Below are 142,304 nucleotides of genomic sequence, written 5' to 3'. Positions count from 1 at the left end.
GCCAATGAATAGGACAAATAAGTTGTTGGCGATGATTAGGATGGGTATTGCGATTAGGAAGAATAGTAGGAAGGTGAAAAATTTTGTGATATAGGAGTCTGAAGCTATATATCACGTTGCAAATTGTAGGATAGATCATGATACGAACAGTGCGATGGGGAAGAAGGTAAGGGAGTACAAGTCTATTTTTAGGCTGATGGGGATTTTGAAGTTTATAATGAATTTTCATTCTCAGAAGGAGGTGAGGCTTTCTGTTCCGGAGTAGGTGTAGATGTTATGGGGATTAAGCTGGTTAAGAAGGAGGCTTTGATTGTGTTTGTGATTGTGTTGGGGGTGTTCTTGAGGTTGTTAGATGGAAGTGGAAATAGGATGGGGGTGGAGATGATTAGGATGAGTATTGCGATATACGCCGGGCGAGCAGGCGGGCAGGCTTTCCCACAGCCCCTTCAGGGTGTCCCTGTCCCGGGAGAGGCGGCTGGAGATCCGCATCCCCCCTTTCCCTCGGCACCTCTCGGAGCTGAGGGAGAGCCCTCCCGCTCCGCTCGGCTCGGCTCCTCCTGCGGAACTACACATCCCGTCGTGCCCCGGGGAGAACTACAGCTCCCAAAGTGCTCTGCGCTGCGTCCGGAGGGGACGGGCCAAGATGGCGGCAGGAGAGGAGGAAGGGTCGGCGGCGGAGCCGGAGCAGGAGCCGGCGGCGGAGGAGCCACGGAGCTTCAAGGACTTGGTGAGGCTGAGCCGGCGCCACTTCTGCCGCCGGTGCTCGCTGCGCTGTCCCGGGGAGCAGCGTCCTGTTCCCCCGCGCGGAGGAGGCCAGGGGAGCTGCCGGCCCGCCCGCGGCGCAGACACGTGCGGGCAGCGGGGCCGGGCAGGGGCTGCGGGCACTCGGCCGCTGCCCCGCTGGGCTGGGAACTGCTGCTCCCATCAAGTTATCTAAACTTGACATGGTGTTTTTTATTTTCTACGGTCATGGGTCACCCCTGAGGTGAAGAGATAGGTATGTGTGGGGAGGGAAGTTCCTTGTGTAAGCTAGGGTAAAACCGACCCTATATTCTTCTTATGACAATCATCTCTACCAGATTTTGAACAAATCCGATGAAATTACTGATGGAAGTGGGCATCACTGTCAGCAGCCTGCCCTTTCAGAGAATTGCATTTGGGGGCTTGGTGGGGTTTGTCTATGCTAGAGACAAGTTGGCTCCGTTGCAGCATATATTTAATTTAACTCTGTGATTTAATTTAGGTCTTTTTGGTGATATTTGTTTCCCTTTTCTCTTGTCACTGATATCCAGGGAGTGACAGATGTCCTGTGTGAAGCTTGTGACCAGTTGGGATGGAAGGTGCCAACGAAGATCCAAATTGAGGCTATTCCAGTGGCTCTCCAAGGTGAGCAGTGTACTTCTTTGATCCTGAACTGGGGACTGCTCCAGGAGCTCTGTGTGAATGAATTTTGCTGAGTGAGAAAGATCAGGAATGAGTGTGTCCCAACTTCTTCATTGCTGAAGATCTGTGTCTAGAAGCAGTTTTCATATTCATTTGATGTCCTTCCCAGGTGGAGCTTGGAATCCTAGTTTATCCTATGACCCTGCCTGCAGCCACAAACTTTCAAATGAGTACAAACATTGTTCCTTGAGTGTTCACTCCTGTTGTGTAGTTCTGACACTCCATGTTAAATAGATTTTTTATTAATAATTTGAACTGCTAGTCCACATTGATCATTTTGTTCCTGAAATACTCAGGGATACACAAGAAGCTTCCAGTCGGTTTTGGACTGTGCTGCTTCTGATAGAGACCTACAGAGTGTGTGCGTGTGACTGAAAGTGAAGATGCCTTGACTGATTCCTTAATATGTATAATTTGCTTTGCTGTGAGCAGGCAACTCTTTGAAATTAGATTTCTGAAGTGAATAATAACCAAACCACAGTGACTTTCTGTAAGCATTCTGGAATTACAAAAAAAAATACTGAATTCAGCAGACATTTCTGCCTCTAGATTTTTTTTTTTAAACAAAACTCCCCAAAATGCTCTCAAGGAGGAAAGGAATAACAGTGACAGAATGGGAACAAACTTTCAGTGTCTTCTCTGTCCTAGCATTTAACTTTTGTCAGACTCTTTTACACATATAAGATTCTCTTGGGAAAAAAAAAAAGTAAAACAACACAAAGGAAAGACTGCATGCCAGAGAAATTGTTTCCAGTGTAAGGTGTGTTGACAGCATGTTCTTCTCAGCTGCATGAGCTCTGGAGGTCATAATGGATTCTGTTGATGAATTCCACCCTGTTGCCTGCATTGTTTTGGGGTAAAAGACTTTCTGTCCTACTCTTCCTACTGAAGGAACTGGTTTAGATTACCCTGTTAATCAATGGCACAATTGTGCCTTGTGAAATGTGAGCCTGGTAGTGCTGTTATCCTGTAGTTTGTGTGACTGAAGTCTCAAACACCACAGTCTGTTTCCTTGTAAGCCACTAAACAGACAACATTTAGACTAGAATAGTGAGGTGGAGTCATTAAGCTGTAAACTGATGTCAGATTTGAGACATTATAAAGTGCAACTTATTTTGAACCTAAGTTTTGTATGAAACCCTGTATATTAACAGAAATTAACTAGAAAATTGACTATTGAGACTGTAATCATTGCACAGATAAATCACAGCCTAAAAATGCTTCAGAGAGATTCTGAGATTCTTTGGTTTGACCTTTGTGGTTTTTTTTTTCCTTCTCTGTGTCTGCCTTTTTTTCTGTCCTTAAGGAATTCTTGTGTTTTGTAGCACAGTGCTTTAAAGTCTTCTTTCTCTGTTGTGGATGTATAACAGTTTTTTTGCCCCCTTGCTCCTTCTCTCAGGCAGAGATGTCATTGGACTGGCAGAAACTGGCTCTGGGAAAACAGGAGCCTTTGCTTTGCCAATTCTCCAAGCACTGCTGGAAACACCTCAGCGATTATTTGCTCTTGTGCTCACACCAACAAGGGAGCTGGCCTTCCAAATCTCAGAGCAGTTTGAAGCTCTTGGGTCCTCCATTGGTGTTCAAAGCAGTAAGTGGCTTTTATGGTATTGCACCAGTTTTTCTGAAGGCCAGTTTGTCAGCTCGAGATTGCAAAGATAAAAATAGAGGATTTGTATGAGGGGTTGAACAAAATGTGAGAAAAGCTTATGCTGCTGGAAGACAGAGATCTGGTATCAGGTCTGATCAAAAAAGACTGTATAGTCTTTCCTCATGGAGTGGTCTACAGCTCTTCTGCATTCTGTGTCTAAATAGTTAAAGGTGGAAATAGAGGAGAGTTTTCTCAAGAGTGGGTTTGTGTCCAGTGAAATTGCATAGAGCTCCCTCCTATGGTGTGATGTAGTTTAATCTTCTTTTCAGACTGTCTGTATTGATTCTTTAGATAATCTCTCATAAAAGCTTTGTGGATATTTTTAGAATTCCTAGATTTTTGCAGTTGAGTTAAACTGAAAGGAATAGATTCTGCCTGTAGCTCTGCAGCTGTGAAAATAAAATACTTGTGGCCAATAAGGAATTAATTGCATGGCTTAAGAAACCTAGGAAGGTTAGATATGCTAAAATAAAGTAAATTCTCATAAAAAGAAATAGCTTTTCATTTGTACAGAAGTGCTGTGGGTGGTGGGCAGTCAGAGCAAACACTACAGTGCCAGGGGAGGGCTGGTGCTGCACTGAGGGATTCACTCCTCTCTCTTTGTCCTGCAGCGGTTATTGTGGGTGGAATTGACACGATGTCTCAGTCTCTGGCCTTAGCCAAGAAACCACATGTTATAATTGGTAAGTTGATGTGCTAGGGATGTGGAGTGTGAATATTATCAAACTGCAGCTACGTAAAGGAAGGAGAGTACATCCTTCATTTTTGTTTTGTCCCAGCTCTGAGTACTGGCTTGTTAATGTTTCTAAAGTATCCACCAGTAACTTTGTTGCTACAAGCCCATTCCAAATCATCCCTGCTTGACCTAGAGTGCTTTTGGCTTGTTTTTTCCTTCTCCTCAAGTATTTGAAATAGTGCTCTCATCTTTTGCAGTACAGCTTGTCTACTGTTTTTTTTGTCTCACTTCTTTTTAGCACATTCTTCAGAGAGTCTGACTCCATTAGTCTTAATTCAAAACACTCTCTGAAGATACCCTATGAAAGAGTTATTACCACAAAGCAATCTTTCCTTTTCCTGGGCAAAGAATCCCATTTCTGTAATGGACAGCTGTCTTGCCTGTTTGGATCTTTTCCTCTGCTTTCCTTCTGAATTTGTTCTTGTTGTGCTGTTGGTAGCAACCCCTGGCCGTCTAGTTGATCATCTGGAGAACACAAAGGGCTTCAACTTACGAGCTCTGAAGTTCCTGGTGATGGATGAGGCTGACCGGATCCTTAACATGGATTTCGAGACAGAGGTGGGGATCTGCTGAAAGATTAGTTTGGAATGTTGGATGAGTCCCTTTGAAATCGCTTCATACATGAGAAACACTGAGCTGTTCTGTAGAAATTAGTAGTGAATTGTAACTAAATTCTAATAATTACACACAAATCTGTGGTGGGATTAGAACATAGCAGAGTTCTGCAGAGCACTGCCAAGACAGTAGGAGGTACTCTGAAATCCACTAGTGTCTCTGGAGTGCCTGACATAGAAGGTAGCTAGGGTAGAAAACAATCACAAACACATTCCTGCAGAAACATTGCCTGATATTTGCACTGTTGTTAGACTTTTGGAGTTCACACTGCCTAACTGTCCACAAGATACCAGCCTACAGAAAAAAATTTGTTCCTACTGTATGTTTATGCATGCATTACTCTTCATGTGGATGATCTTTATATTTGTGGAAAGTTTGTGTCTTGCTTGCTTGTAGTATTTAGTATTTCCATTTCCTTATTTTTTTACAGGTGGACAAGATATTAAAAGTGATTCCTCGAGACAGGAAGACATTTCTATTTTCTGCCACCATGACCAAGAAGGTGGGAGCACACTAATCTGTTTTAGTTCTCCTTCCATCAGGCTGTCCTCTTGACTAGACTGTATTAATACAATTTTCTGACAAGATCTCTGTCCAAGTAAATTTCATTGATCTTACCAGGTTCAAAAACTCCAGCGTGCTGCTCTGAAGAATCCTGTTAAATGTGCTGTTTCTTCCAAGTATCAGACAGTTGAAAAACTACAGCAATACTATATTTTCATCCCCTCCAAATTCAAGGTAATGGCACTTCTGTTTCTTCTCTCTTACTGTCTTTTCTTGCTCCCACAACTGTCTAATATCTTTTCATTTTCTGAGTCCTAGACTTAATGTTGCACATGTGATTATCTCTGGGTTTTTTTGAATTCCCTCTGTTTCTTTACAGGACAGCTACCTGGTTTATATCTTGAATGAACTGGCTGGTAACTCTTTCATGATATTCTGCAGTACATGTAACAATACTCAGAGGACTGCTCTGCTGCTCCGCAACCTGGGCTTCACTGCCATTCCCCTCCACGGGCAGATGAGTCAGGTATGGGCATGAACCCTCACAACAGAGTAGGCAGGGGGCCTGGGGCTTGGGAGATGGCTGCACCACACTGAGTGACACCTGCCTTTCAGGAGGAGTATTTCATAGCTAGAGGACTGGAGTGATCCATAGAAATTCAACTAATTTGAATGCCGACACTGGTTCTGTAATATTTAAAAAAGAAATTAGAGAAGTGAAATTTTTGAGTAGTTTCCCCCTCAGTTCTTTTGTGCCAGTATCTTATCAAGAGCATATTAACTAGAAACTAGAATGAGTGTTATTCTCTCATTCCCTTTTTGTCCTTTTTCCAGAATAAACGTTTGGGCTCTCTAAACAAGTTCAAGGCAAAGGCACGTTCTATCCTCCTGGCTACAGATGTTGCAAGCAGAGGTCTGGACATCCCACATGTGGATGTGGTGATAAACTTTGATATTCCTACCCACTCTAAGGTAAGCCTGTTTGTGTGCCAGCTGGGAGCTTCTGGTCACTGGGAACAGATAGACAAAGAAGGTGGGCAAAGGAAGAGAGACATATTTTCTCTGGTCTGTTGACTGGAAGCTTAATTCATGATTCTGTACATTGAAAGGGGTAGTTCAGCCTCTGCTATTGAGTTGGTATCTCTGTTTGCATGATCTCATGGCCTGGGTTGTAGAGGTGATCCTGTAAGTGGTGAGGGGAAGCAAGGAATGCTCTGTGTCTTTGCATTTCTGCTCAGACTGTATGTTTTGCCTTTTTACATTCAAGGGCTTTGAAAACAATTTTAACATATTGCTAGTTTCATGTAGTCATCTCTGTGTCTGTGATTGAGGTCTGCCTTCGTATTTTAAACTGTGTTTAAAAAAAAGAAAAAAAAAAAAGTTCTCTGATTATCACTGGTTAAGAAAGGTGTCCTTAATATGTCTCACCTTCATATCGCTAAAGTACAACAAAAGGAGAAGAAAGTAAGTTATCAGCTCTCTGTATGGAAAGTATGGGGTTATCTCAGGGATGTGACTGTTTCCCAGCTTAGTTCCAGAAAGCATACCATTAACCTGTACTTCAGGAATTGCTGTTATTGCTTACAATGATTAAAGATACTGTGCCTTGCAGACAGAAGAAAGCATGGTAGGTCTTTTGAAGACACTCCTTTTGTAAAAGCAAAAAAGTAAGAAAAAACCTGGGGGGGTGGCAGCTTGAATGGTGTTATTATGGTCTTTGTGCTCTTCTCTCTCATCTAACACATAGAACAGATCCTTTCTTACAATCCTCTGTCTGCAAATCCTCTATGGAGAACAGAGCATTTTAATTTCCATAATGTAGTATAAAACCTGGAAAACAGCCTTGAACCATATTGACCAAAGATGCTCAATAGACTCTTCTAAATTATTCTCAATCATCCTCTCTTTCACCATGCCTACCAAGTTTAAGTCTACTTGTCAGAGAGTTTCTCTGGAAGATGCACTATGGAGAGCACTAGATTCCAACATTGAAAATGCAGGCATGGGTTCACTATGAATATTAGCTTTCCAAGGAAGTGAGTGATAGTGAGTTTTAGCTTTCCAAGGAAGTGAGAGGGAAGTCTTGGCAAAGGTCATGTATTGCAACTTTTATCCTGCAGTCTGGAATAATTGAATTTGGTCTTCTCATTTAGAAAGAGATGAATTCAAGTGTTAAAACTGAAGTTATGCCTCCACTTAGGCCTATTCTCAAAATCTGATGCTGCAGTCCCTCCTGAGCATTTAATGCTGGCAGTATGTTCTTGACATTCTCTTGTTCTTTCCTAAAGAGAAAATATATAGGCTGATCTGCCATAAGATCTGTTCTGTGTTTGGTGAACATGTATTATTGCTTATCAAGAAAATTCTTTCCAGGATTACATTCATCGTGTTGGGAGAACAGCTCGAGCTGGGAGATCTGGCAAATCTATCACCTTTGTCACACAGTAAGTGATAAAATTTAACAGACTTATTCTTTCCAGCTGTGTTTCAGAGCAGAAAATATCTGACCTTATCCTGAGTGAGAATACAATACTGCTTTTCATTTTGAAGTGCCAATTGGTTTTATTTAAAGGGGAGAGAATTCAAAGCCTAGGGTGGGGAGGGAGGAAAGTCTAGAAAAATTCTAGAAGCAGGCATTCATTGAGCAGAACAGTTTATAACTGGACTATACAATATATATATTCTTTAAATATATAATGCAGGTTAAGTAACTTTGAGGGTGTTTTATAAACACTGAACTATTTGTCTAAAAAGATAATCTATACCAAATACTTCTGAACAAAGATGAGACGAGCTGGATAAATCAGAGAAGCCATGCCAAACAGCATCGTTTGGATGCAGCTGAGCTGCTGGTGAGACCATCAGCACAAACTAACAGTATCTGTGGGCTGGAGACAAGGGCTGAAGGCTGTGAGTGGTGACAACTGAGGCCCTCTCAGCAGGGCTGATTCAGGCTGGTGCCCTGTCTTCCCTCAGGTATGATGTAGAGCTGTTCCAGCGCATTGAACACCTGATTGGCAAGAAGCTGCCAGCATTCCCCATGCAAGAGGAAGAAGTTATGATGCTGACAGAGCGTGTGGCTGAGGCCCAGAGGTTTGCTCGAATGGTGGGTGCTGGCTTTTTGACCCTGTCCCCTCTGTTGTATTCTGAATTTCTTCAGACCAAACTCTGGGTCAATCTGTTGATTGCATTGCAGGAGCTGCGGGAGCAGGGAGAGAAGAAGCGATCTCGGAACGATGATGATGACACAGAAGAGGCTATTGGTGTCAGGAATAAGGTGGCAGGAGGGAAAAAGAAGAAAAGGAAAGCCTTCTAGTTTGGTATTTGAACAGACTTTTTTATTTTTCTCTTTATGGCCATCTTAGCTATCAAAAACAGTCTACCAAGCCATCTCCAGTGGATTTTTTTTCAGAACTACATATGAAATTTGGCAGTCCCTGAGGAAAAAAAAAAACAGCTACAGACTGAGCTTGGCCCATGTTGGTACCATGGCACCAGTTTTCCTTTCAGGGACACTGTCAGAGACCATCACCTCTGGACCTGGAAGCAGCTGTGGTCTGGCCCTGCTCAGTCACTACGAAGTGCAGTGTGAGTGCAGCTTTTGCACTGCTGCAGCCTGTCCCACTATCCAATCTCACTGAGTGCATCTGGAATCAGATCTGTCAGAAGAAAGAGGAAAAGGTTAAAAAGAAGTGACTGAGTTTTCACAGCATAGCTGTGATGCCCTTGCTTTGGAGAAGGGATGTGTTCAAAAATATATTTTGCTTAATTTTAAAGCTACCTGGTTTTCCTTGTCTTGTCACTGACCTGTTCTGTTCACTTTGTGTATCAGCTCTGCCAGAAGGTTTTCTTCTTGGGTCAATCCTAGCAATTCAGATGTGACATCAATACCTTAGATTTGTCAGCTGAGGAGCAGTCCAGCACAGAGAGAACAAGCTTCAGCAGGATGAAACATTCACTGCCTGGAATTCGATCCAATACCAGCTAATGATTGACACCCTCAAGGATAGGTCTGGGTTTTGGGTGGGGTTTTTGTGGCCGATTCTCGTAGTACTTACAAGTGAACACAAGAGGGAGGAATTTACATGGGAAAGCAACTCACAAGCTGGGAGGTGCAGAAAAACAGGTATCCTGGAAAGCTCTTTGTTTCCCTGAGCAGGGAATTTTGTTACTCTTAGGCAGAGTTCCATGCCAGGTAAGTAGACTTTTGCAAGAAAGAGATAAATGTACTTGATACAAAGCCAGAAGGTTACTGCTAGTTCTCATTGACAATAAAAATTTTCATACAGGATGTTCCTGCCGGTAGGCAGAGTGAGAAGCTCCTGCATATGTAAATTTACTGAAAACATAATGTCCAGGATTCATAAACTGGATTTTGTGCTACATGAAAAACAATGTTCAAAATAGTCCTTTTTAGATCTAAATGGAAAGTAGAAATATTGCAGTAGTCAAGATAAGCACAGTGGTTATTTCACACTGTTGGCATAAATCTAGTATCTACATGTATGCTACTCAGAATGCTTTTACACTTTTGTTAGGGGCAGTACATTCTGCAAAGAATTGCCAGGAAACCTAGGTCTGTTTTTTCATGAGGTACTGAGCTACTCTTTGGAGCAAAAAGAGGGACAGTGTTCTCACTCTTTATTTATGATGTAGCAGTTTACTTAAATCTCCCAAATATCTTCAAGTCTGGTAGCTCTAAAATGGTCTTGAGTCAGTGGCAGATTGTAAGTGTATAAATCTTGGGTATGTTCACTGCTAAGAGCCTTTGTGTAAAGGAGAAAGAGTGTTTATCTTCCCTGGGTCCCAGCACAGAGGGGCAGGGGTGAAAGGCCATAAATGAGAACATTTTACAGGGCACTTTGGTAGCAAACCACACAGTTAAGAGCCCTAGAATGCAGCAGAGAGAGAACAAAATGAGTGATAATATGGGTGGAGATGCAAGTGCTTGTTCCCCATGGAGCAAGGGAACACTCCCAACTGTCCTGCTGGGTGCTTGAACAAAATGTCTTATTCTTTGCAGGCAGGATAGGGTTGGTTCCAGTATCAGCAAAGGAAGCTTCAATCTCTCTGAGGGTCCTGGATCCCTGGAAAACCTCTGGAGTGTTATTGCCAGCTATGTAATGGATGAGATGCAGAGTCAGTCCTGAAGCAATCTTGTAAAGTGATGTGAAGGGCACTCTGACTGCTGGAGGAGGTAGGGCAGGGCACTCTGACTGCTGGAGGAGGTAGGGCAGAGTCATTCCTTTCAGAATTCCTTTCAGGTTGATGGAGTCTGTAGCATCTCACTGTGTTCTTCCTATGTGGAAGCCTGCAGCAGCAGAGGGGATGTCTTGTCCCTTGGTGGAGTCAAAGGTTATCCCTCTTGCAGTACAAGAATATTGGTGGAGAGAAATACAGCTGCTCCTTGTGAAAGAGTACAGAGCCTCATTGAGGGGAGTGACTAGACAGCTGGCCACCTCCCTTGATTTGGAATGACAAGCTGTAGAAGCACTTGACATTAGAAAAGCAAAGGTCTCACCACACCCACATTCTCACTGGTGCCTCACCTGCCACAGGTATGTGCATTCAATTTAAACTAAAAATATCTCAACAGGTTGGAGGGGCAGGAAATGGTTTCTTTATTGTAGCTACTCCAGGGGGGCTGGGTCAGAGGGTGTTTTTATAACTGAAGTGGAATTGGGAGTGTCTGGAGATGTATTTGGGCAAAACAGAATTTGCAGCCAGCCTAAAACAAAATCTCTAGATGATCTAATGAAGCATGAGGGGAAAAGAATGAAGTGAGACCTGTCTCTCTCTGAATAAATGTTCAGAAAAGACCAGCACTGGTATGTGCATGGCTGCATACTTTCATACAACAGCTGCTGCCAGTGTGTTTGTTCAGTCAGGAGGGCTTTTGAGGGGCAGTTCTGGAGCACACCCCTGCACCCTCTGGAGTTTCACACAGCAGGGAGCTGAGTGGACGATTAACCTCAGCATGACGTAAGGTAGGATTGGGCTAACACAATTTGTCATATTTTTGTGGTTAAAACTCGGGTGAAGTTTCAATGAAAGCTGTGTTCTCAAAAAATGTTCAGTGGGGATGTTTGCAGTTTGAAACAGTTCTGCACTTCCAAAGTACATAATGAGAAGGTAATTATTTATATATTTGTAATACATATTTTAAATTATGTTTTATGCTTTTGATTTTTAGTACCGTGTAGGTGAGTACTTGGGGCAGCAACAAATAGGGATAGAGTGTCTTTCATTTAAATGTTGTAGAGCTAACAGAAGCGGGTCTACCCTTCTGAGGGGAGAAATAAAAGTAAATATGGATATCAGCATGGATAACTAACTTCAAGATAAGTGACAATAGCTGCAAAATAGTAGCAGCCCCTGCAACCACCCAGTGGTCCAGTACAGGAGCTGCATTGAACTGACCCATCTGAAAAGGATTTGGCCATGTCAGTTCCCCAGTGCCATGCACCTCCTGCCCAGGGGCTGCAAGGGAAGGCAAGGGCCAGAAAGCACAGCTGGCAACCAAAGTGGGCAATCCAGGGCCTTTTTCTGTGGCAGCAGCCTGAGCCTAATCTTCTAAAAGTAGTGAGGCACACATGAACTCATTCAAGGACCTGACAGCCCACCTGTCCCCCTGCCCCCAGAAAGGTAGAGATAACTAAAGAGGGAGACCTGAATGCCATGACTTTTCTAGCAACACCACTAACTTGTGCTAAGAAGAGTCTCAGTTTAGGAGGAATTCTCAGAAGTAATTGGCAATCTGGAAGGCTTTAGTTTACAAATCAGGACTGAAGTTAGTAAAAATTCACAGTTTAACCAAGCACAGAAGAAGGAAAATAACAAAGATACTTAAAAGCCCTTGAACATACCTAAGAAAGAATGGAATTCATTGCATGACCTGTGAAAGACACAGGCATGTACCAACCACTCTGATGATGTATAAATGTGAAGTTGTGGTTTGCCTGCAATGACATGTAAGGAGCTTCTATAAACATTCAAGTGAGCAATTAATTACTGTAAATGTTGCAGAGTAAATGCTGTAAAAATCCAGCTTTGGTGCCAGATGTAGTTCATGTAGTCATTCTGAATTCTTACTCCTCATCCTTATGTACTTAGTAGATTTTTTTGGGGGGGGCAGGGGAGAGAGGGACCCCCAACAATTGTAAACACAGAGAATCAGAATGTGAGTTTCTGACAGAATCCCAAGATTTGGTGTTAACTCCCGAACTTTAAAAAAAAGGTGTGAAAGACACTTTCTTAGTTTTCAGATGGCTTTTTCTCATGGTCTGACTAGGAAGGCTTCTTTTGAATAACAACATTTAAAAGGGAGAACTAAGGAAGTTTTGTTCCTCTGGCACCTAAGAAATGGAAATGGTTACTTGATCTCTGGCCCAAGGATGAATACAGCCATGCCTGCAGTGCTGTATCTCTTCCTGAGGACCTTTCAAATACAGAAACTTAGGGTGATGACAATAACACTTTCTCTCTGCTTCCAAAGCCCCCCTGGGGCACCAGTGTTTGCCTTCCTGAGCATGGGAATCGAGTATCTGTCGTGCCATGCCTCCTGGTAGGATGTGTTGGACTGTGCCAAGGTCGTGCCTGGTTGTGCAATAGAAGACAGTGGCACTGTGCAGTTTTTCGATGTTGATATTGTAGGTCCTCAGGGATGGGTGGATGCTTTTGGAGCTTGTTCAACACTTTTTCAGGGAAGCACCTACAAGCCTGAAGCTGTGTTTCCTAGAGGTTAACACAGGGTAATTTAGCATGCCCAAAGGGAAGAGAACTCTTTACCTTTGCCTGCTTTTCAGGAGGATACTCATCACTGCAGAAATGTACATGCTGGTCTGTTGCCTCTCTCTACAATAAAGTTGGGATAGAGCTCTTGTAAGAGGCTTCTGCCTTCCTTTGGGCTTGATGCTTGTAAATGCTCCTGAGGAAAGGGAAATGTAATGTGGGCTTCCTATGAAAAAAGTGGGAAAAGTTTTTTCTTGTGTCTCACAGAGACCTTTGCTTCTGTCCATCACTTCCTCCTCCTCCTTTTTGATATTTTTCAAGGAAGGTAGGTATTTTGGCATTTATTCCCATTTGGACTTAAGTCCCCCCTCCTTAATCCTGCTCAAATTTTTCACTCACAAACATGCCTCTGTGTAAAGGAAAGCAAATAGCAAAACTTGCTCTGCAGGTTATCTGTGTGATATAGATGGAGGACTGCTTGATAAGGGTGAACTGCTTTGGTTATGCAGGCTTCCAGAAAAAAAAAGACTCCTTTGTGTGCTTTTCAACATTTGCTCCATCCCAGGAATAAGGCTAAAGCATGAAATTTATTGGTTTTGATGTAGGAGAAAGTCTTTTGCACAATATGAGTTGGAGCCACAAAAGTACATCCTTTCCTGCAGCAGCAACATAAGCATCCATGGAGCAAGCCTGGGAGAGAAAGTGTGGAGGATCATTCAGTTTTATTTAAAGCAATAGAAATTAAGGTACCCCAGAGTCATGCATGTAATTGCATATACTTGGTCTTCTGTCTTAACTCAGTTAAGGAAATTTATAACAGGAAATGCCCAGCCTGATCTATCCTTGACAGCTTCTGTGCTTGGTGTATCATCAGCAGGGAAGTAATACTGCTTATCCTTCAATATGTATTCAGAATGATAGATTTGCCACAACTGAGTGATTTCCTATTACTGTTGCTCATGTGCATGCTTACAGGCTTGTTAAGCCTTTACCCTGGTGCCTGCCAGAGGCTGTCTTTGGTCATTAAGGATTAGTCTTCTCCAAACAAAATCAACAACATGAAGCAGACAGCCTAACAGACTCCTGACTCCAAAGCAGCTTTCCATGCCTGTAGTTGCAGGTTTCAAGATGCTTCTTGGAAATCCTGAGAGCTTTGAGCTGTTTTCCATTGGATACACTCAAGGGATGTATATGTATTTTAGTCTAGTCTTCCTCCACCCATTGGTGAGAATTTCTTCAGTATTATCTAGGAATCTTGGAATTGGCTTCCCAATTTCAAAAAGAATTTAGATAAAAATGCAAACTTTTAAAAATAAAAAAGGCTGTTCTCTCCAAAATGGATAACATAGTGAGGAATGAGTATAAAAGATCTGTGGAAGAAATGTCAGAAACAGATTTTTTACTCTAAGATGGAATTTAGACATAAGCACAGGCAGGTGTGAGGTTATCTGGCTGGCTGTAGCCAGGCCTTCTCATCTTGGGTGAGTTTGTTAGAGAGCTCTTCCTTGCAAAAAACCTGCTAGTGTTTTGTGACCCTTTGGTTCTTCCAAAGCTGCCACCCAGATATGACTTCTATACTCCAATTGTACTGCTTCTGTCTAGTTCAGAGGATGACTTTTTGAAGATCTATTATCTGTATTCTCAGGCTCTTCCCTCCTCTTTCAAATGCTGCCACCTGGTCTGTCTGATGAATTAGTGTGGAAATTCCCTCTCCATCAGGGTTGCATTAAGCTGATGAAGGGGAATCACTGTCACTAGTGTTGCTCTTGTACTTGCACGGACTGCTTGTGAATATGTGACTGCTGTGTCCTCTGAAAATCCTAGAGCAGAAAATTGTGGCTCTCTCGGATTTAGTAGAAGCAGCAAATGTAGGGGAAGACTTGACTGCTGCAAGGGCCCTGTTAGCTTCCTGTTGTGCAATGGTAAGGGAGCTTGCTGGAGGGCATGGTATCAATTAAATCTCTGGTGATTGTCTTTATCTCTGTATCTTACACATACAGCCAATGAGGTTTCCTTTTTTTCTATTTTCCTTTTAACACAAGCAGCCCTTTGGAAAGCTAATTATTCTGTTCTTTCTTGAAGAGGAAGGTGGAGCCCCTGAACTGGCTGTCCTCTGCCAGTCAGAATAAGCAGATTAAAAACCTCTCCTCCTTTGTCATGTTCTTTAGTTTCCACTACTTGGGCCGGGGCAGTCTCAGCTGGAAGTGTCCAGCTTTGTTAGCCCATTGTTTCTCTGATCACCTGAGATCTACAGGGCTGTGTATTACCAATTATAGGAACAAGACAGAAAATGTGCAGGTGGGGATGCTTCTGTGCCTCAAATGGCTTGTGGGTTAATGTCCAAAAAGATGCCGAAGTCTGTGGAAAAGACAGTGCTGTAAGTTATTGACACGTGAAAATACAGGGATCAAGAGGAGGACTGATGGGTGGAGAGGCCCTCTTTTCCAGCAGGATAGTGAATTTGCATGAAGCTGTTATCTCTCTTGGTGGGAAAAGACTTGACAAATAGAGAACTGAAGCCAGCCATGGTTGGGTGACCTTGCTTTGAAGTGACTTCTGTGATCTGGATACTCATTTCCTCTGCCTTCATGATGGCAGGACAAATGAGGAAATTTCTGCTTGCTTTGCCAAAGTTGAGCCATGAGCCTTAAAACCAGAAGCTGTGAGCCTTAAAATGAATTCTGTAGAGGGAAACAGCTTATGAGCTTCTGTGCTGCCCTGGGTTCTGCTTTGGCTGGAAGGCTTTTCTCTGTGACTGCCGTGGGCAATGGGCTGAGCCTCGTGGCAGAAACCAGAATTGCCTGACCTACCAGGTGCTGGTACAGCAGAGCAGGTGAGCCTGCCTGCTCTGCATGTCGGCAGAATCCCAGAGGCACACTTGGCATCTTTCTGCTCTCCTGAATTGTCTTGCCCGATTGCATCATTACCCAGTCCCATCATTTGATCAGATAAGGCTTACCCAAGGGATTGCACTAAGCTGTGGAAGCATTCCGTGACTGGTGTCTTGGGACAGTGATGCTTGCAGGTGCATGAAGTTGGGGAACCACCTCTCCTGTGACTGAGGGACAGGGAATCTCCCTGCACAGGCTGGGGTAGGGAAGCTCCTCTGCCCACGAGTGCCTGAGTGCACTACCCTCCCTGCCTTCAGGCTTTTCCACGTGGACTGACTTGTTTCTTTGGAAGCATTGGCCAAGGGTTCCCTTCACATAATTAACTGACAATGATGTGCTTTGTTTCTTCAGCTGGCACAGACCTGCTGAGTTCTGCTTCTGAGATCCTTCCCAGGCAAGATTTCCTCTTGCTCAACATGTCCCAGAATGTGTTGCATTAGTAAGCTTCCATTATTTGGTGTTTTTTTGGAACCTCCAATCTTCTCACACCACCTTTAGCCTCTCCTACATGTTTGAATCCCTTCCTTCACCATGAAAGTCTCATATATGCATCCCCTTTTCTAAGCACCTTCTGCACTCTCTCCTGCTTACTTGTTCCCAGCCTTGCCCCCCCCCAATAGCCTGCAGCCAGGCCCTCTCTTCAGGGCTGGTTCTGTGCTTTGCTGTTCATACTGCATTGCAATATGGTCCTGCAGGCTCTTCTCCTGTCTGTCTAACAGGTGTCTGCCCAAGCTGTTTGCATCCCGTTCTGTTCTGCTTTTGTTTTCCAGAGTATAGGGAAGATGTGAGCTGCCTCAGTAGTTCCCACGTGGCTCTCCCCATCTTCACTGTAGTTTAGGAAACACTTGTGTGCCTTGAAGCCTCTCACCAGAGGAAGCTACTACAACCCCTGTGCAGGTAGAGGTTCTTCCACTGCAGGCATATCCCACCTCAGTTGTTAAGGGACTGGCTGGAATCTGTGTTTCCAGGTGCTTTAGAAGATACCAAACAAGTAGGTGTATGATAGAAAGTAACAGATCCTGTTGAGCTCTCTGGGCAAGTCTCTTGTTAATTAATGATAATCTTGTTAATTAACACTGCTTGTTAGGAAAAGATGGTTTATTTATATTCAACCACTAGTTTCAACTCATTACTGGTAGTAATCAATTCTTTTTGATAAATTATGAGAAGGATGGTTAGATGTAGGGCAAAATAGTCAAAATTTTGTGCTGTCCTGCAAGGTTAGGATACATCCTAACCAGTAATAGTTTCAACAGTGTCATTGTTCAGCTCAATGATTATAAATGAGTAGTTAAGAAAGTCAGATTTCAATTGGCCAGCAGAGGTTTTAACCATGCACACATCTAGATTAACCACTCCGGAGATTGGGGATTATCAACTGTTACGCAATAGCAGACTTTTTTAAAAATTGGAACAGGACTGTTAACAGATGCTGCATTTGCTAAAGAAACCAGATTGTCATGTAATACATCCAGAATGTGTGCTTTGTTTGGAAGAATCATGCATGTGGATTGCTACTTTTTTTTGCCTTTACCTCTAGTGACAGCACACTGCTGATCAGACAGGTGAATCATTAGAGGCTGGATTTAGTTCTTATTTGGGTTGTTAAGTAAGAACTGAAGTTGGTTTGGTTCAGTTCTGGCTCAATGCAGCTTCAGATCTACTGTGTGTGTTCAGTTCTGACTGAGGGAAAGCTAAGCCCATGTACTGTGAAATCTCATGATAACTTGAATCCCATGTGTATCACAGCTCTGTAATTTGATAAAGCCCTTTGAGCAATAATATTGCTCAAATCCATAGCATATGTGGGTGGGATCCCTTCATTCACATACAGCACAAGCTAGGTTTTTTTTTCAAATCAGTTCATGCCACATAATGGGATGTGTTGTGTACCAAGCAGAAAGTCTTTGCTAAAATTTGTAGTGATCCTTTGTGCTTTTTAAAATGTAGGCACAAAGGCACTGCATTTTTTGTGTGATCAAATAAACCTCCCCACTTGTCCCAGAGAGGGAATAATGCTTGCTTGTTGAAATGCAGCAGCACTACCTGGTGCCCAAAAGCTGATGGATCTTATCCTGGGTGATGTCTCGTCTGCAGCCAGGTATTCCTGGAAAAAGCAATATATAAGCTTTTAGAGAAAGCTACTTGTGTTCCAGTTGGTGTTTCATGACTGCAAACAAGTTATAGCAGCTTGTTCATGATGAACAAGAAAGGGACTATCAGGCAATGCAACACCTTTGGAAGAGGAGAAGAACCTGCTGCAGAGAGGCAAAGCTTCTCCTTGCTTATTATGCACACACCAAGAGGCATCCCTCATCTCTGATGCTTTTCTGCATTGCTCATACCATTAGCTGAAGCTGTGTTTGCATTTCTGAAGAGGTCAATTGGCAATTAAACCTGCGTTCAACCCTTCCCTGGGATATGGCTGTCACTTACAGTGTCGCTTTTGTTTACCAAGCAAAATAGCCAGGGCTGCTGGGTCTGGAGAGACACGGGGTGTCCAGGGGCTCCCATAGGAGGCTTGTCCATCACACCCAGCAGAAAGGGGCTCCTTAGGTTGGAATTACTCGTCCAAATGGTTGCACAGGACCTCTTTCTCTTCATACTGTGAGCCAGAAGCTTTGTAAGCCTTCTCTATTTCAGCCAAGTCCTCTCCATTTGGTTATTAATAATGACTGCACACTGATGTTCTTTCCCTCTAGCTTAGGGGAGCTCCTGGGTTGTCAAGAAGTTTGGAAGAAGAAGAATCAATGCCAGGGACATGGCAATCAGTTGTATTTTTTGTCTAGTTCAGACCTCGCCTTCTCCTAGCCCTGGGCACAACATCCAGTCTGGAAGTTCACATTTAACAGTTTAATGCTCTTTTCTAATCCAATATTGCTGCTTGTCATTGTAAACATGTCAGGTTTACAATATCTTCAGTGACCATAGCAAATGTGAGATAGCAAATATTTTCACAGGCTTATCTGAAATCAGAAGAGGAGTTAAATGAAGCTGTGAGGTGAGACAAGGAAACTATCCTAGCAGCAGATCAAGAGACACTTTTGAGTTCTGACAGCTGGTCTGAACTGTCAGTGGAAATTTCCACCTGAACTTTCAATGGAATAATGGACTTTCGGTCAAATGAGTGAGGAGTATCTGTGTATGTGTGAGTGTTTAAGACTATATATTTGAGGGGTTTTTATTCCTTTGCATGAATCAGAAAACTTAATAATAGTAGGAATTTTATGCACAGACTGCATTTTTCAGTTCACTTTCCCTTTGAGATTTCCACTCTTTATTGTGAAAGATTTAAAGGGAGAATAATTAAATGGATTACATTAGGCCCCCACTTCAGTTCTCAAGTACTTAATCTCTCTGGCTAGGATTCAAATCTATGGCCTCAAGTGCTCCATCTTTAAAAAGTGGAGCTACTGAACTAGAAGATAGCATTTAAAGAGTGCACATCTTTTGGATCTGCGTCCCAAAGCAAAGGAGACCCATTGCAGAGGAACAATAGGTAGATATGTTTCATATCCTGCAGTGAATTTTCTATGGAAAACCATTTTCAGTGATGCTTCTGGCTTGCAATTGCCCATTCTCTTTCTCAACCTGCCTGACTGCCACTTCCACTCCTGGCTTGTCATTGCCTTCTCTTGCTCTTCCCTCCCCAGCTACCATTTCCACCACCAGCACCCTCCCACCTTGCAGGTCCTGCATTTTTATCTAGTTGTAGAAGACACTGCAGCCACAGAGGGAGAGTGTGGCTGGCAGTGCGAGGCTGGGTGTGGCTGATAGCAGGGTGTGTGTGCTTGCATACAGGTATGTGTGTGTTTGTGTGGGTGTGTGCCTGCCAAAATTAGGTAGAAACTGCAGAAAGAGGCCTCATTTTACAGAAGCCAGCAGGAATGCTAGCAGGCCTCTGAAACACACCCATGTGGTTGGTATGTCCCTTTGGGAGCTCAGTGTCTCTGGTGATACTTGGGATTGGAGATTTCAGAAAGCAGCGGCTGTGATTAGCAAGCAGACTGGAAAGAAACTTGAGAGACCTTAATACTGATGCAACTACTGGTCACTTCTGGCAAATGCTGCATTAAGAGAATAATTTAACAAAAGGGTTTTGGTGGGAGGAGTAAAGAACTGAAATGCAGTCCTGGGCCTCCAGTGAGGCAGAATCCAGGGATACTGCCTGTGTTGTCCTGGAAGCTGGAAGAGCAATCCACTCACCTCAATGCACACCATGATGGAGGAAGCAGTGGAAGGAGACCTGCATGCATAATCTTGTGCCAAGTGAAAAGAGGGTGCCCAGCAATATAATGGCCTTTTAATTGCGGCATACTGAGCTCTGTTGCCCAGCCAGTTCCATCCTTCACCCAGGATGAGCATCCTAAGCAATCATCTGGGCTCCCCCAGCAGTGGTGGGACCCACTGCCCTCTGTGCATGAGATGTCCAGGCTTCCAGGACATATTATCCATCTGTGCCAGAAACCAAGTGTTTCCCAAGGCTCCTGGATTGCCAGAGGGAGAGGAGTCCTCAGGATTTGAGTGAGAAGGCATTTTGTGCATGCTGAAAACATGGCCCTAGCCCTAGCCTGATAAAGCACACATCCTGCTTTTCTCCTGTCTCATCTCTGAGCATTTGCAAGGCTACAGTGGTCTTTTTGGCACATGCACATTAAGCTGGGGAAGGACTTGAGCATGGACCAAGCTAGTACTCCCCTAATGGATGCTGAATCTGAGTGAGTCCTTGAGCAGCCCTCCAAGATATATGACAAGTTTTATGGTCATCTATAATCAGGGCCAAGCAACAAACTTTATCTTGAGTGAACCATCAAGCAGAAGTGAGGCGTTGGCTTTATGTCATGTACATATAATCTGGTAACTATTACTCACTGGCATTTCTGCCAGATAAGCGCTGGTCTGGCTCTTCTAACAGTCTACAGCTCTAACCCACAGGAACACAAACCATCTCCCCTCAAATCACAAGCACCCACAGATTGTAATGCCCATGGCCCCTGGGAGATGGCTGTGTCTGTGCAACAGACGAAAAGCAGGCAGGTAGAGTCCCCAACCCCATCTGCCTGAGCTTTGCTGCCAAGCCCCCAGCACCCCAGAAGAAACTGCACAGAAGAGAAGCTCTTTCTCTCAGGACTGCAGCGAGACAACCTTCAGTAGGGCTGGCACCAGAGCACTGTGTGTTATCATGTTCTTTGCTTTCATTTTCCTGAAGCCTGACTGAGATTCCCACTGTGGTTCTCTGCACGGCTCCTCAGCAGCTCTCCAGCTCCAGGAGGTGACACTGGGAGTTGTGACACTCCGAGAACAAGAACTGCCTGTCCTGGGGACCTGCTCTAAACTGTAAGAAACTATTTGGGATCAATAGGCTGTGAATTCAATTACTTGACCTTATCTTATAATTGTTCCTTATATTTTTCTCCCCTGATGCTCATTTCTGTCAAGAAAAATCATAGCATTGATTAAAGGTTAGTCTGCACACACTGACCAAAACTGCTGTGGTCAGTGTGTGCAGACTAACCAAGCTGTGGTTCTGCAGTCAGTACCAGACTTGTATGTAGCCATTTTATAGAATCAATAAAGTTGGAAAAAGTCTTCAAGATAATCAAGTCCAATCAGATATTTCTGATTAAACAAGTATTTTTGATAATTTATCCAGGAGAGACAATATTGAGTTTATGCCAGGTTTTATGCTGGTTGCATGCTTGTTCATAAAAAATAATCCAAAACCTATCAATGTTTTTGTTTTTCTTTTCTGATGAAGTCTAAAAGGGAGGAATGATTTATGTTGGATCTCAGCTTTTCTTTGTGCTATGGTGGTGATGTTTGATCCAGCAGCAGTAAAGAAGAATTTTCCCTATCATTGAGCAGGGTCTTTTTTGTGTGCAGCCTGATTCCCAGGAATGCTCCTTGCATGGAAGCACTCTCCTACAGAACCTCTTACCCAAGACACTGCTGGCAGGAGAAATCAGATTCCAGGTCAGGCTGGCTATCTCAGAATCTCTACTGCCAACAGCCACCCGTGAAAGAGGGAGCCTGATCCTCTCCCAGCAAGAATCTCAGCCAGTCTTTGCGACCCACATCCCACAATGTGGAGAGGACAAGGAGGGAAAAGGGGAAACTACTCCAGACACAGTGGGCAAGGAATGCCAAAAGGAACATCGTTCATGGCCAGACAAGGGTACCAAAAGCAGGACTGGGACACAAGGGCAGCAGAGGCTGGCACCTCCAGGAGTGCTTTGCTGAGAGTCTCTCCATCATGTCCCACTAGCTAAAGATGCAGCCAGATATCTCCTTTCTCCTAAATCATTACCCCAGCCTTGGAGTCAGTCTTTCTGGGAGAGAGCAAATGCAGGTCCTCCTGGATCTTCCCTGGCCACTCTTCCTTTCCAGGGGTGTGTTTTCAGATCCCTTGTTTACTGAGAGTTATTTTCCTAAAATGTCTGTTTATATACAATACCCAGTCATGCATACCAGGGTAACTTGCTGCTTTGGGAATGCATCAGCATAAAAGCAGATGAGGTTAATGTCATGAAGGAGGGCTGCAGCATTCTTTGCTGAACTGGTAAGAGAGTGGGCACAGGAAACCTCCAGGAAACTACATCTAGAGGAATGGCTCAGTTGTCATGAGTGAAATATTTATCAGCATACTGGTGAAAGTACTACAGGAGGTGATAAATCTAATTTTTTTTAACTTGTTCATGGCCTTAAAAAGCACCAGTTTTGTTGTATGATAAACCTCTTCCTGGCCAAAGTGATCACAGTCACAGTTTCTTTCAGCTGTTGTCAACTTATTTCTGCCCATTCTTGCTCCAGCTTCTACACTTCTGGAGTACGAAAGGCTGTGATACCTGTCCCCATGGGACAGGAGCATGTTCAAGGCATGAGCTCAGCCCAGGTTCAGCAGGTACTCCAGGAGCTACCCCCTGCCCCTGTGTTTCCAGGTACCAGGCTGTTCACACCTGGCATTGTGTGCAGAAGTGATCCTGTTGGCAGCATTGCAAGAGCATCATGTTCCTAGTGAAGGACCAGGCAGTCCATTTCTGTAAGCAAGGTCTGCTCACCAATTAGGAACACTATAACAGTTCATTCACAGGTTTGAAAGTTTCTGTTTATATGATATACTCACTAACATTGATTTCAATATTTTAATAAATCTCCTTGTCCTTTTCTCGATCAAATCTATCCCTTTCCCAGTAAATGAAAGTCCTGTACCAGGAGTTAGGGCATTTAGGAGCCAGGAAGAGAAAGGAGCTGGCCAAAACCTGCTCATTTAAAGAAGGGAACGTCTTTGAGAGGAGGCAGCAATCAGCACAGAAAGCAAATCATTGTTACATACCAGAAATGTTTATATTTTTCCTGAGACTGAAAATGGCAGAGAGCACAGCATGCAGTTTGGAAGAACTGATAGCTGCAAAGACAAGTAAAGGTTCTGAAGGACACCAGAATGTGTTTCTTCTGCAATTATTTTAGACAATATTTACTTTTTGGTGCAACACTCTTCATTTCCAAAGGAAAACTATTAAACTCTTAGAGTCTTAGGGTTTTTGGTAATCCTTGGATACATGCTTTCAAAGTCAGAACTTGAGGGATTCAAGGACAGGACACCCAGGAGAAAGTCCAGTATTATGCAAAGATCCCACATGTCCCTTTCCAGGAATGACACCCCCTCCCTTGTCTTCTCTCCTGTCTAAGGCAGTGGTGCCTTGAGCTGGCTGGCTGAAGACCATCCCTGTGCCAGGCTCTTTCCAAGGGTGTCATAATGTTTGTACCTGAACTGATTTAAAGATGAAGAAAACAGATGGAGCTGGCTGTAATGTTAGCTCAGGATGACTGTGATAAGTACTGGCAGGGGGATGTTTTTCAGGGAGCAAGGCTGTTCTTCTGTTGTTAAGCTATCTGTTGTGCACAGGTAGCTAAGCAGAAGGAATGGCACAAACCTATTCACAGTGCAGCCAGTATCACTGGTCAAACGTAAACATGTTATTTAGACACATTCCAGAGCGCTATGCACCATCTCTCCCCAGGCATCTGCTTGCCTTATTACTTGTCTTAATAAAAGATGTTATCTCAGTCCCTGCACCTCCAGACACGCTTCCTTCCCCATGCCTGGCTGAGCTGAGGGGTCTGCAGCATTCTGCCATTTGCTGAGACACTGAAGCCAGTGGAGGAGGGCTGGCCCAGGGCAGCACTGGGCACCACTGGGCACTCCACCCCACAGGAGGGAGCAGGGCCGAGCAATGCCAGTGGCAAGAAGGGGCAGGGAGCAGAGCTGACTCAGGGAGAGCCCAGCTCTCATCCTGCTGCCTGAGAACTGGGAGTTGTGGGTGCCTGCTGCCCAAAGGGGTCAGAGCCTGCTGCTGTCCCTGACTCTCCTTGTCAACTGTCCTTCTCACTACCAGCAACCACCCTGCTTGTCCAGGGCTGCAATATGGCCAAAGCAAGCAGTTTGGCTACCAACAGCCTCCCACCTAAAGGAACTTCCAACATTACCAGCATTTTGCTACTGGGTTGTGTTTAAATTATTTTGGAGATTTGCTATGCAATTCAGCTGTCACGTGTAAAGATCTGTATCGTTCTCTTGTCTCCATCTCTGTTGGAAAGAAATGGGTAGTTCTCAGGTCTGATTTGGTTTGTCTTGAAGCAGATCAACTGCAACTATCCTGGAAGTGTCCCTTTCTCTCCACCAACTATAGTGAGAATCCACATGACTGCCTCCAATGAAGAAGTCTGCTCTGTAGACACCTAGGAGTCAATTTGATAGTCCATGCTATGGTGCCTAGTGTCATTTGGGATTTTCTGTGTTATTAGAGTGAGCTAATGCTCCAGAAGGATTGATTCCCACAGCTCTTGTATCTTATATGCCATACCTATGCTGTTCACTGAGTAACAGGTAACAGAGCTACAGCACCTTCAATTAACTATTTATCTCTGCTGGTGTACCAGAATTAAGTCCTTACAGTGGGCTAAGTACCTACATATCAGCTGGCCATCTCAACTCTGAAATAGCCAGGGAGATTGAGCACTGAATCCATTTGCTCATACAAAGGTGATTTCAGATGCCTAAGGGTACCCAAAACATCTGCACAGGGCTGCCAGATCTGATAGAGGAGGTATGGGAAATTCATGTGCTCCTGCAGTGGTCACTGGAAGCTGAGCAGGAGACACTTGGGCATCTCAAATGATGCTATGCTGGTGTGCGAGCAACTAAAGTGAGGCCCCAGGCAATCCAGGCAACCACACCTGGGAGCATTTCAATGTACACAGAAATAGGCACCTGCATCCATCAGCTGGGACAGTCCTCCTGACCTTATGGCTGTTTGGGAGCTGAGACACTCAGTTCACATTTAGGTAACAACCATCAGACATCTAAATTTAGGTGCCTCTATCTGTAGGTTACATCCTGTCCCTAAAGCGAGGAGACAGCCATCTCACCTTTCTGGTGTGATCACTGTGCCATTTGTACTCACACCTGCAGACCAGTGGTGCCTCTCCACCCTCCTTGGCACAGCATGAGAGCCATGGACACCATGTGTCACACTGCAGTGAGTCAGCAGCCCTTAGGATCCTAAATCCCTTGAGATTGTTTTTAAATGTAGCCCCATTAGCCTTCTGAAAGTACAGGTCATGCTTGATGACTGACTCTCATGGATTTCTCAGGCATTCTAAAAAATGTCTGTGTTACTTTTATCTTTTCTCCTTTTTTTTCTCCTGATATAATTTGACATGGTCTATTCCATGAGGATTTTTGTGTCTGTGCAAATGTAGGGAAGTACCTGGCAGTCCATAATGTGCTCTGACAAGATGCAAATAGGCTGGCAGTGACCAGTGACCTTTGAAATCTTCTTGGGATGCTTTCCTAAGACAAGTTGGATCCCACTGAGATGCTGCTAAGCTCCTCTCTATCTCTACTTATTTTCTCTTCTCATTTTTCATAACTGCTTCCTTCTTGGCTGGCTCACTAAGCCCAGGACCTGCTTTAAAGTTCAGATTAATTTCATGGACAGAAACCTGGTATGTCCTTTCCTAAGAAGCCTTGGGATTTTGCACTGAAATAAAAATTGGAAGGACATGAAGAAGTGTCTTAGGGCTCAGCATAGCCCACCCCACAGTAACTGCACTGAGTGTTGCCTTTCACTGGATGAGCCACTCATCCCTGCAGGTCCTCATGAATTTCTGTGGGGTGTGGAAGAGAGGACTCTCTCATATGAGTTTTTGGCAGTCTCCACATGTGAGATTCAAAAAGGATCAGCGCCCAGAAATAAGCCAGAATCCCTAAAACAAACAAAATTAACAAGCAGATGAGACACCTGTGGGAATTTAGACCTCAGCACACGCATGTGCAGCTGCTCTACCTCCACCCCTTGTTTTGGGAAGGAGCACAAACTTTGTGAGGTGAGGGCGATTTTTAGGTTTGGGGCTGTGTGTAGGGACTGAGCGCTTCATGCAGATAGGCCTTGAATTGATGTCAATTCCTTAATCAGGATAATGAAATACTCCCAGTGAGTAACATTTAAAATAACAAATGAAGTCACCAACACATTGGATATACTCGAGGATTTAGATGGGGTTGTGCTGATAGGTGTGTCAGGCCAGAGGCATAAAATGTAGAGCAAGGGGGAATTTGTCATTGCCTGGGCCAGCAATTTGGACAAAGTGACTCAGTGCTGGTGAGCTGAACCGAACCTTCAGAGAGCAAGGCTGCTCTGAGCGAGGCACAAGGGAGCCGAGCTGCCCCTTCCAGGGAAGGAGCTGAGGAAAGCCGAGCTGCCCCTTCCAGGGAAGGAGCCGAGGAAAGCCGAACTGCCCCTTCCAGGGAAGGAGCCGGTGGCTCTCTCTGGCACGGGTGGAAGGGACAAGCAGAGCAGACGTGTCCCCACACGCATTGCAGCACCTGTTGAGAACCCGGAGTAACAAACCGTGTCCGGATCCACGCTTGCCACCCGGCTCTGGGCACTGCTCACACACCAAGCCTCCTCACGGCCTGCTTTGCAAGCAGTTTATCGGGCGGGCAAGCAGGCAAAGACACGAAAGGCTGGGAGCAGGGAGGGGACGCACTGCTATTCATAGTGGCGGTCCCCACCCACGGGTGCCAGGAGCCAGACAGGGGAGCACCTTATCAGGGGCCTGGCCGAGCGGCACTCGGCGCTGTCCCAGCGCTCCATCCCCACCCGGCGCAGGGGTGAGTGCCCCGCTGACGTCAGGAGGCCTTCATTTCCTGGCACCGAATTTTCCCCGCCGTGTCCTGTGGGAGAGGAGAGGCGAGGCGGTGGAACTGGAATAGGCGTGCTCAGCCCCACCTCCCCAGCCCTCCAGCTGTTAAAGCTCCCGCAGCGGCGGGCGCGGAGCTGCTGCTCGGCCGGGACTGCGGAGCGGAGGTGTCCGGCTCCTGGTGCGCTGGGAAAGTGCCTCTCCTGGACGGAGCCTCCCCGCTGCCTTCTCCAGGCAGGACCCAGAAAGGTAATTCAGGCGATGTGTTACAGGATCCAGGTTGGGCCTGCCTGCTGCAGCTGGGTTGGGATGGCTGTGCGGGACATGGGGTGCCGCAGCGACCTCAGAGTGCCTCCCGGCCGTGACTCTGGGATGGCACCGCCAGCTGGGGCTGGGCAGAGCTCCCGGGACACGACTGGAAATTTGTGGCCGAATGGGTGTATTTTATGTACAAACATCAATGAAAAAGGCGGGTCAAGTTGGAGGGAGAAGACTCCTGCTCTCTCAAGTGAGAGCTGTGATTTGGGCTGTGCTGTATAAGCTACCACAGCACAGGCTTCTTTGCACGGACTGCAGAGCCCCTTGGAATTCCTAGACACTGCTGGAGGTGCTGAATGAGCACCCAGGAGATGGGGTAGAGGCTCTTCATGCCTCATCATGCTACGCAGGACATCTACCCTGGAAAAAAAGAGAAGGCAGTACAAATGGTTGCAAGTGGCCCAGTTCTCCAAGTCAGGAAGGTTATTTCCATCCCATTTGTTCCTCTGGCTGTGGCTCTTGCAGTCAGCACTGCAGGACCCAAAGCTATGGGTGTGCTCCATGCTGTCATCAGGTCACTCACGCTGGTTCTCTGGGCTCTCCACGTGCCTCAATAGCCAGCACCAGTCTGTGAGCAGATAACCTGATCTAATCAACAGTAAATGTCTGTGGATAAAATTTTAGAATTTTCTCTCTAGATTTTCAGACATTTATTGCTCAAAATTGTCCAGATAACCCAGCTATCTGTGCAAGAGATCAGAAATCTTCAAAATTTTGTGTACTTTGATTGTGAAAACTCCTTCATGTGTTATCCACTTATTCCATGTTCTCCATGGGAGTCCAAAGTTCCTGCATATTTGAATAATTTGCATTTTATTGTAGTCTGCCTTTTGAAGAGCTGCACATCTTTTACGCAGTGAGGTTAGAAGCTGGAAAAATATTTCTCCAATTCAGTTAGAAGCAGGTCCATTGAAGTATCTGTGGGGCTGGGAGTGAGTCAGTGGTATTTTCACCCTTTGTTCATCCCTTGGTTGAATCAACTAACCATTTATTAAAACTACAATCTGCACTCACTAAAATCTGCTGGAAGGGTTTGAGAACCAACTTCATGAGTGCAGTATGTTGTTCTGGAGCAGGGAAATTAAGGCAAATGGCACAGTGAGCACTAAAGTCTGCATTTTGCAAGGTTGATTTTTTTTTTTTTTCTATTAGAAAGCCTATTTTTCCAGTTTGGGTCACCATTAAGGACTGGTTGCTCATGTTTCATTGTGATACTGTATCTAAACTCCTCTTTTGATAGATTTTAGAGACTTAAGCCTAAGTGAGGAATTTAGTGTTTCAAAATCAGTACCTGGCCCCTGGGGTCTAAACTCCCCTCTGTGCATGCATAATGGGCCATGATGTGTCAGCGGCCCCCCCACCCCGTGCTGTGGTTTCCGCATATGATTCAAGCTCCCAAGAAAGTAGGGGATTTAATTCCCCTGAACAGCCCACTTAAGCTCTCCTATCCCCTGGGAGACAGGCTTGCTCAGACAGCACTGAAGTCCTTAAGATGAGACAGCAGGAGTGTGTTAGGGACCTTGGCATCGTTGGCTTGTGGACTCCTCACGCAGTGACTTGGTAACTTCTCACACAATGAGCAGCACTGGCTCTGGTGTGTCAGGCCTCTCGTCAGTGCAAGGCAGTGTCTTGGGGAGGAGACTGGTCTTTGAGACATCCTTATTGCTACACTGCTGTGAAGAAGGAGAGATATGAGTTCAGGGCTAGTGGTTGGTGGCCTGTATTTGCTGTTGAATTTGGACTAAGAAGGGCTGTGCTGCAGGCATCCAGATTAGTTATCTGCAAAGTAAAAGGTGTTAAAGTTCCCCCTTCATTCATAATGGTAAACCAAAGCTGAAAGTGCCTCAGAGAATGTAAAAGGGGGAAAATGAATGTAAAAGAGAACAATGAGTTTCCTGTTCTGCATTGTTCATGTCTGAATCTCCCGGTACAAGGTACTGATGTTGTTTGAACTTGTTAGAGGAGTGTAAATTGCATTATGACTACAGCTACTCTTGTATCACAGAAATGACAAGGCAGTTCAGTCTGCACTGCAGGGCACCAAGCGTCCTTTCCAGTACCTCACCTTCTCCCTGCTCCCCACACTCCTAAAATGTTGCACAACATCAGGCACAGTGCAGACGCCATGCAAGGTGAATTGCCTCCTCCTGAGGGGCTTGGCTTGCCTTGGTGGAGAGCCACTGCCAAACCTTGAGGTGACTCTGCTGCCATTGCCCCATGTCCTTAGCACTGTGGTGTCCTTGCCCAGCGAGGTGGGGATGGAGGTCTGTCCTGCCTCTCCTTCCCCGCTGTTGACAGCCTGTGCTTTCTCTTTTTCTACAGCTTTGGAGAGGTTGTTCAAGAAGGCAAGAGGATGACAACGTCGCCTCCCCCAGGCTGCGGCAGCATCGGTGCCGACTACCACCTGCTCTGTGACACAGAGAAGGCCTGGGGGATTGTCCTGGAGTCGCTGGCTGCAGCAGGCATCCTCATCACCATTTTCCTCATCTGCTCGCTCTTCTTCCTCATCTGCAAAGTGCAAGACAACAGCAAACGGCACATGATCTCCGTCTATTTTTTCTTTCTTTTAGGCACACTCGGTGTTTTTGGCCTCACTTTTGCCTTCATCATTAAACTCAATGACAGGACTCGTCCCACTCGCTTCTTCCTGTTTGGGGTCATCTTTGCCCTCTGCTTCTCGTGCCTCCTCACCCATGCCTGCAACCTCAGCAAACTAGTGAGAGGAAGAAAGCCCTTCTCCTGGCGGGTGCTGCTGCTCTTCCTTGTTTCCTTTGCCCTGGTACAAGTTGTGATCAGCATCGAGTACTTGGTCACCATGTTTGTAAACCAGAGAGAAAAATTCCTGCAAATGGATCGGGAGAATACCAACAAGGACTTTGTCATGCTTCTGATCTACGTGCTCTTCCTGATGGCTCTGACCTTCTTGGTTTCCATGTTCACATTCTGTGGGCCATATAAAAGCTGGAAGAGGCACGGGGCACACATCTTTGTCACTGTCCTGTTCTCCATTGCCATTTGGGTGGTGTGGATCACTATGCTCATAAAAGGCAACACAGTTTTAGAAAAATACATGTGGGATGATCCTGTTGTGGCCATTGCTCTGGTGTCCAATGGCTGGATTTTCCTGATAATGTATATTGTCCCTGAAATTTGTTTCCTCACCTCTCCTCTGAAGCTAGAGGACTACCCTCCAGAAAATGACTTCTGCCAACCCAAGTTCATAAAGCAGACAACTGGAGTGGACAACCGTGCCTACACCCAAGATGAAATTGTGCAAGGTATGGTGAAGTGGATGACTCCACTGCCCCCCAGCCCTAAGCACACAAGCACCACTCATGACCTAAAAGAGGTGGGAGAGCTGCAAGAAAAGATTTGAAGATGATAGATAAATGAGAGGATAGGAAGAAGTTTCAGACTGATGAAACTTTGGAAATGCCCATGAAAATTAATCTCCAGACATGAGGGAAATGAGTGAAGACCAATGCAAAGTAATGTGTAGGAGCAGTGACTGAGTAGGAGACTTGCTGCATGTCAGGGCTGAAATGTAACTCATTATGACCCTCCTATGTCTGGGAAGTCCATGTTGAAAATCAGAAGGGTTTTTTTGTCTCTTAGTGATGCATCAGCTCTTCAGGTCTATCTAGGTTATACCTTGCGGTTATTTACTCCAATTTTGATCAGGTTCCCATATCCATGTAAGAATGTCATCCAAAAAGGAGGCAAGGAGGTCTTTCTTTTCTGTATTAATCTTTTGCCTACTTGGACAAAGCAAAATGTTTCTATCAGTTGAGGTTTCCCAAACCTGTGGGTAGGAGATGTGATTCCTCTGGGTGTGTATTTGCTCCTGGTATCACATTCATCACCTGGAGTCAGACCCCCAGGTTTGTGAGAGAATAGCCAAGAAAGGCTGTGCTCTCCCAGGGAATACCCTGAAGAGGGTCTTGTGTGTACAAGTGGGAGGGATTTGGCTGGTGATGGTGACAGTAATTGTGAGGCAATGGGAGGTGTCTAAACTCCAAGGCCACCTGCGTCCTGTTATTTGTAATACCATTCATTCCTGATTTCAGAAGGAAATATTTAATGTCCTCCACCTACGGATTTTAGCCCATTCCTGCCTGCACACTTCACAGACCAGTCTAAAAGGAGCTGCTCATGTAGCCACAGACTCTCTGAGTCTCCCTTGGTGTGGTATTTCTGAGCTACTGTGTAATGCTAATGCACTAACTTTCCCCTGCCTTTGTCTTGTGACACAGGAAATGTCAACTACTCCCCGTATGCTTCTCACTTTCAGATGAAGGTAAGTTCCTGCCACTGTCACCCCTTTCACCACATGCAGGCTACAGGCAGGTGTAGCCTGTTCAGGTGCTGGGAGGAAGGGAAGGAGAAGGGGCAAAGACAGATGGGCCTAGAGCAGGCTCTGTGAAGGCAGGCCTGTGCTTTGCATGGAGCCAAGTGATTCTGTGCCATGTTCATGGAGGTGCCTGTGGCTGGGAGGAAAGAAAGAGCTATGACATGTCCAGGGACATGGGAAGGCAAGAGGGGCCCAATGTAAAGAGGTTATGGTTTTCAGTACTTTGGAATTTGGTACCACATAAGAAGTCCTCTATTCAAGCACAGTTCCTACAGTAGACTGTGCCCTTTCCTAGGAGAGTGTGCTTATTTCCTCAGCCCATGCCCTGAATGTATTCCCATCAGTGCAGATCCAGAGCGGGCAGTCTGCATGTCCATCTGTCCATTCACCAGTCCTCCTTCAGACCACAGCCTAGCCAGGTCTAGAAGCTCACATCATGTTCCCACATGTCCTCTGGTGACCTGTCTCCATCACTAATTTGTTCTGCCAGGATGCTCTTCCACAGCCTTATTGGTCACATTCTTAGGAAACCTTCAGCTCTTGTTTCTCCCTTCCTTCCTTTGTTTTTTTAATAAGCTTTGTTTTATTGCTTCTGTCCAGTTTTCAAAGGTAAAGACTTCTGTGCTTCCTTTTCAGGCCATTGAACCCCAGAATGATTTCTCCATCCCTCGCCCCAAGGCCCGGACAAGCCCATACCATGACTACACTGGTGGGAAGAGCCCCATGTAGCAGCTCCACAGTGAGCAGAGACTGAGTGCCCCTCAGCAGAGGCACAGGGAATGGGCCACATGCTGACAAAGGAGATGATCCTGCAGAAGAGTCAACCCACATCAGCAAAAAAGGAGAGGGATCCTCTTTCCCCCACACAGGCACCTTTGTACCTCCCTGTTATTCTTCAGACACAGCTTTCAGACACAGCCCTGGCCATCCTGTCCCTGCTCACTCTGTCTCCATGGAATGGAGCTTCTCTCTTCTGATGGAGGAGCACTCTGGCCTATTTCCAGCAGGAATGCTAGAGAAGCAGGAAGATCATCAGCTGGGTCTGTGACTGGCTTTGCCCCAGACAGGACCTGCTTTAATCAGCTCATGGGGGTGCCTGCACCCCTCATCTGATGGGAGAAGAGGAAGGAGCAGGAGTATCAGCCCTACACATTCCTTCCTCCTGTATACCCACAGAGACATCTCAGGTACTACTGAGGACATCTTTATCTATCCCCTGTTACTTTTGTGCCCACTCCCAGCCCTGCCTGGCTGTCCTCCAGAGATCAGTGAAGAAGAGACAGAGAAAGAAAAAGAATACTCCATTTTTCATCTTCATATTTGCTTCCAGCACCTTCCTTATCATCTAGGAGCCATGCTGGAGCTGGGGAAGAAAACTTAAAGGCATAAAACCATCTACACCAATTTACCCTGACACATGTTCCAGTTCATGTTCTAAAAGCTTCCTTTCCAGCTCTGGCTCCTGCCCATGTGCCTCAGCTGAGGTCCCCAAGGTGCCTGCCCCCTGCAAACTCTCCCTCCCCACCCCAGCCATTCCAGGCTGTGGATCCCCAAAGACAAAGCCTCTCCCATGTGGCTCCTTGCAATACCCTGGTGGGATATAATCCTGTGAGCCCTGGATCTCAGCCTCTTCCTGAGTGTGTCTGTGGCATTTACACAAACATTTCCCAAGCAGCCAGGTTACAGAGGGCAGACACCCTTCTTCCCATGCATGAGTGAGCAAAAGTGTGTGTGTGCATGTGTGTGATGTGTGGACTGCACCCTGGTGATGAGCAATGAGTCTGCAGAGTTGAATCATTCTGTAACCTGCTTTGCATTTGATAAATAGCTTTCCATGGTATTTCATCTGTAACTACAGAGAGCTCTCCAAGTGGGTGTGTGTGGTACACTGGCGTCTGACACAGCTCTATATTTATTTAGTACTTTGTATATGGACTGTTTAATTAATAAAAACCCAAACAGCCTGTCTATGAGAAACTGCTGTTCTTCCTTGGGAATGTGATTCCTGTCATGGCTGGCGGGGTGGCAGCAATAGCTCTCCATGGGTTGGAGTGGGCCAGCTCTGGGAGGTTGCACTTAGGGGAAAATGGCAGAGAGGTGCTGCTTTGAAGCTGTCATTGTGGCCCAAAGATCAGCTGCTTGAGGGTGCAGAAGAAGGGTTAGTAGCTTCTCCATGCTACTCTTCTTGAATAAAGTTGATTTAATGTTAGGAGTGCTTAAGAAATGAGGAAATACAAATCCAAGCCACAGCAAGCAAATGCCAGAGGAAAGATGTGAACTTTTCATCACTGTGCATGTCTGTGTCTGCTGTGTCAATACTCCTGTATTTATTCACTTGTCTCTTGTTGGGTACTTGCATGATCAAGAATAGGAAAGGAGCTTGTAGGTATGTAATTCAGTTTGTAAAAAGATGTCTTTCTGAATACATGTAATATTTTTATTTGAAAGTAGAAACAATATCAAAGCAAAATCATATCAGTGAAGATGATAATAATTTTTAAACCTCCTGATAGTATGAGGCAATAATTTCCCTTTTTAGAGAATACTCTCTGATGAGATTCTACATGGTGTGTTATGCCACCACATACCCTTATGCTTGGCAAGTAACCCCCTGCCTCAGGCACAGTGAATCAGGCAGCCTGGGTCTTCCCCACTCTGCCCACCAGCACTGAAGGGCAGCACAAGGACATCTGAGACTTTTGAATCCCTTGGCATGAGACAGATGCCTCCTAAGGATTGATTTTTAAATGTATCACAGCATAACTTGCCTTTTTCTAGTAAATTAGAGGTGGAAATTATGCTAACCATCCCTCCTCCTCTCTTCCACCTACACAGTCCTCAGGTGTAACACAGGAAGAGGGACAAAACTCAAGGATGCTAATATAATATTGGAGAGCAGGCTGGGAAAAGGGTTTGTGAAGCCATGATGAAACTTGTTGACTTGCGGACTGAAGGTAGGAGGGATATGCTTGAAACAGCACCTAACTTTCAAGAAATTAGTTTTTCAAGCAGATGTGGTGTCACTGTTAACTTTAGTATGTCCCAGGATGATTCAAAAATAGGTTGAAAGAGAGGCAGCTCCTCTGCTTCAGTGGAGTCTGGTGGAGCAAAGGAGCAGGCTAACAGGAGAAACAGGAGTGAAGTGTGCTCTTACCATGTGTTTTCCATATCCCAGACACTTGCCAACTCCTTCACTAAACCTCTCAGTGTGCCTTGGCCCCAGAGGCAGTAGAACTGGGCGGGATGAGAGACATCCTATGCACTCCCATTGATTCAGGGCATGGCGATTTTCTTGATTATTTGGTTGTTACTGTGCATGCTGCTTGGCAGAGAAGGAAAATCTCCTTCCATGGATTTAAGAGTGCCTTTTAGAGTAATTTTTTTAAACCTCTGTGATGACACAAATACTAATCTGCCCAGAGTTATTTTGCACTTGTTTGATACTAAGGCAGCTTTGTGTGAGAGCTCATTAAATGCCAAAATAAACATGAGTTTCTGTGGAACTTTGCACTGCTGGGTAAGGGGTGCTGCTGTGCTGCAGGCTTCTCACACCTCAGGAGAGACTTCTGGAAAAGCAGCAGTTTCCTCTCTCCTTATAATTGAGCTTAAACCAAACCAGCTGCTGCTTAGTCACAAACACACAGCCCAGGGAAATCCTAAACTGGTTGGGGCGGACAGACTAGACCCAAAAGGAACAAGTGAGTTGAGGAGGCAGGATCCTCGTGCAGTTTCTTCTGAAAACCTGCTCACTGGGAGGCCTGTAAGCCCAGTCAGGCTCATCCCTATCCCTATCCCTCTCCCTTGCTGGTGGTGCTTGCAGGTGCTCTGCCTTCAGGGCCCTCTGCTTTCCTGTCCCTCCTCTCCCTGTTGAAGGAGACCAGGGAGCCAGAAATGTACACACCAGAGAAGGGTTGGCACAGAGCACACCTGGATTATGAAAGCAGCCAGGATTATCAGGAGGCAGGATAAACTGCTGAACTTCAGGTCAGGGGTGTCATGGGAAAAGAGCAAAGAAGGACAAAAACACTGTTTGGTCCCAGGACCTTCAGGGTCACCATCCCATGGCCTTGCCAGGGCGGCAGGGCTCCACGTGCCTGGGCAGGAGTGAACACGGAGGGTGCAATAAACCCTGGGAGCACAGACCCATGCCAGTGGGGACACAACTTGGAATAGGGAGGGGCCTTGCTGGGGTCACCTCCCAAGTGCTCTCTGTCCCTTCTGGCAGCTGGTGCCAGTGCCACCCTCCCTAAACAAGATTTTTCTTTGAGAGGGATTCACCCTCTTCCTACAAGTCCTGTAGCCCTTGGTGTGGCACAGGGGTCATGAATCCCTCTTCCTCAGCCGGGGCTGCTTTCTCCAGGCTCACGGGGCCAGGTGATCACTTTAATCAGATCTGCTCCCCAAGGAACAGAATCACAGGGCCACAACTTGTGACAGCTTTTGGTCCAAGTGTGCATGTTGCTCCTTGGCCAAAGGTGACTGACTGTCTCACAGCAGGGCTGACAGCACAGGTGGTGTGTCCAGTGCCCAGTTACAGCAGTCACATCCTCCCATACTAACCTTACATTGTAGGTTGCAGTGTTCTCATCACACTGGACCAGAACCAGAGGTAGCTGAAGAGGAGCAATGCCTCCCATTTCCCTGTCCCTGACAGAGGCAAAGTGAACAGCTGGGAGCAGCCTCCTTCAGCCGTCCCTGGCAGCTGCACTACAGCATGTGAGCAGCACCTAGAGGGCAACAACACTCTGGAGCAAGAGACAGCATTCAGCCCGCCCTACACTTCCCCTTACACTCTGTTCTTACACACAAACACACACACTCCCCAGGGAGGGACCGATTTTGCAGCTTCTTAAAGACAAGAGCTTGAAAAGCTGCCATTGTGAAAGTCGTGTGTGAGTAATACATGGGATGCCTCTTGCTCTATTCTGCCCCAAGCAGAATATTCTGCTCCCTTTAAAGTGTAAGCTGACAGAACATGCAGGGAGCTGGTGATTCTGAGAATCCACAAAGTTCTTCCTTGTTTCCAGCTCTTTCCTACATTTTAGTAGGTTTAGTGGTACTATAGAGTCACTCAATGGTTTTGTTCAGATGGGACTTCTGGAGAGGTCCAGTCCAGCTTCTGCCCTGAACAAAGTTCATCTCCAAGACCAGTTTGAGGTAAGTTTTGAATATCTCCAAAGGCAGAGATCACACAGTTTTTTGGGGTCCCGATGCTGATGTCTGACTGCTCTCATTGGGACTTTTTAAAAAACCTGTGTCTAATCAGAATTTCCCTTCTTGCAACTCCTCTGTCATCCTTTGACCTTTCACTGTGCACGTCTGAGAGAAGTCTGGTCCCATCTTCTCCATAGTGCCCATGTAGTTAATGGACAAGAGCTCCTGGATCGCCCTTAGCCTTTCCTCTGATGACTAAGCAGGTCCCTCAGTCTTTCCCCCTGGTGACATGGTCCAAGCACCTCCCAAAGGTCTCAGAAGCTCCCCTGCCAGACTTGCTCCCCTTGTTCAAGCTCTGTGGCAATGAGAGACCCAAATTGGACACAGTACTCCAGATAGAACCTCCTGAGCACCAAATAAAAGGGAATAACCAATTCCCTCACCTTGCTGACTCAACCCTTACTCAGACAGCCTGGTATGTTGTTGGTGTACATTGCCATAAGTGTTCATTGCTGGACAATGCCTTCTTCAGGCTCATTTTCCCCAGCACCAGCTACTCCCTTTGCCCTGGAGGAGCTTGTGTGGGTTACAAATAGAAGGGACTGAACAGTCCTGAGCTTCCCTCTGTAAGGCAGGTGGTTTTTGGCTGGAGCCAGAAATAGCACCCAAGGCCACTGAGCTGAGGGCTGCAGTGGCAGCTGCCTCTCCTAGGAGGAAGCCCTGGAGAAGGAAACCCAAGAGCTCCTGCTCAAATTTGCCTGCTTTCTGGGGCCCTGAATGCAAAGTGGAGGTGTGCCTCAGTGGCAGCAAGCCCAGCCCTTGAGTGCCACTAGGTGTGTGTCCCTGCACCCAGGCTGGGGTTGGTGAGCTGCTGGTGAGCAGCTGCACTCAGTGGAGCTGTGCACTCTGGGGCACCCAGCCACGGGGACTCAGCTGCCTCTGCCCCAGGCAGCCTGTGACACTGCTCTGGCAGTGAGGGACAATGGCCACCAGAGTCTCTGCTGGGGGTCCCTGCCCCACTCCAGCCACCTTGGTTCATTGGGCCTGGGACATATCTTGTCCCCTCTCCCTGCCTGCAGCACACTCACCCAGTACTTTCCTATTTAGGATTCTTTCCCTCCCTTAAAGTCAATATGCACTGCCACAAGCAGTTTCTAGGGAAACTGGTGTTTGCTTTGCTTTTGCTATGGTGATGAGTGAAGCACTCTGCTAGATGTGAGTGCCATTTTCTCCAAGACATTCTGAAGGCATGGAGCAGGAGCTGCCCTCCTGTCTGACCAGGCTGATTTTATCTGCATCTGTCTCCAGAGACAGCCAGGGCTGTGCCTGGCTGAGTGGTTTCTCCCATCAAACTGGTTACAGGTGCATTTGAGGAGAAAGCAAAGGCTGTGGCTTACAAAATGGGCATCTTGCTCTCCAACTAATTAGTCAAAAGCTGAAATAGAATGCTGTGTCTCCAACATACGTCGCTGTCTGCTGTTTCTCTCTCAGAACAGTCTGTAGTGAGGATCATATGCTTGAGTATAGAGAAATGCTGGAAATTTTTGATGACATCTCTAATCATGGACAGAAAAGGACCTCAATATCCACTGGTACTGCTCCTTGCTCAATGCTATAAGAAAGTATGTTTTCCTGCAAATCACCTCTTTCCTGGTTTTGCCAGACCAAACAGGCACACGTGAATCTCGGAGGTTAGGCACCGAGGGGCTGCTCAGTGTCACTCGATCATCCCAGAGCGCCCCTATAATCCAGAAAGCAGGCTGTTCCTGCAGGCACCCTGTTTTAGCAGTGCTGAACCTCCCTCTCTCACAGGCTGTTCGTCACATCCTCAGCCCCTACCGGAGCCACCTGAACTTGGTGCCAAGGGCGAAATAAACGAGGCACACCGGCTCCGAGAGTGATCCCAGCACCCGCCCGGTACCCACGGTGGGTGGGCCTCGTCCCACTGCCCTAACTCTGGCAGGATTGAAAGCAGGGCCCTCAAAAACAGGGAGGGAGGGAGAGTGCGAGGAGAGGAGAGGAGCCGGCGGTGGGATTGAGGCCCCGCGGGCGGCTCCTGCTGCCATTCCGCCAGCGGCCGCCGGGCGGCGCCCTCGCCCCGCGGAGCGAGGGGCTGGACCTGAGCGGGGAAACGCGCCCGGCTCCGGCAAGAACCGAGCCCGGGCAGGACAACCCGCGTCTCAGCTCTGCTTTGGTATTAACACTCTTAATATCATCGTCATCATCGTCATCATCATCATCATCATCATCATCATCGTCATCATCATCATCATCACTACTACTACTATTATTATTATTATTAATAATAATAATAATAATAATAATAATTTAATGAGATTATTTCATGGCCTTACATTGAGCTTCTGTAAACTTTGCAATTTTGCCACCATTGAATGATTTCTTTGACTCAGCATGCTCCAATTAAAAATAAAAACAAAAAAAAACCACAAATAACGATAACTTTCCAGCTGAAAAAAGGAAGTTTCTCCACTGTGATGTTCTACTTGTTTTATACAGCAGCACAAAGAGCTTGTCACTGAACTCACTTTATTTTCAGCACAGTTTAGTTTGATTTCAACTAGCCTCTTCCTGACTGTCTGCACTTCAGCTGCTCGAGGGAAATGGTTGCCTGGAGAGGCTGCTGCCCATCTTTGCTGAGGTGTCTGTGGTCAAGGAAATCAGTCAGCACCCAGACCCTGCACTGCAGATTCCTGGCGCTTCACAAGGCTGCAGGACATGGGCAATTGCTTGGTAGGCAACAAGCGGGCATGCTTGTGTCAGACTGACAGTCCAGGCAGAGTAGGGATCACCAGCTCTGCTCCCCATTCTGTGCAGTCTCCCAGATGGAGGCCACCAGCTTCTGGGCTGGCCTAGGTGGGACTATGCCTGTCAGAAAGCCAGGAGGCCCCCAGTGTCAAAGCCTAGGGTATCTGGCAACAACGTGGACAAATCTATTACACAAAGAAGAATCAAGTCTTTGTCCTTTGTCCTCCTCACCCATCACCACCATCAGTACTATGTACAGAGACTGTGTTGTGGTTCTCCTTTGTCACATCCAGAGTTTTGGGTCAAAATCAGGAAATTGTTTGTGTGAGATGAGACATCGACAGGGCCAAGATTAAATGCCCAGTCCTTAAGCACAAGCCAGCTCAAAAGCAGGTGGATTCACTGATGCAAGGATGTGTGTGCTGAGCCAAGGCATGCTCAATTCTTCAGAGCAGAGGCTGATGGAAGAACTGTGGGACAGTCATAGCACTGCTTCAAATGACCTGAGAGGTGTCTCCTCAGTTTGTGCAGCATTGCAGTGCCACTGTCCCCCTCTCTGCTACCCTGCTCCTGCCCCAGGAGGACATCGGCTCTACTGCCCGCTGTGCTTTAATGAATTCCCTGAAAGCCGAACAAAAGCCTGTCCGGTGTGAGGGCACGAAACCTGGATCCGTGCGTTTCACCGAGACATCGGCTCCTCAGCAGCCAGGCGGGGGCACTGCGGTATCTGCATCCACCGTGGGCACCCGGTTCCGCTCCTCCGAGCCACCCAGGGCGCACCAAGAGACACCACGAACCATTTCTAACCTATTCAAAGCGTTCGAGTGAGTTCACACCAGATCAGTAGTTCCTTCCTTGGTGGTGATCACATTTTTCATCCGGCAGCAGTAGTTCTAATGCCAGATTTACTGAGGCGTCTAGCCCTGGTTCTGGCTACCAAATCCTCGGACAAGAGGGGTGGGAGGAGGGTAAAGTCCTCTCGATGCAAGTTTCATTAGGAGTTTTTACTTTTTTTGAATATCATTTGTCTTTATCGTCTGGTAATACTCTCTAAAAGTGGAATCAACTTTGTGGAATGAATGAGGAAATGCTGAAAGAAGCTGCATGCTCCTTTACAAGATCCCAGAGATGAAACCCTTGCTAGTGTCTCACCTGATTTCTATTTCACAGTGCACTCTTGAAATGTAGTCAGCTTTTGGAGCATGCTCTGCCTCCAACTGTGCATACAATGCTCTCACTGAAATTAATAGAAGCATGATGATACATTTGAAGTGAGAACATTGGGGGAAAAAAGTTAAATTCTTACAGGTACAATCAATAGCAAAAGGTTCTTTTACTTTAGTTCTCACCTTAGAGACATCTATAGGTCTAAGTACCTAAGGAATCATTTTTATGGCTATATGTGTCTTAGCATAATCCTAAGAAATAAAAAAACCATGAGCTTGGAAACATAAGGATTTCAAAAACATGTCTTTATAGCCTCCTTCTTAACAGAGATTTGTTACTGTGTTTACCCCACTGTCTCAACCCCAGTCCTATCCTGGGGAATAGAGAATTCTTTGTGTTTGATGGGATCATCACAATACACGTGGACAAGGTGCTGGTCACCAGTTTGCATTGGTGACCTTAGATGTGCTATTCAGAAATTCTGCTGTCTTGTTTTGATATGTCTTTTGAGTTGCTAAGAGTCCTTCAGAAGGTCTTCCACATCCACATGTTTATCCTTCTGTCATGATGGGGAAATGATACTTCCTACATTGAGGGCAGCAGGTGAAGGTCAAATTTTCACCATGCCCAGGTGCTTGCTCACCCACACACCCAGGTGAACTGCTCTGTGTCATTCAGAAAAGAGGGTCACACCTGGGCTGCTTCCAGGCAAGGACTCAAACTACAGGAACTGGTGGAGTCACCATGCCTGGAAATGTTAAAAAAAAACCCAAGCAGAGATGGAATTTAATGGTGTGGCTTAGTGAGTATGGTGGCATTCAATCGAAGTTTGGACTTGGTGATCTCGGGGGTCATTTCCAAGCTATGATACTGTGCCCTCCTTCCCCTCCCTACAATGGAGAAATGCTCCCACCAACATCTGGTTTGCAGGACAGAGGGGCCCAAAGAGGTAGGACAGTTCTTCTGAGCAGAAGGGACATTACTATCAGGTATAAGGTTAAGATCCCTTCCTGGAGGAGGATGTCCTTTCACCTAGCATTGCTCATCTGCTTAAATGGAAGCCTCTGTAGGAAGAAATGAGGAGGATCAAAATATCAGGATGCTCTTAGGGCACAAAGTAAGGGGATGTTTGGTATAGGTCCTCACATTCAGACAGTCCTGTTGTCCCTGGCACTCAGCTGCAAACCAAGCACAGAAGCTCAGTTCAGCCCACACTGGCAGCTGGACCCCAGGATCTCTATGGACCCTCCACTCCAGCACTGATATTTGGCCTGTCCTGCTCTACCAGTTAGGTGAAGCAAGTGCAATTTCCCAGAACAAGCTGCATGCCTGCCACTTCTACTGTGTAAAGTCAGCCAGCAGCATCTTGCTGCAGAGATTTCACAAGAGGGAGGAAGTCATGGGTTAGTTGCACTTGGTCAAGGGCTTTTCTGGCTGCAGCTACGCCTGGCTGAAACTCCCAATCCTTGTCTCATGAGCTGGACCAGATCTGCAATCATGAGCAGACATCAGGGGGAATGGGAGCATCTCCCAGTCAGGCAGAATGGCCTCCTGTCTCCCTGGGCAGAGCAGCTGATCTGCAGCTCCCTGCACCCAAACCATCCATCCTCCCATTACACCATGGCCTCCTCCCTAGTGCCCATCTGCTACCCTGGCCAAGGGGAGGAGAAGAGCAGGAGTGGAATGTAATCCTGTCACGTTGTGCTGACAGGGAGCATTCATCCTTTGCAGCTTCCTCTGAGCATCTGTAGCGCTGCTTTTCCTGTCTCAGCTCCATCCAGCTCTGCAGGTGAATTCCTGAAAGGCCTGTGAACTAACTGTGCCTTCTTAAAGATCTGAAGAATGAGGACATTATTTACTTTGCTTGTCGATGGGCATCAAATGGTGTGAAAGAAATGTATGCCTCAACTCCATCACTATCTGGGACCAAAATAGCAGATAAAAGGAGAAAATCTGTGGGAGTTATCATTATATGGAGTTGCCATGGAAATAGCATGAGAGAACTTGGAGGAGAGCTGACACACTATGTCTCCAGGAGGGCATAAATCTCCAGCTAGCCTCACTCCTTTTTATCACATTAACAGGCAATTTTTTTTTTTGCTTCAGCAAGAGGTGGGAAAACATCAAAGCACAGTTCTGACATTTTTGTCTATCCCTTGATTTCTCTGATGCAGACCTCCATGACCCCTCAAGAAACAGAAAAGTGAACCTTAATGCTATTGGTAAGTTGCCCTAGAAACCATTTAATAATTTCAGTAAAATGGTAAGAGGGATGTAATTTTAAGCAGAAAATTTTACTGACTTTTGTGAAATCATATAAAAAAAACCCCTCTATTAAAAGTGTACTATTCTAAGACTTTTTTTTTTTTTAATAAAAAATTATGCACTTCATTTAAAAGGTTTTTTAAATGCTGATTTCTAAGGAAAAGCATTACAATTTGAAGGATCTCTTTCAGGTGAGGTTGCTGTCTTGTGCCATTGCACTGTTCTGGGAAGTCTGTTTTATTCTCTTCTCTCAGTTTAAAAATGGGATTTGGCAACTATCTCACCCACCCCCCACCCTCGATCAGGACAGGACAGCCAAGTCCTGAGACTTCCCAAACACAGCTCCGAGGCTCGATGTTGTATGGGATGCCATCCTCCTGCTCACAGGCCCAGCTCTCCCTCTTGCCCTCCCTGCAGGCCATGGGTCACTGCCTGGTGGCCAGTCCCTTCTCAGGGCCATCAGTGGTGCTGTGGTAATGTGACCCAGAGTGACCCTGAACCACCACCTGGCTGCTGCCATCCACTGCACCTGAGCACAGGTGCGCAAGTGTGAATGAACCAAGCCACTTCTGTTCACCAACCAAATTGTTCTCCATGCCTGTAAGGCCTCACATTTTGTTCTGCTGTATTATTGCTCCAATTTTGCAAAATGTTTTCCCAGGATATGGGTTTACCTGCCTTACCTTTCATCCTTTCCTGGGGCTTAGGCTGCTGCAGATTGTTACTGAGCACCTTTAGAAGCCAGAAGGACACTCAGCCTGCAGCCAGGCTCTATAGGGCCTGGACAGGAAAGCCTGGAGCAGGGCAGCAGCAAAGCCTTCATGTTTGTACCTGCTCCCTTTCAGCAGAGCCCTTAAGTGGAAAATGAAAGAAGCCTCCGACAGGACCTGATCCTCCCCACCCACCTGTACCAATGCATCGGCCCTGCCTGAGCACTGCAAGGGCAAGTGAGATGAAGGGAAGCAGAATAGCAAGAGAGGAAGACAAAGAGCATGGTCCCCAAATGTTCCTCTAAGAGTCAATTCAAGTTATGTTCCAGCTATTGACCCAGTTATTTCTCAGAGCACCACCTCACCAACTGAATTTCCACCATATTTGTGACTCCACTTGCAAAACCTGGAACTCCAAGAGATATAAAAGCCTACATTTTGAAAATCAGAATTGCTAAAGTCATGGAATTAATTGGTGTGTGGTGACAACTTTGGGCCAGGCTTCTTCTTTGGCTCATAGCTATCACATTTGCCATAATGGCAGAAATTTCAAGTTTTTTCCCTAAGGCTGTCTTAAAGAAAGAGAGGAAGGAGAGGTGAAGGGAGAAAGGTCTCTTTTGACACCTGCATTTCTAAGAAAAAAGTCTTACAATTATCTAAGAACAAAACTTGTGTTAAGTTCCTGTTGATTGTTTTGTCTCTTTGCTCAGCATCAATTTAATATAAAATTATACACATAATTTTATAAATGCTATTTATAAAGCTGTGGATACATATTATGCATATTTTGTGCCAAAATGAATCCATTTTTACCCCTATGAAATGACAAGTCCCAAACACTGAATAATTCCACAGGGGCTATTTTTAAGGCACTTGGTGGTGCATTTGTTGCTGAGTAGCATCTCTCTGTCTATAGCCATGGGAATAGACACCATTTTTAGCTTCTCATAATTCAGGAGCTGGAATCAGTCCAGAAGAGTTTGCCACACAATTTGAAAGGCTATTTATGATAAAGGGATTTGTGGATTATGGGATCAAACATTTCAGAAAACAATTGTGCTTACCTTCCCATCAGGACTGTCTGGGGAGCTCGTATTCATCCCCTTGCTACATGTCCCAGGAGCAGGCACTGCAGTCACACGGAAACTCTGTCATGGTGGCAGTTCCCAGGATATTTTCCTCATCTCCCGGGGGTGCCTGGTTGTGCCTTGCTGCTTTCAGCAGAGTTATCTGGGAGCAGGTGCCTTCAGTATTGCTTCAGGATCGTTATTTTCATTTGTTTCTTTCCAAATAAAGGAAAAACATCCAAAGCTTTTTCAAATGTTACTGCCCCACCATCAGGAGTGGGAGTAACTTGAAAGGTGAAACAAAAATCCCTGTCTGTATCTGCAGTTTTTTGCTACATTATGTGCATTCTGGGCTTCCTTTCAAAATAAACAAATCTTTAAAGGCCAAAACCGAAATCATATGCTTCAGAAATAAGCCTGCATTTTTCTCTCTTATTCAGAAATAGCATCATCATGATGAAAAATAGATGAACTCCTGTTGCCTGTGAACAAACCAGCTCTGTGGAGAGCTGTCTCCAGCCAAACGACTCCCCTGGCTCAAGATCTGGCCTTCATTCCTGGATTCAGAGAGATGTCCTGTGCAGCCCCTCAGAAGCTGATACAAACCACTCGAGCACCTGAGGGCAAAGTGGGGAAAGGGCACTGCCCACCCCACGTGTGAGCAGTGCCACCGTGCCACTGCCACGCCCAGCGAGATGGGAGAGCTGTGGCGCGAAGCTACGCTGGGGTCAGCACACGGGCAGATTAACAAATACACCTGGGAGGAACAAAACCACGCCTGGGCACCCTGTGTGCTTGAAACTACACCCATTTTTCCCACCTCTATTTGCTCCAGGCCCTGTTACCCCATTTGGATCAAAACCTGCAGGACTGCTTTCATCATTTTGCAATCAGCTGGGCAGGTTTCCAACTGGAGGGTGTTGTAGACCAGGTTCCCAAGACACAGTATCTCATAAAATTGTCATTTCTGTTTCCCTCCCTGCCCTGGGACAGGGAGGAGTGCTCAGAACAGTCCCAGCTGCACTTTGTGCCTCAGGATTTCACCCCTCCAGGGAAGCAGTGCCAAAGATGTCCTCAGAGGAAGAGCATTGCTTTTACAAAGGCGTATACCCGAGTCTTGTGCAAAGCAGATGGCAACGCAGCATGAGGAGAGTCAGGCAGGGAATTTCCAGGGAGATCTTTGCTCCCTGGGCCCTGCTGTAGGGAGGAGATGTAGTCTGTCTCAAGGCAGGGCTGGAGGAGCTGGGAGGAATCTCTGGTTCCTCTTCTGTGATTAACTGTGCTGAGCCCCCACAGCACAAGCCCTGTTGAAAGGGGCTCGTCAGTCTGCCACCAGAATCCCCCAAGGCAAGGGGCTGGTGAGGGAGGCACGGGGCACCAGACACACTGCACTCAACCACCCTCACACTGCCCTCCCCACACACAGCACAGCCATGGCACCAGCCTTCTCCTTCCCACACCTCCACAGCACTCCTTCTTCCCCTCCAGCCCTGGTACTCCCACACACAGGTATGGGTGTGCAGGTGTGTCATGGTTTAACCCTGGCCAGCAGTGAAGCATCTCACAGCTGCTCGCTGATTCACCCACCCTGGTGGGGAGGTGCAGGAATCCGTGGTTCTCTGGGCTTTGTATGGGTCCAGTCCGGCTAGCTGGAGCCCAAGCCCACACGGACCTGCATGGACTGAAGATAAAAGACGAGAAGGCTCTTCCCATGTGGGAGCGAGTGTCCTGTTTATTGGCTTGGGATGGGACACTGCTGGCCACAGCGACCCCCCAGGCAGGAAAGAGGCCGAACCTTTACCTGCAGTGGGGTTTTATCCCCCAGGGGAAAGGGGGCGGGGAAAGAGGACCGTGGCCAATGGGATGCCATTGGGGAGGGGCGAGGGGAGGGGATCCATGGGGCCAGGGGTGTAGAAAGGAGTGCATGGGGAGAAACCATGGGATGAGGAAGGGGGAATAATCTAATGACATACCACACTCAGTACAAAATTCCCATTACCCAGTGCAGAACAACTACTAAATAAACTATTTAGTGCAGTACAACACGGATGGGCAACAGAAGCAGAAGAATTAAAGAGAGAAAACTCCTGGGTTGAGATAGAGACAGTTTAATAGGTAAAGCAAAAGCCTTGTTTGCAAATAAAGGAAACCAAAGAATGAGTTCACCACTTGCTATGGGCAGGTAGGAGTTTCAGGACACCAGGGCCCCATCACATGGAACAGTTCCTCAGCAAAAAAAATGACACCACTCTAAACATCCCCCCACCTTCTTCCCCCCACTTTATATGCTGTGTGGCCCCACATGGAATGGAGTATCAGCTGGGGTGAGCTGTCCCAGCTCTCTCCCCTCCTGCTTCTTGTGCACTCCTGGCCTACTTGCAACAAGAAGCAGAAGAGGCCTTGGCTCTGTGTAAGCATTGTTCAGCAATAGCAAATACACCCTGTATTATCAACACAATTTTCCACACAAATCCCAAGTACAGCCCCACACCAGCTACTGTGAAGAAAATTAACTCCATCCCAGCCAAAACACACACAAAAATGGAAGCAAGGTGCTGGAAAATGAGAGGCATGGTAATTACCCAAAGAAACACCACTGCAGTAACCATTCCCCTCAAAGTACACAGACTAAATAATACTACAGTTTGTTAAAGGTACTTCAATGAGCCAGCACATGTTGATTTTGAAAGATGTTCCTTCACAAAGCTGAGTCATAAAGAAGATTGAGAAGGTCTATAATCAGTGTTTAAACAGCCTAGAAAGATCTACCAGCAAGGGAGTGCCCAAAATTGTCATGCTGTACACTATCTTTTATTTCAATGCTTTGCTTTAAGTAAAAGGCTTCATTTATTTCATTTGTCTGGGTACAATGCACTTCAAATTTCAGATCTCCTCTTACTCACAGCAACATTCAATTCTGTTGATCTTGTACTTCACAAGTTGTGTGGGAAGGTGTCTGAACTTTTTGTCTAATCAGAGAATTCACTTCAATTGGTTTTTTGGACTCCAATTAGGAAAGGCCTTAAATTAAACACTAGGGATATAAGAAAAAATGAATAAGATTGGAAAACACTGGAAAAATACTTGAGAATAGTTGCCATGGCAATCCTTCTCTGCTTTCATGGGCTGAAGAAGACACATCCCAAAACCAAACCTCTCTTAGAACCCACCTAGCTTCCAAGTCAGGGCACGGGTGGGTGGGTGGTGCAGTTGCCCAGGCTGGGCTCTGCTGCCCCACCAGAAGGAGCCCCAGAGTTGAGTCACACTGCCAGGGACACATTACACACCCAAGGTCATTCGAGTCACAATGCACATCAGGCTGCTGCAGCACATGGTATACTGCAGGATGTGGTTTCTGGGATCTTTCACTTCCACTGGTACTTTTAAAAATCTGCACCTTAGATTCAGGCTTCTCAACCCTGTCTTCTCACAGGGACGGCACAAAAGATTCATCTAAGACTCCCTTGGGACCTTGGGCTGCTGATCAGTCAGACTTCACACTCAGTGTAAGAACAGTTCAGCTCCTTTCACCCCAGCCACTCAAATTTCTCTCATGGGGGTGTGCAGCAGTGAGAGGTATGGGGGTGGCATGCACCCAACTCCCACCTAGGTGTAGGGTCTGGATGCAGAATTAAGCAGACAGAGTCTCAGGAATCAAGCAGCATTTGCACTGACCCATCTTCTGCAGCAGCTCCCACAGAGGACTAGGAAAAAAGCATCTGCCGCGGCTGAAACCTGTCTTGTGCAACGGATTCTGCTGAGAGCAAAGCAGAGATTATGAATGAGCTGACAAAACCAGCCTGCTGTTGGCATAGGCACCAAGCAGAGACAGAGTAGCTATGCTGGAAGTGTTTCATCCATTACTGTCAGAGAAGTCACTTTTACCACTGATCCCACTCCAATAAATCATGTTGCCAAGCAGTTTTATAGAGGCGTTATACATCCAAAGCTACTTATGGTCCTGTTAAAAGAGATGCATTTCTTTTTTAGCTCACTGTGGCTGAAATGTTGTCACAGAAGAAAGAGAGCTGCTGCTCAGAGTGCTATTCTAAAAGAAGTATTATTGTAATTAAATAGGGAGGGACGATGTGAGCTAGGAGCCACAATCTTCCTGCTCTGACCCATCGCCTTGGGGCAGCATTGCAAAGCTGAAAATTTGTGACCATAAGCACAATAGCTGCTCACACACTCTTTGCCACGGGGATTGATGAAAATGGGGAAATAATGATGTTACTTCCTCACTCACCATAGATCACCCATCCCCTCAAAGTGACTGGAGTATTATTAGTCTGACAAGATGTATATGGACAACTTAACCAATTAGCTCTTTTATAAGGGCTGTCATCCTCTTAATGCAGTGTTAGATATATTAAAGCATGTGTCTACAAAGTAAAGTATTCCTTTCTGAAGCTAACAAAGCTCTCATTCTAGCAGTCTTAAAACTTCAGCCTGCAAATGTTCACCCTGGGGCTGCATTCGCTCTACTGAGTTATTCAGTGACTACAGAAGCCAAACAATAGATCAAAGTAGCTGGTCTGCATACACATATACATACATTTAACCCATATGCATGTGTGTATATATATATATATATATATATAGATATATATATATATAGGGTTTGGCATGGTTAATACCAGCAAGAAAATTCCTCACTAACAAGTGGAGTAGCTTAGGAAGGTTGTATATCCAGCACAGCTAAATCTACATGGCACGTGTATAATTCCCATCAAAATTATGCTTTTAAATTTGGCTCTGTTGAAACGCAGCTCTTCCTGTGGCCAGTCCTATTACCATCATACCACTGCTTTGCATAGCACTGAGAGGGACCTGCCCAGCTGCTAATAAGCAGCAAGGGCGCTCCTGTCTCTGGGAGGCAGAGATAATTCCCAAGGCCACTCCCCTGCTGAGCTTGTCCAGCCCAGCAGGCAGCACAGGCAGCTGTGGAGCTGTTCCAGTGCCCTGACAAATGAGGCGATGGGAAAAGGGCCATGGGCAGCAATGCAGGGTGTAATGCACAAAGCCACCACATCCCAACAACCCAGCAGGGTTACCTCTGGCAGCACTGAGGGGCCTCAGCACAGAGAAACATCCACCTTTCAGTTCCCTGGCACTGTCTTCTTAAACCAACACACAACAGGCAATGCCATGGTGCCCTGTCGAACGACAGAAAAGCACCAAAATCTCTCCATTTCAGCATTCACTGGAGACAGAAAAGGACATTGCACAGGTGCAGAAGAGAAGCAAGGACGTCTCTAGATAATCTGCTGCACTCCAATTTCTCAGAGATACTGCAGGGGAAGGAGAAAAATGTTTTTATTTTAACACCAGCTCAGGAGTCCACTGCATGTAACAGTGTCTGTGGCCATGCTGGCCACGGGTCAAAATCCAGAACGCACCTCTGACTTCTGGCCCCAGCACAAAGAGGTGGCTGGAAATCCTCCAATGTCAACAGCAACTCTGGCTATCCAAACAAACATTCACTTGCAGTGACAGAGGTGTATCAAAACGCTGCCTAAGGAGCAGAGAGACAGCCTGCTGGAAACCCTCAGACAAAGAGTGTTTCTACTTTCCATAACCAAGGACAAAAGGATGCCATGGATAGTAACTTCATCTGATTTCTAGAAAGCAACCTGACAAATCCATGAGATAAAATCTACCTGGGTCCACCAAGCACAATTACAAAAATCCCTGGGCCACATCATACTAGAGATAGGGAAATATTTAGAGGAGCTCTGAGCCCACAGTTGCACTGTTCCTGTAATCTTGTCTCAGGTGTCCACTACTGTCCATCACAGGGACACGGCACCAAGCTAGATGGACCTCAATGGGACAAAATGTCTAACATTTCTAGATCATAGATCATGTTGAAAATCATCACCAGTATTTGCCTGAACATTATATGTGTTTGTTCACTGCCTGTGAACCCCAGCCACAGGAACACATAATTTTCCTCAGGTAAGAGGGCCCCTTGTTTGTACATTGACACAAAGACATTGCTCAAAGCCTCTCAATGGCTGGAACAAATGAAGGAGATCATTTCATCAGCTCCTGTCTCTCACAGTCAGATAGTGCAGGGCCACGCCAGGATACCCAAAATAGTGATTTATTGGAAAAAGCATTATGACTGTTTATAAATGCTGTGACATGATTAGTACCCCAAACAGAAAGAAAAACTGGCAACCTACGGTCTAGCAAATCAACTACTCCCACTGAGTTCACAAAGTCAGTGATCAGAACAGAAGCTGTAAAACACAATATTATTATTTATTTATTTATCTCAAAACTAGAAAATGCAGACAAAACACAGGCATCTTTGTGTGTACAGAAAAGGCAATTCAGTTTGCATAAGGCTTTGACATTATTTAACAATGTTTACAAAATTCTATCCTGCCTGCCTGGTGCAAAAGGCCAATAGCAGGGCTGCACATGCAGAGCCTACAGATGTTTACTCTCACTCTTGGGTCTGAAGCTCTCACTCTCTGTTCAGAGGGTATGCACTTTATAAAAGAACCCCCCCCATGCTGCTGAGCTCTGCAGCTCTGTTTATACCAGGTTTATAACTGGCATCTGAGATTTCACAAGATAAATTTTGAGAAATTTCATGGTTTTGATTATTGAAGGACATTCACCACAGGTCGCCAGACTGTATCCACAAAAGCTCCAAAACTAACCTGGGAAGGCACAAATTGGACAATAGTGTACTCCTCCATTCCTCACCCACACAGGTTAAAATAATCTGGGACATGAACAGTCCCTTTGGATTCAGGTACAAGCTTAAAAGGATATTTGCTGTTTCAAAAATTCCTTCAGAGGCCTAATTTTTTGTCTTGATTTATCTTTTTATTCTTCCTCCCCTGCACTGCAATCACTAACCACAGCCAATAGCTTTTCCCTGTCATTATTGTTTAGTTTTTTGCTTAATTAAATGCTATCTGCTCTTTTTACCCATCCTGAACTAGCTGCTCTTGCACACAGGTGACTGAAACTCTCATGAAGTCCACAGCAAAGCTCTTATATGGCTCAGCAAGAGAGAAAAGGAAAGCACATCAAAACCTCAGGTTTTCTCCTTTTCCTGCTGAGATTTGTTCTCAGAAAGCAGGAGCACGTGCAACAACTTGAGCAGCCAGAAGCCACAATGCCAGCTGACAAATGTCTCTTTCAGCTCCAGGGGAAAATGGCTTTTGGAAAGCACATGAACTATGGGGCACCTCACCACCAGAGGAGCACACCTCTTTTAGTGCAGGTAATGAATTATCCACACCCAGCAGCAGGGTGAGTGCTCCCACTGTGGGCACTCTGGTGTGTCCCTGGCAGAGCCAACAGCTAAAATGCTGGTTTGATGCCTGACATTTCAACATTGCCACTCTTCCTGAAACATGACCCACACTTGCAATTGTATTTGAAGTTTCCAAAAGGCTACTGATTATTTGACCCAAATCCCTGTTTTCTAGGACAGCCATGTTTTCCTTTTCCTCCTCTAAAGAAAACAGCTGGTCTGAGTAGCCCTTCAAAAATTGACACCTTTTAAGAAAAGTTTTTTAGATTGGCACCCACGGTAGTTTCACCATATTTTCATCATTCCTCAAATGCACACTCAGGTCACAAGTAATAAGCATCTGCTTTCTTCCAGTCTTTCATTTCTCTAATTCAATTAGATAACCACACACATTTCTGCTTTGGCCCTTGCATAGGCTAGTTTTAAAGAAATGTTACACAAAAATAATAGGAAGGTGAGGAAACAATCTTGAGGTCTCCAGGTCACACTGTCCAGCTGCTAGCTGAGATGAAGACAGAGCACACGCCAAAACATCTCTCCTCAAACAAAAGAAAGCTGCAAGCAGAATCTGTATCTTTCTCTGAATGGCATTTCTCATACAGATGACAGAAGCGCTGATCTTCTGCACACTCTGAATTAATGTAAAGAATGTTTATTTTCTCTATGCTGTGTTGGCAGCAATGCCCGTGTGCCTTTAGATTGATTGTGGAATGGCAAAGATAAAAGCAGCATTTTACAGCTGCAGCAAACTGAAGGAGATAAAAAAGTCTCTGTATGCACTTTTGTCATGTTCCCCTGCCCGTCTCAGGTGAGACTAATAGTCTGCCTACACTTGGACGTGACTCCTGTCAGGCACCAGCCAATTAAGTACTTTTGGCTTTCTCAGCACTGAACTCTGGAAGCACAAAGGAGATAAAAACAAGCCACGGAGAGATCAAGAGAGTCTGTGTGGCTGAGGACCTGGTCTGGAATGAAGGAGCAGGACCATCAGGAGGGTCAGCAAGTGTTCTTCTAGAATGACTTTTATGATCCATAAAAGACTAAGGCATAGGCATGGAAAAAGGCAGTGATAGTTTTTTGCCTCTGTTGAATTCTTAGTTTATTTTATAAAGAGGACAGGAACATAGTGTGGGGAGGTTATCAGAGCAAGGCAGCACCACGGGGAGCCAGATGTTCACTCCTTCACAAACCAGACCTCATTGCGGCGTCCGTAAGGCTTCATGGGGGGGTCATAACCATTGCACAGGTAGGAATCCTTGTGGTAGGCAGCATCACTCCCCAGAGCAGCCTTCAGCTTGGCAGCATAGCTCACATAATCTGCCTCTTTGGCATAGCCACCAAACTGCCTGCAAAGAAACCAGAGAGCTGTTGAGCAGTCCTGGAAAAGCAGAGAAGGAAGAGAGAGACAGCAATAAATAGCCACAGTATATTTAGACACGCATTTTGATCCAACATGCCCTGCCAACATGCACTCACTCTTGTGTGCACTGTTCATTGTGAAGCAGCACACTTCATCTGGGACAGATGAAGTCGCATGTGTGACACAGCCAAGGGTGACAAGCAACTTGACAAGTGCATGAGATAAAATCTACCTGGGTCCACCAAGCACAATAACAAAAGTCCCTGGGCAGTTATCCATTGGGAGGCCCCGAAGGAATCCCCCCCAAACAGCCCCATGTATGTCAGCCAGCAGAATGGCCCTGCCCTGTGAATCAGCACCATATCAGAGAAACAACTTTCTAAAATACAAGGTTATCTCCAAGACAGCTCAGCCTACAATCCCCACCAATGCTGTCAACAACCATGCTCACTGTGGTGTGAAGAACCATCTGCTGGAAAGATCATGAAGGAAAGCCAAACTCGAGCTAGCCCAAGGAAAAGGAGAGGTAGGAACACACAATTGGCAATTACAGAACACAATGCCATTTAAAAGGGGTGGACTGAAATGGGTCCGGTTTATGTTGACCTCCCACCAACAGGAACTGTTTCCAAGGCAGCCCACACCTCATCACCCTCCCTCAGGGCTGAAATTTGAGACAAAACAGGCTGATATTGCAGAAGTGGCCCACACCCAGAGCAAAGGCCAAGCAGCAGTTGGAGGCAAGAAAGAAGTCAGTTAGAGTCAGCCAAAATAGTTCAAGAAAGTAGGCAGGGAACCTCCAAAGGGTAAAGACAAGGTGAAAGGCTTATTGCTATTGTGATGCTAGTTTGAGTCCAGGCTGTCAGTCAACACCCCAAAACATTCAAAGGTGACTTGAAGCAATGCAGCAGCTGCTTGTTTCCATGGTGGAGTCTGGTATGAGTCCATCTGAATGAGGTTTCAGTGGACAGTTTGTGAACTGCACCAAAGAACATGCATAATGACTTTCCCAGAAAGTGGGAAAAACAATAGATTCATGCAATAGAAATGGGACAGTATCTTTCAGGGCTAGCCTCCATGCTTGTTTACCCAATGGAAAAAAAAATCCATATTTCACATCAGTGCAGCATGACCAGGGGTAAGAAGGGACATTTTTTTGAAGACACCTGTCTTTAGTCTAGACATACTCCTCCATCTCCTTTTGCCACATGCACCCTTGTACAGCAAGTCACCTGGTAAAACAAACACTGCTCATCAGAGCACCCTAAAGACCTCATCACTTGAGACTGGAGATCCCAGGATGCATTCCTTACGTGGAATAAATGGTCATTCCCTGTCTTTCTTCAATCTTAATGCTTTCATCAGTAGGACATGGAGGACTGTCTTGAAACTGGCTCGGGATCCTCAGAGAGACTTTCACCTTCTGCTGAAAGGAGCCATCTTCAGCAGGAAAAGCAGTGATGGAGACAGGAGCAGTCATGCCCATTCCAACCCCTGAAACAGACACACCAACATTACTAAAGAAGTCTATGCTCTCAGGAACTCACAAAATTAACAGGGAATTCACAAAAGCTAATTTTAGTTTTGGAAAATTCCTCATATGAACAAACTCCTTGTCAGGAGAGGGCTCCTCTGAGGAAGCAGGACAGCCATCATCAGGCTTCTGCTTGGGCCAAGCTCCCTGTCCACACCAGAAGCTTGGGAAAAAAGGGTTCCAACTGACCTCTGGAATGCTTTTTATTAATGGTGCTGCGTTTGTGGCTCTATTAGACACTCTATTCTTCTGACAAATCAGTTGAAAGACGGCAGGATCTGTAGCTCCAGAGCAGGCTAGTGGCCTGTATAAACCTATATCAGCATTTAAATTAATACTATCTGCACTTAGTCATGAGTCTACAGCCAATACGGGGTGACAGAAGCCTTCTCTTAAAACCTCCCAAATGCTTCCAGACATCCTACAAGTCCCAGTGCCCCAAACCTCAGTGCTGTTATGGCTTTCAGCAGGACTGTCCATGCTTTCCACACTCCAGGAACAGCAAGGTTTTTTCCTACTCATTACCACCAAGAAGTACCACATGGCACTGAAGACCAGTTTTCTTCACTCTTCTTGCAGCAGTAGGGAACCTCTAAACCTCATGACCAGGCAGCCATAAAAACAGCAGAGCTCAAGCCATCTTTCTCATTTATTTTCCTTTGATGTCATACCTGTGTTTGTTTCACATGTTATAGAAGGCACCCCTTCTACTACCGCAACAGCAATCATCACTTTCCGAAAATGTTACTGCAAATACCATTTCCCACTGCATCCACCTCCTACTCTATAGAGACTACATTAATCCCTCTACTAGATGCTGGAGAAAGGTATTTGAGAACATGTATATGCCTCAGAGCTACTCTGTAGTCTTCTCCTGCTATGAACGGTTAAAACGTGCACATTTTAGTAAGGTGAGAATTAGAAGCAATCACCTGGAAGCACTGCCATAAAACATTAAAATATACCATTAAAAAGGAAGCTCATTGTTCATTACCCTTTCACGAATAAAAATAGCCAGATAAAATATCAAGGTCGTAACTGTTATTTCACTGCCCACAAGGGCACATCATAGAACTGAAGTGTCCCAGATATCCTGGATTTCATCAGCTACTGCTCACCCAGGGAGCTGTGATGGATACCTGTCTGCCTGTCCTCATGTTATCCCAGCTGCAAGGTAACTCATTCCTGTTTAAACAAATAATTTTTGAGATTTCATCCTGAAACAGAGACGGGTTATAAGCGGATTCATAGAATGAGCTGGCTGGGCATGACTTAGCCTGTTGCAAATTTAGTTTTATCAGTGAGGGGCCATCCCCATCAAAGACTCCCCGTGCCAGGATCCACAAGCCAGGCGGGCCTGCAGTGCCATTGCCTCCATCCATCCCGCTTTCACCAAGCCTCAACCACCAACACCCGCCAAGCCCTGCGGGGCAGGCAGCATCCTCACCCTTGTCGTTGCTCCCTCCGACGTACTTGAGGAGCTTCACTGCCCCTTCCTTCGAGGCTTCGTCGAACGGCTTCCCCACCAGCTCCACCGCCGCGAACTTCCCGCCCTCGTACGTCCTCTCCTCGTAGCTGACCTGATCCTGGGGAAGGAGATGGGGATGGAGGCGCTGCCAGGAGGAACGCGCTGCCCGGGGCCGATCCCCGCTTTCCCTCGCAGCGCCTTAGCGCAGACCCGCCCGGCACAGACCTTCTCGCCCTTGCTCAGCAGGCGGTGGGGCCATGCCTCCACCGTGCTCAGCAGCGAGTTCTTCACCATGCCCAGCATGATGTCGCGGCTCGGCTCTGCCCCGCTGGGCTCGGCTCTGCCCCGCTCGGCTCGGCTCTGCCCCGCTGGGCTCGGCTCTGCCCCGCTGGGCTCGGCCCTGCCCCTGCCGGCTCGGCTCGGCCCCGCTCGGAGGAGGTGGGAGGGCCGGAGCCGCCCCGCCCGCAGCGCGGCCATCGCCCCTGGGGCGCGCCCGGGGCCGCGGGACCGGGGCCGTGCGGGGGCACCGGGAGCGGCCGTCCCGGAGGGCGAAGTGTGGAGGGCACCGAGAAGTGTGAGGAGTCATGAAGTGCGGGAACAGATGGTATTCATCTCTGGGAGACAGGAAATGTGAGAGGGGATATGAAAGGAATGAGGTACAGGAAAAGGGAAGTCCTGGCAAAGTGTGTTATGCCTAGCGTGGAAGGAAGGGCACCATGGTCCTGGAGTTGCAAAATCATAACCTCTTGTTTTTTCGGTCTTTTGTGGTTTTTTAAAAATAAACAGAAATAAGGGGAACATAGTTGTTTTTTAAGGAGTAGGTCTGGTTGCTGGATATTGTAAGCTTTAGGTGAAGGGTAGATTTTAGAAATTCCTAATGATACTTGATCTCCCTCCACTGACCACCCAACTGGTCAGCCTCTGTTTAAACGTTCTGTCCAGATCCTTTCCCAGAAATACATGTAAATGAACATTGCAGAGAGCTTATATGGCTTCTGTAGCTGGATACATTTATATGCACAGAAGACTTAGACACCTTGTGACAAGTGGTTTTTTGTTGTATAAGCCAAGTCTAAGGCCAAGTGCCAGCTAGAGAAAGTGCCTTACCCAGGATCTTTTAAGAAGAGGTTAGCAGAAGCAGAAATCAAATACCAGTCCCTGGGAATCAGTCCCATGGGTCAGGCCAGCTTCCCCAGGCAGATGGGACAGAGGCATCTCAAGTTGCTCAGCTGGACTGCTGCCTCCTCATATAGAAAGTGAACAGTGCAGAAGTAGGCTGGTGCATAAGCTTCCTACACTCTTAAAGAGCAAAGAATAAAATTATAAGATAAATAAGACACTAAAACTTTTCAGTCTAGAGAAAGGGTTGTGCAGAAAGAAGCTGGCTGTTATCTCATCAAACAGGCTGTGTTCAGGTCAGGGAGCTGGGCTGGAGCCCGGCATGGGCTTTCACAGAGTGAATGACGGGGCTGCTGTCACTGGTGACAAGGTCACAGATTAGTAATTTATTAACCATTTATATTACTTTGTTTATTCACCATTATGCAAGAAATTGGAGAATTGTAATACACATTGCATGCTGCAGCTTATTTGTTCTCTTTTAAAGTAGATGGTGACTTTTTCCATTGTGCTGAGGAGGTTTTGCCAAGACTACAAACTTGCACATATCAGCATAGGAATACGTGGACTGGGTTAGACTGGGGGTCCACCTTGCTCTGTCCTCTGTCTCTGGCAGAAGCTGGTGGTGGACATTTAGGTGTAAAGTAAAACTATGCAATGATCTGGTCTGGCCTCCCACCACCAGCCATCTGTAACTTCAGGGACTTAGGGAAGTCTTATCTTTGTGTTTCAAGTAGTCCTCAATTTATACAGCTTCAGGTTGCCTGATAAAATGCTTGTGTCTAAAATACAACCCTGAAAGCTAACATTTATGTTGTACTCTTCCTCCAGACAGGCCAAAATAACCAGCAGTCCCTACAGCCCCAAGCAAAGCATCCCTTGGAGGGATCAGCAGTCTGTGCAAGGATGCAGCTGTTGCTACAGGACAGCCTTGAAACTCTGAATGCAGAATAACAAGAAGTTAGGGGCCTTTCTCTCCTGTTATTCCTTGTAATTTATGTAAATATATTCTGGGATCAAAATGCTCTACATTTCCTGAGAAATTATGATGACAACTTCAACAAAGGCACAACTGTATCCTTTTATCAGCCTTTTCAGAGTCTTGATTTTTCTCTTCTCTAGCTAAGCAGCGTTTCAAGTTCCCAAGCAGAAGCCAAAGAGGGCCAAGTTTGAGTTTTGTTATTTTCTGAAACTCAGAGAACTTACATCCAGGAATTATTTACCAGATTGTCTCATACCTCCCCCACTCAACTAACTCCCAGGCTGCAGCTAAAATTCTTACTGTGTTAATTCTTCTGGTCCATTCTGAAAGATTTCATATGAAACTAGTTTTTACCCCTTTCCTTTTGGAGGTTATTGTATTGTCACTGAATTTCTTTCCATAAACTCAGGCTTTGGGAATCCTTAAATTGCTAGTCTGCATCCTCACTGTGACTGGAGAGTGTTTTCAAAACAACTGACATGCCAGACACCCCCACAATCATTTAGACATAATCCATTCTTTATTTGTGTTCTCATAAATTGCTTCATCCAGACCTTAAAGACAACCTGTTTCTTTTCCTCTCTGACTCTCTTTCTTATGTTTCAACACATTTCTTGCACACAGTTGACTGCAGTGCTGAATGGAAATCTCTGTATTGGATTTATCTTTAGAGACCTGAAGGGCAAGGCCAGTCTGTCCTCCATTCAGTGCATAATTTGATTCATGCACTCTTTTTTTAATCACCAGCTTTATTGTCAGGAAGACACAGGCAAAGACAAGCTGAAGGCAGGGTATTCTGGGTAATCCCTGAGGGACCAAAGTCTTTGTAGAGTATGGTTGTTAATTTTCTACAGATATTAATTGTGCTAAAGGATGGTGGGAAATGTCTGGAGGTCAATGCTGGCATGTGGAGAAAATACTCTGTGAACTAGACACCAATTGAATTATTAACTGTGATTTTGGGGGCTGAAGAGTCTCTTAAGCTATTTTGGAAAATCCTTCCAGACACCTATCTTTGCCATTAGGTATCTAAATAGTTTTGAAAAACAATTTTAAAATCCCCTGGTTTCCATGGGTCTTGGCAAAAATCAGTTCAGTGTGTTTCAGAGTGCTGGAAATTCTGAACATATCTACTGAGTAACACCATTCTGAGTGCACAGTTCCAGGTAGCTAGAAAAAGACTCTTTGCAGAAGGTTCATATTTGGTCCCTAGCAACTGATATATCTTCAGTGTTGAGTCGTGGTGTACAGACCAAGGTTATCCAGCCCTACTCACCTTCTGAACATATGAACATGGACAATAGGTTAAGGCAATATTTTGAAACATAACTTCCTCTCCCTGCCCAGCTGGAAGTGCCAAGCACTAATCCATCTTTCTGCATTCATCAGTTGTCCAGCACTTTCAAAGTTCAAATTCCCCAGCTGTTTCAGATAGAGTGCTTTAAAAATAGGGCAGAGAGAGAAATTCACCTGATCTTTATAGAAAGACCTTCCTCTGGTAAGCAGAAAGAATGCCTGTATAGAATAAAGGTATTCATGCTCAAGTAGACTGAGCTTGTCAACTTTTTTTTGCTTGGGACACAAAACAGCCATCATTAAAGAACAGGGTCAGGTTTTGCCTACTGACCTAAAGCAGCAACAAAATGCAGAAGTTCTGGTCTCCTTAGCAAAGCTGACTTGTGTGTGTGCTTTACTTTCTTTCTCTCCAGCAATGTCCCATTGAGAAAGGCTTAAGCAGATGAAAAAAAAAAATATTTCCCTTTTTTTCTGGTAGAGAATTAAGTGCTCTGAGGTCTGCTCTGAGGTCTCCTGCGAGCATATAACCTTCTCCTGTGTGTTGGGAGTCTCCTCAGCTGAGTATTTCCACGCCTCTGGCTCTGCAGAGCATTCAGTCGAAGGGGAAGGACAGTTTTGCTGATGACATTGAGACGTTCGTTCAGTTCTTCCAGCCTTTTCCTTATCGACTGGACTTCCCTCACAAGGTTGTCCACAGCTGCAGAGACGGGGCGGAGACTGCAACAGGAGTAATACAGAAGAATAACTCGGTTTAGGGAGTATTTCTGAGCATGCAAAGTAATTTACCATGACCTTTGTTTCTTGCTGGGTAAGGGCCCTTGACGATGGAAGAGTTGCAATCATTAAAAATGTTTCAAAGCTACTCTGCTCTTCAGTGATGGGAGTTCATCTGAGGGCCCCCATCTGAACCCTGGAAAGCACAAGCTTCAGGACCAGCATGAGCAACATGGTCTTTCCACCACTTTATTTTAATTAGTAATAATTAACTAGGAGTACACCTGGAGGCTAGGCCAGTGGTTCCCATGGAGTACTGTTAGTCCTCAACATTTCTAATGGACCAGTCTGTGTCCTTGCCAGAAAACACATAATTCAAAGCCCAGTACAGGATATAGGGCAGGATACCCTCATCACATATTCCTGGACTAAAGTTAGAACTTTCCAAATACAGGACTTAATATCATCCCTGATAATCTGAGGCACCAATGAATTTCAGTACTCTCAGTGGGAAAGTTGTGATGAATTCTATGCTAGCAACAGCCACCATGCAGCCAGGGAGAAATCCACTTGATGCCCAAGGCCAATGTACAATCTATGATGTATCCTCCCAAAACCCTGATTTGTACAGATACCGTGTGACCACCTGCCCAATGCCTTTTTTCCTTCTAATCTTTCCTCTTCAACTGGTTCAATGTGTAACATTTGCAAACTTTTTTTTCTTGTTTTCTAAAGAGAACAATTAGTTATGGAAGACAACCACTTTACTTGCTTTAGGAACAATTCTGATTTAAATTATATTAGTTTTCTAGTAATTCCCAATATTCCTTTTTCCTCTCTTTCTTTCCCAGCCTTTCCTACTCTCTTTCTGGAAATATGAGATTGAATTAAATTTTATGAGTTTGTTCAACAGTTAATATCTCCAGCAATGCAAAGGGGGAATAGGATGACATGAACTAGTGAATAGCTTTCTCAGATCAAGGTGTTAGAGACTGAAATAAACATCACAGACCAAATCAGCTTCTTTTCTCTGATCTGTGGCCAAGCCCATGTGTGGATTTGTAGACCAATTCATTTTTTCCAGCCTGCTCTCACAAGTGTGAGCTGCCAAGGGCAATTTCTTTAGGAAGATTCTTGTAATACAGTGATGGCAGTTGAGAGTGTTTCACGATAAATAGTTAGCAGAGTATTCAGTTTACTAATCAGAGGTACTGAGATAATGTTTTATTTCCCCCCAATTGAGAAATATGAAAATTCATCTTTTAGAAGATGAATCCTGCTCAGGGAAGGACACCCAGGAGAGGACTGAATCCTACCTCCAGATGAGAAGAATTACCTGGAGAACTCAGGCAGGAGAGCATTTGGGTTGTTCAGCAGGGTATGCTTCATTTGCCAGAAGATGTCATTTCCCCATTTCTCGAGGGTTTGAGTAATGCTGTGAACACCTTCGATGTTGACCTTGTCAGCTAGGTTAGCAGGATGTCCATGGAAGAGAGGAAAAGAAATGTGTCAGCACAAGGAAATACAAGCCAGTGCTCTGAGTTTGATTCCGTTCCCCATCACAACTCAGTTGTGATGAAATGCCAAATATTAAACACATGGAGGATCTAAATTAAAAAGGAGCTAACTCTCACAGTGTAATTCTCTGCCTCCAGGTGCCTAGAGTTTCTGCTGTCACTGGATTCCCCAGCTGATTATTTCTAAAAGCATTTTTTCTCCAGAAGTCTCCATCAGCTACCCAGGAATCAAGAAAGAGCAGTCATGAATGAGCATTGTCTATCCCACTCCAAGGACAAAATAAGTGAATCTGCATCTCTGAGTTACTGAACACCTCCCATGCTGAACCACCACTGTGACCTCCTACCGCCTTCTCTGTAGTTCCATTTCTGATGCTGGTCCAGAAAGTCCTCCTGAGATTTACTGCAGGGCAAAAGGATGAAGAGGAGGAAAAGAGGAGGAGTCACCATGATGGTCGTTGTAGGATCTTGACTTCCCCCTGTCTCTGTGGAGACAAAATGTCTTGCTAAGTGCTTTATTTCTTTTTTCTTCTCTTTCTCCACTTCCCATCTGTCATCACAACACCAAATTTCTCTTTGGTGATGTTTTTATTTAAAATGTTGTTCAAGTTGCTCAGAATAGGTTTTACAGAAGCAGAGGGACTTTTCTTTTTCTCAGGTATGAACTTTACTTCCTTTTCAAGCAACAGAGTAGTACTGAGATACTTCATCAACCAGCAGCAGCTGGGGAAGTAGCTTTGCTTCCTAGGTAGCTGTGTTGGGATAGCAACACAGTTATGGTTACAATTGTTCTAGCAGTGTCAGAAGGAGGTACTACAGAGTGGGAAAATCACTGCATCCCTACTCTGTATTTTGGAGAAACAAGGTAAACAACCATTGAACAAATTATCAAGTGTCCCATGGTGGCCAGAATAAAAAAAAAAAAGTTCTTTTTGATCACTAACCAGTGGCAATATCTTAGATGCTGCCCATTGATGGAGCCTCAAAGGTAACTCCAAACCCCATGTACAATCTCCACCTTGCCCTGGTGTCACGGGGTCAGTTCCTCCTGAGCAAAGCTGCAGAGTTGACAGGACATGTATATGAACTGATGTGAACACTTACCCAACTCCTTGTTTTCTTTCAAGTTTACCATCATTCCCAAGCCAGCCCTAACCTACAAGCCCTCCTGGGCAAGTACCATCTCTAAAACTAAGAGGATAGATAGTCTCTCTACAGCTTACTCATGCTGATTTGTTATTCTTTCCTAATAAATTAGTCCCTCAGTGTTGAATCTGGTACTTTAATTAAAAAAAAAAGTCATGAACAGCTGTTCTGCTAGAAATTGGCTGAAAATATCCATTATGCACATATTGCACATAGCAAACAGAAAAAATGCATTGCCAAGTTCATGGGGTTTAGTGATGATTTTGGTCATCTGTAGTCACAGTGATGGAAGGGCTCATGTGAGAAGCAGGCACATCCAGAAAATCTGAATTATTCTTCTGTTCAGGTACATGCATCAAAAGCTTAAGATCTCACTGCAAAATATGAGGACATTAAATTTTTTTTAAATATAATATAACCATCTGGGAAGAATTCAGTCACCTCAAAACCTACCAGAAGCTGTAGCAGATAAAGCAGTAAATAAATAATTGCTTTCACTTTATGCCTTTCTTACATTTGATCACTAGTGCATTTTAATTGCAACTGCATTTATTTTTCCACTATTTAAAGTATCATTATGAATATAACCATACTAATGGAAAATGTCATGATACTTTAAAAACATTACTTTCCATCTGTCAGGATGTAATTTGTATTTAGTATTCTTCATCTAATTGCAGTATTCATTTAAAGGAAAAATAAATTACCTTCTTCCTATCTCACACATGCATACACCTTTTCTTCCTGCTAACTCAGAGCTGCCAAAATAAAGATCTTTAAGAAGGTCTGACAATATCACCAAGGCTCATAATGAAAAGGTCTTCATGGACCTTCTTGAAACTATTTGCATTGACACCATACCTCCTCCACCTCTCAGCTTTTCCAGATAAATGTGCCAGCCTTTACAGCTTTTTTTTTTCTCTCTTTCTTTGAATGACTATGCCCTGCAAATGCCTTTTTAATCTTCCCTGATGGGAAAGGACTTACCAGACACCTATGTGTCTAATTGCAAATGATTTGAAAACGCTGCCAACATCAAGGAAACAGTGTGGCTTCCAAGCTAATTGGAAAACTTCCTGTAGAGATTGTCCATTCCTTATCCTTTCCAACTCCCACTTGTTTCAATGCCCCACAGCTGGGATACTTTGATCTTTCTCTATTTGTTAAAAGTAGGGTGGTAATAAATTCCACCTACATCTTATACAGAAAATCCACGGTACTTGAGCTCCAACTTTTTAAAACATCAGGTGTCCAAATGAATCCCAATAACCACATGTTCTATTTGCAGGGCCCCTCACAGACCAGTTTCTTTGTAGCTTTGCTCCCTGCATTCCTGAGGGTCTACTGTAATTTATTATCACAGTAAACATCAGGTTATAATCATCTTTGAAGCAGATTCTCATACCTCAGGCACACAGAAAATGAGCAATCTTCCCTCTCTTAGGTGGAATTGTAGACAGCAAATGGATATTCACTAACAAAGTTCCTAGCTGAAAAAGTCTGTGGGGTCATCTGTAACAGGAACCAGATCCCCAGCAGATTCAAATGTCTTCTGCTCTTTTGCAGAGTTGCACTGGAAAGTACTATCAGGGTAGAGCACAGATGGACAAGCAGGACAACTCTCTCACATCCTTGGATGGAAACTCTTTCCTAAATGCAGAGAATAACAATATCAACATATTACCTTTGTCATTGTTACTATTAATTACAATAATATGAAGTGCTGTCAGAAAATTACATCACATTCTGCCCTTGGAGGAGAGTAGGCTCAGTGATTCACTGGACAGTCCCTTCATCTGCAGGCAGTGAAGACCAACATATTTGTCTCATTATCACACAATATTTTTTTCATCATTTAACCTTTTGATTCCTCACTTCAGCATGATTAAAGAGCTCAGCTAGCTTGATACCCTGAGCACAGCCCTGCTGTGATCAGCAGTTGTGCCATCCGAGCCAGAATCCCTCCCCCAAAGCAAAAGACTACTGCCAGTATTTGAACTCCCATCACTGTCCCTCTCCCATTAACCCCTTTGGTTTCTTGTTGCTCCATTTCTAGTGCTCATCCCCCCTCACAATGCAGTGGGTAATCCCAACAGAGCCCTGAGATTTCCTTGGTATCTGCCTCAGCTGGGGTTGAGCGTGATGGCTGAAGTGCACCACTGCCTGTGGGTTGTGCTGCCTGCCAGCATACAGGGGATTTGCCCAGGTTACCTGCTTCTAGTACCAAACACAGCTTCATTTCAGAGAGCCCTGTCTCCCCTGAAGCCTGAGGAGAACACACACATCCTATTGCAGATGTGCAAGTTGTTGCTTTACGATGCAGACCTTGCCTCTTGTACATCAAGAGGGCTTGAAACCTTCCCCTGTGCCTCTGACTGCTCCAAGCACAAGCCCTCTCTGAGTGCATCAGCATCCCTGTGTGTTAGCTCAAGCCCATGCTTGTTTTGGGAAGAGGATGTTGTTGATTACAGTTATCAATCCCTGCAGTGATAACTAAAATTAAGGATTTTTTTTCTGTGTTTGAACATTGAAATGCAAGTGAATTACATTAATGCTTTTCATTTGAGGCCTGTTCTCCTCTCATAACTTTTTCAAGTTCCTGTTGAGCTACTGTCAGACTGAAGCTGAAGAGCGATTCTGGATTTTGGGTCATTTGCAGGGAAATAAAATATAGTTCTAAGTGAATCAGGGAGTTTGATCTCAGGTGAATCATAAATACATAAAATGTAGCTCTCACTCCAATGATAATAGGTATTTAAACATCAAAGTATGTTTTAGATTCTCTATTTTGTAAAGGATCTCAATAGATAATAAAGCTAGTTTTGCATACTGTTGGAATTCCTCTCTGTATTTTTTTCTTCTATCTCTTTTATTTCCATTGCAATATTTTAAGGTTATATTACTTACACACACCCAACTGAAAGGTTCTGTTTTATGGATTAGGTTCAAAAAGGTTTCAGTTATATAAACCAAACAGTTTCTTATTAAAAAAAAAACAAACATATTGTAGCTGCATACAATTTCTAATGCCAGTTCTGTGAGACTCCCAGCCTGGGATCTTGAAAGGTCTCTAAGCTTTTAGAGGAGAAAGCTGCCAAGCCTGTGAGTCCAGAACAATCAAAGTATTTGCAAGAGCTCTACTTGCAAAGCGGGTGGCATTTGTTAGCTCTCCAAGCAACAACAACCAAAAAAAAAAAGCAACATTAGCATATGCTTGTAGAATTATGTAATGGTGGAAAGATCATGAAAAAGGCCAAAAATAATTTTAAAAATTGGATCCTACAATATTAAGTCAGCCACAGTGGTACAGCTAGAGTATCACCTGTTTCAGAAGTCTTTGTTATAAATCCATTGTGATGGAATATTCTTCAATTTACGTATGTGGGTACAATCCTATATGTTGGTGCACACACACACTTGGTTTGAGGTTGGAATAACAACATGTAGGAATAACAATATCCTCCTGAGTTTTTCAAGTTTGGTTACAAATTTGAGTTAAATAGTGCTTTTTCATATAACTGAGGGTTATAGTGCTCATTTTCTTCCTGGATGTTGTGTGAAAGTGAAGGGCATCTGAAACCCTGAAATAGCCTGACCACCCTGTCAAACAAGGAGATCTGATTGAGAGCCCTGATGAGAGACAGCTAAGGTGATGCTGTTGCCAGCAGGCAGCCATAGTGGGGATAAAGAAGAAAAGAAAACAAAAAGCCATCCAGGTGCAAAGCAAACATCTGCTGCAATACATCTGTAAAGTACAGTTGGTTTTGAGGAGGTAATATTCACCTTCTGCCTCTTCTCCAGGAGTGCCTGCTTTTTCAGGATATGTCTTATCTTCAACTCTCTCTCATTTAGTACTTGGTCCTTCCTCTTAGGAAGTTTCCTCTCTCTCCTTAGATAGGCACTCACAGACCTTGCACTCTCCATGTCTGTCTGTCTGACAGTCTGCCTAAGGATTTGCTTTCTCTTTCTTTCTCCCTATTTCTCTCACTCTGCACACCCTTGTTCTCTCTAGGAACTGTAGGTAGCACTCCAACCTCCACATCCATGCCAGTCTGCACATATTCCTTCCTCTCCTGGCTCTTCCCACAGGTGCCTTTATAGTCCCTCCATGCACCAACCTCTTTCTGAGGTGTATAGATCTGTTTCCTCCAGAGGAAGAAACAAAACATTCCTGGGAAAGAAGGTAGAGAATTGTATACAAGCATTACCTTTGCTCTTGAGGCCAGTTCTTCTGTGATGAAGCTTCCAAATCTCTGCCTCCCTGCTCCTTTCTTCCCCTTACCACCCCCTCTGCATTTCAGCTTGCAACGAGTGACGTGTCCCTCTTCATTTCCCTGCTTTCCACATTTCCACAGTCTTTCCGTGGAGCCTCCTCCAGCTGTACCTCTGTTACCCCTCCCTCCCACTCCTGCAAACTGGCCATCTCTCCCCACACATGGGAGCCTTATGGGAAGGGAAGCCTGGGTGACGGAGCCCTCTCAAAACAGCTCTGTCTCCAAGGACACTCATGTTATCTTTGCCCCCGGTTCTTTTGGGCAGCTCTCAGCCGCTGGCTCTCTGGCACAGCTGGATGACTTCTCGTGCTAGTCACAGTTTCCACTATGCACTACTTCTCTCTGGCTGCTTGAACCCTCCAGCCATCCAGTCATGAATTTGTTCACCGCCTTCTTCCTGCCTTTTAACTAACACGCCGATTAATTCCCTGCTGATTAGTTCATTCCTGATACATTCTGCCAAATCTATTTCTAGTGGAATAAACAAGGAGGGATGAATCGGCTGCAGTGTTGTTGTTTTTGTTCCCTTGATCCCCTCCCCCAGGTCTGCACTTGCCAAATCAAACGGGCTTTGGTCTGGTCAGTACTTAATAAAGAGATTTCTAAACAAATGCAAGGTGTTAAAGGGATGAATTTTGTGAAGCAGGGGGCGAACCCCTGACTGTGCTCCCATGTCTGTGTCAAACTGGTGTTGTGCTGTGATTTGAGGAGATGTGCAGCCATCACAGCCTGAAGCTGAAGAATTGCTGCACACATCTCTCATGACTAGACCCATGGCACTGCTTGTGAGTGCCTTGGCCAAATCTGCATTCTTTTTAGTATTACTTCTCCAGTATCAACTGGCAAGAACACCCTCTCTGCTTCCTGACCAGCCTATTCTTACTTAATTCAGCTTTTCACAGCCAAGACGCTGCACTATACAGTGAGAAAAAAGACACTTTTCTCACAGAGCAAAGGACTGCCCAGCCACTCAGAATAAAAGCAAACACCCAGCAGTAAGGAACCAGGGGGTATGTGCAAGTGCTACAGACAGAGCAGCTAAAAATGCAGTATTGTGATCACAACAGATGCTGGAGTACACCAGCTGAGGAGCTGATTGTGAGGGAAGCTGAGTGGCTTTTAAGCACAGTCTGTAAATATCAGCCAGCATTATCCTTTAGTCAGCCACTTAAATCCAGTCAAGAAGAGAGAGATTCCACTGGAACCAGACTCAGGGATAGCTGCTTCTCTGACACCAGAAGCATGTTGTTTTGGCTGCTCCTGCTCCCCCAGTCCCACTGGCTCTGTGGCAGGGAAATTTCTGAGAAGACTGCCTTATTTGTGGAGCCTTGCCTGCGAAACACGAAACAGCAGGACACTCATTTGCAAAGTTATAAAACACCAGTTTTTAAAATCAACCCACAATACACAGGCTTAACACACACCAGCCTCCGGAGGAACTGGAAACATATTTTTTCAGGGCTCAAACAAGCAAACAAAATGTCCAGGCAACAGGCAAATAACCCAAACAATCATCTGCCTCCAGCTGTTTCCCATTCAGCATGTGGCAAACACAGTCCAGTTATGCCTTTGCATCTCCCTGCTAAGAGGCAGCTGATGGTCAGTGTGAGATGGGGACACCAGCTTGAATGCTCTGAGCAGGAGCCCCTCCGTGGGGGCACAGCACAGAGCCACTGGGTGAGCAAAGCTGATGGCACTTCACAGCGTGTATCAACCCAGTGCTGGCAGACCCAGCTGCTCAGAGGGAAGAGGGCAATTCCCAGTGGCACCTTAAGATGTATGCTTGCTGCTGGGCAGTTTGTGGGATTTAGCAGCAGGTGCTGCCTTCCCTTTTGTATAACATACCACCTTATTATCTACTCTCTCCTTTTCTTTATTGAGAGTCCAGTTCATAAAGGACTGGGCACTTCCCTCTGGGCTCTCAGCCACAGGGTGCCCAGCGTTGGCAGAACAAGGCTGAGACCAGAGGTAGAGCCATCAGGAGTTTGGCTGGAGAACCTTCTGCAGTAACTCCCTCAACAAACACATCCTGTGAAGGCAGCATGTGGGCACATCCCATAGCCTCAGGTGATGCACAGATTAAACTTTTACACAGTCCTGACCATCATTTGGCCTTTTCTCATGATAGGGTGAACTGGTGTTGGTTTTACTGCATTGGTTCATTAGAAACTCCATGGTCATCTGCACTACTTGAAACCTCCTGAGGTGTGCTGTTTTGCACCTGCTAGAAATGTTATTATCACTTTTCCGGGGTTTACTTGCCTTTATTTTTGTCTTACTGTTATCCTTCATTGCTTGATGGTATTTATTTTGTTGTTTGAACAAGCATTTCCTATTTATTGCAATGTCTACTTCTGTGTGAGGACTCTGTCATGGAAGGACTCAGCTAGGCACAGGAGGAAAGAGGATGGTGTTCCTGGCCTTGCCATGTAGCCATGCAGAATAGAAGGATGGGATGAATAGAATGGGTAAAAACATTGGCTTAGCACTAGTAGGAATGCAAAGACATGGGTTATTTGTCCCCTCTGGACACCTGGAAAAAGGTACAGCTGGGAACAGCTCCTGCCCCAGCAGCTCGTCAGGAGGCGACTGCCCCCTGACCTTTCAGCAGGGCTGTGTCTGCAGCCCCTCCATTGTGCAGCTCTGCACGAGTGCCCTCTCCAGCTTGAGAACCTTAAATAGCAGTGTTGTTTCATGTGGCTCCTTTCAGGGTCAAGGAGCAAGCAGAGGTTTTAGCTCCAGCAGGCTGGAAAAGGCTGTCGTCTCTGGCAGACAGGTGGCAAGAAGCAAGGGGTGGCACAGGCTTAACACTGATGAGGGGCTGGTGGCTGTGCATTTTCATGCTTTTTGCTTGTAACATTTTTCTAAATGACCACTTGTCTACACAAAGCTCTCAAGCCTAGCCCCAAGTATCTAACTTTTCAGCATCTGGCTTTTTCAAACTGCTTTGGAAAAAAAAGATAAAATGAACAGTGACATTCACATCAATTAATGAACTATTTGCAGCTTTTTTGATTGATATTCTAACACTTGACAGGTCCAATTTATATGCAAATCAGCTTACATTCACAGCGTAAAGAAAGAAAACTTAATTTCTCATGCTTTGCAAATCATTAAACCCTCTGAACATATTACTTAGTTATATGTTCCTTAAAAGCATCAGTTTAACCACAAATCACTTGTCCTTGCAATCCATTAGCCTCACAGAGAACCCTGGGCATGGGGAGCAAGCCATTTTTGTGGGGACACATGAAATTAAGAGTGGGCTATGCTGCACTACAAATGTAAAAGCATAGCAAACTATGGGCTTTTGCACTGTATGTGTGTGTGCCAGATGTTAGCAGATCACAAATGAGGACACCAGACATCCCAGCTCCTGCTTCTGGCTGTTTTCTGCCGTTCCTTTACTCCCAGCCCTAATTGGTACCAGAAGCATTTTCTTAGAAGGAGTCACTCTGCTGGACAGCTCTTGCCCTGTCTATCACAGGCTTTGCTAACTGAGACTTGAAAAGGATCCAGGATCTATCCTGTAAATATTTACATAGATACAGGACTGCCACTGCTCTTAAATCAAAGCCTGGAGGACAGGAAATGGCATATGGAACAGAAAGACTCTGTATTCAGAAAGACCTGGAAGGGAAAGAGTAACAACAGCTGTGATGGCTTCTCCAGAGTTTGCCACCTGGGACTGCACCCGCAAGTGCTGTGTCCTCAGGAAGGTCTCTCTCTGAAGCCTGGTGACATCAGTGGAAAAAAACCCTCTGGTACCAAAAGATTTTGGATCAGAACTATTCTCTCTCCTGTTCATATCTGGAAAAAAAACCAAAAAAGCTCTCTTCACCAAGTAGACCACTTGGTGTCTCTCTTCTGCTCCTTATTGTTACTATGCAAGGAGTTCCAGGACAGAGCTGGACATGAAAGAGTGAGTACATTATTTGCAGAAACAGCACCTGAAACAGGGGAAAGCAAGCAGCTGATGCTGAGGAAACATGATGTGTTCATTAGCCAGGCAGAGTCTCTTTTGACGAATCTGGCCAATATTCCTTCCTCTCATTCAGTGACAGAGGACGTTGACTTGTGAGCTCTCACACAAATCATGACTTGAAGAAGTGGCAGGGTTGGAGGGCCCGCGTGTGGGCCTGGGAATCAGGAAGCCTCGTGGCTTTGGGGAAGCCACAAAACCCTCCTTGCTCAACTTCCCGCTTGTGGGAAAGGGAGAGTTCACTTATTCACTCACCTCGGAAGGCTGCGGTGACGACTGAGGACAGCTTTGGAAAACAGCCTGGCCATCTTTTGTAATTAATCAACGACAACAATAAAATAAAATAAAATAAAATAAAATAAAATAAAATAAAATAAAATAAAATAAAATAAAATAAAATAAAATAAAATAAAATTGCAAAATAAAATTGCAAAATAAAAAGAAAACAACTAGATTTCTGCCAACCAAAAACTTTCCAAGAATGAAGGCATATATTTATAGCAACAATAATTTAAGGGGACGGGCACTTTCTGTGCAAACCACTCAGGATGACAAGCCTATTTCCCATCGGTCTGTGCCCACACAGTCGCGCAGGCAGGCTGCGGACATCTGGGCTGTCCCGGCTCACGGCTGGCTGCCACCGGGCCGTCCCTCCCCGCAGGTCTCTGCCCCTCAGCCCGCCGGGCGCACGGAGGGCGCGGGCTCCCCTCCCGCCGGGAAACTACAATTCCCAGCAGGCCGCGGGGCGGCGCGCGGCGCGGGGCGGCGCGCGAGCGCACTGCCGTGTCCAGCATGGCTACGGTGCTGTCCCGGGCGCTGAAGCTGCCGGGTAAGGGCTGCGCGCCCGGGGACTGACCGACCGCCGGCCGCGCCGGGCCGGGCCGCGCTGCGCCGGGCGGGGCCAGGCCGGGCCGGGCCGGGCCGGGCCGGGCAGGGGCAGCCGCGGCCGGGGCAGGCCTGATGGCGGGAGGCGCGGGTGCCGCTGCCCCAGGGCTGCGGGCGCGTTGCCATAGCGATGTGGCGATGTGGCGATGTGGCGATGTGGCGATGTGGCGATGTGGCGATGTGGGGTTAGGCCCGGCGGTGCGGGCGGTGAGGGGCGGCCGGCGGGCTCCATGGCCGAGGGAGGGACACAGGGGCCGGGGCAGCGTCTCGGGGCTCGGAGGGCGTCGTGTGTGGCAGAGGGGGGCCTGGGCCACGGCCCTGTGAGGGGTCTGCGCGGGAGGAAAGGAAGCGCTGACCTCTCCGATCCGCTCCTGCCGGGTTTTGCCCACAGAAGCCAGGCCAGGAGCTCGGTAAGTGCCAGTGCAATTACCCAGGTAAATGTTTAAAGCCTGCCTGCCGCCTCTGCACCTTCCAGCCAGAGATCTTCAGCGAGATGAAAGGATATTCAAGCATAAGGGGCTATTGTGTGCTGTGAGCAGCAGTCAAACAGCCATTCTCTTCAGTAAGGAGATTAAAAGGGAATTAAAATACCTTGCCAAACCAGATCTTGGGAGCATGCTAGTTGCTTTTGGATGTACTGTAGACGGTGCCAATGCACCTGGCTGCATAACCTTCAATGGGAAGAGCTCATTGCTCTTCCTAACCTGTCTTGCCTTTGGGACAGCCCTGGGACAGAGACAGGGCCCAGCTGTGTGCTGCTGGAGAGGGCTTCTCCTTGGCACTACACACCACATGGTCCTGCATGGCCCCAGCCCGAGAGGCTGCACTCATCATCCTTTCTTCCTCCATCAGTCCATGAAGGTCCTTCCTGCCATTGTAACCCTTACCAAGAGTCATTACTTTTAGTTTGTGTGGTGTCTGTTGAGTCTCATTCAGAAAAATTTTGTTTGCAAGTTGGTTTCTTCCTTGTTTTATACATACATACACATATATATATATATATATACACCTTTGTCTAAATGGGAGGGAATACATTCCCATGAAGAAGTCTGTGTAGGACGAGTGCAAACTGGTAGGTGTAGGTGTGTGCATTAGGGCGTGACCAATGGGGAACTGCAATAAGTAGTGCAGATCTCTTCTGGGACCTTTGGAACCAGCATGATCTATTTGATGTCTGCTGTTGGGAAACACTGATTTGGAAAAGGATTGTAACAGGCCTTGCAACTGCATTTAAGAGAACAGTTCTTGCATCAATCCTCAGGTTAAACTGCAGAGATCATGCCTTTCTTGTGTGTTTAATTATTGAGAAATGCAGCTTCCAACAGCAATGAGAAAGCAGAAAGCCTATTGCTATATCTGTTTGTTTTTTTTTTTTTTGCTGCATCTCATTAAATTAATTAAAAATCAGTATGGTCTTAGAAATATGTCTGCAGTACCCAGTGACTGGTGCCTGTCAAATACCAGAAAAATAAGCAGGACACGAAATTAGTACAACAGGTACTGGAACCACTGTGCCATCATTGGAATAATGCACTGAACATTGCAGTCATCTAAAGTCCAAGATCTACTATTTTCACTCCCAAGTGAGTGCAAAGAAAAGCCTTCCCCATCAGTCAAAACCAGGAAAAATAAAATTACAATTAATATCTTTGAAGCCATCAGCACAAGAAATGAATAATTTATTGTCACTGGGACCTTATTTGAACACAGATCACCTAATGGGTGCCGTCTTTCCAGACCGTGGTCGCACGATGATCCTTTGTTCTTCACTGAGAGGTCACATTCTTCTACTGCAATAGTTGCCTGTGTGAAAATAGCATTTGGCAAATACATGGGGGATTTTCCAAGTCATAAAGTGTGATTTAGAGACCTACTGCCCTTGAAAGCCAATAAGTTGGGGCATTTCCCCTCAGCTCTGTCTTTGAAAGCCTCCATCGAAATCATCGGTATTTGCTTTTTCTTACAGTGGCTGAAAAAAGAAAAAGGAAATCCAGGGTGATGTGACCAGTAACTTGCTCTGATTGTAACCACAGGCCACTGAATGGGAACCTCTGTTTTATCACTGATGCCATGGAAAAAATGGAATATGATTTAGAGCAGGTCAGAACAGAGGATGCTTTGTTGACTCTACCCGTAGGAGGGAGGGAACACAGAGCTATAGGGAAACTGACTTTGCTGATACTAACTCCATACCTGTGAGGTAGATGCAAGGTTTGTATACACTTGGAGTCTCTTTGGAGGACAGATAACAAAGTGTGAGTTACACAGACCTGGTACCTACATAAGACCACAGAACTGCAGCTTGCTTTAGCACAGAGAATGACTTCTCATGAAGGCTACACAATGGTTATCCTTTCAGGGCATATGGTGAGAGTTTCACCAAGAGGCCAGCTCAGATCTTACCATTTCTACTTCCATGATGGAAAACTGAAAACTGTGTGTATTCCTTGACAGCTGGTTGCTTGCAACAGAGGCAGTGTTAGCTTTCTGTTGATGGACAAACTGTTCTCCAGCCTGAGCCTTGTTGTTAACCAGAAAGGAAAGAATTTGACTTCTGAAGCACTTTAAAAATAAATCATCATTCTCTAAAAGGTGTGAGACTTGTGTTTTCACACATTCTTTACTGGTTTTTATGTTTGTTTGTGCTTTTCTGCTGAAAAATCATCTGGGGGTGATTAGTTAAAGTCAGGTGTGTTATACCTCCTTCCCACAGCTAGTGACCTAAAACTCAGATGAGGAGTCATGTTCCTTCTGGTCTCCCTCCAGCCAGGTGAATCATGATTTACATGTTCTCTGCACAGAACAGCCTTGGGAGGCTGAGGAGAGCACATGCTTGCCAGCATTCCAAATACATTCCCAAAACATCTACAGATTGATTAAGGCTCTCTCTGAACAGTAGGAGATAAGTGTTTGAATCCTCTGAGATGAGCTATACAATTGGGTTTTGCATGTGCTAGATGAGTGCTCCAACAGCCCTTCTTAAAGGGCAATGTCTTCCCTTCTTTTGGCTTAAAAAAACCCAAAACTCAGGGCACTTTATGCCTGAGTTTAGTGAATGGCTGTGCCTTGTGGGTGTGCTGGATAACTTTTTGGGGAAAGATAAGGTGAAGGTGTGCCAGTTTCTGATTCCTACTCTGGCTTAGACATGAATTGAGACTGAGCAGCTCTCTGCCTTATAGCTCTCCTATACTTCTTCAGATTCTTAGCTATGTAGATCATCAGAAGCTGTCATTACTGTGTAGCAGCTGTTTTGTAGCTACTGCTCAGTGGTTCTCAGTAGGGCATGTGTTCCTGTTGCAGGTTGTGGTTGATGCCACTGTCAATCTCAGCATCTCAGTCTCTGCCAGTTCAAGGAGTGGGTGAGCCATATTTTCAAGGTCCTTTCTGTCTCCAGAAGGGGAGAACAAAACTATTGCAGATAAATTTAATTCATACCAGTGCTTTCAGTTGCATCAAGAATGATCAGCAGGTTCCAGTCTTTTGGTTGACTGTTTGGAATTAAAATAATTAAACAAAACATAGTATATGTAAAGCATAATTATTCTTTGAGTTGTTTTGCTCAAAAGTCACCAGTTTCCAAAACTGGGAGCAGTCTAGTTAACACAACTGTCTGACTTTGACTTCCCAGGCATAATACCATTTACTCTTGGGCCAGCCACGTTTGTTTTTCATGCCATTCTGACCTGGCTTGAACTGGCACATCTGGATCTGTTGTGAGAAGCTGCAAGTACACTGGCAGCGAGACCTCTCTGGAATTTTTTGCTTTAACTGAGTAGTCTTTCAGGCACTTTTTAGCACAACCTACAGTATTACACACCTGTGAAATGACACTGCAACCTCTGAGCAGAGAGTTGTGTGCCACCAGGGTCGGTGGCCTTCTGTGCACTTATGGGGTGGAGCCAAGGTTATCAGGAGTTCCTGAAAAGCCCACACTTTGAGCACATGTTTAGAGCAGAGCTATGTGAAACAAAGCAGTGTGTCACAGGGATACACCAGACCAATCCATAGAAATGCAGTATCTCTTGGTTCCTGCCTCCACAAGGAACTGTTTTTTGGAGTGTATATGTACACCAGGTTTTTGAGTCTTTTGTAGAAACCCCTGATTCAAAAAGGAAGAGTCTGTCTTAGATATGTGAACGTGTTGGATATTTTTATTTCCTTCTGTTCAGTGTAGGTGAGTTGTCCTGGTTGTTCCACCTAATGTGGGGCATTTAATTTTTGGTGGGATTGTAAGTTTTTCTTAAGTCCTAAAAATGAAGCTGAATACCACTTGTAAGTGGTAGACCAAGGGAGAGTGAAGGTCCTTTTGTGGGGTGAGAAATGAGGAAGAACTAGGATACATGTGCTGCAAAATACACTCTAGTTTATGCAAAATAGCTGTGTTGCACTAGCTAGGTACTACAGTACATCTGTAACTTGAGTGTCTTTAGCAGGAAAACCAGAAGTAAGGTGTACTATCTTAGTCAGGAGGAATAATCATGAAAGCCCTAAAATTTCTGCTTTGTAAAGCCTTCCCATCATCTTAGTGTCTGAGAGGGGTTACAGCTTGCATATTTTTGCTTATTAGTTATGCCTTGCATGTATCACTTCAGGAATCTTCAGGCACCAGCCAGTTCCTGTTTCAGATCAGCTTTAAACAAAAGGAAATGAGACAGATACCTGGGATAGCAAGGTCCCACCTTGTAATCAGAGAGAGAGAGAACCAGACTGAGACTCTGGAATCCTCAGAGCGTTGGCCATGGCTCCGTGCCCAGCCTTGTGGCACGGGGCAGCTCCCTGAGACGTGACGCTGGACTCGTAGCTTGGGGCAGTGAGTCTGCATGATCTTTGCTGTCCCCATAACCAGATGGTGCTGGCCTTAGGCCAGGGTCTGTGAGCAGCTCTACACCTGCCCTCCTCACCACACTCCCTGTGTCTGTCCAGGGCTTGGGGCAGGTTGTGTGTGCTGGGCACCTGTGCAGGAGACACCTAAAGGTGAGCTACCTTCCTGCACCACCACCTGAAGGGATCAGTACCAAGTTATCTGTCTTGGCCAGGCTAAGCACAGGCTGTGGGCTCTGCTGGGAGCAGGAACAGAGCAGGTGCACTGTGGTTGCTTCAGGCAGGGGTTGGAGCATTCCCTTTTGCAGAACTGAGCCATGCAGAGAAGGTGGTGTCTTGAAGGAACACCCTGATTCCTCCAGACGTCAGCATGTTACTGGGCCAAAGGGGCAAAATTTCTTTCCCCTCATCTTCAGGGAGACTTCATTCTTGGGATTTCTGCTGGTCAGAGTGACTTTGAGATACGTACAAGTCTCTTTTCTTAGCTTGACAGTGGAAGAAGGAGTCAGGATTCTTCAGCTGTAGTTTTTAAGGCTGTTTATTTCTTATGTGTAACATTCTTTCTTTGGTTTGCTGAGGTCTGTTTAGCAGGTTAGACAGAGGCACACTGACCGCCCTCAGAGGTGGTGTTGTCTTTCATACTAAAAACTACGTGTACATTATTTACAATAGCTTCCTAATACTTATCATGTATGTTAGACAGTGAGTTTCTACTTTAGACTAATCTAAAAGTGCTAACATCACTGGGAAGATGGAGGCTAGGAAGGAGAAAGAAGAAGGACAGGGCACACTTAAATTCTTTTATCTTGGGACTCTGAGCTTCTATTCTAAAACTCTAAAAATTTACTTTTCACTCTGTGACAGACTGTTATTCTGCTTAAAGTTTTTTGACTTGTAGTTCTTCATATAAAGGTGGTAATTTGCTCTATGGGTCAAAATCAAAGTCACAGGTGTCTTGGGCTCTGTGCCAAGGTCTCTGAGCTTTTTGGCAGCAGCTTGAGCTATCCAGGACAGCTAGAGAAGATGTCCTGGGTTCTGGCACTTCATGTTTCATTGCTAATCAAGAAAGTATAAGAATTAAATCAGCCATGAATTCCATATAGATGCATGCATACACATACATATATGTATACACACACATATCTGAGTAAAATAAGCTGTCAGCATCTTTTCTCCCACACATGCTACTGTGAACCATGGAGAGAGAGACCCTTTGATTTCTCTCACACTTCTCACTTGGAGCCATGCAAAATCCAGACTACTCTGTCATCCCTTCTGTATCGCTCTCCACTGCAGCCTTGTCTCCACTGAGATCCTGCAAAAACTCATGTTTATTGTCTCTCTCCATCTTTCTTCTCAGGAAAGAAGAGCCCAGACCTTGGGGAATATGATCCCCTCACTCAGGCTGACAGTGATGAAAGTGAAGATGACCTTGTACTCAACATCCAGAAGAATGGGGGGGTCAAGAATGGGAAGAGCCCCCCTGAAGAGATGCAGGACCCTGATTCTGATGTGGAGGTCGGGATGACAAAGCAGCACACGTCTGAGAGCGCTCCTGAGGGTTATCCTGCCGAGACAGCTGGGAGTTTGGAGCAGAAGGCTGCTCCCTCCCTCATGCCATACCTGCGCACTGCTATCTTTTTGCTCACTGTGGTGATCTCGATGATTCTTGTGCTGGTGTGCGCATTTCTAATTCCCTGTCCCCCTAGAGACTTGCATAACACCTGGAACCGCAACCTAGGTCAGGGAGCAGGTGAGAAAGCCCCAGGAACAGCATCTGGCATGGGGGAGGTGGCAGCTCCCAGGCTGGGCATCGGTGGGAGAGACCTATCTGGGAGAGCCAGGTCAGAGCAGAGGCCTTTCCTCACCACTGCAGATGCTCCAAAATAACAGACAGGTGGCTGTGTCCTGCTCACTCTTGAAGCTGAGGCATGTGAAATCTGGCATCCGCACATAACAGTGCCATAAAATTTTGTTTCTGCCAACATCAAAAATTATTTTGACTCTTCTTCCATCCTGCCTTTTTGTCTGGATGTTGTGCTCTGTTCCAGATGGAGATGGCCCAGCCCAGTTTAAAATACAGTGCCTCCCTTTCTACAGCCTGGACTTTACCAGTACCTCCATGCTGAAGTATGTGGTTGTGTTCAACAGGAGAAGGATAGAAGTCTTTGTGTCTTCTAACTAGCTTAACTAACCCTATTCTATTGTCTTTTAGTCCTGCTTGAATCCATAAATCAACATTTGAGATCTTTTGTCATCCTGTATGGGTCACTGGCATCTCCCATTCTGGTTTCTGCAATAAAGTAACACTGTTTTGTGAAATAATTTCTGCCAGGATTTCCATCTGTCTCTGCCTCCTTGCTTTTTGCCCCTGGCCTCCAAATCCAAGCTTTTCATAAGATACATGGCTCCACATTGCCTCAGAAATGGAAGTGTGAAACATGAATCTTTCTCTGTTGGCTACTCCATTTCTCCTTTCCCTTCTCTGAGCCAGATGCTACATTTCTGTCATTTCATGAAATTAAAGATCTTACCATGTTGTGAGCTGCCTGCTCTTGGTGGTTCCTTGGCAGACTTTGTGAGACTTGTCAATGCACAAGTCTCATTTCTGGACCAGCCCTCCTCTCCCAGTGTGGAAAATGAGCTGGGTGGCCTTTTTGGCATGCAGTAACTCTGTTATTTTTGCAGGTGGTGTGTTATCCCCACTGGAGCTGTGTGATGTGAACGGTGATGGCCTCCCTGACATCCTCATTGTCTTCACTGCCTTGATGAATGCCAGTGTCATGGGTAAGCACTGCAGCTCCTTTCCATTCCTCTTAATGTGTCAGTAGGGACCTTTGTATGCTTGTCTTACCCATAGGAAGAGTCCCTGCCACTGCAAATCCACTGCATTGCTCTTTTCAGAGTTCCTTAAAACTGCTGGTGTAAAACTGCCTGTGGTTGGTCATGCTTAAAATTTTCGTTACAAGCCTGTGCTCCTATACCTTTTGGTCAGCATCATCTGTTTGCTCTTACCTCATCTTGGGGCAACTCTGTCTCTTTGTCCTGCATTTGTGCACACTTCACTTTGTTTTTCGAAATACCCTCACTTTGCTGCCTTTTTCTCCAGGTCACTCCATATACTTGCCAGGCTGTTAATTCACAAATAATAGTCTGATAATGGGGCAGCTACTGTGCCTGGCTGTTTAGGAGGTGTTGCCCTGCTTCCTCCTCCTGGCTGCTTTGCTTTTTTGGTTAGTCCTCACACCCTTCAGGTAACATAGCAGAACCTGCTGATGCTGGCCACCATTACACAAGGGCTGCCAGATCTGGTGGCATCCTGTTGCACTGGGCTTCTGAAGCCCTGGAGGTTCCCAGCTGCCTGCTGTACTGCAACTGTCTATGCTGGCATGGCCTGGTGCCAGGTGAACCTCTTCTGCCTCAGAGATGTATTCAGGGAGCAAGCATACATTGCACAACCTGAAGAAAATTCTTGGAGCAAAATGCCTTGGCTCTTCAAAGACGTAATAAAAATATTATTAGAGGATAGGGAAGATGCCTTTCTCCATGGCCCAAGCAAGGCCTGTGGTATTTCACAGCAAGTCCTTTAAAAAGAAACCTATGAACATAGAGAAAACTGTAAAGTAACTTAAAAAATAAGCGAGAAAGGAAGACATGGTTGACAGAGAGGCTATATTCCATTTATATTAATTGTACTTGCACCCTATATTTTTGCCATTACATTGCTTTTATTTTTTATCCCAGATATACATAGAGGCAGCATGCGCTGAATGAAACTGGTCATACCTAGTTGCATCCTGGGTTGTAGCTGTGCTGGAAGACAAAAACCACACACTAAAACAGGTGTAAGCAGATCACAATCCAAAACTCACATAGTTGGATATCAGCTACCTGTAGCCTGTGCTTGGAGCATTCACACAGTGCCAAGTAGAGATAAGCTTGGAATAGGCACCCAGTGGAGTAATCTGCAACATTGTTAACTGTTTCTCCAGCTTGTAGGCACAACAGCTGTGAGCTGCATTCAGGAGTTAGTCGTTCTTGGTCCCTATCAATGTAACAAAGATAACTTGATCTGGGGCACCCCCTTAGCACAAGCCACATGATTTTCAGTTTGAGAAGAGAATGAGTTTGATTTAGAGACTGGACTCAGCCTTGTGTTTAGCCAGTGGCCTTTATATGCCCTTTGTGTCATCAGGTCACATGCTAGTGAGATAGAAGTTGTCTTGGTCTGTTGTTAGTTTGAAACGTGTGGGAGTTCATCTTAAGTTGTGATATGACCATACTAGGTGGAAATTAATTACAATAACCACACTGAAGTCTGAGGGCAGGCTGAGCTACAAGTTGATCACATTTGGAATCAGAACCAACAGTCAATTGAAACAGCATACACTACTTTATTTTACAATTATTTTATGCTAACTGGTGAATTGGAAAAAGAATGCCAAGTTCCACCAATTGGTTGCATTCAATCTGTTTTTCACAATAATGAAACTCCTTTGGAAAACAAAGGAAAGCACTCTCAGACCACCAGTCACTCTCTGTTGCCTCCAGAATTACAGACAAACCAGCACTTTCATCTGAGGTGACGTCTGTCTTGGGAGTCAGTTAAGGTTTCCCTTTGGTGCTAGGTGTTTTGTTGAGGGAGAGGAGATAAGAATAATCAGTCTAATTTGACAGCAGTAAATTTCACAGGAGGAAGACACCACAACTGAGCACAGTGTCCACAGGAGCTTGGTTCTCTCTGCCCAGCTGACCACATTTCTTGCAATGAGCTCAGGTTTTCATGATTTTCTGGGCTGTTGATTTTCAGCCCAACTTGTTTGGAGATCACTGCTGGGCTCTGCAGCAGAGAAATTCAGCCATGAGGTGACATTTGACCTTTGCTTTCAGGCAGTGTGGATTTGTCTGTCTGAACTGCTCAGCTCCAGGAGCTAGAGCTGGATCTCCAGCAGAAGGACCCAAGGCAATGTGGTCATAGTAATCCATCTGACACCAAGGGATTATATTCTCTCTTTCCTGCTTCTTCTAGGTGTCTCTAGACCCTCTGTAACTGTGGTGGCACTTTCTGGTATGAATGGCAGCACCTTGTGGTCCATCCAGCTCCCGGAGGAGACGCAAAGTGTGCAGTGCAATGGGCTGTCACTGGGGGCAGCTGCAGGGCCTGTCTGCCTTGTTACAGGAACATCGAAATTCCTCAGCCTTCTCAGTGCCTCCACAGGTAAAGTCAGCTACCAGCATATTAGAAATGTGCTGTTGCTTTTTTATTTACTTTAAAGGACTAATAAGCATGAATGATTTGGTTCTGACACATCATGGTGGCTATTACTTCATGACACACGGAATGGAGTCAAAAGTAACGTGTTTCTAGTTACACAGGATAAGAGAATCCAAAACATTTCATCTCTGTGGCAGCATCTTTGTCCTACATCTCAGAATATTTCAAAGTGTTAATCTTACCCTGTAGCATCCCCATGTCATAAAAAATATGTAAAGTCTGTTCTCATTAGCATTGAGCTGCTGGTACAACTCAGGACCTACCTAACAGCACTGCAAAGCTGAACAGCATTCTTGGAGAAGTTACATAAGGATATACACAACATCCAGGAAACCTTGCAGAGAAGTTAGGCCCATAGTTGAATTGATTAGATATGAATGAATATTGCATTTTTAATCCCTTGATCATGTACACCTTTATTCTCTGATTGCTGTTTGTTCTCCCACATTAATTCATTGGCAGAAATAGCCATAGGTAGGTATAGGGTTGCTTTTGGAATCAACCAAAAGGTACCTTGAAGGTGGGTAACTTTGGGATGGAGGTGTTTGTTAATATTACAGTTAGGTTTTAATGAACCCAGTTCATCCAAGGACAACAATTTCACCACAGTTTCTGGCTCAGCAACAAGACACCTTCTCTTATCTCCCCTGGCTGAGGGGTGCTGTGCCGTTTATCAGCTGCACAGTACCATCAAGTTCCCCTCCCTGCAAGGATTTCTACAGTCTGGCCATGGTATTCCCACCCCACCTTTTGTTCCATCCCCTTTAGTAGGTGCTATGGTTGCAGATTGTGGATGTGTGGAGTCATGGTGGAATAGGTTTCAGGCATGCCAATCACATTCCATCCAGGGAGCAGCAACTGTATTTTACCCTATTATTTCCATACTGTTAGAACTTCTGTTAGGATGTGAATATAACTTCTCAAGTTTCCTATAATTTTACCCCCAGCTGTTTTCCCACACTTTTCAAATGCTTTTAGGGACTTGGGTTACTTGCACAGTGTTTGCATGGTCAGGACCATGAGCTGCCTCCTTTACCAGCAGTAGTAATGTACAAGTTTGGCCCTTGGTTTACTTTGTTATTCAGGGGCATCCTACAGAAAAACATTTTTAAAGATTTTAAAAGCAGAAAAACATTTTTAAAATTTTAAAACAGAAGTGTTGGCAAAAGAATGATGAAAAACTAAAAGCATCAAATTTAATTGTTGCCTTCTTTTTTAATGTTTATTTGCAAGTTTGCAAGTCTGGTTTTACTAGGTTTCCAGCTGGGTCCGTGCTGGACTGCTGAACCATTTGACATCATGTCTGTTAACATGCTTTCCCCCTGAGGTGGAGTGAGCATGTCATGCTGGAGTGGTAATTTGCTGCTGGGAATTTAACTGAGACACAGATTTGCACTCTGAGTATCAGAACTGTCCATCTGTTTCCTTTCCTCACATTTACCTAGCCTTTACTGCTGGCTGAGGCAAACAACTGCTGTCCTGCAGAGCAGCACTCTCATTTGGGTTCTCCTTTCTAAAGTGAACCTTAAATATTCTTTCCTGTTTCAGAAATTATATAGGGATCAGGTCTTTTATAGAGATGCTAAGAAGGAAGCACAGCAGGACTTGAGGTCTGACTCAAAGGCAATCTGAAGAAATGCTGGGAGAAGAATTTTGCTTTCCACTGCAGTTTGTCTCAGTTTGTAGATGTGTCTTTCCCCTTCACACAGAATGGGAGAAATAATTTCTCTTGCTTCCTTTTCAAGAAGGTTTTGTGGAACCCTCTAGGGATGCCCTCTGGTTCCCCAAGTACAGGTCTCTTTTATGCTGTTCTTTCCGCAGGCAAGACCATCTGGACACTGAACTCCATTCATCTTTCAAGTGGGATCCTGGCTGCACCAGCTGCAACTCTTCCAGATGTAGATGGAGATGGCATTAGGGATATTGTTGTTCTGGTTCTCACAGAGACACAGGTACAGCACATCCTTGCTCAAGGTTTGGAAGGACCTTTACTATTTGTGTAGAGGAAAAACAGACTGATGTGGAAGGAGTGTAACCAGAGCTGCAAGAGCCCGTAATTTTCATTCCCTTGGATTTTGCTGAAAAGCACCCCTTTTCTTCCAGTAGCTCAGAGCAGTGAGATCAAACAATAATGACACTACCTGCACTCTTGACAGCTGGGAATGAACAGAAGGGTCATTATTTGCACCTGACTGAGACTTGAGAATTATCTGTTTCTGTTCAGTGAATGTGTGGTTTGAAGTGAGTGTTTAGCAGCAGTGTAGGGATGGATCTCTGGAGAAAGGAGCAGTTAGCTTATCCAAAAGAAAGAAATACTTTCTTTTATTAATTAATTCAGATTAATTGTGTGATTAATTCAGATGCAGATTTCCTTTATGCTCATGCCTCCCCACAATTCTAACATAGATTTTGTTAGAGGAGCTCTGATTTTTGAATTCCCTTTCATATTTGATCCATTTCTGTGAAGAGAAAAACGTGAATGTTAAGATGCCTAGGAAGCCAGACTGAGCAAAGAGAAAGCAAACACTAGACCTTGCTGAGGTGGAAATTATCAGTGCAGCTTCATGCTATGGGGTTGGGAGAAGATTCTGAGTGCAGAGGTGCTTGAAAGCACTGATAAAAATCTCTGCCTCTCTCTCCTTGCAGCCTGATGTGGTTTTCATCTTGGTATCAGGAAAGACTGGAACTGCTTTGGGTGGGCCTGTGAGATACAGCACCAATGGAGAAGGGAAAGTGATTGGCCCCCAAGTCCACATCACCAGCCGGGGAGCCATCTACATCCTGTTTGGTTTTGGTAAGGTGCACCTTGCCTCTGTAGCACTTCACCTTCCTGAGAAAACATCTGTTTTACCTAAAATGGTCCAGAATGTCCCTGGGATACTTGTGCTATGCCTTCTGCTGTAAAATCTAAGAGGGCAAAAGCACAGGTCTCACTGCCATGGTGTGGAAAAGTACAGGAGCACCAATACCTGCTAGTCTCAAATACTTAGGAGTTTCCCAAAGGCACATCATGCCAGGGAAGTTCCAGCTCTGGGCATTTCATTGCCTTCTACCACAACTGCAGTGGTCCCCAATTACCCTCTGTTCTACTGGGTTCCCTTTTGCAGTCAGTATCCTCATCTTTACTCTTCCTGGCAGGTAATGTTCAGGCTGTTGCCCTGAGGGATATCTTTACCCAAGCCAGAAACCGGGACAACTTTCCTTCAATGCTGCAGCAGGAGGAGCCAGAGTGGGAAAAGCGCAGATCTGTCAACCTGTCAGAGCTCATTGACATTTACAGGTACAAGATGGACTTATCATCTTGCTCCTTCTGGGAGAGGAAGAGAAGGGTAGGCACTTATTAGTGCTCCTAGAGGGGGTTGCTTTTACTTCAATACTGCCCTTCTCTTCATTGTCCAGTTGACAACTGGGGAATACTGTGGGGAACCTGTCATTTCCTCCCTGTCCTCTGGTTGTCCTAGCCAAAGAAGTGCAGAGTATCGTAAAAGGGAGTCCTTAGCTTCTGCTGCTCCTTTTTCCTTTCTTCAGCCCCATATGCATTGCTGAAGGGAAAAAAAGAGGCACTCCCAGCTAGTGGAGTCTCTTTGGGAAGCTCAGTGTGTGTGGGCCTGGATTTCTCAGCTCATTCTTCTTTACTGCCAAACCGTGGGGCAGGCCTCGATGTGAATAAAGGGAGGGAGCAAATGTGAACTCACAAACTTCATGCTTTTTATAGTAACTCATGATATTCAGAAGACCCCATGTTTGAATTTAGTTCACTTAACTGAGGAGCCCACATGACTGGGGAAAAGATAGACTTCTCCAAGTATAGTTCTCATCTTTTGTAGGAATTGCCACAGGACAGGCAGCTAGTGCTGAGATGTGCAGATACAAGCCTTGATCTCCTCTGTTTTCCATTTGTGCCAGTGGGGGTGTTGACTTTCTGCAGACAGTGAAGACACCTGACACAAATTGCAGCAACCTGCTCATCACAACCAAAGAGAGCTTGATCCTGCTGAGAGGACAGGACCTGGAGCGCCGCTGGACCCTGGAGCTGCAGAATATCAGCAGGTTACTTGCTGGGAACATTTCTCTGTCCTATTTCTTCCTGTACCATTTCCCAACTTTCAGTTCTAAGCACATGTGTTCCTTAGAAAGCAATTGACAGTAATTCTCCAAGTCTGAAGAGGAGTCTCAGTACTGGAGGTATGTGTTGTTGAGCCAAGTGAGGAGGGCAGGGGGAGCAAGGAACAGATAACTGGGAACTTGAGCTGTGTGCTTGTGAATGATCACAAATAAGGGGCTTGATTCAGGTACCCAACACTGAAGTAATGGGAATAATGTGGCATTGAAATTTAGTGGATTACTGATGTGTGATTCAGCCCACTTGCTGTCCAGGGCTTCAGTGGAGGGGATCAGTTACATTAGTAATGTTAAAAATTTAGAGCAGGTGAATGAGTATGGCCCAGAGATCTTAATGTTCCTTGAAAGTTGAAAATGAGCATTTTGATGGCAGTCAGCATCTATACTAAATGTAAACCTTCAAATAATACTGCTCATCCTCTAATTTCACACATGGAAATTAAGTAATTTTCCAGATCTTGTGGGTTGGTAATAACCAGCAATTTCAGCACTCCCAGTATTAAATATTTGCAAAGGGCAGTTAGGCACAATTGAGGGAAATTACATGGGAAACAATTGCTTGCTCTAGTATTGAGAATAAGGAGAGCATCTCTCAGCTCTGTCTTACCCAACTGTCAAGAGCATAAATGGGAAGAAGGCACTGGAACTTCATTAAGGAAAAAAATTAAGGGTGTTCAGCTATCTCTGATATTCAGGTAATGTCCACATTCTTGAGTGCTGATGGGTGACATAAGCCACAACTTTAGGAATGAGTTATGGCTAGTTGATCATGCTGTGGGGAAAGGAAATGGACTAGACTAGTGTTTTGGGCCGAGAATCTGCAGACTTCTGAATGTGTCTGGCATCGAGTTTAAAGGGCAAGTGTGTGTGAAGTGACTAAGCAAAGCCACTTCATAGGTGCTGTAGAATCAGTTATACACAAGAAATTTCTAAATAGATGCAGCAATAAATTGGAATACACAGATCAAGAAGGGTTGAAAACCATTCTTTACTAGTATGGTTGAGGTTGGAATGCACCTCTGGAGATTTCCTAATCCCACCTACCTGCTCAAGGAGACTCTAGACAAGCTAGAGCAAATTACTCGGGGCTGTGTGCTGTCAGGTTTTAAATATCTCCGAGGACAGAGACTTCACAACATCTCTGGGCAGCTAGTATTCAAGGCTGCTGCTTTTTCCCATTCCTGACCTCCCAAGGGACAGAGTACAATACATGTAGAGGAGCTGGCAGATAGTCATTGAAAAATAATGAAAGCAATTCTTGTTCTAGGCTACTGTGCTAAAGTCCTGGACTACCTGTTTTCCCGGAGTTAAAAAGACAAAATTTACTGTACTGAATGTATTGTGGGCAAGCATTTAATTAAGAGGTTTGCTTGGATTTTTTTAGAACTTAAGTTCCACTTAAGCATCAAATTCAGGTTAGGGATGTTACCACAGAGTCAAACAGACTGAATTCCTTGTTAAAAAAAGCTTACAAAGCCAGCTATGAGCACTCCTTTTCCTGGGTAAACCTGCCCCAAGCACACCACTTCATCCAGGCAGACTGAGTCCACGCCTGTGGGAATAATTTCTGAGAAAACCAACATGGCTACTGCAGATGTGCTGCATTTCCAGATAACTTTTGACAAGATCCCTGGAAAACCATAAAGGAGAATCAGTAGTCATAAAACAAGGGCGAAGTTCAGAGACCATGAAATTGAGTAAGCAGTTGCAAATTGTGTTGTAAATGGATGTTTCAGATGAGAGAGGATTAATAGCAGGTTGCTGGGGGGATTACTGTTGGGCAGAATAATTACTAACCTTCTGGTTCATTTGAGCAAGTGCCCAGGGGATTTTTCACTTGATTGGTAGCATCCGATGTACTTACATTTGTGTGCATTCCATTTGTGGGATCTGCCACCGGCTGTGACCCATAAGGGCAGAGGCACCTTAGGAGATGTTTTGAGTTTGTGGTCATAGGATAAAATTGTCTGCTACTTCCTTTTGCTACTGGAGAGCTTTCAAGCTATAGGAGTATCTCGTGAGGCTGCCTTGAAGGCAACACCTGGTTGCCAGAGGTATCTGGCAAATGTAAAGCAAATGACATTGTTTGATGTCGTAAGTATAAAGTCAAGCCACTGTGGTGCTGTGGTATTACTGTTCAGGAACCATTCTGTCATGCATGTTTTAAAGGGGAAGATGGAAAAAATTGGGAAAAGGTCTGGAAAAAATGCTTTGGCATGGAAAATTTTAATTATTGAGTTTATATGATCAAAGAGAAGGCTGAGAGGTGAGTTCATAAGCGTGTGAAGGAAATAGAAGCTAACAGGCATAGCAAGAACAAGTGCCTTGGAGCAAAAGCCATTCATGTTCAGGAGAATGAAGATGCAGGAATGTTTCTTTGGGTGAAATTAATCATTAGAACTAACTGTCATGAAAAGTGATGAATTCATCTCATCAAAGATGAGGCAAAGCCAGCCTACTGATACCTGGTTAATTGGGTGAAATACAGAAATCTGTCATAAATAGGAGGAGGGAGGATATACTCTGATCCTGCCTTGCCATAAAATCTCTGGTTCTGTGAACTTTGTGGACTCAATTGTGCTTATTTAGAATTGTGCATCTAGCTGTGGTGAATTGAAGGAAGACAGAGGCAAGGCTTAGAAAGCCAAAAGCAAGGAATATGGTTAAAAAACAGTTATAATGAGAGATATTAATGTGTTATGTCACCCAGAAGGGAGAGGATGAGAAGGGACTTCATTTAACCTGCTTAAAGTCACCAAAAGGCTTGTAAACCTGCCAGCAGTAAGAATACAATACAAGAAATCATGGGCTGACAATTATGTTGAGTTTGTTAAGATCCATTTCACACAGCTAAAGGCAGCCTGGGAAATCCACTTTCTGCAGGAGGCCAAATGTGCCAGTGCATTTTGGAAGGGCTGGGTAATTTTATATAATTATAGCAACAACAGTACAGGTTCTCATGCAAAGGAAAGGATGATAGAGTAGTGTACAGGGCGATAAACAGATGTCTACACAGCCCATCAAGCAATGCCCCCCACACAGACAACTCTGAAGAATGGCTGAAAAGCGCCATGGGCCACTTTACCATTTTACACTTTTCTGATCCACCAACAAATGATTCCTGACAGTCACAATAGTTCTGAGTGAATGAAAGAACCTTATTTAGCCTGACAAATCCTGTCATTTTAATAGGCAGAATGGAGGATGAAGGCAGCTATTCTGCCTCCATTTGAAATTACTTTTTTTTACCACGGGGCTGAGTGTTTCTTTTTCCAAATTTACAGCCAGCCTGTACCAGGTTATTTTGGTGCTGACCAAACTCTGGACTTCATGCTGCAAGCACAGACTGGAGATGGGAACAAAAAGGTAAAACAGGTGAAGGCAGGGAGGGCAGTGGCAGCACAGGAGTGGGGTAGGCTGGGTAAAAAGCGACAAACATTCTCTGGCCCTTGCTTTTGCCCTCTCTTTGGCCGGCACTCCTTAGGGTGTGGACACAGGCCATGCCTCTGCAAGGGGGCTCTGCATATACCTCTGCCTTGGTATCCATTAATGCTCAATCTCTCCCTGCCTTGAGGTGGTGGTGATAGATGGCAAATCTGGCCTCCCTGTTTGGAACCAGGAACTTCCATGGCAGAGGCAACAACTCGATGCACTCTCAGTCATGACTTTGGACAAGAAGTCTGTTTTTCTCTTCTGGGCTGATGAAACCAAGCCTGTGTTACGAAGTTTGGTAAGCATGCATCTTTTCTTCACTTTGAGGTTTCTCTGTGGACCACATGCAATGTCTGTCTCTTATTCCTATTGTCATTGAACTTGAACCTAATATATGAGAAGGCTGTCAGGGACATCTCTTTCTTTGACATTCTGACTTCTCTGACCCTGAACACAGGAATTTTCATTTGCAAATTCTTCATTGTAAAGCTTTGTTGACAGAAATTTTGCATCCACAAACCCCAAAATTTGTGAATTTCATTTTTTCATGCAGCACTGGGGAGTTGTAACTGCAGATTTGTTCCCAGCCCAGAGTGCTCCTTCTGTCCATGCAGGCACACAGTTTGTCATTGAGACTCAAACTTCCAGACTGTAGCTTTGCCCATCAAGCTGCATATGACAGAGCTAGATTTCAACCTTATCAAAGAGAAATTGTAGAGCAAATTCTGTTTTAGGGAAAAAATGGTTTCAGGAGTTAATCTTTGTAAAACTACACGTTTTCATTCTTTAATCCATGTAAAAACAACACAGTGTCAGAAAACTTTATTTTTTTGACAAAGCTGGACTCCCCTTTGCTAACAGTTGTTATGTTTTTGTGTCTTTCATTCCGACAGCAACCTGGTCTCAGACCTGAGCGCCCAGGGCTGCACCACCTCTATCTTCTCCATCCTGTTTTTCCTACAGTCCTTCTGGACCTCACCAATGCAACAGACAAAGTCATTGCTTCAGCAGGTGAGTACAAATGGAGGAGAAACTACCTAGACTAGAAACAGAGAGAGAGAAGTAGCTGTGAGAAACAATGGGCTGCAGTTGTGCCTTTAAAGGGAGCACCAAAAGTACACCACACATAGCATGACAATGGGAAATAAGATTCATCTTCCTTCTGAAGGAGCATCGTGTCCACTCCCTACTTTGCAAATAAAACACCCACAAAGTTTCTTACATGTTTAAGCAATGGCAGGTTTAATGCATGTTCTACACCAGAGAAGTTGTGTTGCTTTCCATGGAGCTATTTTGAATTTAATGCTGTGCATAAAAAATCACTTTGTGACTTTTCTCTGTCACCTCAGATACACTTCTGCTTTTGTTGGTCATCTCCCGCTCTTTGGGATAGGAGCTGTTCTACTTCCTCTTTATTTTTGTAAGGGAGAATCAAAATATATAAGTGTGTTTTCAGGGAAAAGTAGATCTGGATTTAACATCTATACAAGATTGTACAGTCCCTGTTCAACTTTCTTGCTCTTTCTAAAGCAATTCAGCAAATAACCAGCCTCTTGTGCATGGGAGTGTGGGATAAAAGATCAGTTCATCCAGAACTAAGAGAAGTAGGCCAGGAAGTGTAGAAAAACTGCTGCATAGTAATAACATCTAATTGGACTTGAATCAAAAACACAGTTCAGGCAAGAACAAATAGAATACTATTGTTACAGGGTTTTTTTTTAGAAACTAGGATTTCTGAGGTCTGTACAGATCATTCTGCAGTCACTGGAGTCACCTGATTTGCCAGTGCTTTACAAATTTCCAGTTTTATAGAGGTAAAAAATAGCTACTAACAGGTGTGGGAAGGAGAGCTGAGAGTGAACTGTATTCTTGAAATATGCTCATATCCTATGTCAAGCCCAAAAACATAACCTGGAACCAAACCCTTCCATTTCTGATCTCTATTTCAGTTTCTATCCATGGAAAAATGTTAAAATAATATTCCCTTATCAACTAAAGTACATGGAATTGTAAAGTCAGACTGAATATGCTATCAGTCTCGTGGATATTTTGATTGAGTAAGGGCTATAACATTTCTTTTGGAAGAACCATAATCATTTCCTCCTCACCACTGTTTTCTTGCCCTTTTCTGATGGACCAGTTGGAATTAATGACCTCCAAAAGGATGCATTTCACATCACTGTGACAACAACTGCAACCTCTGAAAAGCAGCCAGGATTTCTGTCGGTCAGCAAGCTGGGCCTGAAGTGGGCCATGATGAGCCAGGGCCGAATGGTGTGGTTAAAGGACAGCAGGACTGCAAAAATCAGCCGTGGAGAAGTGAGGCGATTTCTGGCCCGGATGAAATTTGCTGACTTTCCTCAGAAGGTGAGATTGTGCAGGAATCCCTCATGAAATCCAGGCCTTTGAAAACATCTGATCTCTTCCCTACAGACACAGTTAAGGTGCTCTTTGGGTTGGAAGGAGACTGGTGGGATGCAAAATGACTGTTTGCAACATGACTGGCTGCCCCTTTGGGCATAAGATGGGCAGATTGTGATGCAAAGATGTACTTAGGCAGTTGAGCACAGCACAGGATCTTAGAAAGAAGCAGGGATGATGATCATAAGAGACTGAGAGACTTGCAGAGGGATCAGAGAGGTGGGACTGAGATCACTTGTTTTGACATGGGCAAGCAAGGGTCCTCCATATAGTGGTGCCCATGTTCTGTTGCTGACTTTACTTTTCCAGACTGGATGATAATAGATTTTGGCTTTAATGTTTGTTTGCCTTTCCTTCTTCAGCTCTAGCCTGGTGGTTCCTCAGATGTTGGTTGGACCTGTGGCCTGCACTGGGAATATAGGAAGCTGCTCTGTGTATCTTCAGGAAAATGGCTGTATAGAGGGAATGGGGTCTAAAAGCACTTCCCCTTTCTTCAGCTGTCTGGGGAATGCTGCTGGAGGCAGGTTTGTCCTAGGCAGACCTGTTCTGTACCAGAGAAACCTTGCTCAGCAACTCCCTCTCCGTGTGCTGTTCTTGCATGCTTCCTTCCAGGTAACACAGAAATGTGAATTTAGAAGTTATATACATATATATATAAAAATCAGGCTTTATATATATATGTGTTAATTTATACAATGTATGTATATTTTTTGTATGTTTAATTTATGAATGAGAATTAGGACACACCTTTTTATGTCCAGACAGTGTTCCCAAGCAGTCTAACAAGCTCTATGCCTAGAGTGAGCCATGATGAGTCAAGGCAAGTGGTGTGGCTAAAGGACACCCTTAATCTTTTTATTTTTGGAGAGAAGTCTCTGGCTCCTGCAGGTTTAGTCTTATCTACGACTTCTCCTGTGCTCTCAGCTCTCTTGTCCATGCTGTTGCCAGACTCACAAACAAGCTAGTTCTCTGGCTGAATTACCTGATCTAGAGAAAGATGGTCCCCACAGCATTTGCCAGCCCCTTACACTTGTGTCTTTCTTTCCCAGTTCCAAGTTCAGGACACCAAGTTCAGGCATATGTGGGTGATGTAGAAGTGAAAGGTTCACAGTTTATTTCTCTCCATCCTTAAAGTTTGTAAGAACCCACATTGTCACTGTAACATCAGACTGCAGTCCAATGGGCAGAATCTCCCTTTGCCAATGTATCACAGCCCCCTTGGGATAGGAGGCCCAGCAGATCCCAAATGTCACTGTAAAAGTCACTCAGTCTTGTCACAGAAAAGCTGATTCTTACGCTGCTGCCCCAGGGTTTAGAGGTTCAGAGACAGAACTAGAAAGCTTTTCTGTGCATTTTAACCCTATCCTGAGTTCAATATTGCCATTCCCTTGCCAGCCCAGCCCTGTGTGCAGCTCCAGGAGGAGCAAGCTACCCCTGGGACACATTTGTTCACAGTGTGTTAGGTGTGTTCCACTCTGTGTCCCAGAGTGTGCTATCATTCTCTGTTGCATTTGAATTTTCTTGTAGTAGAAAAGACCATATAAAAGTGAAACAGTTTGATGCCCTGGTAGTTCCCCACCAGTAGTTTAGGGCAACAATATAGGAACTCCTTTCCTAGTATGCCATTCTAAGCCTGGCCTTTGATATTAAACAGAGCCATGCTGAGATGAGGATTGCAAAGGACTTTTCTGTCTAGCACGTGCCCTTCCAGCCTCCCCACATTTCCCCATGAGTTATGAGGTGATAGCAGACTTTAACCCTCCTTCCAGATGGGCACATTAGCCATGGGTTAGCTCTCCTGGGCCCTTGACACCTCCCTTTGCTGTATCACCCTTTCCATCACCCCACATTTCTATATAAAGCTTCCAGGATAGCCCTTCAGGTTTAGCTGCAAGCCCCAAGGCTGGTCTTTGGGCCCTGATCTCCTAATGTCAGAGCTGTGAACAGTTTGTATATGTTTAATGGTATTTTTGTGTAAATAGCTTTGTATATATTAGCACAACTGTAGCAATGGCTCTAGGCCTGGCATTTTCCTCCAGACAGGGTTTAGTGTTTATAGTAGAGCTAGTGTCAGTTAACAGAGCTGCAGAATAGGACTGAAAGTGTGAGGACCAGTAACGTATGAGGGATTAAACAGGAGTGTTCCTTCCCTCCTGTCCAGCCACCACCTTGCTGGGAAAGGTGAATTGGCTGTTACCTAAGTAGTTACTTCTGAGATTCTTCCTGAGAGAACTGATATTCAAGAGCAGTGATGTTAGCTCCTCCTTAATGTGAATTCACCCTGCCCACACGCCCCCCCACCCCCACTGTGAATAAAGAGTCTGTCTGTATATTGTTGGAAAAATGTATTTGAACTGCAGTGAAACAAAATAAATACTATGTACAGTGTCATGTGTCATGTGAACCAGTGTTTCACCTTTGAGAGATTATGAGTTTGCTTGGGGTTCTGATTCAGGGGTTGTTTGCAATATTTTTACAATGGACAAAAAAGGAACAGATGAATAGAAGTAACATAAAAAGCAAAAGTCCTGCCAAATTCTTAATGGTTGTGAAGAAACAGTAAAAAGAGGCAGACAGCAAAGTAGCTCAGAATGGGAGATTTCTGGGCAAAAAGCAAGAAGGGAACATGTGGGAGTCATTACAGATAGGAGGGAGGAGGAGATGTCTGAAAGCTATCCCCTATTCCTACTGCAGCAGGACTTTTAATCTGGGGGCAGGGAGAAGAGTTTGGGCCTGGAAATTAAGAATAAGCAGGGTGTTCAGAGAGGGTGACAGCTGACCAATATGAACACTGATGGCCTTCACCATAGCACTGAACTGGAGGTGCTGATGGAAGGGCAATGTGACACCACCCAGCAGTGCAGTTTGCCATCTGGATGGTGCTGACTGTCTGTTCCCCAGAGCAATACTGGGATCAGGACATCTGACTCAACTCTGAAAGTGCTTGGAGACCAGCATGTCCCTCCAGTTTCACCCTTGTCAGAAGAGGGCACCCATCACACTGTATATGACCAGGGAGGACCCCCATACTTCTACTCTAGTTGCCCTGACCAAGTGCCTGCCTCCTCACTCCCTGTAGAGCCTGGAAGAGCTCCCCAAAACCTGCCAGTGGTGCCAGTGCTTGGTTCAGAGCTCTTGTTCCTCCCAAACCCCACTGCTCTGTCCCTGTACACTCATCCCTAACAGTGATCCTCCCCAATTGTCTGGCCCAAGACTTCATCCAGGTCCAGCTCTGGTTCCCTCTGGAGTATTTTCTGCTGCAGATCAGTGTAGAAGTCAACTCCCTCAGAGACTGAATGGAAGATCTTGCCTTTGGGCTCATAGTAGCTGCTTATTTGCTGTATGAAGCACTGGTGGTGCTGAGGGTGATCCTTGAGGGTCCCATCGTATCCCTTGATGTGGTTCCTTTTGAACTCCAGTATCGTCTTGGTGTAGGTATTGAGAGTGGTGACAGCAGAGGCCATGCAGCAGGTGAAGGAGGCCCAGGCCATGCTGCCAGAGACACACAGAAGAAGCACATGCTGTGAAAAGCCATGTAGGGTAAGGAACACCATGACACACCCCAATTCTCCCTGGTTTGCCAGGCAGAATCTACTGGGCACAGACATGAACTAGAGTGACTAAGGCTCATAGCATTACAGTTCTTAGGGGTTATCCCACCACAGGATTCTTCTTAGATAAGTGGGATAAACATTGGTCATCCCCATGACAGGGAAGGGAGTGACACAGGGAAAAGGGCAGCAGGAACATCTGTAACTGGTCAGAGCAAGGGAGCACAGCTTGGAAGCAAGTTCTGTATTGCTGGACGCTCAGTGTCTTACTGTGCATGAGGCTTGTCTACCTGAGTGTAACCAAATTGCCATTCTGGCATTTCATCTCCACGGGTGGCACAGGGCACTGGAGTGTTTGAAAATCAATGCGGTCATCATCAATACAGCATTGAAATTGAACCTGCACTTTCCATGGGCACCTGCAAGGCTCACCCAACTGTTTTTCAGGTCAGGTATGTCATGTCCACTGTGTTTGGCTGCTTTATCCTCTAGAGAAAGGCACACTGAGCCACCTGCTTTTCACAGCTCCTCTTCCTGGCTCACAAGTGACCCTGTGGTGTACTGCCTGCTTTCCCTCCTTCCTGCACATAGTATCTTCTTAAGATGGCCTTGGCCTCCAGTGAGCTGCCATTATAGGCTGGGCCAGCACTGGAGATGGTGTGGCTGCTGGCTGGGGGCTGAACTCTGCCCACATCTCTAGGCTTGGTGTTGGTGTTGCAGGAATAGGCCCTTTGGCCCAACACTGGTTAGTGAAGATGCCAAACCAGCATGCAACTTGTTAAAGCGGCAGAAAAACAAGGTGTGTTTGAAAGCATCATTACAAGTGTGACACTGGCTTCTGCACACAGGGAAGAGTTGAGACCAAACAGGGCAAACCAGCAGAGGGGCAAGCCTAATTAGTTAGCAAGGCTGAAGGCAATTCAGTTCAAGTGTGACCCCATTGTTTTCCCACTCCTTTGGTAACCATTCATTTAAGTAGCTCAGCCACCATTTATTAAAACAGGGTGAGGCAAAGACAGGAGATTAGTGGTAGGAGAATCTTGGTACACCTGTCTTTGGAACACACAGAAGGTCAAGACAGGAGGAGGAAGTAGGTGGCATGGCTGAAGCTCTAAAGGCTGGGGGTGAAGATGGCCTCAGAGCTCACATACTAGAATGCCCAGCCATAGTCCCATGTGTGTGGCCTCCAGTCCTCCGGTCCCAGATTAACTGTTGCCTGGAAGACTTGAGTGTACATCATGTGTGCCACCATCCCAAGGAGACCTGGGCACAAAGGACAAAGCAAAGAAGTTACAGCAGGAGCCAGAGCAGCATACTTCAGCCTTGAGTGGAAAAGCAGGCTCTCCAGTGCTGAGATTCCAAGACTACAGTAATACACTTACCTGACAGCACTGAGGAGACAGCAGCAAAGGCATTGAGCTTCATCCCACAGACAGGATTGCCAGTGTGCAGAATTTCCACCATCAGGAGGATGAAGCTGATGAGCAGCAAGCTGATGTACAGCATCTCTGATCCCAGTGACAGCCACAGAATTCCTGCCAGGAGTACAGGATGCAACCATGTTCAAGGAAGAGTACTCCCCTCTCTCAACCCAATCCTGAAAGGATGTCCTTTGGATAGAAGGGGACAAAGGAAAACAGCAAACACCCAAAAGCAATCTCCCCAGCCTGTGAGCAGGGGATCAATAGGTGCTGGAGGGGACAGAGTGCATGTCACAGAGGATGGCTTGGCTCCTCTAGCATGGCAGAGCTGAGGTGATCTAAAATGGCCTCTGTAAACAAGCCAGCACCATTCATAAACAGCAAGGAGGAAAGCAAAGGGAAAAAGACAGGGAAGCTGTTGACTGTTAGCATAAAATATAATGGTCATAGGTTGGCCATGAACACATCCAAACTCTAATCACAACAACAAAAGCAAACAACTTTTAACCTGGGACTCAACTATTTAAGAACTGTATGGTGCCTCCATGACTGTCTGGGACATGGCCTCTGGAATTCAGGAAGCCTCTTGCACCCCTGTATTTCTCACTGAAACCTCAATTAAAATGAAAGTGTGTTCCTTGGGGTTGATATCCAGCCAGGGCAGTAACACTGACTGCCCACCCTGCTCCTTAAACAGAGTGCAGGTACTTCCATGCTGGGATTTCGAGTGGGATTTAAGTGATACTAGAGTCCACAGCTGAGCTGAGTTCTACAGCTGTGCAGAAAGAACTGAAGGAGGATGAAGAAAGGCACTCTGTAATGCTGGGCTGTGGAAAAGCACAGGATCCACTGAGGAAGAAACATTATTCTGACAAATGAAGCAGCACTGTGAACACTACTGTTAGCAACTATTAATGGCTGTAGAGGAGATATTCAGCTGGGGAAAGGGAGTGCGAAGAAAACCCTCATTAATGTGGCACTGACTTGAATACTCAACATCATTAGTGCCATAGAGTCAACCAGCTCTTTAGCAGAAATAGATGAGCTGCATTCCCTGTTTAAAGGAGCTGGCTTGCTTGCTGCAGCACCATCAAGGAGAATATTTCACTAAAGGTCAAACTGTCAAAAGTATTCTGGAGGTTGCAGGCACCACAACATACACAGAGACCTCTGCATCATTTTCCTTGTGAGTCTAAGCTTCCCAGTGATGATGTGTAATTTGGTCTTGTAATGTTGCCTGTGTGTTGTGGAGCTGCTCTGCACACACCCAGCTCAGCCAGCCCATCCCACAGTCAGCAGTCACACCCCCTTGTGCAGTGCTAACCCAGCCATACAACGGCACCTGCACTGGTCATGTTAAGGTGATACTTTGTGCAGGAAGGGGTGAAAATGGTGCCTGCAAATCCCCAGCATTTATTACACCCTTGCTTTCAGGGTTTGAGTGCTGTGACAGGCTTTGCATCCCAGGCCTTTCCCTTCATATATGAACATCTTCTGAAATGACTTGTCTCCAGCCTGCATCTCAGGGAATAGTTAGCAAGCCCACACCAACTGAAAAGCCTTCATTAAGTAGAATCTCCGTAGCATATGTACACTTAGTACATATGTACGTCAAAGTATACTGAAGCTATCCACAGGGTGATTTGAAACATGTGACAATGACAGGAGGGATGATCTCTTCTACCCAAATGTAGTTTTGTATTTAATGAGGCAGGGACTTCACCTTGAAAGCGTAATTTTCAGATATCCTGTTCACTTACCACAAAGTAAGAGGTGATTCAGCTTCCAGATTCACGGTATTAGGCCCCAAAACTGAAGCACTGAGTTAACATGTAGCCTGTGTAGGAGGGGCTGCCCTGAGGCTGCATCCATCCTCTTCCCCTTTACTACAGCAAGATGACAACTCCAGACCTGGCAACTCACAACATGAGAGAAATCCCACCTCATACTGGAGGGAATCTGAGGTTTCCAGCACTGACTTCACAAATGGCAGTGGTTTATGCAAGCATCTGGGAGGAAATCTTTGCTCCTTTAGCAACCAGAAGGACAGGATTTCTTACCTGGCTCTTTGGGGACCCACCCTGCTGTCCCCATACAGGCAAAATGCTCCAGGTCCCTGTCCCTAGGAGGCACACTGTACAGCTACAGTGAAATAGAGGGATTTGCTCTTACCTCTCTCTGCTGGTGGTGAAAGCTCAATAAAGCTGCGGCATTTCTCTTCTGAAACACAAAACCAAAGCTTTGAGTTTATTATAAAACAATGCAGGGAACACAGGGGAAAAGAGAATCTCTTCATCTCACTCTCTTTTCAGTGCATACATCTATTCATCCCTGAATCCACCCATCAGACCTTCTCACCTCCAGTCTTTTTCTATCTTTCCAGACCTTCACTGAGGCAAACGATTGGGAGGCAGCATTTTCCTGCAAAACTAGAAATTACCTTTTCAGAAAAAAAAAGCTTCAGCAATTTGTAAATCTTTCTAGCCTCTGTTGAATATAAAAATCTGTTGCTACTCATTCACAACATTACTGATGATCAGGTTTATTAAGGGTGTAGCTTGTAACAGACTGCAGATCCATCACTTCTGCTGAATTCCCACACACCCTAATCTCAGAAGAGCATTTCTAGCACTGCTTCTCAAAGAAAAAAGCAAAAAAAGAACTTCCCAAGTGAAATACTTTGTGACAGAGATGCAAGTCCCCCTTCTGTGGCAGAGACTCATACAGAAATATGGTCCTTGGTCCTCACATTTTAGGCATGCTATTTCAACAAATTGTGTTAATATTTGCTTTGGCAAACTACTGTCTCAGCTGAGGGTCCATCATTATTATCTGTAAGCCTCTGTCCCTGCATACTGCATTACTGCATTTGAGGGTCCTCTCCTCCACTTGGCACAGTATTTTCTCCCTGACTTTTCCGCTTCATGTAAGAATCTAATTTTCTTAATTTCTATCCCCAGTTCTAATCTTTCCAAATCTCCTGTGCTACTTCTGTCATCCACAGCTCTCAGGATGCTACCCAGTTTAGTGCCATCTGCGGTTCTCATTAACTTGCAATTTGCTCCTTCACCTAGAACTTTAATGAGGATATTCAGTAATGGCTCATCTAAACTGATCCTGCGATTAGCCTGAAAATGAAATCCTTTCTCCAGCTCAACTCAAACTCCTTTTGTTCAGAGTAGTCCCTTCTTTGTTGTTTTTGTTGTCTATGCAGTTCCTTCAAAGATGCACTACTGTGGGTGGGTGATTTACAGGAAGCAGGAGGCTGAGACTGACTGTGCTTCTATCCCGTGCTCTATCCCGTGTTCTGCTGTGATCCAGATGTTACATACTTTCTCTGTTCCTTCAGGCACTGGGGTTATTCCAGGACTGCCCAGTGAACAGAAAAGTTGTTTAGAGAAATCAGTTGAGGGATGTAGTTTCATTCCCACAAGCATCATGGAAACACAACCCAACCCAAGCCAGTCATGAATAAACACATCTCCTTCCACAGCCCTTCTGGAAATGCTCATAACAAAAAGCAGCCCACTTGTGAGGACATGAGAGTTTCAAGCACATTGCCTTCTGCTCTAACCCCTCCTTCTGTCTGCTTTTCTTCACTAGTTATTTATTTTCAAACTGACAGACACAGAGATGAAAAATACTATACTGGAAGGATGGCTTGGTTAAAGAAGGTGAGACATTTGTACTTGGGCAGAGCTGAAGGGAGGGTGGTGGGCTCAGGGGAATGGCCCTGGTGAAAGCGACTTCCATCACTCTATTTTTAGATACAAATCTCTGTGTTGGCCACCTTCTGGGTTAGTTCTGATCCTTGATGTGTGTGCCATGCAGTAAAGGGCATCTGAGCACTGCAGAGCACCCACCTGTGCTGGCATGGCACAGGATTCAGCAGAAGAACTTGAGCAGGTCTGGGCATAAACAAGTCAAGGGTGAAGGGAAGCACCAAAGGGTTCTAGTACAGGTTGCACAACCAGTCCCTGGCACTTCAGGATTTACAGTGTCAGTCCCACATGGTCAAAAATCACTAATGAAACCTGTCACAATATCACAAAACTTAAAAGCAATTACAATATTGCAGCTCTAATCCTTAGGTTAATTTACGTCCTAGCTTTAGTTCCTTTGGGTTCAGATCCTCCAGGTTTTCTCTGTATCTATAAGGTAGTAATTCCCTTTCTCTGTTTTATTTATTTAGTTTTTTTAAGGAAAGCCCAGTCTCTGTTTAATAACACTAAACTACCCAGTTGGATGATTTAAGAACACCAACTATTGTAGTCCTCACAGTGATAGCTAAAAATTATAATCTGCATAAAATCACTGTACTTAGATTTCTGAGAGGACATCACAAATTTACTGAAGAGCACGAAGTAAGCTGTGTATAGGAATGGAGATAGGGGGAAAAGGAAAGGAGGCTCATGGAAATTCCCATCAGGATGAACAGTGCTATCATAAGGTCATTGTCACCACCACCATCACTTGCACTTCACAGGCCCTGTTCCTGACCAAAGGGCACACCAGAGACAACCACTCTCCATTTCCCTGATCTGTGAACACTCCAGTGAAGAACAGAAATATATTGACTGCACCAGTGCCCAGGGCTGATACCCTCTAGGAAAAGGAAGAATACTTTTCTCCCACGTGTTCTCAGCCTTCTACCTTTCAATTTCAAACTTCTGTGGAGTAAATACAAGGCAACAAGTTGTGGCTGCCTGAGCAAAACACTACCTGGCCCCTCCATGCTCTCTTCACAGGAAAGCCACATCCCTGTGTGGAAGTATCTGAAGGCAAAGCGGTCATCCCCAGTCTCCCAGCTGTAGTGCACTGTGTCCTCAGAGGAAACATTGCTCGTGTCTGCATCAGATGGCATGGGCACACCCACACACTGGGAGGCTTTGCTCTTCCCACACAAAGGCTTGGGTACTTTCTGGGTCCCAGTGCACCAGTAGCTGCCCAGCAAGGCTGTGGTGGAGAGGGTGAGAGCCAGCAGGTTGAGGATGACAGCCAGGAAAGTACGGCGCAATGGCAGTCCCTTCAGCAGCTCCATCTGCAACACACAAATGGGAGACACCATCATACCAGCCACTTGTCCCACACAGCCTCAGGAATCCCACCTTCTCCCAACATGCAGCTGTGGGGAGGGGTTATGAGCACTCTGCCCTCCTCACAACATCCCAACAGCTCACCCAGCATGGAAGAAAGCTGAAAGCCAGGGCAGTGGACCTGGTCAGCTTCAACCATATTCAGCAAAGTATTCTGAATATCTGTACTGGGGAAGAGAGGGTGACATAGCAGGGCTGAGCGCGTTGAGGTGTCTGAGCACGTGAGCAAAACGAAGGGAACATCACATTCATCCGTCTCAGAGATGACAGGGAGAAACTGTTAACCAACTTCCCTCAATACCATGTGTTGCCTTTACACGAAATACAAATGCTCTCTCCAATTAAATGAGAAATCTTGTTGCCAAGTGTCCCAAAACACTTTTTCAAGCAGCTCATTACTGCACCTAGGGAGGCAGAGTGTATAGTGATTTCTCAGTGGGAAAAGGCAGGAAAATGTTCCCAAATCGCTGAAGGTCACACATCAAAGCAGTGACCGGCTCAGAGAGAACACCCAGCTACCCAGACCTGGTATCTTAAGTACAAGCCACAGAGCAGCACCTTCCACCTGAGCTCTCATCTGCACATCAGAAATTTGGTAGGGTGATGGGATGGCAGCGTCTTTGCTTTCACACAAAGTGCCAAAGGTTTTTTCCCTATAAGGGTGAATGTTGCCACAAACATTCTTACTGATTTCATCTCATCACTTAAAGTAATTCAGAAAGCAGTTTGTGAATCAGGGACTTTCTCACTCAGAGGAAAGATGAAGACTTTAGGGTTCCTGCAAAACCCTGCACTGACTCCTGAGAACCCCAAAATATCACTCCATAGATTGATTAGATGTCATCTACCCACACATCAACTTTCATGTAATCAATGCATGTCTCTTCCCACGTGGCACTCCCTATGTTTGGCACAACTTCATCTAGATACTCCCACCCTTTCCTATTTATGACTCTGAAAATCTATTTACCCATGAATAGATTCAGCTTGTACAGACACTGCCTGCTGCGGGTCCTCTTCACTTAACTTTGGCTGACTCACCCAAGGCTGAACGTGTGAGAAAAACCATTCTGTGGACATCACTATAAATAAACAATACAGACCCAGCTTTGCATTGTCTGTGACTGCACCACACATAAACCAATTAGAACCAATTTTTTCTGCTACCCAGCAAGCTTGGAAACACAGTCAACAAAGACAGTGCAGAAGCTCCTCTTGAAAAGCAGGATCTTATTAGCATCTCACCATACTGAGAAAGCAGTGCCTGACCCTGAAAACCCTCATTGAAAGCAAGAAAATACTTGGCTCCTGAAATTTTCCTGTGTTGTTTCGTACTCTGGCTCCTTTGTCTCTTCAGCAGGACATTTCTTTTTGCACCCTGGAGATGGTAACATCTTAGTGATGCCATAACTAATGGCTTTCATGATTTGAAGGCATATTGAATATCACCATTTTCACAGAGAAGACACCTACTAGGAAGAGTTCCTGGCTAAGATTAGTGGCAAACTTCTCACTGAAAGTTTTTAGTGGAAAATTTGGCTTATGACTGAAAAGGAAATTGCAGACAAAATTGCTCTTCTCAAAACCACAGTTTTTCACCTGAAAATTGAAACCTTCAGCACACAAAGTTTTTCAGTTTTTTATCAATGCTTAATTATAAGATTTTCTGTCATCGGGTTTTGGGTTGCTAATGCTTTTATTTAACCAAAAAAAAATTACACTCACAATATTTACAAAAATCATCTTTCTAATTTAAATCTTCAGTAGTGAGAAAAATATTCTCTCCAGTTGATTTATGACAGTAGTTGAAAGGCCGTATAATTTCAGGAAGAGTGTTAAGGAAAAGACATAAAAAGTACAAGAAACAAATGAGTCAGAAGTAGGAAGTGGATCAAGGATGCAGAAGACATATGGAATGAGAAGCAAATCTAAACTACTTCCTGAAAACATTGTTAGAAAAGCTTCCCTTCACAAAAACCAAGCACTCACTGATAGAAACCAACCATAATGTCTAGATAGCCCCAAAAAGGAATGATAGTTGAATTTACCTTAGCAGCAAGTCTTTGAAGTCCTGTTAATTTGGATGAACAGCACAGAAGTGGGACTCACACTTTGTCTGCTGTTTTGTTCATCTCTATATCCCCCAAGAAACCCAATTGCTGCAAAATCCCTTCCTCCTTTGTCTGGTCCCCTCCTCCTTCTCCTCACCAGTGATTATTAAATGCTATCCCTTTGATCAGCAGCTGTTTTGTGGAAAATGGTCATTTTGTAATCCACAATGCAATCAGAGCACAGCTGTTCTGGGAGATTATATGGGAAGTGATTGGTGCAGCGGGTTGGGATTAAGTGCAGAAGAGTGACCTGTATTAACTGAGTAGAAAGTTTCTTTAAAACACTGAAAGATTCCAGCCATCCCCACATGGTAGCTATTTGGGACCTTGTATGGAGGAAGATGGCAGCTTTGGCCAGTGCTACAGGGGAGGAGTGACCTTAGCTGGGAAACTGCCAGCACCCTTGGCATCAGGTCACCCCTTGCACTGTGCACTGTCTCAGTGTAATGGCAAAGACCAAAAGCATCCTAGGATATCTTCCTGGCCACACCCAGGAGTTGCAGAAAGGGCAGAATAAAATAAATGGGGAGAGGAAAGTTTATGCAACTGCATCTGCTCTGAGGACTGAGGATTTCAGTCCCTGAAGAGATACTAATGCAGCTCTGGAAATTTTGATGCCAAAAGGAGCCCCTTAGCAGAAGAGCTGCTGAGTGGCAGACTGACACCATGGCATCACTACCACAAAGGAGGTGTTTGAAACAGCAGCAAGTCAAACCAATAGTCAAAGCATAGGACAATGAGGTAGATTGTCAGTGTCACTTGTAGTGGCAGCTTTTACCAAAATGTGAAGGTCACTGGGAATCCCAGCTGGTTCACATTGGATGAATTTGGGAACCTACTAAGAAGAGACAGAGACTCACATTGACACAAAGTCAGCTCTGAGCACTTGTCCTAAAACTTTAAAGGTTCTCAAAATACCTGTGTGGTATCAAACCCATGAAAAGTAAGAATGTCACCACGTCTCATGAGAAGGTACTCGAAGCTGTGGAGCAGAGCAGCACTGAATCACACTGCAAGGGAGGAGAACATCAGGGAGGGGAACATCCCAAAGGAAGACACATCTTGTCCTCCCCACAAGCGCTTAGCCCAGTGCCGAGCGGGTGAAGCTCGTACCACCACTGGGAAGGAACAAGGCAGATTCCCTGCATGCTGCTCTGCCAAGACAGAGGAAACCAGTGGTGCATCCATTGTCATCCCCTGTGTCCAGCCCAGAGCGCAGAGGCTGGAGCAGTGCAGGAATAGCTCTGGGTGACAGCACAGCCTGTGACAGCCCCACACAGCACGGGCAGCAGACGGAGGAGTTCACGGGCAGCACATGGGCTGTGCCATGCCGGGCTCCTGACCCTCCCTGCCCTGAGCAGAATGGGCAGTAGCTCTGGGGTTATTTTAATCCCAGTCGCTGCATAAACTCCTCTAATGTAGATAAGCGTTTCTAAGACGGACTAACTGAAAGCAATGCTGAATGTCCCTGTGCTCCATGGACTGCCTGCAGGTTTTTGATTAATAAAGAGGTTCTGTTTGAAACAGATGTACTTAATTTACTGGAGTAGGTAGAACAACAGCTGATGCTATTTAAAAGGAGAGTGGTTTTTTGCTTTCTTTTTTGCAGTCTATCCACATCTGGACACCTTAAATTTAACTTCTAAATGTTCAGTTAAAAAAAAAAAAAGAAACAAAACCTGGTTTACGAGCTCAAGAATAAATAAAGTCCATCTCTACTGATAATCCTTAACACCTTCCTAATTTTAAGCTTGGTTAGAGTATGATTAAAACCCAAGATTCTTTGTCCGTTTCTAAAGCTGAGTTCATGGCATATATATTGATGAAATTAAACTGAATTGGTTTAATATGAATAAGAATTCATGTTGAGAAATTGATCACAAATATGCTATGGTTTAAAAAATATGCTTATAGCAGATTTAGTATTCTGAATAATGGCAGATATTTATCCTTCCAGAAGATGGCAATCTTTCTCTAGTCTTCTTTTTGGGACTCTGCTGCTCACATGTATGCTGGGGGAAAGCAACACCGAAGTTTAGACTGCTATTCCTTCCCTTGAAATTCCTCCCCCCGTCCCCTTCTTTTTTTTTTTTTGCAACATTTTTATGAATACAAACTCTTTACCTTGACTCTGAAATGGGCCGTGGATCTGTCCCTTGGAATTATCTGAGTATGGGAACACTTGAAATCACTGGGAAAAGAAAAAAAAGAGGAACGATTGCAGGAGCTTGGCTTTTGCTCACCTTCTACCCTGCATGAAACTATTCTGTCCAACACTTTTCACAATATTTTGTCAAGTATCACATTAAATTTCCCCAGATTATTGCATCCAACTCATAGAACACCAACACCAGAGCATGTTTCCTGATGTTCAACAAACTCCCCTTTGCAAAATTACAGGGATTTTATCTGGTTTTGGTTTGGATTTTGGTTGGCTGTTTTTTTTAAATTTTCTATATTAACCTCACCTCAATCTGACCTATTACAGACAGGAAAATCAACTGTATCTGTCTTTCACCCTGCTGTGCCTTCAGTTTTCTCCTCTTTGTATCTGATATTTCCCACCATCATTTAGCTTGGCTAGAGTTTTTGGATGCCTCTTTCTCTTTGAACTCAGCAGCAGCCAGTCCCTGGTGACTCGTTTAAAATTCGCCCATTGAAGTGACTGCCCATAGCAGTTGATTTCCTGTGCAATCAGCCAAATGCCTGACTTATAGAAACAAAACAAGAAAACAAAATGAAAAAATCCCCCAAATCGTCGCACAGCATCACTGTGGAGATTGTCAACTCTAAAGAAGCCTGGGCATTGACAAGTGATGCATTTTTATCCTGGCTCTATCCCTGGCTTGGGTATATCCTGCCCTAAAGTGACAAATTCAACTCCCAGGGATGTTGGTGGAAAAGAAGGTTGAGGAGACTTTGCCAGATAGGGCCCAAAACTTGCAGTATTTAACTGGTGGGTCCCAGGAGGCACAGGACTCCCCACAGCCCCCCATGCAGCGATGCTCCAGGGGTATCAGGGACCATTTGCCATCCTGACATTGGCTCTTCAGCTGACCTGGAGAGGAAGGGAGAGCAGGAAGGGTGGCTATTTACACCCATGGAATCGCTCTGTGAAAACTGGACAAAGACAGGTTCATACTCACCCCTCATTCCACACATTCCTCGCACATGACACTTCCCACCGCTCCTGTTTTTGCCGTTTTTACAGGAAGATCACTTGGAGCCGCAGTCCCCTCCCTCACTGCCGCGCAGAAAGCAGGATGTCTCCCGAGTGACAGTGACATGGAGAGAGCCAGACTTCTCAAACCCAGTGACAGACTGCAAATGCCAGATTTCTCCCTGAGCTCTGAATAATTCCACTCAGATTGTAACCTTTATTTAGCTGTTTGCATGATGCATTAACTCTTGCTCTGAAAATGACCTCACCAGGCATATTTTTTTCTAGTCTAAGCATATTTAAAGGTGAATTCTGTTTCTAAGATGATCAGCTTATATTGATAGACACTGAGACTGTGGCATAAACAAAGATTGAACTGGACTAAGTAAATGCATCTTAAAGATGGACAAACCAGTCAGTCAGTTTGGACCTAACTACTTTTTTTTCCCCCCCTTCTTTTTTTTCTCAAAACAAGTCTTAGTTGGCTGGATTTTTTTCCTAATCTTTATGGTTGTCAGACACTCAAAAACCACACAGAAAGCAGACATGAAAAGGAAAAAAAATCAGATGCATCAACAAAGACTTTGAGGACTCACTTGAGATTCTAGTGTCTCAATTTCTGGATAGGAAATACAAGACTATATATTATATATAAGGCTAGGTGGTTGCTTTTCACAGAGTACTTAAACTCTAGTATGTGTTCACCAGAGCACACAGAAAAAAAATAGCATTTATGTAACTTAGCTAACCATAAACTGTAAACAGACAAGAAAACCTCAAATTTACACATAGATCTATAAGGATATTAAAGAGGTGCCAGTTCAGAAAAGGGTCTGTACAAAACTCCAAGCAGACAAATGCTTACCTTATCTACTGCTCACTATTCCCATCTGCTCTTCTGAGGCATCCAGTGAAATACTACAAGGTGATCATGGATTTGCCCCCATGTCTTTCTGTCTGACTGAGCATGTAGTAGCCAGGAAATTCCATGAGATCTGAGCAGACGCTTTGAAATGCACCAAGTCTGTCATTTTATTGATGGTTTAATTCTTTCTGAGCTCGCTAAATCATCACAGCACAGTATATCAGCCACTAGATTGGCAGGGCGTCCACTGTCCACTTCTGCAGAATGAGCCTTTGTAATTTGGTAGTCCCCTCTATGAAAATTGTTGCTACTTTTAAATCTACCACTGACAAGATCTCAGTCTGTTACTACTTAGAATCACAAACACTCAGACTCAAAGACTACCACAAACTCCTGGGGCTTTTTATCATCAAGAGGAACCATTGCAACAACATAGTCTCCTCTCACATGTAACAGAGCCCAAATAACTTTGGATAATCACCTCTAGTGATACACAGAACTCCTACCAGAGCTATAGCACATATTTTATACAACTACCTGGTATTGACTGTGCAGCAGAATATGATGGAGAACCCATCACATCCTTAGAAAAGTTATTCCAATGATTAATTAATCTCACTCCTAAAATTTTACTCTTGCTCTGTAAACAGTGTCTGCTTTAGTTTTCCAACCTGACCAGGCTGCTCCAACACAAAAATAAATACCCAGTGAAGCGATTTCCTAAAAATGTTATTGTAAGAGTCACAAATCAATGTGTTTCATTAGAGGCACACACTGTGATCTAACCACCTGGCTGGTGGCCCAAATTCCTAGTTCTGTACTTGGCTCTGACACATCATTTTCCCCTCCCATCGGCCAAGTCATTAGTGGTGCGTTTACACTGCAGTCAAAGCAGTGGCAGTGATGGGGAGTAAACAATCAGTGCTTGTTTTAATTGGGTGTTGCTAGGAATCTCACTCCAGCAGTAGGGAGCGCAATGCAGGGTACAAACCTAAGTCCAGGAACAGACCAAACTGTGCTAAGCTCAACATAGCCATGGCTGGATTCATAGTTCAAAATAGGTCTTATTTCAGCACACTATAAAGTTGGGTCCTTGGAGTCATTCCTACAGATGCAAATCTACAGCACAGGAGATCCTTGTTGATACTGGAATCAGCACAAAGACAGTGGGAGACATTCTGTTTTGGTAATGAAAAAATTTGAGGACCTAAAATTAATCTGTGCAGAGAGTGCTTCACACAGATGAAAGTGATCTTGGAGTCAAGGATATTTTTAATATGTTTTAAAGAAAAAAAAAATCATTTGAAACAATACAGTTAAACCACACTGCACTTTGGTTTCACTCATGGAAATGAGAAGACTAAAGCAATTGTTCTTTGCTTCAATTTATCTTTTTCCCCATTTCACCATGGGGAATCAGAATAAGCACAGTTAGAGGAAGCCTCCAAAGATTATTTAATCAATCCATCTGCATCACAATGACCTTAGCACCCTGAAAAACTTCAAGCCTACAGCTAAAATTCTTTTGCGAGGGAGATACCACTCCATCCTGGAATACAGTCCTTTGTAATGTCTTATTCTTCCAATCAAATCACAATGTAAACCAGAAACCTTTTCCATCTCTGCAAAATCCCATGGTGTCCATTCCACTTCTGATTTATTTATTCACATGGATTGTCCTCTCAAGGCCATTGGAGCTACATAGTTCATTAAGGTTCTACTCACATGCTGGTATTTGAGGAACCAGTGCCTCAAACGAAACATCTAAACTAGCAGGAAAGGTTTGCAAATCTAAAAGAGTGAGTAAGACAGAGAGTTAGCTTTTTTAAGGCAAGGCGTGGGAGGTGTTTTCGTTCTTTAGCTATTAAAAACTCCTTGCTTTGACAAGAAAAAAAAAAAGGGGGAGGAAGAGAAAACTGGGAGGGGAAGGATTAATGAATAAAGAGGCAGCATGGCAAGTAATGCAGTAAGCATGGTGGCCAGAAGGCACGAATGAGTTTCTCAGGCTGGGTTCACTGACAGAGCAAGGGTGCTAGCAAGCACAGATCAGAGAGGTCACCGTCTAATATGCTGTCTGAAGAGAAAAATGAGACCAGCTTTCCTTACAGGGCTGAGAAGAGGGGTTTTGTTACAGTGGATGCTTTGAAAACAATCATGCTAGATATTACAATTGCGCCTTTTATCTTTCAGGATATCCTGATAATTATCCAGGACTGAGGGCATCTCATTTTTTCCTCAGATTTGATGAGGATTTGGGATTCCTTTCCATTCCTTTATGGCATTTTGGAGCTGTGGCTTCATGGACAGTCCTGCTGTCAAATCCAATCTCCATGGCCTTGCACGCTGAAGCCACCTGTGCACCAGGGAGGAGGCAGGTCAGGACAGGGCAGCAGTGACACCAATGTGGGGCCCTGGCCCTGTGCCTTGGAGGCCCAGTGGGAGCAGGGAATGCCAGGATCAGATGGTGTCACTGCCATGGGCATGGGGTGGATGCAGCACGTGTATGCTGTGCCAGGGGAGTTTCAGGGCACCCAGGCTTCCCTACAAGTCCTGAGGGGAAGGAGTGCCCCAGTGGTTAAAAACAAAAACACCAAATATTTTGGAGACAGCCAGCAGAGAAATTGGGCGTCTGCCTCTCTTCTGCTGTATTTTTTTTTTTTGATTGCCTTTCTTTGGGTTAGGTTTTTGTTTTGTTTTGTTTTGTCTCTCCTCCTCTCTCCACACCTCCCTGTTTCGTCATAGCCAGGATTCTGCATGCCCAGGTAACCCCAGCTCCATGCAAGGGCCAAGGACATCAGTTCCCAAGGGTGACCCAGCCATGGAAAGGAAGGGCCAGGCACAGTGACAGCACCCTGGCCCAAGGGAGGCCAGAACAAGGTGACCCTGCATTCACTGCTAGGGGCCTTTGTGCAAGTACATTATAACCTGGGTCTTAAACCATGTGCTATTTTTCCATCAGGCTCACAGTTAAAAAAAAAAAAAGATAAACAACAGTCCTTCCTAGCCCCCATTATTTTTTTCTGAGCAGGCCCAAGCTGCAATATCTCAAAAACCCATTACTTAGCCAACTTTGCAGGGGCCTTTGTCATAGATGACAAAAGATCTGTTTCTGACAGAAAAAGTGTGATTTATTTTAATGCAAGACATAGCTCAAAATGTGGTTTGTTAGGGTTTTTTTTTTAAAGAAAAAGTAATTAGGATTTTTAAAATGTGGATAAAACAGAGTATTCCCCTGCCAGCCTTGTTCTCAAGAAATAGCAAAGTGGTCATGATTGAAATTAAAAACAAAACCAAAAAGAGCCCTATAAAACTACTGAAGCAGACATGAGCTAGATGATGTTGGTTTCAAGTCTGGCAAAGGCAAAGGCAGCCAAGGCCAGACCTTGTGATGGAGTGTGTCAAGTGACTCTTACAATAAAGAGGCAACACAACCAGCAATGTCTGCTGTGCTCTGTGCACCCATTAACACGCTAATCTCAATGTTAGTCTCTTCCAGGTAGCCAAGGACTATTATTGCTGAGCTTTACAACTAAGCATTAAGCATTGTGGCTAAACAGCTTGACTGAACAAGAATTATTTGCCATCACCTGAACGAGGTAAGCATGAAGGCAGGAGAACCCAGCTGGCATGTTACCACAGGCAGAAATTAAAGAAATTAGGTCAGGCAGAATGGAAAGAAAGCTTCAGAAACCTCTTCCAAACAGTGAAAAGTAGTCCTCTGTGGTACAGCTTCTCATGGGAAGCAAAGATGCAGGCTGGATAATGCACTGGAAAATGTATTGCAGGCAAGAATCTTGCAGGAATTGGGCTAGGCTAGAATGTAAAATAATGGACTGGATGAGCTAGCAAGATTTTCCAATCTCTAATTTCCATGGTTAAAAAAATTGCCACAGTTAGCATTGCTTGAAATTCCTTCTCATGAGTTACAGAATCTCTGAGTGAGGCAGAATATGAGGCTGGAGCAAGAGAGCTGGGCGTGTTTCCTGGATGACACAAAGGAGAAAAAAATGAAGTTTTCAGCCTGGAATAGGCTACGAAACTAGGAGACTGGCTGGAGAGAAAAGGAGGGAACACAGCTCGGAGAGACTGCTCCCACCAGGCTGAAACATGGGTGAGATACACTGAGGACACCATGGTGAAGATTTGGGGGCTGGGTCAGTGGTAAAGAGAGTGGCTCTGAGGGAGCAGTGGCATTGCCTAAGCATGCTGCCATCACTCATGGTCAGTCCTCAGCTCTGGGTAAGAAGTGGGAAGGTTTAGCTCCTGCTCTCTACATGACTCTCCAATATTAGTTTTCACCAGCAGAGTTCTCAATTATCAGAACATTTTGATTAGGGGCTTCTCTCGCACTCTCCTTGTCTTTAAAATAAGTATTTTCTGCTTTGCTTCGGTTTGAACTCAGATTTCAGAGCGTTGGATTAAAACAAAGGATTGAAGAGCTGGTCTTTCACTCCAATCCAGTGCTGGAAAATAAATATCCTCAATTACTCCCATCAGTCATGAAGCCTCACACACAGCTTGACCCATGAAATCCCGACTTTCAACATCCCTAGCATTTCAGTTCATGACTGGATGCAGTTCCAGGTCAGCCACACCCCTTTCAAAGCAGGTGACTGGCCTGTGCTAGGGCCCTTTACCAGGGCTGGTAAATCTGTCTGTGTTGCAATCCTGAGGATGCCCTTGGGCTCTGCTAAGGGACACCTAAAGTCCAAGTTATTGAGCATTTCCCAATCAGCGCTAGGAGAGTTGAGTCAATCCTACTGTAGCACATTTATAATTCCAGCCTTGGAACACCTCTAGGGCTAACACAACAGACCAGGAAAACAGCTCCCTCTGCAATCATCCTGCTCCAGGTTTGGTACAAAGGTGACGTGGGAAGTACAATATTGCTACGATTCCAAATGAAACCATTCCTGAGCTTACTGGTGTTTCTCTCCACCCACAGTCTGTTACAGACCTTAAATGTGTGCTTCATGGCTTTGTTGGAGCAGATCTGCTGTTCCCCTCTCTTCATAGATTAAAAAGCATTTTTTAATTATTAAATGAAAACTAAAATCTATTGTGAACTTCCCCACAGACCTTAGCCATTTTTACAGCTGGCTTAAACTCTGCACTGAAGATCTAGAGACTGTTGTTTCAAAAGCTCTTCTGAGGTCCTCAAGAAGCTTTGAGATCCTCTAGAACAGAAGAGCTACTGATGTCTTTTCATTGTTGCTAAAGAAAAAACCTGTGGGTCGCAGATCAAATCTGGTAAGGTACAGGTTGTCCCAGACAGCACCAATTGCTGCCTTGGGGACGTATTCAGGAAGGCGTAGGCAGGGGTGTCAGAGAAGCCATACATCCAATCTGGCTTTGTTTACTGTATTTCCTAATGGGAAGATGCCTGTACTATTCCTTCTCCACCTTCCCAGGCGTGCACTGGTGCCCTGACTCAGACACCCAGCTCACTAGCTCATAACCAAAATGTACAGGCAGGGAAAGTGACCTGATGTCTGCAGGATCTTAGCCAGATTATTCCACCACTGCTTGGAAAATAGCCATGCCTTGGGATGTCTATGTCCACCCCCAAAAAGCTTCTCCCTCTTTTTCTGAGCCCAGGGCCTCTCTAAGCTACTGGGTTATGTGTGGGTGCTCAGACTTCCCACAGAAGAGAGCAGCAGGGAATGCAGGGAGTGCCACTTCAATCTCCTATCCCAGAGGCAGATTTAATCAAGGGCTTCCCACAAAGCTTAGGGCTCCTAGCAGTGATGAAGGAGACTGAGTCTCTTCACAATCCTTTGGAGGTTCTCACAGAGGCTTTCCCTGTAGTGGTCACAGCTTTCAGGGACACAGGGGCATCAGCTGGACACAGCAGATACCCATTCTGACTCTGTGCACACCATTCACCCTTGGGGTTTTTCCTGCCCACATTGTGGCCATGGTTTCTCTTAAATCTCTGTCTTTTTAGGGTAACACCCAAGCTGGGCTGAAAAACTTCAATTGACAAGGAATTTACTACCCCTAAACTGTCCCAGTAGCTAACCAACCTCTCAGTTTGGAGTGCACACCCTATTTCTAGATGCTCTTCGCTGCCAGCCAGTGAGGTGACTTCTCTATTGGCAACCCAAGCAGTTCCACGCATGCACAAGCCCTGACAGGCAATTTCCCATGTTGTTCTCATGCTTTGTGGCAAGTTCTGGTGTGTGGCAGCCAGGGCTCTCCGAACAGCAGGAGGGTTCTCTCCTAACAGCAGGGCTGACTCTGGCAGCATGGCTCAGGGCACCGTTCCTAACAGATTATTTAAGGGGCAAGGCTACCTTCTTTGGGGAAGAAGAAGTTTTATTCAAATGAATGCTGTGCCACTTGCCCTCAGGTTCAGAGCACCAACCCTGGATCACTTTATTTACCAGTGTAGGTGTAACCTAGATTTCAACAAGACCTTTTCTTGCAGCACTGTTTACTATTAGAAATCTATCTCTCAAGTGAAATATTTGTGGACTTCGATTAAGTCAATTCCTAACTTTCTTTTACATAAACTACATTTTGAGTCCTTTCCAGTTTTTAGCATCCTTTGAGAACTTCAAACAGGGAAACAGAAGCCAGTACTCCAGCATGATCTCACCAGCCAGGCCTGGACTGCAGGCTCTTCCCAGCTTGCCTTCCTCTTAGGAGCACAGCACAAGGCACAAGTCCTCCTGCCCTCTCACCTGTGTACCTCATCCCCAGGGTTAGGGATCCTACAGATTTGTGCCAACTGAAGAATACACTAATCTTGGCCCTGATATGAGCTCTCAGGGGATCAGACTTTAGAGGGTGCCAAGTTATACTTCCACTGCTCAGCTTGGACATAGAAGTTAGTGGGACTGAAAAAATGAAAATGTTGTCCCACTCACTACTCCCCTCATACATTTCAGAGCGATGTCTTTCCTAATCTCTTGAGGTTTTTAGCCTGGAGACTATTTATTTTGATTCCCATATCCTCTATAGTGGCACTGTGAGACAGGATACTTTCTCCAATCTCCCTGTCACATCCCAACACACACTTTGCTATAAGAAGGTATCCATAGCATTTTGTTGTTTAAATGTGCTGAAGAGATCCAACTGTGCAGTTTGAGCTGACCTTACTGTTGTTGTCCTCCTCCTTGTCATTTATGTGATACACAAATCCAGCAGAAATTAAATTTTCCTGATAAATGAGTTCAGGAGATAATAAAAGATGACATCCATGGAAACCCCTCTAGAAGAATTTGCAGTAAGAGGATCTCCCCTGCCAGGTACTTTCTGAAGTCTAACCACTGACACGCTTTCCAGCCATGCAGCAGGAGTGCTGTTGGTTATTTCCCTCTAACCCTGCCTCCACAAGAACATTTCTGCATCACACCCACTGATTCTTACATGCCATGGTCCTGTTCATTCCATCCCAACACAAAAATAGCTCCTGCTCAGTCTCTTTGCCTCTGTGACTGCAGCAGGGCTCAGTCACTTCTGTTCGTGGGGCCGCTGATCACGCCAAGGCAGGGAGCCACTGCAGGGTGCTACAGGTTAGGGGAGCACGTAGACAGTGTCACCCTGTCACTACACCAGCTCCCATTGACTCAGGGATACACTGATGCAAGCTTTGTGCTGTTGCAAAACAAATACTACGGAGTTTCAGGCTCAGCAGCCCGCAGGTGTGACACAGCTGTCACTGCGCCTCAGCACAAGTGTCACTGCCTTGCTAGGCAACCATCACAACATGGTAATGGCCTGCCAATGTACCACGGGAAGGTCACAAGGCTGAGTCTTGAATCTGCAGCAGCAAACTCCAGGGCTTCTTTTGTTGAGCTCTCCATGGTCAGGTAGCCCAGGAGACAGAAATTATCTCCATCAACCAATATTTGGATTAGTAATAAAAAAGAAAAAGAAAAGAAAAACACCTCAGCCTGCTTTGCAAGCACAAGTACAATTTGCAGCTGTGAGCCTAATTTCCCAGCCATCAGAATGTATTTTTCTCCATATCTGTCAATTTTCTCCCCAAGGCAAATACTTCACTAACCGAATTATGGGCAAAGTTTTAGGGGCTATGTTCAGCCCTCTTGGAAAATACACACTTAGCATACTGGAAGCTTACTGTCCTTATTGTCACTGCAAAGACTTCCCCCTGAAGTTTTGCCCCTGACTGGTAACCTCTGCTGGGGCACTTAAAGGGACAAGTTTGCCCTCAGCAGAGAGGAAGGTGGCATTAAGTTCTGAGCACTTGATAAAGCCAGGAAAGCAGGAGTCTCATTGTGCTAACCCTTATCTCCAGAAACACCTTTGACATGCAGAATGTTTGTTCGAGGTGATTACCTGGGTGGAGAGGTTATTGTTGCATAAATTATTTACTTTTAAAACCACAGTTATTTGCCTCCACCCTTCTCACCACTGCCCTGTGTACCCCACTCCTAACACACCTTAGCATTTGGGAGCACTGGGAAGAATTAGGAGGACAGCTGTGCTGGGGTGCACCTGGCAACAGACAGATGTCCACTGGGACGAGTCATTTGCACAAAAGAGCAAAAATAGTCACCTGCAAATGAAGGGAAGTAAGACCAAACCCAGTAGAAAGGCATCAATTCCTTTGCTTTTGCCTTTCCCTGTCTCTGCCACATCAGAGGCCAGGGTGAGTTTCAGTTAATCAACAGCACTTGAGGACATGATTTAGTGGTGAACATGGTGGTGGTGCTAGCGGGACAGTTGGACCTGGTGATCTTAGAGGTCTTCTCCAACTTTAACCATTCTGTGATTCTGTGAAATAAACACAGTCTAGCAAGCCTCATGCACAACAGGGACATGCTCCCTCCCATCCCTGCAGGTGAGAAGTATATATAGCTTTCTTCTTCTAATGCTCTGTGCATCTGAAACTCTCAGAACCATTCCTTAACAGCTGCCTGAAGAGAGCAAGCAGTAGAACTGAATGGAAGGAGTTTGGATATACCCATGACACAGCTGCACTGATAAGAAACACCTTAGAGTGCAGAGGAGAGATGGAAAATCAGCACTGGGTTACTGGATAGAAGGAAGGTCACTGGCAACACTTCCCTGAGGTCACTGGCAACGATCACATTGGTTTTTTGTGGTGCAGGATTACACCCATAGTCTTAATCCCAGACAAAGCAAGTTAATTTCCTGGCCTGCAGTATGTCCTGCTGTGTCCAGTCCAGCACTGGAGATCAGAACCAATAGGCTTCCATGACTGGGTTTCCCTTGGGAAGCTACTCCACACACCAACAAAAGTCAGTCCTGATAATCAACTAAAAGTTTCCTTTCTTTCCATACACCAGTTACTTTCTTCTGGATCTTATCCCTTAAGCAGCATATTCCATGTGCCTCTGTCCTTCCAAGACAAAGCTTCATCACTGTGTATGCAAACCCAGTTCTTCAGCAGAACTGCCTGACCAGCCCTGCCCTGCCTTGGTTCACCACCCTGTCAAAAGGAAGCACAACACTTGCAATGCTGGGAGCAAGACTCAGATTTTCAGAATTATTAAGGAATCACAATCCCAGAGCAGTCTACAGAGGCTACAGAGTCAGGACTGGTTACCTCCAGAAGCAGGTCTTGCTGCTCCTGATGACAGCATTGATCACCAGAAACAGAATAACCACGGTATGAAGGTCAGCGTCACATGTCTAGAAATACTCCCCAAAGTACCAAAACTGAAGAGAATAATGAAAATAAAATGGTTTTCTTTCAGGCCAATGATTGCACTCTGAAATAGGGACACAGATCTCTGTGATAGCCATGCTAGTGATGACTACTGCCTTTCAACATCACCTGGATTTCCAAGGGCAGTGGTGATGATTACATTTCTGAGCAGCATCTGGCACGCTGGGGCCTGGCTTCTCAGCATTGCCGTAGAGCAGATAACAGTAATAATCATTAGTAATAATATGGTTTGGTTTGCTTCCTCAGACCGTTAGAATAAGTTGTCAGTAAGAGTAATGAGCATTGTGCTTGCCTTTCATGCCAGTGCAAATTTAATTCCAGTGCTGCAAAGGTATTCACCTGGCTCTATGAGGATATAGAGACACTAGCTCTAGGCACAAGCAGCCATATTCCCCAAAATGTCTATTCCACGTGCTCTGTCTCACTAAAAGAACAATTCAAGATTGAGAAAAGAAAAAAAACAGTCACTTATTCCCCAGAGCTATTAACCCCTTGTTCCTTCAGCAGGCTTACCAGGGAAACAGTCACAATATGTGAGTCAAACTGAGGCAGCACATAGGCTGAATATGGCCCAGATATGTGCAGACCATTAAATTACATTATATTTGTGGGGCAGCCTGGAAAGATAAATTGAGTCAGACAAGTACCTATAAAATCTGTCATGGTTTAAGCCACTCTTGTTCAGTGGTTTATTGCTATCCTCTGAGCTATGACACACGAGCTGAACAGTGCTTGTAGTGGTATGACGTGAAACAGAGCAGCATAAATCACATCCTGCAATAGTTAACTTATCAAAAGGTGAATGGATGCCTTTAGTCTCTCTGGGACTGAGGACTAGAAAATTGAGACAGATCTATTATAATATATTCCTCCAGCTCTTGAGTGCATGTACATGCACAATACATCTATTCTTTTCAGAATAGGGCTCACTTACCTTAAGAGTAAAAATTCAACAACCAGCCACGAATGGTTCCCAAATTATACTAACATAGAAGAATACAGCCTCTCTAGTCTGTTCAGATTTACAATACAAGAAGGAGCATCAAGGCAGATGTTTCCAGGCAAGGAAGCAAGCAGTACCTTGGTGTGGTGCCAGAAGTTCAGGTAGTTGGACCCATTCAGGTCCCAGAGATCCAATGCAGGGTCAAACACCTGAGGCTATTGGTGAAAACCAATGAATGAACTCCCACAGGAAAGGCACAGGGAGCTGCTGGCCATTCTCAAGATGTAAAAACAGACAGACTCCCATTGGAGAACAAATAGGACACCCCCCTCACTTTTTTTTTTAATTACTTTAAGGAAAGGACACACCTTTGTCCTCCTCCGTGCCAGGTCTTAAATTCCAGACCACCCGTTCAATGATCTTTGTCCTATTAGTCATGGCAGGGGCATTTACAACAATGATGAGCGTGGCTGTCAGCATTGTAAAGCACCTCCACCATGCAGTCACAGAAGAAAACCTACACAGGCTAAGCAAACCCAGCGATAACAAGTAAGTGTCTGTTCTGAGGTTATTTCAAATTGAATTACAAATTATCCAACTTCCTGGCTAGCAGGGGTCAGATTACAGCAACCGACCCTAAGGAGGCAAGGAGGATTCAAGAAACAGGAAGTTCATTCTTCAGTGGTGGAAGTCTCCAGAAGCCTGGGTGAACTGTCCTACAGACGAAATGCAGCTCACAGGCCACTGGTTGGACCACTTGGACAAAGTCAGTTGTGGATGTTGGAACCTATGCAATGTTTCAGACAACTCATTTTAACTGTTCCTGGGTACATTTAACACCCCAGAAGAATAAAGCTCCCTTTTCTAATTGTTTCCAAAATCTGTATTTGGAGACCTGGAAACAAGGAAACCCCTAAACCCAAACAAAAATTCCCTTGTAGTGAAGAAAGTCTTGAAGTCTGTCATTTGTAAAAGGATGTCAGAGTCACTGGTTTCTTCACAGACTCCCCTCACAAAGCCTCTTTCTGCCATGTCTGCAACAGAGTATTTAGACAGAAGGCTACATGGATTGGATTTCAAAGCAAGGAAGGTCAGAAGAGATCTTCCAGCTGTGAATAGCCTCCAGATGTGGGCTTTTCTTCTCCAGTCCAGAGGGAGGGGATCAAAATGCCTTTCATTAGTCTCATAAAATTAAATGGAAAAACATTGTCTACTGAGGAGGCTGGGCAGCAGAGAAGGTGGAGTCAGAAACTGGGCAGAACAGAATAGGAAAAAAAAAGCAGGACCACAGTTGAAATAGTTCAGGATGTGTATCATCCTAAAAGCTGTATTCTCTGAGGAGGGATTGGTCTTTAAACAATATGGGAGGCATCAGCAATCGAGGCATTTGAAATGGAAAAGGCTAAATAAACCAAAACATAATTGTTTGCAGAGAGAATATTGGTTCCTTCCCCAGAGCTGTGACAGGATCATAAACTGTGAAACATCTCCAGGGAGGCTGTGTCTGAGACAGCTTCTGGGTGAAACTGCTAAGCCACAAACAAGATGCTTCTCTTACCAGTACCCCACAGTCCTGGACTTGTATCTAGTTATCTTTTCTTCTGCAAAGATTGTCTATGGACAGCTTATGCCTCCTCTCAGCTAATTCATGCAAAATTATTCTCCTTAATTGAAATTTGTCTCCAAGCAATGAATCTGTGCAAGCTGGAAAGGCCAATATCCCTGGGGACAAATTTTACTCTCAGTTATTTCTGCAAATGTACTACTCCCAACTGCAAATACACAGAATCCAAATTTAATTGCTGATACAAAATTTGGTATTTCCTGCTTGGACAGGTGTAACTGTTTGGATCAGACAGCCAGAGCACATCTACTGCAAGGGAAGACTAAGTCTCTTTTATCTTCTAAATGTCTAAGGAAATCTACTAAGGAAATCTAAGGGAAGTAAAGCTAATAGGGAAAACAATGTTCTCCTCATTTTAAGATCATTACCACAATCTTTGCTTACTTTCACTCAAAAGTCCCTATTTCTGGATTATGGCATGTCCTAGCACACCAGTGCAAAAAACATTAGGAATGTCCTTAAGAGATGTCAGCTCCTCATCTGGAAGTTTGTTCTCTTTTCCAGCTCATCACTTCACTTTCCACTTCTGCAATATGTCACCAGTGGGTCAGATAATAATATGGAAATTACTGTAGAAAAAAAACCAAAACCAAAAATAGCTTTACTAGAAATGTAAGATGACCTGTGCCAGCCCAGACTGAAGAAGCAGCATGTTTTCTCTTGCAGTCACCTCACTTAGGAAAGAAGTATAAGAAACAGAGGCAATACAAACTGTGTATCCCAGTCTGCCTTCTCAGCTCCCATCAACCTGTGGTTTAGGACACTTCTGATGCAGAAGTAACATCTGTGCTGCTGCATTTGACACTCTCCAAAGGAAATACGCTGCGCAGATGTGCCCAACCCCTTCATGGATTGTCTTCCACCAACAGTCTGTGGTAGAGTTCCATTATTCCTTGATGCCTACATGGAAAAGTCCATAGCTTGTTTATTTTAAACCTGTTGCCTAACCAGTTTATCAGGTGCCATTAGTTTTTGTGATATGGAACTGCATGAATGTTAGTTCTTTGTTGACATTCTCCATACCATTTGTGATTCCCTTTCAGGCATCTCTTCTTCGAGATTAGCAATCTGTGTTTACCCAGAAACTTCTCCTACTTCTGATCATTGTTGATGTCTTCTCTTCTCTTACTAGTGTTTCTTTATGCTCTTCAGTGTACTAACCAGAAGCACTCACAACTTTCAGACTTTCAGCAGACCATGAAGTACACAGAAGCATAATCATGTTCTTTGTTTCTTCTGTACTCATTCCTAACATTTCTTTTTGGTTTTTTGACCTCAACAGAGCCCTGAGAGACTGTTTTCAGCAGCCTGTCTGCAATGAATCCAAGAATTTTTTTCTCTGCTGGTAGAAGCTGACTTAGAGACATTCAATTTATCTGTACAGCCAGACTGTTTTCTTCCTAGTGGAATTCCCTTGCATTTGCCACCACTGAATTTCATCTACCAGGGAGAACCTAGGCACTCACTGCCAGATTTTCTGCAACCCTTTGCAGCCAGCTTTATGTTGCCTCTCTGGGATAACTGTGGGATTCAAGTAAACTCGCTGCTCATGTTCCTGTCCAGACCATTACAAGTGTGTTGAATAACACTAGTGCTACCACAGAGCCCTGTGAGGTCCTTCTGATGAGCTCTTTGTCGAGACTGACCATTTGAAGTGCCCAGGTTGGCGCTTGTTTTCTTACTTATGATCCCATTTACAGAGCTCTCCACAGCCAGGGCCTGCCTCTGAGACTGGTCCAGTGCAAACGAGAGCCTGGCACCAGCCCTTACAGATGCAGGGTGCTCAGACAGCAGGTATGTGAGGCCACTCTGTGATAACTAGACCTAGTTGCTTTAATGGCATGGACTTTAAATCAAAAAAATCCGGGGATGCAAGAAACTGAACCCAGATGCTTGCTGGTGTCTGTGTCACTGAGTTTCAGGACATCTGAGGGCTGCATAGGAAAACCAGGGTTACTGCACAAGGAAGCTTGAGCTATTCACACCAGTGGAGGATCTGCACCACTCCACTGCAACTCCTCGCCTCCATCTACCAAGATCAGGATGGCTTAGAAACAGATCAGTGGGCCAAGTGTGAGCACAGCACACCCCCACTCTCCTCTGCCAAACCACAGGCTCAGCCAGGATGTGGCCCTGATATCCTCTTCTGAAATACCTTAGCTCCTCAACATTCAGCCCCTCAGAATCCCCCAGTCGGGATTCCAAACTGCAGAATGTGCCTTCTGCTCCTGATTCTGCAGCTGCCAAAAACCTCATGGTCATGTGCCCCACGGTTTCAGGTGCCACACTGTCTCCAAGGTGAGAGGGGCCACCTTGGGGGAAAGCAAATAGGAAAGTATCCCAGGCATGAGAATGCCTCTGTGGTTCTCAAGACAGGAATTTCTCTCACACCCATCCCCTCCCTCTATTCCTCCACACTGCCTTGTGCAGTTGCTGAACCAGCAGCAGCAGCGGGCAAGTTTAGTCACTCCAGCACCTGGGTATCGATTACACCTGAAGGTGGAAAGCAAGCAATCAAAAACAAGGTGTCAGCTTTGCCAGAGGATTCTCCTCAACTCCCAGTTTGGGCCTACTGCCAGTTCTCACCCTGCTGTGCTTCAGCATCCCAGCTCTTCCCATGACAGGTGTTTATTCAGGCAGAGGCACTTCACTTTACAAGGCTTCAGGCTTCATGGAAGGCAGAGAATTTCCAGAGCTGCTTTTCCTTGCAGCATTGAGCAACCTAACACCACCGACAGCTAGAACAGGCAAAAAACAGAGGCTTCTTTGTGTCAGGGTCAAGCTCTCCCATTACCCGTTTCTGCCTGCTGACATTTCCCTAGATGGCAAAAGGATTTTTAAATAACAGTGACAAGCTGGCCTTTCTTGTATTAAGAACTCAGTATGCATGGTACCCAGCAAGCCATGGGCTGAGCAACAGCCTGCCTTCAGAGACTGCTCTCCTGGGAAGAAAAACCCCCACAGATCTCTGAGTCAGAGCCTCTCAGCTTAGCAACCCTCTCCAGGCATTTTGGGAGGGACACAGGGCATACCCAGTGATCCACACTGGCGAGCAGCATCAGCTGCTGCTGGCACAGAGTGCAGAGGAGAACCGTCAGTGGCCACTTGTGTGACTACTGGGCAGGACTGCTTTCCAGCAAAGAGAAAGGCTGGAATTCATGTCTCCAACACAGCCACATATCCTGCTCCCCCAAAAGGGGACAGCAGAGACAGCAATAAAACCCCTCTGAGAGATGGAGATGCACATCAGCTACCAAAGACTTAGCAGCTTCCATTTGTCATTGCTGTTTCCATCCTGCTTTCACTCTGCAATCACTTATTTTGTTAGCTGTGGCACGCAGAGATCTCTCTTAACTTACCATACTACACTTCACCATGCCCCACTCTTTGTCCCATGGCATGGAGATGACCTCTGCATGGATGGAGCCATGAAGGTGACAGCACTGGACTGGAACAAGAGGATAGGAGGCAGCACAAGGAACCTCCAGAGCTGTGCAGCCCATAGACGTTCGTTGCCTGATCAGAGCTGGTCTGCCCTGCCACACTACTCCTTACACGTGATGAGTCCATCCTTTCTGTAACATTTGGAGACTTCAAAGGACATCCATACCTCCCTTCTCCTCCACCCTGAGCACTTCTCCTATAGACAAAAGGGTTCTGCAGCCAGCCAGATGGAGTTGGTGGTGATCTGGCAGGAATAGCTGTCCTGCAAGTGGTTCATGACTCAGAAGGGTCTCTTTCCCCACCATCACAGAAAACACTTTCATTTTAAGGAGTATCACCAGCTATAAGAGATGTAACACAAGTACCACACAGAATTTCCTGACACGTGTCTCGCTGCCTCTTTAGCTACAATAACAGAAATAGGACACCGGAGTGCCCTGTCAGCTGCCTGCACACTGCCTGCCCCAACACACTCACAGCAGCACTGTGGGCAGGATCAGACCCTGCCCTCAGGAGACTTTTGCCCTGTTCTGGAACTGTTGAAGATGATGGTGTCTCTTGTTACTCTGTGCTTCACTTCACCCAAAAAACTCAGCATTCGTACCAAACCTGGCCACCACAAAACTGTTGTTGCAGGTTTTTCATCCTGTGCCTCATTTAGCTCAGTTTGACCCTCTAGTCCTAGATGAGTACTATAAAGTAGACCCATTCTCTTGCATATCACAGGAGATGTAACATTTTTTCTCATCAAGGCAGTACCTACAGCTCTAGGGCAACACTTAAGCTTCAGTCCAAGGTTCAAAATCTGCATTTTTTCAGTTCACCTCCAAAAGTCTTTATTCTTCACCTGTGAGTACTGTTTACCTGTATCATGTCCTTTGCTTCAATTCACTAATTCACACTTTTTGTCACATATCTCACAGGGATGGAGGTGTTCAGACACACCCATCAAATCCAAGCAATCGCTTTGTGACATCTATCAAATACAAGCAATCATTTTGTGACCTTGAGATGTTTTGCTGAATTTTGTTCACACTCACAAAACATCATCCTTAATAAGTGCACTTGAAATCCAAAAGCCCAGGCTTTTGCTACTATGTGCTTTCTAATTGCCCTCAGAGCCTGGCAATGTGGTGAGTGCTCCCTTTCTCTTGCTAGCTCATTTCCTCCCCCATATTCCCAGTACACAGCTGCACAGGGACATGACAACTCTGACTGTGACTGGTATGAAAGTATCACAGACCATCCAGGCAATTCCTTAGTCCCACAGCACCATTTGTGACTACGCTAGAGAGAGATCCCTTGTCGTAGGATTTAAGCAAAATTTCTCAGAAATTAAAACCTTTAGCTTTCACTGTCATTACCACTGATAGGACATATCTGGGGGTGAAATATGGCTGTGAGATCTGTGAATGTTGGAGGGACATCAACATCTGAAGAGCTCTAAATGACATGATCTGTGTTCTTCTGTGCTATCACATTGCAAGCTCCTCTCCGGCTCTCTCTCTTCTGTTCCTGTTAAGTTGCTTCCAGCTTTATTTCTCTTGCAAGTTCCAAAGGCTCACACCCTCTGAATAGCTAACTTTGAATTAATTTTCCCCCAGATAATAGGTCTGCATTTTTCCAGTTTGAATCTTGTGCTATTATTTCCTGCCCATATCCTGCCTCAAGCACGAGGGAGCCACACAAGCGGTGACTGTACATTACAAAAGCAGAAGGAACGGAGTCACAAAAATTTTTGTGTTTGAGAATGCATAAGGCACAGACAAGGAGAAGGTATGCATGAAGGGAAGCAAAGTATAATTTATTTTTCTTCTCAAAAGTCCAGTCAAGAGCTGGCAAGAAGCAAAGGGGGCAGGGAGCAAGGAAAGAGAGTTTAGTTAAATGTTCTGTCTTTATGCTGTGGTGAGAGGTTTTCTCCCTCACAAATTCTTCCCTTACCACCCGTTTCTTGACATGGTGGCACTGCTTCAATCCCTGATTCACTAATAACAAAAACTGCCATGAAGTCAGTTCAAGTTATTCTGGTTCTGTCCTGCAGCAAATGCCCTCGGAAACTGGCCCGCAGTATGACACAAGTAGATGTTTCCTCTTTCAGAAGGGACCACTGCTCTGCAGTCACAGGAATCATTTCCCTCTCTCTCCCCCTCAGGGTATGAAGAAGCAAACCTAGAGATTTTCCCCTCCCTCTTCCATGCAGTGGGAACAGAAAGGAGAGAACTTCCCAGCCTCCTGCCAGCTGTCTGCACTTTCTTCAGGAACTTGGAGCTCAGAGGCGTTGTCCTTTCTGGCTGCATCACCTATGGTGTTCAGCCCTCTCTGTCCTGCCCTGACCTTGTCAATGTTTAGCTGTCTTTCCATCCTAGAGACACTTTCTATTTTTTCTTCTTCTTCTTCTTACTATGCATGGAGCTTGGTGCTTTTCCCCCTCCCATCAACCTTTCTCCTCAACAGGAGACCAGTATAGGTAACCACCAGGAAGTCTTCCCTGGGCTTCTCTTTACATTTAGTTGTGAAAGTGATCTGCCTGCTTGGTTTGTTAATATGCCAGGTCCCTTTCAGTCTCTGCCATCTATATTTCCAGGCTAGCACTCTTCCTGCATATCTGTATAGTCTGTGATGCTATAACATTATTTAAATAAAGGCATGCTGAGATTCAAAAAAGCAAGATACTGTGGAGAGTGAGAAGCAAGTACATAAGCCTTTATGTGCCTTCCAAACTTTACCTCTGGCTGCAAAAGGAGATTCTACAACAACTGCTCTAAGAAGAAAGTCCAGCAATCCTTGAGTAGAGCTAACATGCATACAGCACATGGGAGCAGCAGATAAATAAAAATATGTCCTATTATCAAACCTCAACCACAGCGCAAAGGGCACCCTGCCCTTGCCTTGGCCTCTTATCCAAGGTCCATTTCTGAGGAAAATCACACAGTTGCAGTCTAGGATGCAGGACAGTCAAGCAGCTAATTCACTTTGTTGTCACTGAATTAAAGAAGAACAGTAAGGCACTGTCAATTTATGCCATTTCTTGGTGCCTGTAGGATTTTTTTTCCTCTACTAATATGGTAAAACCTGTTGGTGAAGCAATCAGTACTGTGCAGTGCACACTACAACAGTCACAGAAGACAGAGCTAGAAATGAACCAGGAGCAGGAGAGAGCCATAAAGAAAACCTCTTTGCCTGCCAGAATGCATAAGAAAGGCCTTCATGTGCAGGTGGAGAACACCACCAACCACCAACCCTTTGATGTGGAGTGGGAGAGGTTCTTGTGGAAAGTGACAGCTCAGATGGGTCAGCCAGAGCAGAGGCACCATTTGCACTTTATAAGCAAATACCTTCAGCTGAGCTGTAACCAATGGAAAAAAAGAAGAGACTAAGATGGAGATTAAAGTAAGGGAAAATGAAATGGGGACTGCAATTCTCCTGCTCTTGTAAAAGCAGGGGGAAAACCACCACATTTTAGATGGCTCTCACCATGCCTTCTTTTACACCAGAATGCAGAAAAAAGTTAATTTTTCCAGGTTTGGGTCTCTGTTCCTAGCTCCAGCCAGCTCATGCTGCTTCCTCCGTGTGTTCAGAACCTCAGCTTGAGGATCATATTCATCCCATCCAACCTTGGAAGCCAAGGCACCTTTGGGCTACCCATCCCCTGAGAACAAATTCAAACCCCTTCACCAGTTACAAATGGGTTGCCATGAACCCAGGCCCACAGAATCTTCTGCAGCAACCACAGTGTGAGTGTCAGACAGTCTCAGAAGCAAGTCTACCCACTGGACAGCAGTATGATACCTCCCTTTCTGATATAAGAACAAAGTTATGGTCCCTTTCCAAATGGGAGGACAAAACTACATTCCAATCACATGAAACTATGGTAGGAATGATCTCCTTATTTCATGTCTATATCAACTTTTTTATTCCTGTTAAGAAACAAGGGAACTTTTGGGTCTTCCCAGATGTGATAAGTGAGGTGAGGGGAACGTATTCTGTCACAGATCCCACTCATACTGCTCAAGTCCTGAAGGGAACTATTCCAATTTTTACCTGTTAAAGCTCTGTGACAAACCATGCCTACACAAATGCTACAAACCCAGCACATTTTCTATTCAATAGCTATCTTGCACTTTCAAAAGATCAGTCAGTCTGGCAACCCTCACTGATTTTGGAAAAATCATATGTAGATGTTTCTGTGGGTTTTGTTCATCATACAGTTAGCAGAGTACTTAGGACAGAAATCATCCCTGACATTAAAAAAAAAAAAAAAAGAAAAACAAACCAAAGCAAACTAACCAAACAAAACAAAACAAAAAAAACTCCCATAAAACTCAAAACAACAACCCAACCCAAAAACTAAACTGTGAACAGGAAGAGCTGCATCTGTTCAGTGTTGACTGTAATCCACCCTTTTCTTGTACCATTGAGCTTGCAAAGTCAGCCACCCAAAGTACTGGACATCTAGCAGTTCTTGGAGGGACAGGAACATGACAAGACACATTAGAGAAATGACTAAAACCACAGAGGTGGGACTTCCAATATCTGTTTCCTCAAAACTGAGTGAAGCTATAAATAAGGGAACCACCACTCTTTCCTCTCCAGTGGATGCCTGCTCACATTTGAAGCTCTTCACAGTCAGGCGTGACAAATGCAGTTTATCACACGGGTCTGAGATTTATCCTATGTCTCTGCAAATTATTGCATCACGTGGATAACCCCACAACACACACAAACACATCAATTACACCACTACAGAGCAGTGTGAAACCTGATGGTTTCTATTTCTTTAAACCCACACACCAGCTGAGGCTCAAGCCCGCCTTCGCCATGTCATGACAAGTGTAGAAGCAGTGAACATGGTATCACTTCCATTTGCCCTGCAACCAGCCAGCAAGATGATGTACAGAGTAACTAGCACATATAAGAGAGAGGAACTCTTTAGTTAGAAAGACATGCTCTTTAGACTGAGGAGGGCTCAATTTGCAATATGTGTTTGCAGATAGTTAGTATCCAGATGAAAGTTAGTTAGAAAAGCACATCCAAATAGCATATAGGTAAATTCCTGTTCAGAGTATCCCAGAGAGCATGGGAACTCAGTTACAGAACTTTTCCAAGCATAGATTCTTGCATATGCACAAAGTGCAGAGACATCACATATGGTCTGTTTCTCCTGGCACCCCCAGTCCCTAAAAGCAATCTGTTCTAGATGTTCCCAGCCAAGTCTGACCATGCCTCCCCCACTCCTAACTTCACACCCCATTTCCCAGTCATATCCTCCAATCCTCCTTTGATCTGGGCTTGCAGAGGCTTAGTGCTTATCTAATGTCACTGGGAACACTCACCTTTAATGCCAAGGGCTGCTGCTCACAGACAGTAGTAATGCCTGAAAATGGCAATAAGTAGTAATGTCTGGGGCATGGCAAAACAAGCAGAGTTACAGCAGCTGCAAGCTGCTTGTTTGGGAAGAACTTCAGCAAAGGCATGGCACTGCGTGGGAAAGCTTCACCCTCTCATTGCCCATGGAAATGCTAATTCAGATTCTCACCTCTTAAATTCTCATGGTTTTGACCTGAACACCTCCAATTAACAAACTGCAGGCATTCAGAAAAGCCTGTGAAATGAGTGATGCCTAAGTCAAGGGACACCATGAAGTATGGCATGGGGATCTTAGGCAATTCAACCTTACTGTGTCAAACCTGCAGAATGCTTAAGACTTTTGATCTCATGTTGAGACTTCTCATGTTGTGGGTTTTCTATTGCAACCTGCCTTGTAGAAACCACACACCACAAAGGAAGAAATTGCTGCAGACACACAGCAAGACCAGCCTCTTCTCTGGATGAGCGGATAGAGCTGGTTCTCCATCACCACACAAAGACCTATTGGGCTTACCTTTCATCCACAGAAACAGCTACAGAAAATGTGAACAATCCTATCAACTTGAAATTTTGTCCTTCCTTAAGCTACTGGTAGGAGGTCTCTCACTTCTACACTTTTTCTGTATACATATGAAAGGTGGAAGTACCTCAACGAGTTACCAATCTGCTCAATGGAAGCTGAACTCTCCCCTGGCCTCACCGTACCTTGGTGTGAGAAGGTACTCTCTTCTTTAAACCATCACCTTGCTGATGTGCAGCATTGCTCCCAAACAGGAGCATCTATCTGCACTCCTGTTCACTTGACACGTGCTGTTACCCCCCTCATACACTTGGCAGGTCTAGCAGCGGGGATGAAGCCAGTGGTTGGCAGGGTACCAGTGCTCCTCCAGGGCCACGGTCACAGCCTGTGTGGCCTGTCTGGTTACTCTTCTTCTCTCTGCTGGCTGGGTACCAACACTTCCAGATGGAGAGCTAGGAAGCAATGCTCCTGTGGGGAAGCTGATGCTGATGCTGCAGAACACCTCCACCTCCCTGTGAAGCCTCTGATATTGGCCATTGCCTGTCACGGCCTCCCAGGTTAGAGAGCAGTTTGTACAAAACTAGTTTGCTCTCTCAGGACGAATAATGCTTTGCCAGTCACGGCTCACTTCATAGCCAGCCCCTTAAAGGGCTCCACTGTTGTTGCCCCACGTGTCTTTTTGCTGCAGGTGTTCTGTCTGCTGGGTGCCACTAAGCAGTTCTGTGATTGCAGGCAGCTGGTCCCTGACAGGTGGGCAGTCACTTGTGAACAGGTCTGGGGCAGAGGATACCTCACCACAGCTGAACTGTGGTCAACAGGGTTTGCTTTGAGATCCTGCACTCTAGTATTTTGTATGGAGCTGAGCATCCCTCACTCCAATAAACTCTGCCAGGAGAACAGAGCAGGGGAAATGGATGGTGCAGCTCAATGCCAGCTTCTACTGCAGGGAAAGCAAATAAACTTTCCTTTCCAAATAAACTCCTTTCCTGAATATTGTATTCATATATATCAACAAGAAGCACATTCTAATTCACAGGTATTAAACACAGCTAGGCTTATTTTATCCTTGTGGAAAAAAGACTGTCTTTACTTTCCATCAGTGGAAAAATTCCCACAGGATTGTCTTTGCCCACCATATGTGTCATCTTTGCTGTTGTTTTATCCATAGCTCTTTTCTAAGCAGGTTGCTATAGTCTAAAATTAGACCAGACACATATCAATAACACCAGACAGCAGGAATAATCTGAAAACCAGTAAGAACTTTTAATCTGTATAGATTTCAAAGAGAACCAGCTTTGTTTTTCAAATAAAGGCAATCCAATGTCATCCTCATTAAAGTTGGAAAGGCCTTTGCCAGGTATTTTGTTAGTATCTGCTTATCTTTTGCTGGGCCTTGCAAAGGCAGGGTAGTAGCAGACCTCCAACTCTATCGCAGTATGGATCACATTTTAACACGGATGCTTCCTGACAAACTTCTTCCCCTTTCACCCACATCTCAAGCACACCCCTATTCAATCTTTCCTGTAGCATCTATGAGACAACTCCACCAGCCAATTCTCAGCAAATGTAAAGGATCTATTTTTAGAAGTCTTTAAGATGGCAAGAAATGCTGACCTCAGAAAACTGTGAATAACAAGCTCCTTATTTCTTCTTCCCTGCCTGCTCTCTCTGGGGAAGCAAACCACCACTATCTGGCCAAATCACTCCAGAGTCACCACCAGACCAGAGCTGCATTTTGAACATCTCTACTCCTTGATATATTCCCAAAAGTCTTGTCCATGCCAGCCTCACAGGTCCGATTCGAATTCCTCCATGCTGTCAGCCTCAGCTCCTTCTCTCCATGCAGCACGGGGAGGGGATGCCGTGACTCACCCAGCCCCGGGATCCCCCCTGCCAACCCACTGTTTGTTTGAGCGATTTTATTGTTGAAGCCCTGTTGCCACATTTGTAACTATACATATTTTTTTTTTATGACAACCAGAAGTTCAGTTTTATAAACAGATGCTGTTGTGGGCCTCTCTTACTCAGCTGGATCAGCGTCAGCCGTTTTTCCAGGCTGCGGTCTCTGCGCTGCACACTGAGTCACAGGCAGCCCTGCACAGATTTCTTTGAATCGCTGGTTTCCTCCCAGAGACTCTTGACACCCTGCCAACAAAACAGGGCGTAGCTCATTAATTTTATTTTTTTTTTCCTTCTCTTTAAAGGCAGTCTGATTCATAGTAACTCCTTTAAAACAGAGTGGAAAGACACCACCCTCCCACACCACCGGAGGAAACTTAAACCACCACCAGGTCACTCCCCTTCACTCCAGCTCTGCGCTCCGGGACACCGGCACTGCAGCCCAGCACGCTCCTTCTTCCACAGGTGCCAGCACCCGCCCCAGCCCACACGGTAAGAGCTGTTCCTGAAAATCCTCACCAACTATGCTCCCTCAGTGGCTGCTTCCCTCTCCTAACAGCTCTCCTAACCAGATTGCCTTTCTCCTCTGCCCCTTCACTTCTCTTCGTCTTGGCACTCAAGCTGGCTATGGCACGCACCTTAATTTCCATGTTTTGCTTTGAAATCCAGCTGCCTTATGGGGCAAAGGGGCACTACAAGGCACCCTGGTTGCAGCCCTGCAGTGCTGGCAGCAGCAATGTTATTTTCACCTCCAGGACACGTGCAGCCAGGGTGCAGGCACGGGTGCCCAACCTGGGCCAGCTCATGCTCAGGAGCTGCTCTGTGCTTTTGGAGTAGCATTGTTGACAAATGTGGAAAAATGCCTGCTTGGAATTAGGGCTGCAGGCTCAGTTTTTCTGGCGCTCAAATACTTCTGCTTGTCTCTCTCCCCTCCATAATTAGTTTGCCAAGCTCTAATTTAAAACAATAGCAATCATTCCAAGTGAAGACTGAGAGGCCCCAAAGCTGCAGACTCTGGGGTACAATGGAGGCAATCTCTCTTTTTCCAGGGATTGTGGCTCCTGAGGCTGAAGCCAAGCCCCAGTTCTGAGCAGAGCCACGTGAAGGGCAGAAATTTGTGTTCCACCTTCTGTGGCAGCACAGCCACTGGAGTGGGGAGCACTGCGAGGCGAAGTGGGGGAGCGGGTGGAATTGCTAGGAGCACCATGGGCTGCTGGAAGGGTGTGTCAAGGAGATAGAGACACTGATGGGAAGTGTAGGATTGCAGAGACTGGCAACTCTCCCTCTTCACCTGCCTTTTTTCTACGCAACCACCCCCTCTTTCTTTCCCTCCTTTTCTTCACCATTTCTCTTCTTTCGTCTGCCTGCTGTGGTTTGCGTCCTGCGGTCAATTCTGAGCTATTTTTGAGGTCTGCAAAAGGGAGTGCAGCAAAGCCAGTTTGTTGGCACCACACTGGTTCCTGTTGCAGGAACTCAGCCCGCCCCTGCACAGTTTCAGGGGTTTGAAAGAGACTGAACAGTATGTAGCCCAATATGGCCAGGAATGGGTGGGGCTCAGGCTGGGACTGTGCATAATTACTATATGAATGAACTAGAAGCTGAGCTGACAGTAACTTTTTGGAAAAATGATGTATTTTGTGAATTTTTAAGTCCCCTCTGGCCCTGCTGCTTGTAGCTCAGTCATGCAGTGGTACTTCTTGACTAAGAAATAAATGTGTTTGGAGTGGTAGGGAAACTGACTGAGGCAGCGTTTCCAGGGCGTCAGAAACTGGAATGGGAAGAAAGCATTTTTGGAAGTTGTCATTTAATAAGATTAACAATTAAATCATACTGATATTAAAAAAATGCTGTGGCCACAGAACAACTTTCACTCAGAAGCTTTGAATTCCTCAAGGCACCTCAGAGAGCAGATTTGCCCTGGAACTGCCCACTTGACATTTCTGGATGTAGTGGGATTCTTTTCTGAGCAAACACTTGAGGGAGGTGGGCATGAAGAGTGTGAAAACCTGGAGCCCATTAGCTACTCTTCCTATGATAACAGGGGTTTAAGCTAGCCAAATGCCTCCACCCAGTCCACCTGGGGATTGTGAGCACTGAGACACTGAGGGCTTGAAGGCAGCTTATTTCTATTTGCTCCCGTGAGGATTAGCATCGGAAAAGGATCAAAACTGAGGCACCTTACTAACACTGCAGTGCCTGGAAGCACCCCTTGAAATGCAGCGTGTTGGTGTGGCCCTGCACACCCACCCAAACTGAGGAATTCCTGTCAGTAGGCTCCTGTGGAAGCTCCCCCAGCTATGACTAACCACCCAGACATGTGACACACATGAACCATTCATCCCGGCTACCCCTGTGTGAGAGCCGGGATCTCCACAGGGACATGCCATCCCCAGGGACACCTCTGACAGCCAGGGAGTCAGGACACATTAATGCAGGAGTGACTGACCTGGGATCCTGTGGAGAAGCACCAAGTTTGGGAGTGGGTGCCTCAGCTGCAGGGCTGCTAGCGCTCCCCCAGTGAGACCCTGCTGCTGAGGACAGAGCCCTGGGCTTGCAAAACCGGCCCTTCTGGCCTAGCCGGTGGTCTTTGAGTTTTGCAGTGTGGGAGCAGTGCAGTGCACGCAGGAATTACTGTTTGGTGGTCTGGGGTGGAGCAGAGGTTGTATTTTGAAACAGTTCTGGGAGATTTGCTGATAATAGCCAGCATGTTTTTGGTAAAAGAGCCACCTCAGGGCTTTGCTTATAATGAGACTGGGGAGATTTCCCCAAGCACTAATCCTTCTCTCTATTCATCACCCTCCCAGCCGCAAGGCTCGCACACGGCACTCAGCCTGTGCCCATTTCTGTTTCCTCAGAGCAAGCAAAAGCAGGAGGGAGCCTGCTTCCATAGCCCTGCCTGCTCCCATGGGACTTCACAGGCCCCTAGTCCCCAGCTGGCTGCTGGGACACCTTCCCATGGCATGTTTCCCTTGCTCAGCCCCGGGTCACTCAGTGCTCCCTTTGCTGAGTGCTGCATGGATGGCAAAAGAGGAGACACCTGATGCTGGGCTGGAATTTGCCCTCAGATGCTTAAGTGCCCTGTAAGGCAGAAATAGCACTAGACCCCTTTGATCTCAACAGGTTTCTGTGCCTGTACCTTTCAACAGGGAAGTGACAGCACTGTCACCCAGCATAACATAAGGCAGGCTGCAAGGCATGGCACTCCTAATATTTTTTCCTTCCTTCTGTTTTCCAACAAAAAATTAATGAGCTAAAACTAAAAAACGAGATTTATTTACCCTTCCTTCAAGGCAGGGAGCTGCTCTTCTACTCCTCTAAAAGGGAGGGTGAGGAAGGGGATTTCCAATCTTCACATCTGAAGATGGATGTTTAATACTTCATTGGTCTTTTCTGCTGAGGCAAAGCAGCATTCACAGAAAAGGAGGCTCTTCTCCATGGCCCTACCAGGATTGATAACTAACTCACAGTCATTTCAACAGTGGCAGTGAACAAATGTGCTGAAGCACATCTCAGTTATTCCTGTATTGATCCTCTGTCAGGGCCAGTCCATACCCAGTCATCCCACAGCATGACACAGGGTGAAGCAGCAGTTCCCTGTATAAACTGCCCAGAGGGAAATCTGGAGTGCTTCTTAAGCTGCTTTCTGCCATTACACTGCAGGGAGAGCAGCAAAGCAGCACATCTCGGGGCTGCCATCTGGAATGTGACCCTGCTGGGAGAGTTTTGGAAAGTACCTCTTTAGCTAGAACAGCTTGACAGTGAACAAAGGAAACTCTGGCCAAATTTGCAGCTTCATGCATCCTGCTCCTCCTGAACTGCTTTCAGGGGGGCAGAGAGTATATGGAAGCTGCTCTCTTGGTTAGACCCAATATAGCCCATGCCTTGTCATGGAAGGGAGGGACAGGTTAGGACAGCTCAGCTCCAGAACCTGCATTGCCCAAGGGAGTGACAAGTTTGCCAAGATCATAGTTGAGATCTATCCCCTTTACCCTGTGAAAACAAGTCTGTAGCAGGGGCATGGGGAGACACCCATGAGGAGAGCCCAGGGACAGATCTGGGCTGGGTCATCCCCAGTCCTGCAGGAAATGCACTGAACCCTGAGCCCTGGAGTGGCTGACACAGGTGAACAGTGACTCATGCTGAAGGCTTAGTCCTTGTGATGTGAGGCTACCTGGCAATATGTTTTTGTATTTGAGGAAATCCAGGGTGAGGACCTTTGTTGTCCTTTTGCCCTCGCAGAGCAGAGTCTGCTGAGCAAGGGAGGTTGTGAAAGCAACCTTCACGATTGGGTCCATTTTCCACGTTCTTCTCATTCCAGAGAGGTATCTTCCCTGTATTGGCTCCAGCAAGCCTCTGGGAAAGATAGTGAGAGCCTTGGGAGCAGGAGGGGAGCTACAAAATGCTCAGAGCCTGGAGCAGGCTGGTCAGAGGGTTGCTGAAGAGCAGCCCTAGGAATGTGGGCCCCTGCTGAAGGAGAGCTGGGCACATCCCCCGGCTGTGACAGCCTGGGCAGAGGAGCCAGCCTGCCTGTGAGCTGTGAGCTGGCCTCCAGTGCCTGCAGCTGGGCCAGCTGCTGTGCCCTCAGCAGGGGAGCTCCTGATGTCTCCAGAGCCACGTGGAACATGAACCAGCTTATATCTTACTGATCACAGGTGTGAGGAGCCCTCTGAAAGCCAGATGGGGTATTTTACACCACGACCACCTTTACCCCACCCTGCACAGAGCAGTGACCAGCTCCAGGCTGCACAGCCTCCTCCTGTGTCTGCTTTATACACATGCTCCCCCCACTTCATCTCTTGTGCACTCTGGTTGAAAGAAGGAGCTTTCACACAATTTTGTATTTGAATCCTTCACAGTCTTTTCCAAGATGGCTTGCAGGAGCAAAAGCACCCTGAAAGCAAACTGACCCAAAAGCTCAGAGTCTTTAGATGCCCCAGTCACACTTTCCTCAGCATTTCATGGGCTGTGCTTGCATGTTCAGATGTTTTGCAGTTTTGAGAGGCAGACACACAGTAAGATACAACTTCTTTTTTAGAGTTACCCTCCTTTGGAAAAGAAAAAAAGGAATATCTACACAAGACTGTCTGTGCAAATCACAGGACTGCAGTTTTAATCCAAGAATGCAGCCAAAGGCACAGCTGATGTAGGCTTCACAGTCCTTCAACCTCTGTCTAAGTGCCGTTGCAAAGAGGAAAAGCAGGAAGTCCCTCCAGAAGTGATCTGTGTACTTTGCTCGTACCACTGTGTAACCTGAGCTTCCCTGTCAGAGCTGTCAGAGAGTTTCTCCCACCCGGGCACTGCCAGTGTGGCACAGGTAGATGACCCGTGCACCCATAAGGAAGCTGTGCACACACACACAGACAGACAGACACACAGAAAGAGTTCACAGGGATCCCACAGATGCACACTTCCAGTCATGGGGGGGAGCCACACAGAGCTGTAGATGCACACCCTACACACAACACATCAATGCCCAGACTGCCAGTCCTCCCACAAATGTTTCTCATGTATCTCAGAATCTTGCTGGAACTCCTGCCAACATTCAGGGGTCTAATTAACCCACCCAGGGACCACCCAGCGCTCTGAGGGGTGAGAGTGCTCTGCATGGCGCCTCTGGAGGAGCAGAGGAACCCTTCTGTGCCTCCCTTAGCTCCGGGGTTCCCTTCCCCACCCTCCCTCTACTTGCTGCCCATCAGTCCCAGCCCTTCCTTGGCGTGCCTGGGGTGAGGAGTGACAGTGTTTTCCTCCAGCAGCGGCTGCTGGCTGCCTGCCAGGCCCCAGGCAGCTGTCTCTTCCCTTTCCCACTACCAAGCCAGCATTGGAGTTTCAGTTGATGTTGTCACATGGCTGAGCACTCGAGGGTGGTTTCTTCTGGAGAAAATGCCAATTTCTCACTGTCTGCCCTAGGAATTCTGATATTTCCCCACACTTATATGAATCATGAGCATGAGAGCTGGAAAACCCTTATGTGTCATCTTTTGTGACTCCCCTCTGCATCTCTCAGTGAGTGGAGGTTCATCACCAAGGGTGGATTCTTGAGGAATTTGTCAGATCCCATAAGAAATTTTTCACATGCTGGTGTTTCACCACTCCCTTGGGAAGGCAATTCCACTGATCTCTTGGAGAGAGAGTGGAATTGATCCATTCCACCAGGAAATGCTTCACAAGAACCAGACAAAATCTTCCATTTACTTTAACTTATTTTCAGCTGTAGCCCCTCAGGCTGGTCTGCACTTTCCTTTTGGCTGACATTAACCTGCTGGTTTTACAGCCTTGCTGTACCCATGTGGTCACCCCAGCCAGTACCCATATGTACATGAGATCTCAGTGCCATGAGCCAGAGGCTCCAAGGTCTCCGTGTGCCCACACACGCCTCCTGCCCAGCCCTTCTCCCACACACAAAATGAAATCTCTTTCCAGAGGCACCAATCTACTCATCAACATGTCTATAAAAAGCATCTGACTTGTAAATTGAGTCAGGCTGGTCTGTCAAAACCAGGCTGTCAACAGCAGTGCTGACATACAGTAGTTTGTAAAAGTCTGGAGTCAGCAAGGACTCTGGATTCATCAGGATCTGAAGCAAGAGACAGAGCAAAGGGTGGAAGCAAAAGATTCTTCTCTGTTGTTTAAAGTTGTCATGAGCTTTCTAGTAACAATGTGACATGTCCAAAGTCATCATGCCACCGAAATATCAGAGAGGTATTCACATCTTTGCATCCTGTGAAATGACTCTGGGCACAATGAGGACTGGTGCTCATAGCCCACACAAGGACAAGGTGTGCAATTGTAGCAGGTCTAAGAAGCAGTGATGGTCTCAGATCAGTGAAAAGGCATGTGTTCAAATTCTGCAGAAGGTTTTATACCACACTGAGGTTTCCCTTACTGGTAGCAACATGGCAGCATTACTGTTTGTGGGTTGGCTTTGCACTGAGGAATGAGCTGGTAACAGAGGTGGAAGCTTGTGGCTGTCTCAAACAATACCAGACAGTTTTTACTTTCTGTCCAGTTTTATCCTTCGTTTCCAAGTGGCCTTGGCCCTGATTTGAACCACCAGTATTCCTGCTGTGACTCTGTGCCCCTCAGACAGCAGCCAAGTTCACATGATTTCTCTAAATATTGGACCTCCTGTTGTCCCCATCAGAGACTGGGAGAGTCAGACCACTGCTCTGACTTACTGCTGCCTTCCTTATATTCTATAGGGGCAGCTGGGAAAGGCAGAATTTCTTTTGTGCTAGTTGTTTTCAATCTATGGAGATTTTTGTTGACATTCTAACCAAAGGCATTTGTTTTTTCCCCAAAAAGCTATCTTTCCATTGTTGAGAAATCTAATGTATCAAACGAAAGGCTCCTCAGCTGAAAAATTCACTTTGAAGGGAGTCAGAGGTCACCAGTGTGCACAGGCAGTGCAATTTAGATGTCTTCTTCTCCTTGGAAACTCTAGGGGGCTACAGGATATTGACTGGGTTCTCACTCAGCCAGCTTCTCTCACAGTACACCTCACCAACTCAGCCTGGGAGAAACAGTCCCAAGCAGGCACCTCAGTTCAGAGAGGAAGATGGAAATGGAAGTCAGATGAGCTACATCCATTAAGGAATACTTGAGATCTAAAATATTTCAAATTTAGTTGAGAGTGTCCTGATTTTTCACCTGAAACAACCCCATTGTTCCTGCAGAAACATCCTGTACACTTACCCTCTAGCCCTTTCACTGCAATGCACTTTTTGTCAGAAGCAAAGGACCTCTACCTAATCTGGCTTACCTTCTTGAGTAACTCCCTCCCTATATTTGAGGAGCTATACCACTGGCCTTTATCATATCTCCAAGTGGCACTACACATTCCATCCTGATCCTTTGCTCAGAAGCAAACCAGGGGCAAGGACTCACTTCTCTGTATTGCCCTCAGACAGAAGGATCCAAAACACTTAAGTAGACAGAGGGGCGATACTGGTGGCAACAATCTGCCTGCAGGAGAAGACTTTGTCTTAGTTTTAGGCACTAGATAGTACCAGCCTGCTTGAGCTTGAACTGGGGTGCAGCAGAGCTGTGTGTTGTTCCCCAACACACGTACTCCTGCGTGGTCAGAGAAATAGTCTCTACACAGCTAACAGTCTCTCATGCTTATCTGCAGGTTTTTTGTGCTGAAGGCTTCTATGGTGATTCTTATTCATGCTTACTGTTGGTGTGGCTTGTATTTCTCTTCATCCATCACCTCATGAAAAGGAAAGTCCACTGTTATCAGCACAAGATCTTCCCTTGACTCATGCAGGCTGTTCAGCACATGCATGACCTTCACTTCCCCACTAGCCTGCCCTGCCTCAGTAGTCCTTCTACCATTATGTCTCTTTACTTTTTTTTCTTGGCTTAATTGGGGTCTCTCCTCTGAAGGATGCTTGAGGAAGACTCACAAATTGTTTGCTTGACTGGTTCTTGAGAAGCAGTCCTAAAAATGACAGTGTCCTGAGCACTTAATCTTTCAGGGTTAAATTATTGTGGGGTTTGAGAGCTTTGGGGTGAGTCAGTGGAAAAAGCTGGCAGCTCTAGGAAGGCTAAGACTGACTCATAGCCCAGGAAGAGCCTGAGGAACTCCAAATGCAGCTGCAGTTTAGGTAGGGGGATGGAAGAAAAGGCATTTGCATGCAATTTTGTCCTATTGCTCCAGCAATGTGACCCCACCCTGTAGTGGAGAAAGATGTCTCACACTTAACAAATGGAAACGGTATCCTGTCAGTCCCTGATGCTCTGCCAGGTTCTCTGTCTAATGGGAGGAAATGTCCACGCCACAGCATCAGAAGCAGAAGTGAATCTATTTCAGTGCCATTCCTTCACCCACGGCTCCTCTGGGATTGTTCTCTCGTGTTTTATTTAACAGGCAGAGAGAGATGAAGAAAGGGGAAAGCAAATGAATACAGAGGGAGGCTTGTGCTTTAACTCACAAAGAATCAAAACTAAGCTGTGAGCACATATCCCCTGGGGGAGTTTGCATTTGATATCGTGTGTATTCAGGGAGAGGTGCTGACGTTCTCAGGAAGTAGGTGCACTGAAAGCACCTGAACTAACACTGCTCTCCTGCAGTGCTAAAATAGGCAGAAAAAGCAAAGGGAATAAAGGATTTCAGTTTCTTCTTAGAGTATTGGTCAAAGTCCTGGGTGTGGGGTCATGATTTTGGTTTTTTTTTTTTACATTGTAAAGTAACATTTTATCCCTCATTTTCATTTCTGAATGCAAACAAAAGATGCATTCAAAAGGACTGTTCTAGTCCTTAGGATGTCATGAAAGTAGGTTTTTAATCTTTCAAGTAGAAAGCTTTGTTTGAAGGTCCTAAAAAATAATAAAGAAAAAAACCCCCACTGAATGAGATTTTAAAGAGGCCATGGAAAAATACATCCATCTAAGAAAGAAGAAAGTTTAGCCACTGTTTAGTAAAGGCAAATTTCAGAGCAGGCAAATTTGTCAGTTTGGTTTATGCTTGTCAGCACCCTATAGTGTCAAGAGCACTTGTGAAAGTTTGTGTAAGAACCAAGGTAACAAAAAAAAAAAAAGAAAAAAAGGGAAGTAGTCAAAGGGACAGAAATATTTGACTCAAGAATTTCCTGCAGATTTGTCACTTAGTCATGGCAACAGCAATAGTTTCTAGTTTGAGTTGCAGTGGTGCTATCTGTATCAGTTGCCATCCAGCATTTTGAAACCCTCGTTCCTTTTACAGTGGAAAGGGGTTTAACTCTTAAGTTAAGTGTGTTCATGTGGTAGCCTGCATATACTGTTGAGAATCTGAATTTTAGCAGTGCTGAAATCATAAGTGTCTGTCACTACAGTCAGAGTACAAGTCCTAAGAAGGCTGTGCTTTCTCCAAGATCATCACTAAGGGAAGCACTGTGACAAGAAAGGTCGCAGTGACCAGGCCATCCAGCCAAACCAAGCTCTAGAGCACGAGTTTGCCAAGACACCCCAAAGCAGACAAGCAAACCTGGCCCACATTCAGCAAGTCAGGGACTAACATCTCCAGAGAGTTCTCTGGGTGAAGGAAACCTTAGAGTAGACACGATTTGCTGAGGAGATGGGACTAGTCACCAAACCTAATCTGTTTTACTAAAGAGAAGCCTTGTTGGGGGGGGGAGCAGTGACCTAACAGAACTCGTTCCTTGAGATCCTAAACTCAAGGAATTCTTCCTGGTCCCCAGCTAATGCTGAAGTGGTCAAAGTGCCACTGATGGAGAAGCCCTGCCTACTCACTGTGGTTTGGGAAACTGTAACAAAGCAGTGCCAGGAACAGCTGCAGCCTTTTACAGGAATACACTCCCACTCATGGCCACAGTGAGAGGAAAGACAGTAGTGGAGTAGGTGGAGTCATCAAGTGAAAAAGACACACGAATGGGACTGTACAAAGCCTTTTGTCACAGTTTGTGTGAAAGACATCATAAAGTATGTGTTGTTGCATGACAGT

The 142,304-nt window shown here is 45.4% G+C and overlaps 6 protein-coding genes across 6 annotated transcripts in view; 4 read left to right on the top strand and 2 right to left on the bottom strand.

The window, feature by feature from the left end:
* Positions 1-614: 614 nt before the first annotated feature.
* On the top strand, positions 615-8,726 carry DDX47 (DEAD-box helicase 47). The gene is made up of 12 exons (XM_066549933.1): positions 615-727; positions 1,293-1,386; positions 2,843-3,031; positions 3,703-3,774; positions 4,267-4,385; positions 4,873-4,944; positions 5,064-5,180; positions 5,326-5,472; positions 5,781-5,918; positions 7,320-7,390; positions 7,923-8,052; positions 8,143-8,726. Exons 1-12 carry the CDS (start codon positions 644-646, stop codon positions 8,260-8,262), a joined length of 1,353 nt encoding a protein of 450 aa, XP_066406030.1. The 5' UTR covers positions 615-643; the 3' UTR covers positions 8,263-8,726.
* Positions 8,727-26,948: 18,222 nt separating this feature from the next.
* On the top strand, positions 26,949-33,336 carry LOC136556902 (retinoic acid-induced protein 3-like). Its single transcript, XM_066550334.1, has 4 exons — positions 26,949-27,022; positions 29,414-30,369; positions 31,345-31,388; positions 32,079-33,336. The coding sequence occupies exons 2-4, from the start codon at positions 29,445-29,447 to the stop codon at positions 32,169-32,171; spliced, it is 1,062 nt and encodes a 353-aa protein (XP_066406431.1). The 5' UTR covers positions 26,949-27,022; positions 29,414-29,444; the 3' UTR covers positions 32,172-33,336.
* A 17,481-nt stretch (positions 33,337-50,817) lies between these two features.
* On the bottom strand, positions 50,818-56,597 carry HEBP1 (heme binding protein 1). Its single transcript, XM_066550038.1, has 4 exons — positions 56,438-56,597; positions 56,192-56,330; positions 54,524-54,704; positions 50,818-53,196 (listed from the first exon to the last, which is right to left on the bottom strand). The coding sequence occupies exons 1-4, from the start codon at positions 56,513-56,515 to the stop codon at positions 53,025-53,027; spliced, it is 570 nt and encodes a 189-aa protein (XP_066406135.1). The 5' UTR covers positions 56,516-56,597; the 3' UTR covers positions 50,818-53,024.
* Positions 56,598-71,987: 15,390 nt separating this feature from the next.
* Positions 71,988-94,589, top strand: FAM234B (family with sequence similarity 234 member B). Its single transcript, XM_066549710.1, has 13 exons — positions 71,988-72,071; positions 78,309-78,701; positions 79,637-79,735; positions 81,978-82,166; positions 84,045-84,175; positions 84,870-85,017; positions 85,362-85,503; positions 86,130-86,273; positions 89,630-89,711; positions 89,920-90,075; positions 90,671-90,788; positions 91,918-92,144; positions 92,561-94,589. Exons 1-13 carry the CDS (start codon positions 72,035-72,037, stop codon positions 92,564-92,566), a joined length of 1,872 nt encoding a protein of 623 aa, XP_066405807.1. The 5' UTR covers positions 71,988-72,034; the 3' UTR covers positions 92,567-94,589.
* On the bottom strand, positions 94,535-102,405 carry GSG1 (germ cell associated 1). Its single transcript, XM_066549711.1, is given in 7 exon segments — positions 94,535-95,690; positions 96,901-97,012; positions 97,132-97,284; positions 99,343-99,390; positions 101,893-102,211; positions 102,351-102,366; positions 102,368-102,405. Coding segments are annotated over 7 exon segments (999 nt in total). The 3' UTR covers positions 94,535-95,377.
* Positions 102,406-132,246: 29,841 nt separating this feature from the next.
* EMP1 (epithelial membrane protein 1) overlaps positions 132,247-142,304 on the top strand; it is a 13,358-nt gene continuing 3,300 nt past the window's right edge. Inside the window, exon 1 of the mRNA XM_066550510.1 lies at positions 132,247-132,355. The gene's annotated coding sequence lies outside the window, so the exon portion shown is untranslated. The remainder of the gene's footprint in view (positions 132,356-142,304) is intronic.

This window comes from Molothrus aeneus, chromosome 5, assembly GCF_037042795.1.
Source record: "Molothrus aeneus isolate 106 chromosome 5, BPBGC_Maene_1.0, whole genome shotgun sequence".
Taxonomy (NCBI): Eukaryota; Metazoa; Chordata; class Aves; order Passeriformes; family Icteridae; genus Molothrus; species Molothrus aeneus.
The sequence above is the reverse complement of the archived record's forward strand: the minus strand, read 5'-3'. Positions and strand labels throughout refer to the sequence as shown.

Bases quoted from the DNA above. Each gene is read 5' to 3' on its own strand.
- DDX47 (XM_066549933.1), top strand. From the start codon at position 644: ATGGCGGCAGGAGAGGAGGAAGGGTCGGCGGCGGAGCCGGAGCAGGAG. The intron at 4,945-5,063 runs GTGGGAGCACAC...TGATCTTACCAG, and splicing joins CTGCCACCATGACCAAGAAG to GTTCAAAAACTCCAGCGTGC. The intron at 5,919-7,319 runs GTAAGCCTGTTT...AATTCTTTCCAG, and splicing joins ATATTCCTACCCACTCTAAG to GATTACATTCATCGTGTTGG.
- LOC136556902 (XM_066550334.1), top strand. From the start codon at position 29,445: ATGACAACGTCGCCTCCCCCAGGCTGCGGCAGCATCGGTGCCGACTAC. The intron at 30,370-31,344 runs GTATGGTGAAGT...CTTGTGACACAG, and splicing joins CCAAGATGAAATTGTGCAAG to GAAATGTCAACTACTCCCCG. The intron at 31,389-32,078 runs GTAAGTTCCTGC...CTTCCTTTTCAG, and splicing joins CTTCTCACTTTCAGATGAAG to GCCATTGAACCCCAGAATGA.
- HEBP1 (XM_066550038.1), bottom strand. From the start codon at position 56,515: ATGCTGGGCATGGTGAAGAACTCGCTGCTGAGCACGGTGGAGGCATGG. The intron at 56,331-56,437 runs GTCTGTGCCGGG...CTCCTTCCCCAG, and splicing joins TGCTGAGCAAGGGCGAGAAG to GATCAGGTCAGCTACGAGGA. The intron at 53,197-54,523 runs GTAAGGAATGCA...GTTTCTTTGCAG, and splicing joins GGAATGACCATTTATTCCAC to GCAGTTTGGTGGCTATGCCA.
- FAM234B (XM_066549710.1), top strand. From the start codon at position 72,035: ATGGCTACGGTGCTGTCCCGGGCGCTGAAGCTGCCGG. The intron at 85,018-85,361 runs GTAAGGTGCACC...TCTTCCTGGCAG, and splicing joins CTACATCCTGTTTGGTTTTG to GTAATGTTCAGGCTGTTGCC. The intron at 86,274-89,629 runs GTTACTTGCTGG...CCAAATTTACAG, and splicing joins GAGCTGCAGAATATCAGCAG to CCAGCCTGTACCAGGTTATT.